The following is a 144,179-nucleotide window of genomic DNA, read 5'->3' on the forward strand; positions in this document are numbered from 1 at the left end:
CCCAAACAGGCTCCACACTGCCAGTGCAGAGCCCAATGCAGGGCTCAAACTCAAACCACGAGACCATGACCTGAGCTGAAATCAAGAGTCGGACGCTTAACCAACTGAGCCACCCAACTGCAGCCTACTTTAGTTTTTTTAATTTATTCATTTTTGAGAGACAGAGACAGAGTGTGAGTGGGGGAGGGGCAGAGAGAGAGGGAGACACAGAATCCAAAGCAGGCTTCAGACTCTGAGCTGTCAGCACAGACCCTGATGCAGGACTTGAACTCACGAACCATGAGATCATGACCTGAGCTGAAGTCAGACTCTTAACCAACTGAGCCACTCAGGCACCCCTAGCCTACTTTATTTTTAATGAACCCCAGTAGATAAGGGTATGCAAGATTTGTGAGTATCTCAAAACAGAGGATTTCAGTCAGCATCTAGACTCAGGCTGATTGGAAGCTAAATTCTCACATAGTGGTTTTTTTTAAGTATGCAAATATATAGAGTCCTATGGGACAGCAAGCATAAGTTCTATTGGCCATTAGAGCCACGTGATCTAGAGATGTACGCTTCACAGCAGCACAAAGATCAAGGTGACAGATGAGTATACAAACTGCTTTCTGGTACATAATAGCAACCTGGAGTGAGGTAGAGGCCAAGTACAAAGATGGCCTGCACTGGCCTCTGTCCCCAGAGAGCCCATCTATTCTCCTAGATGTGGGCTAAACTGGAAGACTTTTGCTCTTCTGCCAAAGATCCAGGACAAGAAAATAGTCCCTTTTTCACAGAATGACTGGGGTTGTTTTTTGGTCTGTGCACTGTCTCAATGGTAATGGCTTCTCAGGAACTGCCTCCCAAAGTGGGACAGTCGCATGGGATCCAGAAACGCAAGCCCTGTTGATCACCAAAGCCAGCCATAGTGCCCCCTAGGTGTCAGCTACAAAAATTGGTGCACTGGACATAAAAAAAAAAAAAAAAACATAGTACCAGATGCATGTAGAGCTCCTACGGAAGATACAAATGCTCTGGAGCACAGCAGAGGGAGAGTATGAAGATAACACTCATTAGCCAAGGTCTCTGGAGAGCATCACAGTCAATTGCTAGATGTGTGTTAAAGAGAAGCCTGGTTCTAAAACCCATAGCCATGAAGATGAGCTAGGAAGCTCCTTTCACAGAAGGACTGGGCTCTTTTGTCTGTTGCCTCCTGTGTGTCATGGGAGTGGTAGCCAATTAAAGAACTCTTTCTCCATATGTTACAGCCTTGCTGGACAGCAGAGCCAGGTGATCCAGAGATGACTGCTGGGTGGCAGCTGCAAAATTCAGGGTGTCAAAGAAGGGTACAAGTTCCTTCTTGGGAGATATCAGCAAACTAGAGTGAGGCAGGGAGAGAGCACAAAGATGGTAATGACCAACCCCCACCTCTGAAAGTATTTCAGTAGGCCCCTAGGTGTGTGTTAAATTAAATGCCTGCCCCTCGGGTTGATGCTTTAAGCTAAGCAAATAAGCTTCTCTCACAATTTCCTCTTCCCTGGGCCCTGGGGGTGGTGGAGTCTGTGTGCACAGGCCCCGTGAGAACTGTCACTCAGTTTTATATGGCCTTATGGGTCTCATGAACACAAGCCCTCTGGATTTCAAAGCTAGTTGTTTGGGGCCCTGTCTCTCAATTGCAGGTCTTAGATTTTGGAGTGCTCAGTATGGGGTTCAAACCCTTCACTCCTCACTTGGAGTTTTGAGTTCCCTGCCAGTTGTGAGTTGTTGCAGCAGGCATGAGGTTTACGGCAAGATTTTGCCTCAGTTTCTCCTACCCACTATTATGTGCATTTTTCTCTCATTTGCCTGATGTGTAGGAGTTGTTCAGCTAGTTTTTGTTGGTGTTGTTATTTTTCTTGACCTTTTTCAGAGAATTTTTTTTACATGTAACTGTAGATTCAGGCTGTCTGTGGCAGGAAGTGAGTCCAGGATCCTCTGACATTACTATCTTGACCCAGACCATTCTTGTTTTTTCATCTAAGTAATTTAATCTAATCTAATTTCCCCCTTAGTACCAATTTTTCTATGTCCCTAAATTCTGACGTGTTGTCTTTTTGTGTTCATTCATCTCTTAAGTGTTTTCTGACTTCCCTTGTGACTTGTTCATTGATCCATTTGTTGTTTAAAAGTGTATCGCTTGAAGGAGTTAAGATGGTGAAGGAGTGGGAGGACCCTAAGCTTGCCTCCCACCTGGAACACAGCTATATACATATCAAATCATTCTGAACACCCAATAAATCAATCTGAGGATGGAGAGAATAAAACTGCAAGTCTTCAAGTAGTATCGTGAAAGGTAGGAGCAGCAGAGAGTTGATTTTGGAGAAAATAAGAACTGCAGGTGCTGCAGGTGCTGTGGAGGAGAGGGAACCTGCTTATGGAGACTGCTACAAGGTATCATAAGCAGCAGATCACAAAATCTGAAGTTAAACAAGTGCACCACCACTTGTCATTCCTGGCTTAGCAGTGTTCCTGTGGCGAAGGAGGGTGCAGACCCAAGATTGGACAATGTGGTCTGAGGATCCCCTGGATCCTAGTTGGAGAAACCGTTCCCCTGCTTGGAGTGCATTTGGGAGGGGCACCAAGGCCTCTCCAGGGACAAAAGAACGGGGATGACAATGTGTTTCAGTGTTCCCAGGCATAGGAGTATGGAGGCTGGTGGAGGGCAGTGAGACTTGATACCAGATTTCTGCTCCATTTTGCCATAAACTCCAAACTGCTACATTGGTTGTGTGACCACTTTTCTGGGACTGGCCAACAAACGGCAAATGTGTGGCAAGACCATCCCCCAGACGACCAGTATGGGGCCATGCCCAGTGAGTCCCTAAAATTTGGAGTTTAAAAACCCAACCACACACCTGAGATATGCCACCTGGCAGGTGGACAGCTTGGACACAGACAGGGTGAAGGCAGGAATCTGATGGAAGCTGGGGACACAAGAGGAGTGATTGTTTACCTTTCCGTGAGGGCTCCCTAAAGAGTGCCAGTCGCAGGCTCTTGGCTCCAGGGACAAGAGAGCAGGGCAAAGCCATTTTGACCCTGCCCATCAGCACTGACCATCCTCAGTGAGCTAAACAGCACCACCAAGTGGAGACTAGAGCTGCTTATACCAAGTGGAGACGAGAGCCGCTTACACCAAGCACCACCCCCTCTGCCCCCTACAGGTACATCTCTATGGGGGCAAGACAGCCCAAGAATCAGCACAACAGGCCCTTCCCCCCAGAAGACCAGTATAAATCTCTCACACACACTAAGTCTACTGATCATAGAGTGCTACACAACTCCAACTCCAAGGGAAAAAGGATCTAGACTCCTGTTTGTTGTTTTAATTGTATATATATATATATATATATATATATATATATATATGTGTGTGTGTGTATGTAGGTGTGTGTGTGTATAAATATATATATGTGTATATATATATATATATATATATATACACACATATATATATATATTTTATTTTGGATCTACCTTCTTTTAGCAAGCAGACCAAAACACACCTAGGAAGTCTAGCTTTTTCTTTCTTCCTTTCTTTCTTTCTTTCTTTCTTTCTTTCTTTCTTTCTTTCTTTCTTTCTTTCAGACAATATGACAAATGGAGGAATTCACCCCAAAAGAAAGAACAGGAAGTAGAAGTAATGGCAGGGAATTAATCAATACAGATATAAGTAACATGTCTGAACTAGAATTTAAAACAACAACTATAGGGGCGCCTGGGTGGCGCAGTCGGTTAAGCGTCCGACTTCAGCCAGGTCACGATCTCGCGGTCCGTGAGTTCGAGCCCCGCGTCGGGCTCTGGGCTGATGGCTCAGAGCCTGGAGCCTGTTTCCGATTCTGTGTCTCCCTCTCTCTCTGCCCCTCCCCCGTTCATGCTCTGTCTCTCTCTGTCCCAAAAATAAATAAACGTTGAAAAAAAAATTAAAAAAATAAAAAATAAAAAATAAAACAACAACTATAAGGATACTAGCTGGACTTGAAAAAGCATAGAAGACACTACAAAATCCCTTCCTGCAGAGATAAAATAACTGAAATCTAGTCAGGCTGAAATTAAAAATGCAAACCCCGAATGGTTGCCATGACAATGAAGATGAATGAATCAGGGGAACTAATCAGTGATACAGAAGATAAAATTATGGAAAATAATAAATTGAAAAGAAGAGGAAAAGAAAGGTATTGGATCATGAAGGTAAACTTAGTGAACTCAGTGACTTCTTAAAATGTAGTAACATTTGTAACTCCTATTATAGGAGTCCCAGAAGATGAAGAAAGAGAAAAAGGGGAGGAAGGTTTATTTGAGCAATCATAGCTGAAAACTTTCCTAACCTGGGGAAGGATGCAGACATTGAAATCCTAAGAGCACAGACAACTCACATTAAATTGAACAAAATCAGGCCCTGACGTAGACATATAGTAAAATTCACAAAATACACAGACAAGGAAAGAATCCTGAAAACACCAAGGGAAAAGAAAGTCCTTAACCTACAAGGGAAGACAGATCAGGTTTAAAGCAGCTCTGTCCATAGAAACATGGCAGGCTAGAAGAGAATGGCAGGATATATTCAACATGCTGAATGGGGAAAATATGCAGCCAAAAAGGCTTTATCCAACAAGGCTGCCATTCAGAATAGAAGGAGAAACAAAAAGTTTCCCATACAAACAAAAATTAAAGGAGTTCATGACCACTAAATCAGCCCTGCAAGAAATATTAAAGGGAATACTTAATAGGGAATAAAAGTTAGTAGGGAATAAAATGCCAAAAGCAACAAACACTAGACAAGAATACAGAGTATCATCAGAAACATCAGCTTTACAGGTAACACAATGGCACAGAATTCATATTTTTAAATAATCACTCTGAATGTAAATGGACTAAATGCTCCAATCAAAAGATATAGTGTATCAGAATGGATAAAAAAACAAGATCCATCTACATGCTGTCTACAAGAGATTCACTTTAGACCTAAAGACAACTGAAGATTGAAAGTAAGGGGATGTAGAAATATCTATCATGCTAATAGACTTCAAAACAAAGCTGGAGGCACCTGGGTGGCTCAGCCAGTTTAGCTGACTCTAGATTTCAGCTCAGGTCATGATCTCACAGTTGTGTGATTGGGTCCCACGGTGGGCTCTGCAATGGGCATGAAGCCTGCCTAAGATTCTCTCTCACCCTCTCTCTCTCCCTCTGCTCCCCTCTAGCTTGTGCACTTGCTCCTTCCTTCTCTCTCTCTCAAAAAACAAAAACAAAAACAAAAACCTTCAAATTCTAAAAAAAGAAAGAAAACAAAGCTGGGGTAGCCATGCTTATATAAGACAAACTAGATTTTAAACCAAAGACTGTAACAAGAGATGAAGAAGTGCATTATATCATAATTAAGGGGTCTAACGATTCTACCATGAAACTCATTTGTAATAATACAGTAATAATAGGGAATTTTTAACACCCCACTTACAGCAAGCATCTAAGCTTACATATAAGCAGAAAAATCAACACGGAAACAGGTGACTTTGAAGAACACACTGGACCAGATGGACATAACAGATGTATTCAGAACACATGGAACATTGTCCAGAATAGATCACATACTGGGTCGCAAATCAGGCCTCAACTACTACAAAAATATTGAGATCATACTATGCATATTTTAAGACCATAATGCTATGAAACAGGAAGTCAACCACAAGAAAAATTTGGAAAGACCACGAATACTTGGAGGTTAAAGAACCTTCTACTAAAGAATGAATGGGTTAACCAGGAATTTAAAAAAGAAATTAAAAAATACATGGAAGCAAATGAAAATGAGAACACGATAGTCCACAACCTTTGGGATGCAGCAAAGGCAGTCCTAAGAAGGAAGGATATTGCAATATAGGACTATCTCAAGAAGTAATAAAAGTTTCAAATACACAATCTAACCTTACACCTAAAGGAGCTAGAAAAGGAACAGCCAATAAAACCTAAAGCCAGCAGTGGAAAGGAAATAACAAAGATTACAGCTGAAATAAATAACACAGAAATAAAAAAAAAAGAAAAGATCAAGAAATTAAGAGGTGGTTTTTGAAAGAATTAATAAAATTGCTAAATCCCTAGCCAGAGTTATCAAAAAGAAAAAAGAAAGGATGCAAATAAATAAAATCATAAATGGAAGAGGAGATATCACAACCAACACCACAGAAATACAAACATTTGTGAGAGAATATTATGAAAAATTATATACCAACAAACTGGGAAATCTGGAAGGAAGGAATGAATAAATGCCTAGAAACATACAAACTGCCAAACTGAAACAAGAAGGAATAGAAAATTTGAACAGACCTATAACCAGTAAAGAAATTGAATCAGTCATCAAAAATCTCCCAACAAACAAGAGTCCTGGGCCAGATGGCTTCCCAGGGGAATTTTATCAGACATTTAAAGAAGAGTAAATCCCTATTCTTTTCAAATTGTTCCATAAAACAGAAATGGAAGGAAAACATCCAAGCTCCTTCTACAAGGCTAACATGACTTTAATTCCAAAACCAAAGACCCCATTAAAAAGGAGAATCACAGGCCAATATCCCTGATGAACATCAATGCAAAAATTCTCAACAAGATACTAGCAAATTGAATCCAACTATATATTGAAAGAATCATCCACCACAATCAAGTGGGACTTATTCCTGGGCTTCAAGGCTAGTTCAATATTCACAAATCAATCAACATGATACACCACATTAATAAAAGAAAGGATAAGAATCAAATGATACTCTTAATAGATGCAGAAAAATCATCTGACAAAATACAGCGTCCATTCTTGATAAAAATTCTCAACAAAATAGGGGCGAATGGAACATAGCTCAACATCATAAAGGCCTATATGAAAGACCCACAGCTAATATCCTCAATGGGGAAAACCTGAGAACTTTTTCTCTACAGTCAGGAACCAGGCAAGAATGTCCACTCTCACCGTTACTACTTAGCATGGTACGGGAAGTCCTAGACTCAGCAATCAGGCAACAACAAAGAAAGAAAGGTATCCAAATCAGCAAGGAAGAAGTCAAACTTTCTCTATTTGCACATGACATGACACTGTATGTAGAAAATCTGAAAGACTCCACCAAAAAATTGCTAGAACTCATACATGAATTCAGCAAAACCACAAGATACAAAATCAACGTACAGGAATCTATTGCCTTTCTATACACCAATAATGAAGCAGCAGAAAAAGAAATCAAGTAATTGATCCATTTACAATTACACCAAAACCCATAAGATATCTAGGAATAAATCTAACCAAAGAAGTAAAAAGATCTATACTCTGAAAACTATAGAAAGCTTACAAAGGAAATTGAAGAGGACACAAAGAAATGGAAAAACCAAAAAAAACAAACAAACAAAAAGAAATGGAAAACATCTCATGCTCATGGAGTGGAAGAGCAAACGTTGTGAAAATGTCTACACTACTCAAAGCAATCTACACATTAAATGCAATATCTATCAAAATACCACCAGCATTTTTCATAGAGCTAGAACAAACAACCCTAAAATTTGTATGGAACCACAGAGGACCCCAAATAGCCAAAACAATCCTGAAAAAGAAAACCAAAGCTGGAGGCATCACAATTCTGACTTCAAGCTATATTACAAAACTGTAGTTATCAAGACAGTATGGTACTGGGAAAAAAACAGACACATAGATCAATGGAACAGAAGAGAAACCCAGAAATGGACACACAACTGTATTGCCAACTAATCTTTGATAAACTAGAAAAGAATATCCAATGGGAAAAAACACAGTGTCTTCAACAAATGGTGTTGGGAAAGCTGGACAGTAACATGCAGAAAAATGAGGCTGGGCCACTCTTTTGCACCATACCCAAAAATAAATTCAAAATGAATAAAAAACCTAAATGTAGATACAGGAAGTCATCAAAATCCTAGAGAACACAGGCAGCAACCTCTTTGGCCAGAACAACTTCTTACTAGGCATGTTTCTAGAGGCAAGGGAAACAAAAGCAAACATGAACTATTAGGACTTCCTCAATATAAAAACCTCTGCACAGTGAAGGAAACAATCAACAATTTGATATTTGCAAATGATATATCTGATAAAAGGTTAGTATTCAAAATCTATAATGAACTTATCAAATTCAACATCCAAAAACCAAATAATCCAGTGAAGAAATGGGCAGAAGACATGAATAAATACTTTTCAAAGGAAGACATCTAGATGGTTAATAGACACATGAAAAGATGCTCAACATCACTTGTCATCAGGGAAATATGAATCAACCTGTCAGAATGGCTAAAATTAACAACACAAGAAACAATTGGTGTTGGCAAGGAGGCAGAGAAAAGGAAACCCTCTCACACTGTTGGTGGGAATGCCATGGGTCAGTCACTCTGGAAAACAGTATGGAGATTCCTCAAAAAGTTACAAATAGAACTACCCTATGATCCAGAAATTGCATTACTAGGTATTTACGCAAGGAATACAAAATCATAGGTTCAAAGGGTACATGTATCCCAATGTTATAGCAGCATTACTAACGATACCTTATAGAAAGAGCTCAAATGTCCATTGACTGATGAATGGATAAAGAAGATGTGGTACACACACACACACATACACACACACACACACACACACACTCACTGGAATATTACTTACTCATCAAGAAGAATGAAATTTTGGGGTGTGTCAGTTGTTTAAGCATCCAACTCTTGATTTTGGCTCAGGTCACAATCTCATTGTTCATGGGTTCGAGCCCCTCCTCAGGCTCTGCCTGTCACTGAGGTGCCTGCTTGGGATTCTTTCTCTCCTCTCTCTCTACCTCACCACTCCCCCAACATAAACAAACAAACAAACAAAAAAGAATGAAATCTTGCCATTTGCAAGGACATGGATGGAAGTAGAAGGTATTATGCTAAGCTAAAGAAGTCAGTAAGAAAAAGACAAATACCCTATGACTTCACTCATATTTGGAATTTAACAAACCAACAGAGGAACATAAGTGAAGGGGGGAAGAGCGAGAGAAACAAACCATAAGAGATTCTTTATGATAGAGAACAAACTGAGGGTTGATGGAAGGAATGGGTAGGGAATGGGCTAGATGGATGATGGGTACTAAGAAGGGCACTTGTTTTCATGAACACTGGGTGGTATATGTAAGTGATGAATCACTGAATTCTACTCATGAAACCAACATTGCACTGTATGTTAACTAACTAGAATTTAAATAAAAATTTTGGGAGCAAAAGTCCATTGTTTAATTTGCACAATTGTGTGAATTTTTCAGTTCTTCTGTTGATTTCTATCTTGATATTGCTGTAATCAGAGCATACACTTTGTATAATACCTACTTTTTAAAAATATATTAAGGCTTGGGGCACTTGGATATCTCAGTCAGTTGAGCTTCTGACTTTGGCCTAGGTCATGATCTCACAGTTCACGAGTTCAAGTCCCACATCAGGCTCTGTGCTGACAGCTCAGAGCCTGGACCCTGCTTCAGATTCTGTGTATTCTTCTCTCTCTGCCCCTCCCCAGCTCATTCTCTCTCTCTCAAAAATAAATAAAAACATTAATATATATGTATTAAGGCTTCACTTGGGACCTGACATATGGTGGCTCCTGGAAAATATCCTATATGCCCTTGGGAAGAATGTTTATGCTATTGTTGTTGAGTCTGTGTTCTACTACAAACACTGGTTTATCATGTTGTTCAAGTTCTCCATTTCCTCACTTATATCTCTATGGTTATTCTATTCATTATTGTAAGTAGATTAAATCTTACACTATTATTGTAGAACTATTATTTTTTCCTTTTTATTCTGTCAGTTTTTGCTTCATATATTTTCATGGTCTGTCATTGAGCACATAACTGTTTATAATGGTTATATCCTCTTGCTGTATTAAACCTTTTATTAATATGTAATGTCTTTCTTTGTCTCATAAACTTTTAAAATTTAAATTCTATTTTGTCTGATATCAGCAGAACTACCCCTGCCTTCCTTTGGTTACTATTTATGTGGAATATTTCTTTTCATTCTTTCATTTTCAAACTGTTTATGCCTTTGGAGAAAAAGTAAATAAATCTCTTGTAGACAACTTGTAGTTGAATTGTGTTTTTACCCATTCTGTCACTGTCTTTTAATTAGAAAGTTTAGTCCATTTACATACAAAGAATTTCTGGTAGAGACGTATTTAATTTCTGTCATTTTGCTCATTGTTTTCTATGTGCCTTACAGCTTTTTTTTGTCTCTCATTTCCTACCTTACTATCTTCTTTTGTGTTCAGTTGATTTTTTTGTTGTGAAATGTTTAAATTTCTTTTTCACTTTCTTTTATGAATATTCTACAGCTATTTTCTTTGTGGTTACCATGGAAACTACATTTAATAGCCTAACATTACAGCACTGATTGAAATCATACCAGCTTAACTCCAAAAACAAAAAATCTGCTCCTTTACAGCTCTGTTTCCACTTATTTTGGTTGCTGATGTCACAAAATCATACCTTTATACATTGTGTGCCCCAAAACATAAGCTAATAATTCTTTCAAATGCATTAGTCTCTTAAAGTATGTAGAAAATAAGATTAGTTGTTGTAAACAAATGTTACAGTAATGCTAGCTTTTATACTGTTTTTTTTCTAATGTATGAGTCTCTTAAATCGTGTAGAAAACAAAAAGTAAAGTTATAAACCGTTGTTACAATAATGTTAGCTTTATAATCGCCATGGCATTTACCTTTGTTGAGAGGTTTATTCCTCTATATGGCTTCAGGTTACTGTCTAGTGTGCTTTCACTTCACCTTGCAGGACTCCTTTGAGCACTTCCTGTAGGGCAGTTCTGGTGATGGACTCCTTCAGCTTCTGTTTATCTGGGAATGCCTTAATTTCTCCCTCACCTCTAAAGGATAGTTTTGTCAGATATAGGATTCATGGTTAATAGTTCTTCTCTTTTAGCACTTTGAATATATTGGCCCACTGAGTTCTGGCCTCCGAAGTTTCTGATGAGAAATCTGCTTTTGATCTTGAGGGACACTTGTATGTGATGACTCACTTTTCTCATGCTGTTTTCAAGATTTATCCCACAAAACTTTTAGACCCTATTTACCTTTTAAAGAATCTTTTTTAAATTATCTGTTCCTCAGTGTGAGAAGTAAGAGAGATGATTCATTTTCAGAAATACCAAATAAAAGCTGTGCTGTCCCCTTAATAATAGGTTTACAACCTACTGGAATATGTTTGAACCCTTCCCACAATGGAGTCCCAAACCCTTAGACACTTCACTTCCTGGTTCTTCTTCCTCGCTCTGTTTCATGGGCTTATTTTTGCAGACTTAGTTTCACAGGCTTAGTTTCATGGGCTTTGCAATAGGCATGCCCCATAGGATAAAGGGAGTGACTGAAAGTCTTGGTGTCACCTCAGGGAATGTATGTTTGCTCCATCCAGACTACTTTTTGCCTTATGTGGACTTAGGCGACATCTGGGTAAGGCTGTAACCTCGGTAGCACTTAGCCAATGAGGAACCAGGGGAGGAACTTGCATGCTAGGAGATAAATTGCCTGCTGTGACTGCCCGGGGCGTGCCTGTCCATCAGACACCTGCTCTTGAATGAACATCGATTAAAGCCTCTCTTCACTGTGCTCCAGTCTCCAAGTCCCTCCTTTGATTGGGTCAGTGGACTCATTTCTCACACTCAGATTAGATAATCTCCATTGTTTTATCTTCAAGTTTGCTGATCCTTTTTTCAAATGCTCAAATCTACCTTTGAATCCATGTAGTGAACTTTTCATTTCAGCTATTGTACTTCTCAGCTCCAGAATTCTTTTGTTTCCTTTAAAGTTTCCTAATCCTTGGGGCGCCTGTGTGGCTCGGTCAGTTGCATGTCCAACGCTTGATTTCGGCTTGGGTCATGATCCCAGGGTTGTGGATTGAGCCTCAGCATGGAACCTGCTTAGGATTCTTTCTCTCTCTCCCTCTGCCCCTCCCTCACACAAGCTCCCTCTCTATCAAATAAAAAAAAAAATAATTAAAATTTTCCATTCCTTTATTGATATTTCCCATTTTTTCACACTGTTTTTTGTTTTTGTTTGTTTACTTTCCCCATTTTCTTTCTCTGAGCATGCTAAAGACAACTATTTTTATATCTTTGTCTAGTGTGTTCATCATTAGATATTTTTCAGGGACAATTTCTATGGATTTAGTTTTTCCTTTGAGTGGCCCATACATTCCTGTTTCTTCATATGTCTTGTGATATTTTTGTTGAACAGTGGGCATTTTACTCTAACAACGTGGTAACTCTTAAAATCATATTCTTCCTATTCCCCTGGTTTGCTGTTTTTTGTTATCATTCATTGTTTTTGTTTATATATTTATTATAAGCTTTCTCTGTACCAACTATGGTCTTAAACATAAACTTAACATCTTCTCAGATCTTTTCTGAACTAATTAGTTTTATCTACATTTCTTTTTGCCTTTGTTCTCCACATCATATCCCATTACATATCTGTTCTTAAGACAAATGATAACTAGTCTTCAAGTAAGAGGACTTACAGAATCATTTGTCACACACAGTTCATCCTACTTTCACCTGGTAATTTGTGGTATCCACCTGTGTTTGCAAATTGCTTTTATCCAAAGGAAAAATAACACTTCTCATATTTTTATGACAGGAGATAGGTTTATAACTTGGAGCAGGTGCCCTCCCACAAAATCTTTCTTAATATTTAGGTTTCAAGGAGCTCCCAAGCCCTTGACAAAAACATCCCTGGGTTGTAAAACTGGCAAAAAGATTATTTAAATTTTGTTTACATATATCTTTAAGGGACAGAGAAAGAAATCACAAGTTTCCTAAAGTAAATGTTCTAAGGAAAGTGGAGGTAGGGGGAGTCTTCACTTTTTGCACAAAGAAAAATTCCTTTTTTTTTTTTTTTTAAGATTTGTATTTATCCTTATGCCAGCATCCAAGTAGGCTCCCTCTGCCTCTGTTTTGGGGATCCTATCACCACTCACTGCTTACATGTTTTGCTGCAAGGACTCAACTGACTCAAATACTCAGGGCTAAAGTTTATTATAGCAAAAGTCCCAGTGCAAGAAATCTAGAGGTCAGGCACAGGCTTCCCAGTCCTCTCTTTGCTGCTTGACCAGCTGCAGACCACAGACACAGGACTCCTTTACTGCCCAGGCAACCTTACTTGAATTTTACAGTCTGGAGTCCTTAACAGGAAGCTAGTCACATGGACACGTGCCTGCTACATGACCAACTGTGATAGAAACTGAGGGGCTCAGACCAGATACCAGAAGCTGTCAGGGAGGAAGATCTTCCTCTGCCCGTGGTCCTCATAGCTCGACTTAGAATCAAACTGACAGGAGACAGACTAGCAGGAGAAAATCAAATTCAGTAGGTGTACCTACTGGGAATCCACACAGATATGAGATCCCAAAGACAATGAGGCAACACAAAAGCTTATATGAGAGTAGAGGGGTAGATTTGAGGGTACAAAGGGGAGAACGTTCATTAGCAAGAAGGTGCAAGAAGATAATTGGAAAAACAAGGTTGCCCTATCATGCAGATGAATTCTTTAGGTAAAGGAGGGTCCCCATTAATGCTCTCCTCCTGTTACAGGATCTCCTTTCCAATGAGAATTTAGGCAGTTGTGAGGGAGGCAGAGAAATTTTCCTGCATCTGCTGGGTTTTCATTACTTTTAACTCAAAATCATCTTTTTGCCAAAGTGGTCCATCTTGGGGCAGCCTGCCCTGGGCCCCTACGGTGCACCCCATGAAACGTGGTGTTTATGTTACACACTGCTGACAGCTGGAACATTCTTCCCTCACTGCCTTCGGCATACAAGATGACATCACTAAGCAGTGATTGTTGTGACCATTCCAGAAGCTTGATTTTGGTCAAGGCCCATTATCAGGATTCAAGGTGTCCTCAGAGAGAAGAACTGAGTGCAGAAGACCTGCTGTGTCCCATCTCCTCACACTCTGACATACAGAAACCTCCAGAGGGAATTACTCCTCTAGCCTCTAGCAGAATTTCTTTGACTTATTTTGAAGTCATGTTTACCAGTATTTTATTTCTTCTTTCTGCTGAGTAGTGTTCTATTGTGTGTATAAACCACAACTTATTGACTCATTCTCCTGTTGATGGATATTTGGGTTGTTTCCAGTCTTGAGGTCATATGAATGCAGCTGCTATACACATTCTTGTGTTGGCACTGTAAGTCTGACTCCTAATTCCTGTTTAAGTGCTCTGGATAGCCATTCTTCAGCTTCCTGGTGTGAGAGGCAGTGGGACAACAGCAGCAGGAGGATGGGCTTCCTTATGGCATAGCCTTAGTGATAGTCTATGAAGTAACATCCTTCATAGTAGTAAGGACTCACATTTCCTGCCATCATTCCAGGAGGCCTTGAAACTGCTTCTTCCAAACAACCTTCCAAGTACCTAATTCCTGAATTAAATCTATGACTCATTAAAGTACTTGGAGTGATTTCTGTCTCCTGTTCCAAATCCTGAATGACACAAGCAGTAATTTCAAATTTGCCCTTCAATGGGCAAAATGTTCTGTTATTTAAATATTTCTAGTAATTAGCCCTGCTTCTTAGGACTGAAAGCTTCTGAGTCTAGTCTGAAAGCAGGAGGATGGTAGAAAGCACTGATAGTTTGCAAAACTGTGGGTGTGGATCTTTGCGGATTGTTTTGTATTTAGGAAATTATTATCCTCTCTAATATCAATAAAGTCTCTGAAAATTAATGTTTGTCCTCAGAAGATTATGTAACGTGCGTGTGTGTGTGTGTGTGTGTGTGTGTGTGAGCGCGCACGTGTGTGTGTGTGTGTGTGTGTATTTAAGCAAATTGATGTGGAGATGTTGGGGTTCAGAGTGAACGGACAAGAAGGAATTTTTGAGATGTCTTTGGTCCCAAAAGGTGTTTTTATTAAAGTACAGGGACAAGACCAGTGTACAGAAAGAGCTGCACTGGGGTTGTGACAGGTGACTGATTATATACTTTCAAGTTGGGAGGGGGTTAGGGATAGCATAAGTCTCTAAGGAATTTTGAAAGCAAAATTTCCAGGACCTCGAGAGGGCTAGCTCTTGTTAGGAAAGGGTCATTTACTACTGTCTAGTAAAACCTTAGTCATGAGACCCTTCAGAGGTACATCAGTGGGCCATATGCTTGGAGGATGATTGCTAATATATATTTGGGGTGGGGAGATAAAGCAAGTTTCCAAAGGAATTTTTATATGTTAAAGAAGATTTACAGGATCTTGGAGTCTGGGATAATGTTAAGGTAAGATTGCCTTTTGCCCATAGTAAAGTGTTAACATCAAGGTAGTTGAGTTCCTAGAAGAAGGTCACTCTACCTGTCTCAAGGAATTGTCAATAGGTTGTAAGTTGTAAGGAGATTTAGTATTTTTTTTCTTTTGCCTTTGTTCTCCACATCACACACCATTTTCTATTAGTTGACTGAGCATTGTTCTGCTGAAAGTTCCTCCCTTACAACTTGATATTGCTATAGTTTGATTAAATCAGATTTAGGAAACATACTGATGTGGTTATCACAGTATAGGAATATACTTGTGGGTGAGGAAATAGATCCCAGGGTGACATTAATTCCTGGAGTAGATAACTTAGTCTGGATTCCCCCACATACATTAGATGCAGTTAGTTTATTTGGAAAGAGGATCTCAGGAAACAGAGCAGAAACAGGGAAGGGAGAAAAGTCAATAAAGGGTGTATTTTTGAGCTGTAATTACTGTAGGCAAGTGGGGCTCAACCCATCTGGCAGGCCTTTGATAAACTAAGTAGTAGACATGTCTAAAAAATGCCTCAGGATGACTGGGGCATGTGTCCATGGGTTTCCATCTTTCATGAGCTGAGGGTCACCCCCAGGGGCTTTAAATCTTTTGCTCTGGAGCATGGGCTGAGTGTCCTTCTAGGCCTTGGCAGAAAGCCTGTGAGACACTGGTGGTGGAAATCTGATGAGCCCAAGACATAAGCAAATTGTAAAGTTAGGGATGGAGTTTCCCTAGAAGTGGAGATTCATGCTGAAGATGTTTTGGGGAAGGATGCCAAGTCCTCAGGACAAGGAGCTAGGCTGAGAACTGGGAAGTATCCTAAGAGAATCTCTTATAAAAGTTTATCATATACTTTATTTTCCCAAGAACAATGAGACTAATTGTATTTCCCAGTAGTGCTCAACATTTAAATATTTTCTAGATAGCATGAAACATCTACATAACAGTTATCTAAATTCATCTACTGTTCATATTTTGTCACATTTTCATTAGCTGTATGTATTGTATCTATTTGTATGTGTGCAAAGTGTATGTTTTATATAACATAAATATATTAATAACAGAAATATATTTTGTATATAGTTTATATATAATTTTTATAATTTATATAATAAAATATATAGAGATATAAAACAGATGAATGACTTAAAAGTAAGCTATAGACATTATGTCATTTCACTCAGCATGCTTCTCTTAAGAATGACATTCTCCTACAAAACCGTTCCCATGTACAAAGATAATTCAAGAATATCATCTAAGAGAGAAACTACATTCAAATTACCCAATTGTCTCAAAAATGTCATTTAAAGCTTTTGTTTTCCTGGATCCAATTAAATTCACACATTGTAACTTATTAAATGTTAGTTTCTGGGGTGCCTGGGTGGCTCAGTAGGTCAAGCCTCCAACTCTTGATTTCAGCTCAGGTCATGATCTCAGTTTGTGAGTTCAAACGCCACGACATGTGGGGATTCTCTTGAGCTTAAGATTCTCTCTCTTTCCCTTTCCCTCTGTCCCTCCCCCACTCTTGCTCACTTTCTCTCTCAAAATAAATAATTTTTTTTTAATGTTACTTTCTTCTAGTCTAGAACTTTCCCCATGATTCTTCTTCTTTTTTTTTTTTAAATGATAATTGACTGTTTTCAAAGAATTCAGGTCAGCTGTCAAGTAAATTTGTCTGACAGTTTCCTTATAAGGTTCAAGCTAAATACTTTGGAGGACAGTACTACCCAGAAGATATTATATATTTTTTATTACATCACATCATGAATTCCTCAAAGTTAGATTTTCCCACTATTGGTGGTATTAAATTGGATCATTTGGGTAAGGAACAAACCAATTCCTCAATTCTGAAATTACATTTTCCCTGTTATAATTAGTAATTAATTTATATATCTGTGGGATGATTTTTTGTGTATAATATCCTGTCCCCACAACATTTTTTCTTATAGTTTTATCGTCTAGCTAATAATTATTGTTTAACTCAATTACCACTTTGCAGTGTTGCTTAAAATTCTATCATTCTTTTGCTGGTATTTGTTAACAAGAGTTTTCCCTCTTCTACTTTTTCTCCTTCTTTCTCTATTTGAATATTATATGTATTCATGTAATATTGTACTTTGTTATAACTCATTATTGTCATTATTCTTTTTGACAAACTGACCAATTTTTGGACAGTGGGAGACTCTTCCAGACCATTTAAAACAAATTTTAATGTTTATTTATTTTTGAGAGATAGAGACAGAGCCTGAGCAGAGAAGGGGCAGAGTGAGTGGAAGACACAGAATCCGAAGCAGGCTCCAGGCTCTGAGCCATCAGCACAGAGCCTGACGCGGGACTTGAACTCACAAAACGTGAGATCATGACCTGAGCCAAAGTAGGACGCTTAACCGACTGCGCCACCCAGGCGCCCCGACCAATTTTTTTTTATTTATGTTTGGGGCGCCTGGGTGGCGCAGTCGGTTAAGCGTCCGACTTCAGCCAGGTCACCATCTCGCGGTCCGTGAGTTCGAGCCCCGCGTCAGGCTCTGGGCTGATGGCTCAGAGCCTGGAGCCTGTTTCCGATTCGGTGTCTCCCTCTCTCTCTGCCCCTCCCCCGTTCATGCTCTGTCTCTCTCTATCCCAAAAATAAATAAACGTTGAAAAAAAAAATTTTTTTTTAATGTTTAACATTGATTTATTATTGAGAGACAGATAGAGACAGAGCATGAGCAGGGGAGGGGCCGAGAGACGGGGAGACACAGAATCCAAAGCAGGCTCCAGGCTCTGAGCTGTCAGCACAGCCCAAGGCGAGGCTCAAAACTCACAAACCGCGAGATCATGACCTGAGCCGAAGTTGGACGCTCAACCGACAGAGCCACCCAGGCACCCCCCCAACCATTTTTTTTAATTATTGTAAATGTTATTGAGAAATACAATAAAAACAGAAAAGTAAATCCTGTGTCCTTTTGGCCTGATCCATCCATCTTTGAAAATTTGCTTGATTTCTGACAAAACAAGATGATATCTAGGCTTCAGATCAGACTCCCTAGACCCACTGTCAGACATTTCTTCAAGGAGTCTTGCTTCCCTTTTGGGAGAAATGGGATTTAGGAACTAAGATCAGAGTCTTACATGTGCTCATTGCTTCTAGGCCATTTCATTGTATATACCTTAAAAAGGGAATATATAGTATTTTTAAATGGTGACATGGCATTAGAGAAAAAAATAAAATCAGAAAGAGAGGGCAAGGATAACAATTTTAAAAGAAAATAAAGGAATAGGGAATAGGGAATGAGAACAAATGGAAGAGTAGAGCATGAAGGTGAGCACAGTCTTCTCCATGGCCACCCTCCAGATGAAGCTGGAAAGAGGGCAGAGGTAGTGTTGAGTTTGGAGGAAACCAGCAGAATGGCAGGAAGTAGTGGGAGGAGCATGTTGCATGGAGAGGCCATGACAGCTGAGAGGACAACTCAGGAACAGACTCAGAACTAACCCTCTCTCCCAACCATACTGGAGAGAAGTGGGTACCTGTGCTGAAGGAGTGGGGTGAACAAGGTATGGCGTGAGAATCTGAAAGGTTTACATAACCACGGCCATTTTGAAGAGGGATGATCATTTTGCATCACAGATACATTCATTTGTTCATCTAGAACATAGGCCAGTTGTTCACCAATATACTACAACAAGGCAGACTTTTGGCATAGCTACTCACTTCACTGTTGAAAGCGTCTTAATCTTTGATCATTTCTTCAGGAAAATCTTTAGGAATAAAGTTATCTTAAGGGTTTTTTGATACATCTTGGGGCTTTGATTCTGTGAAGAGGAATTGGTTATGGACTAAGTCACCCTGTTTCAAATTCTATTAAAGGACCTACACTTCTATTTTACTGAGAAATTCAAGATATAAAGCAATGGTCTTCTGATAGATCATATAATTTTCTTTGATGGAAATCATATTTTTTTACATTTAATTCACACTAAAATGATTCTATACAATTGTTTTCTTGCCCATTTAAGTGCCAAGCTCATTAAGTTTGAGATTTTCTTCTATTTAAATGTGTATAATTTTCCTCTAAACATTGCTTTAGCTGTGTTTCACAAGTTTTTATATGTGGTATTTTTATTACCATTCAGGTCAAACTATCGTCTAATTTTCATTATGATTTTAGACCTACAAGATTTTGGAGTTATCTTTTTGTTATTAATTTATTGACTGTTTTTGACCACATTGTGGTCAGATAATGAAATCTGTTTTATTCCAATTGTTTGAAATCACATACACACGCGCGCACACACACACACACACACACACACTTTATATATATATATATATATATATATATATATATATATACTTTACACTAAGAGTGGAGGTATTGGAAGTCCAACATTGTGGGAAAGGATCAGGCTCTGGGCTTTCTTTTTTCCTTTCTATGATGTAACTGAAGTTGTATGGTGTGTGGATGAAAAACAAACCTCAAGTTCTCCAGGTTTGGCAAATTCTCTTGCTACGTAAACAGGGTACAGTGATGCCTGTCCTTAATCTAGAAACTGCCCTGACAATGCCTACCTCTCCATCATGTCAAAAAAGTTTTTAAGGAGGGTAAACACAAATTTACACAGGAGTTTTCATGGTTTTCAAGCAAATTGGTTCATGTGGGTATCTAGCTTATGATTTTACTAAAAATGGATTCCCTTGAAGCTGTGTTTTGCAGTGACCTTGAGGCTCTTAATTATATATAAATGAGCAGAGAGGGGCGCCTGGGTGGCGCAGTCGGTTAAGCGTCCGACTTCAGCCAGGTCACGATCTCGCGGTCCGTGAGTTCGAGCCCCGCGTCAGGCTCTGGGCTGATGGCTCAGAGCCTGGAGCCTGTTTCCGATCCGGTGTCTCCCTCTCTCTCTGCCCCTCCCCCGTTCATGCTGTGTCTCTCTCTCTGTCCCAAAAATAAATAAACGTTGAAAAAAAATATTAAAAAAAAAAAATGAGCAGAGAAACCACGAGGCTCAGGGTTCAGTGGAGGACGAAGGAAAACTTGGTCGAGAAAGTAGTTTAAAGGAGTGGAAGGACTCTAAAATAAAGCCATTTTATGGAGAATGGTTCTGTTTGATGTAATGTTTACATTGGTTTTTATTTTAATGGTTCAATTGAGCCTTTCCTTGTACCAGCTGTAAACATTTTTCAGGCTACAAATATTGTATTACCTACTATTCTATGATGTACCAGATTCAATGTTTTTTACTTCTTTTCTCTGTGTTTGAGCAAAACCACAATCGAAATCATTTCTTGGAAAAAAATGTTTTGGGAAAATAATTCAAGAGTTTTTAAATTTCTTAAAATTTGATTTGATCCACTGATTGTACTGCCAGGAATAGTTATGGTGAAATAATTCAATATATGAAGAGATACAAATAAAAGTATTTCTCAAGTGTTAGTAATAACATAGAGAAACTGAATATACATTAGAGTCCAAAAATAGGGGACTACTTAAAAAGTTAGGGTGTTTGGGGGCACCTGGTTAACTTAGTCACGTTAGCCTCTGACTCTTGATTTTGGCTCAGGTCATGAATTTATGGTTGGTGGGTCAAACCCTGCATCAGGATCCATGCTAACAGTGCAGAGCCTGCTTAGGATTCTCTCTCTCTCTCTCTCTCTCTCTCTCTGCTCCTCCCTACTCTCTCTTTCTCAAAATAAACGAATAGACTTTAAAAAAAGTCAGGATATTTTCATTAGATGAAACATTACACAACCACTAAGATTACATTTTGGCAAACTGCAGCATAGCTTGGGAAAATGCTAATGACAAAATGTTTATGGTAAAAGTCAGGATATATATCTATATGTAGCTATATATTTATTTGAAAAGTATATAAATATATTTATATATTTATACATTTATATGGCTCAGTCAGTTAAGCATCGGACTTCGGCTCAGGTCATGATCTCACACTTAATGAGTTCAAGGGTCATGATCTCACAGTTTGTGGGTTCGAGCCCTGCATGGGGCTCTGTGCTGACAGCTCGGAGCCTGGAGCCTGCTTCACATTCTGTGTCTCCCTCTTTCTCTGCCCCTCCCCCATTTGCGCACGCGCGCTCTCTCTCTCTCTCTCTCTCTCTCTCTCAAAAGTAAACATTAAAAAAAAAGATAACAGCAGATAAATGATGGTGAAAGCTTTCACATAATTGCTAAACATTTGTTGATGGAACAAAAGATATATTTGATGGAACAGTTAAGCATTTAGGCCCCTGACATGTTTTTGGATGGATAATTAGAATATTACCAGAAAAGGGGAGGGATGAGAACATGTAAAAACTGAATTAGTAAAATATTAGACTAATCATCAAAAATATTGCAGTACTGAAATTCTTTTTTTTAATGTTTATTTTTGAGAGAGAGAGAGACAGCTCAAGTGCCCGCTCACAAGTGGGGGAGCGGCAGAGAAGGGGGACAGAGGATCTGAAATGGGCTCCATGCTGAGAGCAGCAAGTCTGATGTGGGGCTCAAAGTCACAAACCTTGAGATCATGACCTGAGCCAAGGTTGGACGCTCAACCAACTGAGCCACCCAGGTGCCCCTGCAGTTCTGGAATTCTTGGGCAAAATTGTACATACTTTCTTACAGATTATTAAATAAATAAATGCAAAGTCTCAGTCTTTCATCCAAATTATAATTAATATCACCAGCAGAAACAATCAATACAAAATACTGGCAACAATATACTGCACACAGAAAAATGTTTGTTAGATATTTTATAAACCTGATAAAAGAATCATGTTAAAACCTAGAACTCTTGACTTGGTAGAATTAACAACAAAAAAATAAACTCTGAATTTCTAGATTTTTGTCACGAGAAATCAATTGCTTTAAAAGTGTAGTAAATAAATTTTCCATGATCAATTTTATTGAAAGTTTATTCCCAGACTAACTGAGAAGGATAGATAGTTTCATTTAATTTGTAGACCCTCAAATAGCAGGACTAGTCTTCCTGGAAAGTCAGCAGGAGCTCAGAAAGAAGCAGTCATAGGGTGAACGTGGGGAGAATGGAACGGGCGTCACTGTTGAGGTGGTCAAGAACCTATATGAGAACCCCATAGCACAGAATGAAGCAGAGGAAAGCCCCACCTGCAAGGAACCAAAAGACCTTGAACAAAGGGCAAATTGACAGTGATTAGTGTGATCTACAAAATGATGGGCTTTTCTTCAGTGATCTGGATCCTTTGTGCTATTCTTGTAGAAGAGACAACATCTGTGCTGGTTATATTCTGTTCTTCTCTGGCCGTAACCCCTTAATTCTACACCTTCTTCTATTCTGCTTTGTGCTTACCCTCTGGCTTTCTGAATGGTTTGGCCAATGAGAGGCGCTGACTAAAGTTCAGAAAGGGAGGAGAGAGAGAGGCCAAAGACACATTTTCTTTCTCCTTGCTTTGGCATGTTCCTGGCAGGGAATGCATCATTCTATGAATAGATTTTCTTCCAAAACTCTAGTTTTCATGCAGGCTCTCATAACACCATTCCCATTGCCACTTTGGATGTTGGCCTGATAGTTTCCCATTAGTATTAGTCTCTGGGTACCTCAGCACACAGTATGTGTCCCTTAATCCTGCTTAATCTCTATAAATGTTTCCTCCATTTAAAAGTCTCTTCAAACATTCCAGCCAACTGTGAACTATTGCCATAAACTCCATATGGGTTCTATCTCAAAAGCATAAGAGGATACCAAACCCAAGTGGACTAATCAGGACTGTTGGCACCACTACCATATTAGAAAGGAAGTCAAGGTCACTTGCTCAGGGGAGAGAACAAATTCTTCAAATCATAATCATTTTCTATATGCTTGGCTGTCATGTACCTGCCTTTTTTTGATTCAAAATTGAAGGAGGCTCTGGGTATCTGTGGGAACTGTAAATACAAGACAACTCGTTCTAAATTGCCACCCTTTTGTGCATTCTTTAGAAACCAGCACACACACCACCTCCCTTTTTCATCTAGAGGTCATAGAACTTCCCCATAACATAATGTGTTCTTCTCAACTGAAGAATAATGAAAATAATGTTCTCAAAAATAGGGCATTTTGAAAGGATTCTAGGAAGATGGTAGAATAGGAACCACCAGGAAATGCCTAGAATAGTCAAAAGTATAGAGACAGAAAGCAGAATTGTAGTTTCCAGCAGATAGGGAGGGGGGATGGAGAAAGGGAGAATTTATTGTTTAATGAGTTTCAGTTTTGTAAGATAAAGAGTTCTGGTGATGGGTGGTGGTGATTGATGGTTGCACATCGATATCAATGTACTTAATACCTCTGAACTGTACACTTAAGAATAGTTAAGATAGTAAACGTTGTTATATGTATTTTACAACCATAAAAGTTTGGGGAAAAAAGAAAAATTGCTGGTTCAGTGACCACCTTTAGTCTTCTCAAAAGCTCAAGGAGGAAAACAGGGATGTGGCTGCCCAGAAACCTCACATTTCCAATCTTGTTTGCCAGTAGCAATGGCCAAGACCTGAAAAAGGGAGGGGGGTCTCCACCAAATTTCCTTCCATCCAAATCTCATGCTACTGTATCACATTGGCATAATTCAATTCTTATCCAGAAGAGTTTGAAAAATGTAATTTTAGCTTTGCAATTATTTCAAATAGAAGGAAGATCCAACAGAGGTTGAGAAAATTAATCCAAGTATCTTCTGCAATGATTTTCTATATCTTAGGATAAATAACATTGTTAAGCAGCATGTTGAGTTGAGTGAATTCCAGCAAACCATAGAATTAATGGATAATGATGGGGCATCATATACTTGATTAGAGAGAAGGAAGTTTTGGCATGAAAAAAGTCACTGGAAAAATGGCAGAGCAGGAGGATCCTAAGTTCACCTCATGTTAGGGACACATCTAGATAATAGCCACATGAGTGCACCCAACCTGAAAAATGACCCAAAGACTAGCAGGCAATTATAGAAAGGAGATCCCATCAAAAATGGCAAGAGTGGTGGAGATGTGATCTGGAATCAAACTGGCAATGAGACAAACCACAAACGGGAGTGACATCACAAGCACAAAGAAAGGGAGAAGCAGACCTCACACCAGACATCCCAGGCACAGGTGTTCTGCACTGGGAAGATGAATCCCCATAACATTAGGCTTTGAAAACCAGGGGGGTTTAACTTTGTGTGTTTTTATAACCAGCAGGGCTTATCTGCAAGTACTTTAAAAATCAGGAGGCTTGGCTCTGGAAGATGGGGACTTGAGTCCCCACCCTTTAAAGAGAAAGCATGACAAACAACCCGCTGAGATACAGCACACACGCAGCAGTTTGAAAAGCGCGTGGAGTATACTTGAAGGAGATATATTTATTAATCTCAGAATAGGGGTTGGAGATACAAGGATCTTTAGGAGACTTCAAGAATAAAATATCTAGTGGGCACCACTTCCCTCCTCCTGTCCCCATCCTAGACAACAGGACACCTGTGGGGACCAGTGCAAACACTCTCCACCTGTCTTGTTAACACATATGGCCCAGTACTGCTTTGTCCTGTGGATCCACCCTATCCAACCAGCCCCACCAGCTCTGGAGTACCTCCAGAGCAGCTCCTTCCCTTCTCATCCCACAAGTAGTAATAGTAGGGACCAGCACCACTCCAAAGTGACTTCTTCTCTGGGGAGAGAGAAAGATAACTACACACACGAATTTGATTGCATCCCTTCAGGAAAACCTTACAACTGGCAGTACAGAGAGTGCCCTACTGATCAGTATGTCTGCAGCAGCAGACTGTAGGGACAGGTATCTGATCTGACTGCCAGCCTTGCCCATCAACAAAAACCTCTCAGGGGTAGCACAGGGAGGGAACTCTGAAGTTCAGGGTCACTGCAGTCTGGGCAGATGGATTGGAGGCAATTATCTGGTTTGTGTGCAGACTTTAACCACCAACTAAGGCTTCTCAGGGGACCACACAGGGAGAGTGACCTCAGCAAAGGGACTGAGGACAGGAATCTGGTCTGACTGCTGAAAATGCTCAACTACAAGCCCATGATGGCTCCAGACTGGCCCCTTCACAGCATAGGAAGCAAAACTTTCCTACAAGAGGCAAAATGGGTCATTGTAGCTGACTCAACTAAAAACAAATGAGGCCCAGCCACAACATTATGTAACCTACATAGGAGACACCCCTGAAATGTCTAGTTCTGGAGAACAGGGGACACTGTGCTACAGGGAACAAGCCTCTTCATAAGATCGCTACTTTCAAGATTAGTTAACATAAGTGACTTTCTGAATACATAACAACAAACACAAAGAGTTAGACAAAATAAGGAGACAAAGGAGTAAGTCTCAAATGAAAGAAAAGGACAAGGCCCCAGCAAATGGGCTAAATGAAATGGAGAAAAGCAATATGCCTTATAGATCATAAATCTATCTGTGCCTTATAGTATAGATCCGTACTTACTGAACTTGAGAAAAAATGGAGAATCCCAGTGAGACCTTGAAAAGAGAGATAGAAAATATTTTAAAAGAAAGAATCAGAGATGAAGAACTCAACATCTGAAATTAAAAATACACTAGAAGGGTGGTGCCTGGGTGGTTCAGTCGGTTAAGTATCCGACCTCAGGTCAGGTCATGATCTCATGGTTCGTGAGTTCGAGCCCCTCATTGGGCTCTGTGCTGACAGCTCAGAGCCTGGAGCCTATTTCCAATTCTGTGTCTCCCTCTTTCTCAGTCCCTCTCCCCCTCATGCTCTGTCTCTCTCTCTCTCAAAAATAAAAATAAAATGTTAAAAAAAAAACTTAAAAAAATATACTAGAAGGAATCATTAATAGACTAGAGAAGGCAAAAGAATGGATCAGAAAAATGGAAGACTGAGTAATGGGAAACAACCAAGACCTCCCCCCCCCAAAAAAAAGAACAGCAAAAACAAAAAAAGAATAAAAATAATTGAGGATAGGTTAAGGAAACTCAGCAACATCATCAAGCATAATAACATTCACATCATAGGAATCCCAGAAGGAGAAGGAGGAGTAAAGGGAGAGAGAAAAATTATTTGAAGAAATAATAGCTGCAAACTTCCTTAATTTGGGCAAGAAAACAGACTTCTAGATCCAAGAGGCACAGAGAGCGTCCAACAAAATCAACCTAAGGAGGTCCACACCAACACACATAATAATTAAAATGGCAAAAGATAGTGATAAAGAGTAAAATTTTTAAGCAGCTAGAGAAAACAAAACAGTTCCATACAAGGGAAAAAACCATAAAGCTATCTGCTGATATTTCAACAGAAACTTTGCAAGCCAGAGGGGAGTGGCATGACATATTCAAAACTGAAAGACAAAAACCGGCAACCAAGAATACTCTATCCAGCAAAGTTATCATTGAGAATAGAAAGAGAGAAAAGCATTCCTAGGCAAACAAAAGTTAAAAGAGTTCATCTCTCCTAAACCACCCTTACAAGAAATGCTAAAGGAAATTCACTGAGTGGAAAGGAGGGCCCATAATCAGGAGTAAGAAAATTAGGAAAGAAAAAAATTTCACAGGTAAATATGAATATAACAAAAGTAGTCGATTATTCACTTAAAACTAGTATGGAGGTTAAAGCACAGAAAGAGTAAAATCAATTTTATCTATAAATCAGCCAAGGGATTCACAAAATAAAAGGATTTAAAGTGTGACATTATATGCACACACACAAAAAAGGGATTAAGATTTAGTGCTTTTAGAATGGGTTCAAACTTATATGACCATCAATTTAATATAGACTGCTATGTGCATAAGATGTTATATACGAGCCTAATGGTAACTACAAATCAAAAACTTCTAACAGATATGCAATAAATACAGAGAAAGAAATTCAAGCATATTACTTAGGCAAGCCATAAAACCATAAAAGAAGTGAACAAGAGAAGAAAGAAACAAAGGCCTACAAAAGCACCATAGATGAAGTAACAAAATGTCAATAAGTACACACCAACAACAATTACTTCAAATGTAAGTAGACTAAATGGTCCATTCAAAAGACATAGAATGAATAAATGTATAAAAATAACAATGACAACAACAACACCCATCTACATGTTGCATACAGGAGACTCACTTCAGACATGCAGGTTAAAAGCAAAGGGATGGAGAAACATTTACTATGAAATGGAAGCAAAAAGAAAATTGGGATATCAATACTTAAATAGAACAAAATAGACTTTAAAACAAGACTGTAACAGAGACAAAGAAGGACATTACATAATCATAAAGGGAATAATTGAACAAGAAGATATAACAATTTAAATATTTATGCACCCAACATTGTAGGATCTAAATACATAAAGCAACTATTAACAGACATTAAGAAAGAAGCTGACAGTAATACAATAATAGTAGGGGACCTTAACAACCCACTTATATCAATGGCTAGATCATCCAAATAGAAAATCAACAAGGAAACCATGGCTTTGTATGACACATTGGACCAAATGAACCGAACACATATATTCAGAACACTCCATCCAAAAAAGAGCAGAATATAAATTCTTTTTAAGTGTATGTGAAACATTCTCAAAAACATATCATGTTAGGCTGCAAAACAAGTCTCAATAAATGCAAAAGGATTGAAATCATGTCATGCATCTTTTATAACCACAATGGTATGAAACTAAAAATCAATCACAAGAAAAAATCTGGAAAAACAAAAATCTGTGGAGGCCAAATAATATGCTACTAAACAATGAATGAGTCAACTAATAAATCAAAGAGGAAATTAAAAAATAGAGAGAGACAAATGAAAATTAAAACAACAACTCAAAATACTTGGGATGCAGCAAAAACTATTCTGAGAAAAAAGATTATAGCAATATAGGTCTACTCAAGAAGCAGAAAAAGATCTTAAATAAACAACCTAACTTTACTGCTAAAGGAGCTAGAAAAAGAAGAATAAACAAAGCCCAAAGCCAGTAGAAGGAAGAAAATAATATATAGTAGAAATAAATGAAACCAAAAATTAAAATAATAATAGAACAGATCGATGAAACCAGAAGCTGGTTTTTTGAAAAGATCAACAAAATGAATAAATATTTAATCAAACTCATCAAAAAAGAAGAGACAGGACTTAAATAAAATCAGAAATGAAGGAGGAGATATAACAACTTACACCACAGAAATACAAAGGATAATGAGAATATTATAAAAAATTGTATGCCCAAAAGTTGGACAACCAAGAAGAAATGGATAAATTCCTATAAACATCACCTTCCAAGAATGAGTCAGAGGGCTTCCTGAGTGATTCAGTTGGTTAAACTTCTGACTTTGGCTCAGTTCATGATCTCACAGCTCATTAATTCAAGCCCTGCGTTGGGTTCTGTGCTGACACCTTGGAGCCCAATTTGGATTCTGTGTCCCCCTCTCTCTCTGCCCCTCCCTGCTTGCACTCTGTCTCTCTCTGTCCCTCAAAAATAAATAAATATTTTTAAAAATAACAAAAAAACAGAAAACAAAAAACAAAAAAAAAATGAGTCGGAAATAAATAGAAAACTTGAAGAGACTGATTATTAGCAATGATACTGAGCGAGTAATCAAACTTCTAAAAAACAGAGATCCAGGAAAAAATGGCTTCATGGGTAAATTTTATGAAACATTTAAAGATGAGTTACAACCCATTCTCCTCAAACAATTCCAGAAAATAGAAGAGGGAAGAAAACTTCCAAATTTATTCTACCAGGTCAGCATCATCTTGATGTCAAAACCAAATAAAGACACTCCAAAAAGAAAACTACAGGCCAATGTATTTTATGAACATAGATGCAAAAATCCTCAACAAAATATCAGCAAACAGAATCTAACAATATATTAAAAAATCATTCACCACAATCAAGTGAGATTTATTCCAGGGATGCAAAGGTGGTTCAATATTCACAACTTAATCAACATGATGCATTGCATCAATAAGAGAAAGGATAGAAACCATATGATCATCTCAATAGATGCATAAAAAGCAATGGACAAAGTACAACATCCATTTGCAATAAAAAATTCTCAACAAAGTAGGTTTATAGGGAATATACCTTAATAAAGGCCATATATGAAAAACCAACAGTGAGCATCATATTCAGGTGGTGAAAAGCTGAGAACTTTTCTCATAAGATCAAGAACAAGAAAATGATGTCCACACTCACCATTTTTATTCAACTTAGTACTAGAAGTCCTAGCCAAAGTAATCAGACATGAAAAAGAAATGAGGCATCCAAACTGGTAAACAAGAAGAAAAACTTTCATGATTTGCAGATGGCATAATACTATATGTAGAAAACCTTAAAGACTACCAAAAAATTAATAGAACTGATAAATTCTGTAAAGTTCCAGGATACAAAATCAATATACAGAAATCTGTTGCATTTTCTATACATTGATAATGAAGTAGCAGAGAGAGAAATTAAGAAAGCAACCCCATTTATAATTGCACCCAAATAATAAAATATCCAGGAATAAGATTAACCAAAGACCTGTAGCCTAAAAATGGTAAAACGTTAACAAAAGAAATTGTTGCGCTATTAGTGGGAAAAAATTGAAGATGACGAAAACAAATGGAAAGATATTTCATGTTCATGAATTAGAAGAACCAAGCAATTTACAAATTTAATGCAATCCTTATCCAAATACCAACAACAATTTTTACAGACCTAGAACAAATAATACTAACATTTATATGAAGCCATGAAATACCATGAATAGCAAAAGAAATCTTGAGAAATAAGAAAAAAGCTAGAGGTATCACTATTCCAGATTTCACGATATAGTACAAAGCTGAAGTGATCAAAGAAGTGTGGCATTGGCACAAAAATAGACACATAGATTAGTGGAACAGAATTGAAAGTCCAGAAATAAAACCAGGATAATATGGTCAGTTAGTCTATGCCAAAGGAGGCAAGAATGTGCAATGAGAAAAAGGCAGTCTCTTCAGTCTCTTTAACAAAAGGTGTTGGGAAAACTGGACAGCTACATGCGAAAGAATGAAATTGGACCATTTTCTTACACCATCCTCAAAAATAAACTCAAAATAAAGACCTAAATGTGAAACCTGAAACCATAAAACTCCTAGAATAAAATATAGGCAGTAATTCCTTTGACATCAGCTGTAGCAACATTTTCCTGGATACATCTCCTGAGGCAAGGTAATCAAAAGCAAAAATAAACAATTGGAACTCCATCTAATTAAAAAGTGTTTGCACAGTGCACAGTGCACGAAAAAGTAGTACACTGAGTGGGAGATGATATTTGTAGATGATAGACAAATGAGGGATTAATATCCAAAATATATAAAGAACTCATGCAATGCACACATACACATAATAATGATGATAATAATAATAATAATAATAACACTTTAAAAATGGGCAGAGGACTTAAATAGACATTTTTCAAAGAGATATAAATGGCCAGCAAATACATGAAAAGATGCTTAGGATCACTAACCATCAGGAATATAAAAAGTAAATTTACAATGAGATATCATCTTATACCTGTCAGAATGGCTAATATCAAAAATACAAGAAATAAAAAAGATTGGTGAGGATGTGGAGATAAAGAAAACTTCATGTACTATTAGTGGGAATATGAATAGGTATAGTGACTGCAGAAAACAATATGGAGGTTCTTAAAATATTAAAGGTAGAATTACCATATGATCCAGTAATTCCACAACTGGGTATTTACCCAAAGAAAATGAAAACGCTAATACAAAAAGATAAATGCATCACTATGTTTATTATAGCATGATTTACAATAACCAAAATATTGAAGCAACTCAAGTGCTCAATGATAGATGAATAAACAAAGAAGATATGGTGTATATATAGTATGGATGTTACCCAGTAATAAAAAAGAATGAAATCTTGCCATTTGCAACAACATGGATGGACCTAGAAGGTATAAAGCTAAGTGAGATAAGTCAGCCACAGAAAGACAAATAGATAATGATTTCACTCAGGTGTGAAATTTAAGAGACAAAATAAATGAACAAAAACTAAAAAAAAAAAAAAAAGACAAACAAAAGACCACACTCTTAAATATAGAGAACAAACTGGTGGTTGCCAGAAAGGAGATAGGTAGGAGGATAGGGGAAATAGATAAAGCAGATTAAGGGTACACTTATCTTGAGGAGCACTGAGAAATGTATAGAATTGTTGAATCATTATATTGTATACATGAAACTAATACAACGTTCTATGTTAATTATACTCGAATAAAAAAAGAAATGCAGATGGTACATAAGCATATGAAAAGATGCTCCACATTATATGTCATTCAGGAAATGCAAATTAAAACAACCAGTTACAATTACACACCCCCTGGTGGGAATGTAAAATGTGCAGCTACTTTGGGCAATTTCTTAAAAAACTAAATATACTCTTACCATATGATTCAGCAGTCACATTGCTTGGCATTTACCCAAAGAACTTGAAAACTATCTCCACACAAAACCTGCACGCAGATGTTTATAGCAGCTTTTTTCATAATGGTCAAACTTTGGAATCTAATCTACTTCAGTAGATTAATGGTTAAATAAACTGTGGTCCATCTAGACAATGAAATATTAGTAGTAAAGAAAAGTTAGCTATCAAGCCATGAAAAGTCATGGAGGCATCTTAAATGTATATTGCTAAATAAAAAAGCCAATCTGAAAAGGTTACATACTGTATGATTCCAACTCTATAACATTCTGAAAAAGGCATGACCATGGAGACACTAACTAGATCAGTGGTTGCCAGGGTTCGGAAGGAGAGAGCAGAAGAGAGATGAAGACATGGCATAAAGAGGATTTTAGGGCAGTGCAACTATTATTCTGTATGATACCTTATGATGAATACACATTATTACACTTTTTCAAAAACCATAGAATGTGCAACACCAAGAGTAATCCTAAAGTAAATTATGGATTTTGGTTAATAATAATGTACAACATTGGTTCATCAACTGCAACAAATGTACCACATTAGTGTGAGATGCTAGAAATACGGGAAATTGTAGGGCTGATGAGTTAAGGGATTATACAAGTATCCTGGGTACTTTTCATTTAATTTTTTCTGCAACCTAAAACTGCTAAAAATCCATTAATCAAAAAAATAAAGGTTTTATCTTCTTAGAGTAAGAATATAGATGAAGGCAGACAAAACCAGGGTTTTAAATTTGTTTTAAATTTTCATTTGTAGTTGACATATAATATTAAATTTAATTTCAGGTGTACAACACAGTGATTCAAAAGTGACATACATTACAAAATGTTCGCCACAATAAGTGTATCACAATATGATTTACTATATTCCCTATGCTATACTTATCCCAGTGACTTATTTATTTTATAACTGAAAGGTTGTATCTTTTAACCCCCTTCACTCATTTTGTCCACCATCCCCAACCCACTCCACTTTGGCAACCATCAGTTTTTTCTCTATGAGTCTATTTCTCCCTTTTTGTTGTTGTTGTTTGTTTCTTTCTTTTATTTTCTAGATTCCAAGTATAGATTAAATCATATGGTAATTTATCTTTTTCTGTCTGGTTTATTTCACATAGCAAAATAGTTTCCAGGTCCATCCATATTTTAAATGACAAGATTTCCTGCTTCTTATGGTTTAGTAATGTTACATTATGTATATATACACATCTTTTTTTCCCCTTTGAGTATAGTTGGCATACAATATTACATTAGTTTAAGGTATACAACATAGTGATTTAACAACTTTATACGTTATGATATGCTTACTACAAGTGTAGCTACCATGTGTCACCATACAACACTATTACAGTATCATTGACTTTATTCCCTATGCTGTGCCTTTTATTCCCATGACTTAATTATTCCATAACTGGAAGCCTGGATCTCCTACTTCTCTTCACCTATTTTGCCCATCCCTCTCATCCCTCTTCTTCTCTCGCAACCACCACTTTTTTCCCTGTATTTACAGGTCTGATTCTGATTTTTGTTTATTTATTTATTCATTTTGTTTTTCTTAATTCCACATATAAGTGAAATCATATGGCATTTGTTATTCTTAGTCTGACTTATTTCATTTAGCAGAATATCCTCTAGGTCCATCCATGTTGTCGCAAATGGCATGACCTCATCCTTTTACATGGCTGACTAATATTGCAGTGTGTGTGTGTGTGTGTGTGTGTGTGTGTGTGTGTGTGTGTACCATATCTTCTTTATCCATTCATCTATCAATGGACACTGGGGTTGCTTCCATATTTTGGCTATAGAAAATAATGCTGCAATGAACATAGGGGTGCATATATCTTTTTGAGTTAGTGTTTTCATTTTCTTTGGGTAAAAACCCAGAAGTAGAATTACAAGAACATATGGTATTTCTAGTTTTAATTTTTTGAGGAACCTCCCTACTATTTTCTATAGTGGCTGTACCAACTTATATTCCCACCAATAGCGAATAAGAGTTTCCTTTTCTCTACACCCTTACCAATAAATGCCATATATGACAAACTCACAGCTAACATCATCATCAATGGTGAAAAATTGAGAGCTTTTCCTCTAATATCAGGAATAAGACAAGGATGTCCACTCTCACTACTTTTGTTTAACATAGTACTGGAAGTCCTAGCCATAGCAAACAGACAAGAAAAAGAAATAAAGAGAATCCAAGTTAGTAAGGAAGAAATAAAAGTCACTATTTGCAGATGACATACTATATATAGAAAACCCTAAAGTCTCCACCAAAAAAACTATTATAGGGGCGCCTGGGTGGCGCAGTCGGTTAAGCGTCCGACTTCAGCCAGGTCACGATCTCGCGGTCCGTGAGTTCGAGCCCCGCGTCGGGCTCTGTGCTGACTGCTCAGAGCCTGGAGCCTGTTTCCGATTCTGTGTCTCCCTCTCTCTCTGCCCCTCCCCCGTTCATGTTCTGTCTCTCTCTGTCCCAAAAATAAATAAACGTTGAAAAAAAAATTAAAAAAAAAACTATTATATTTAATAGATGAATTCAGTAAAGTTGCAGGATACAAAATCAATATACAGAAATCTGTTGCATTTCTATACACTAATAACAAAAAAGCAGAAAGGGAAGTAAAGAAAACAATCCTATTTACAATAGCATCAAAGAGAATATAATGCTTATGAATAATTTTTTGTTATTTATTTCTAACTTATTTAAATTCAAGTTAGTAAACATACAGTGAAGTATTTGTTTCAGGAGTAGAACCCAGTGATTCATCACTTACATATAACACCCAATGCTCATCCCAAAAAGTTCCCTTCTTAATGCCCATCACCCCTTCCACCTCCCTTCCAGAAACCCTCAGTTTGTTCTATTTAAGAGTCTCTTATGGTTTGCCTCCCTCTCTGTTTTATCTTATTTTTCCTTTCCTTCCCATATGTTCATCTGTTTTGTTTCTTAAATTCCACATATGAGTGAAATCATATGATATTTTTCTTTCTCTGACTGATTTATTTCACTTAGCATAAATACACTCTAGTTCCATCCACATATTCTTTTTGATTGCCAAGTACACACACACACACACACACACACACACACACACACACACACATCTTCTTTATCCATTCATCAGTTGATGGACATTTGGGCGTAGGAATGGTTTCAACCAAAGGGGTAAAGACTTGTACTGTGAGAACTAAGGCATTGTTAAAAGAAATTAAACATCCAAAGAAAAGGAATGGTATACAATGCTTATGGATTGGAAGAACCAATATTGTTAACATGTCTATACTGCCCAAAGCATTCTACATACTCAGTGAAATCCCTATCATGTTACCAACAGAATTTTCATAGAACTAGAACAAATAATCCTAAAATTTATATGAAACTACAAAAGATCCCAAAGAGCCAAAACAATCCTAACAAAAAAGGACAAAGCTGGAAGTATCACATTCCCAGATTTCAAGATATACTACAATGGTATAACAATCAAAACATCATGGTACCTGCACAAAAACAAACACAGAGATTAGTAGAACAGAACTGATAGCCCAGATATAAACCCATGCATATATGGTCAGTTAATTTATGATAAAGGAGGCAAAAGTATACAATGAGGTAAAAACATTCTTCAATAAATGATACTGGGAAAACTAGACAGGTACCTGCAAAAAAATAAAAACTGGACCACTTTCTTAACACTATACACAAAAATAAACTTAAAATGGAAGAAAGACCTAAATATCAAACCTGAATCCATAAAATTCTTAGAAGAAAGCATAGGCAATAATTATTTTAATGAATTTATTTCTTTTGAGAGAGAGAGAAAGAGAAAGCATGAGGAGGGGAGGAGCAGAGAGAGAGAGAGGGAGAGAGAGAACCCTAAACAGGCTCCACACTCTCAGCATGGAGCCCAACGCAGGGTTTGAACTCACGAACTGTGAGATCATGACCTGAGCTGAAACCAAGAGGGAGACGCTCAACTAACTGAGCCACCTAGGTGCCCGGCAATAATTTCTTTGACATCAGCTGTAGCAACATTTTCCAAGATACATTTCCTGAGATGAGGTAAGCAAAACAAAAATAAACAATTGGAACTACATTTAATTAAAAAGTGTTTGTACAGTGTAGAAACCCACCAAGAAGACGAAAAGGCAGTATACTGAGTGGGAGAAGATATTTGTAGATGATATATACGATAAGGGGTTAATATCTAAAATATATAAAGAATTCATACGACCCACATCAAAAAATACCCAAATAACATGATTTAAAAATGAACAGAGGACCTGAATAGACATTTTCCCAAAGACAACATACAGATGGCCCAGGGACACATGAAAAGATACTCAACATCTCCAATCATTAAGGAAATGCAACTTTAAAACTACAATGAAATATCACTTTATAACAGTCATAAAGGCTAGAATCAAAAATACTACAATGAAAGTTTATTACTCTCAGTTACAAGTAAACTTCCAAGGATCAAGGAATATAAATGTAGCTTGTTTCTCCAGTTACAACTATAGTTGGGGTCCAAGCAGACAAAAATATACGAGTTTATAAAAGTACAGGTTACCAAGGATTGGAGCCAATCTTCTAAGTATCCTTAGATCCTTCAGGAGGAAAAAATATTGCCTGAATTCTTTGCTTGGCTCTAGTTTTTGAGCTTGGCTCTAGTTTCGTATCTGCAAAGATTGGTAGAGTGGACCTTGGTATAACAAACCAAGTGGGACTTTTCTATTTGTCCCAGAATTAATGACTAAGGTTTAATGCCAAGGATAGGAAGATGCTGAGTATACCCACCACAGTCCAGCTCAGATATTGAACCCTGCCCCCAGGACTGAAAAAGGAGACTGTCTCTCAATTGCATCTCTTCACCAGCCTCACCCGAAGAAGTAGCCTGAAGAAGAGTTGGAGTGGATTGGTTAGTGAGTTACCTGAGTTCCAGCATTAATGGTGAGAGAACTTCTCCTTTCTCCTTCTACAGAAAAGAAGAAAGTGCTTCTCTTGCCAATCTATTCCCGTCCAAAGCCAAGAGAGGAGAGAAGTATTAGAAGAATCATTTATGGGAATTATAATCACCTGAAAAAATATTGGTCTCTCTCTCCCTGGTTGATGCTTTCTTTGGTATGAAGTTTGCCAAAGTAATCCAGGCCAACAAGGTGAGAAGGGCCCACTGTGGAATGTGCCTGAGAACAGGACAAAGTTACTTCTCCCTCTATCCTGGATCTCTGAAGATCTTGGAGACATAAAGGGAAGCTAAGGCATTCCATTGGATGCCAGAGGACAGCAGGAGCCCTAGAGTCACCCAGGCAAAGGGTCAAATAGGACAAGTGCCACCCTGAACAGATGTTGTAGACCTGGACTTGTTGGTGTGACTATCAGAAGAACAGCAGCCCCCCTTTGAAGGAATACTCTCTGATAAAGGGTAGTCCTGAGTGAAGTTGAAGGCTGGCCCCTCCCAAGTAAAGTACACATCCCATTTATATAGAGAACAGCATAGCAGAGAAGCCACCAGAGTCAGATTGAAACAATCCAAAGCAGGGTAGGTCCAAAGGGAAGGGGCAGGTTAAGGTACAGATGCGGCCACACAGCCCCCACCCCCCCACCCTCCCCCCCGAGCCCTTGAGCCACAGTCCCTGAGGGGATGACAGGGAAGGCTCATATCAGGTACAATTGGATCAGATTTCATTTAGGTGGGGTTTTTTTCTTAATAAATTTTTGTTTGAATGAAACACACATATAGAAAGTGCATAAGTGATAAGATTACAGCTTCATGAATCATCACAAGGTGTATACACCCCTACATATAAAAGGACTGAACATTTCCCAGACCCCAGAAACCCACTCCTGCTCCTCCCAGTTACTGTTCCCTCCACAAAGGCATTCTCCATCCTGACTTCTAACATCACAGATGAGTACTGACTACTTTCTAACTTTATGTAAGTGGAATCATAAGTATGTTGTCTTTCCTTCAGAATTATGTTTTTGAGATTCATCCATGTTGGTGTGTGTAGAGAAGCTCATTTATTTCTCTTGCTTTATAGTATTTCATTTTATGGTGTATTCCTTTCCTCTGCTGCTGTAACGAATTACCAGAAAAAAAGTGGCTTAAAATGCCAGAAATTTATTCTCTTATAGTTCTGGAGGCTAGGAATCCAAAGTCAATATCACTGAGCCTTAACCAAGGTGTCAGCAGAGATGCATTTCTTTCTAGACTGAGGAAGAATCCATTCTTTGCCTCTCCCAACATTTGGTGGCTATAAGCATTTGTTGGCTTGTGACCACATCATTCTGTCTCTGCTTCCTGGGTCACTGTGCATTCTCCTTTACTGTGTATATTAAATTTCTTTCTGTTTACCTCTTATAAGGTACTAGTCGCATTTACAGCCTCCCTGAATAGTCTCCCCATCTCATGAGCTTCAGCTTAATCACAAGGTAACATTTACGGTTCCAGGGATTAAAACCTAATATCTTTGGGAGGCCATTTTTCAGCTGTATCACATACAACTATACCACAATTTATCCATTCTAAAATTGATGGCTATTTTGGTTGTTTTCAGTTTGGAGCTTTACAAATAATGCTAATAGGAATGTTTCTATATATGTCTTTCAGTTCGTGCCGGCATTTGTGTGGGCTAAGCCTACTAGTGGAATGGTGGATCATAGGATGCGTGCAAATTCAACTCTAGCTGTTACTGCCAAACAGTTTTCCAATAAAATACAACCCATATTGCATGAGAGTTCCTTGTTACTTCACATTCTTGCCTACACTTAGTATGGAAATTCTTTTTAATTTTACCTTTCTGCTAGGTGTGCAATGGAATCTCATTGTGCAACTTTAATTTGCATTTGTGATGTTGAGCACCTATTAATTAGTCACTTCAATATCCTTTTTTTGTGAAGTGTCACTTTGGGATGTTTGAGTATCTGGTCTACTGTATTGTCTTTTTCAAAAAATAAAATTTCTTTATATATTCTAGATATAAGTTGTCAGTTTAATGTACTACAAATATCTTCTCCTAGCCTATGGCTTAATCTTACACTCTTAGTGATGTCTTATAAGTTTTCATCACAAGGAAAAAAATTTGTAATATGTATAGTAACAGATGATAACTAGACTTCTTGTAATGATCATTTCACAATATACATAAATATTGAATCATTATGTCGTACACCAGAAACTAATATAATGTTGTATGTCAATTATACCTCAAAAAAATAAAAATCATATCGTCAAAATTTAAAGCCTGGGAATAAATCCAATGAAATATATGTAAGATCTCTATACAGAAAGCCATAGAGTAGTATTAAGAGAAAATTTAAAAGATCTAAATAAGCATATAGATGTATGTGAGGGATTTGAGACTCAGAATTATAAAAATGTCAGAATTCCAGAAGTTCATTTTTTTAATTGACAAGCAGATTCTGAAAGGTGTATGAAATTGCAAATCACCTAGAACACCAAGACAATCTTGAAGAAGAACCAAGTGGTAGAACTTTCCTACCTGACTTTAAGACTTAATACAAAGTAACAATAGTTAAAATAGTATTGGGAAAAGGATAGACAAATAGACCAAAGGAAACAAGAGAGACCAAGAACAGACTCACACATGCATGCATACTTGACTTCTGACAAAGTTGGCAGGATAGAATAATCAGTAAAGGCAATAATGCTAGGTCAGTTGGATATCCAATGGGGAAAAACTTAAAAATTGTCCCTACTGATGCTATACACATAAATAATTCCAGATGGGTTATATATATGAATATTAAAGGTTTAAGAATAAAGCTGCCAGATAATAACATAAAAATAGCCTCATGGCCTTGAGTTGGCAACAGTTTCTTAAACAGAGCCCAAACAGCAACATAATAGGACTACATTAACATCTGGATTGCTTTAATGTCTGAAGGTGATCAAAGAGTTTGAAAAAATAGGCTACCAAGTAATATATTAATAATACCAATAATTGCTATTTATTGAGCATTTACTGTGTATACAGTAAGCAGCCTACCAGGCTTCAAAAGCCTTATCTCATTTAACCCTTACTATTATTATCATTATTAATAGTAATTATTAATAATATGAGAACACTAAGGCACAGAAGGTTTAAGTATCTTGCCCAAAGTTATTTTCACTGCTAGTAAGGAACAGAGTTGCAGTGAGACTCTGGAGCCTACACGCTTAATGATTCACCTGGTGCCTATTTAAGTTATTGGATTTATATGTTGTAGGCATTTAACTGACATACTGATGCTGAACCTGAAGAGGACGTGTAGGATGCAAATATGTCAGGAGCCCCCAGATCCATCTGGATACATCTCAGTGTTACATACTAAAAGACGCTGAAAGATAACAAAAATATTATAAGCGTATGAGCTGAAGATTCTATAGATAAATATCTCAGAAATCAGGTCAAGATCATACTAGTAGGTTCAATTTTCCTGTCTTCCTAATCATGTTTCCACAAAGGTACATGTGGATTGTTATGTTGATGGGAAAATATTTTTAAGACTTAATGGAAACTAGTTTTTAGACTTAAATAACCCCTTGTCAGAATGTACAACTTTCAGCCAGCCTTGGGGCTTTGCACTGCCTGCTTTCATTATATCACCAGGTTATCATGTCACTATCCACCAGTAAAATATCTGAAGGATCTGTGAACCCAAGAAAGCCATAGGTAGCCATGTACTGGTAGTGGTAACGACAAACTTTACATTAATGAGATCCATGATAGCCAATCTACAATTTTCCTTTTTCATTAATCTGGCTGTGGTGTATTGGGCTCTCTCTCTATCTTTGTTAACCGGGTACTAGGAGATGGATGAATCCCACATTTGATGGGACACAGTATAGATGGAACCAATCTTAGTTAATACTCAATCGTTTTTAAGAACTGAAACCTCCTGATACGAATTCTGGGTATACACTGTTTACTAAAGATAATAATAAAAAAAAGAGCATAGGGAGACTTTCTACTCAAGCAGATAGAATGCCCATGATATTCATATTGCCAGGGAAATAACATAAGACTAGAAGAAGTTACCATCATGTGAGTCAGCCCTACCCTTGCCAATTCTTTTCCTGACAGATGGACAGATAAAAGATCCCAAACTGTGTCTGTAGATTAACATTCTAAAATTTAGTCACTTGTAGGAATATAATATTAACACTCATTTGAAAAGATTTGGCTTATGGGACCCCAACTGACTTCATCCAGAAGGAGCTTAGTCATTTGAGACACCCACACGAGGTACTTTCTTTCCATTCCTTCCCTCTGTCCTTTTTTTTTCTTCTTCAAGTTTTTATTTAAATTCCAGTTAGTTAACACACAGTGTAATATCAGTTTCAGGTGTAGAATTCAGTGATTTTTCACCTACACACAACACCCAGTGCTCATCATTTCCTTTCATCTTTTTTTTTGTCTTTTTCTCTTCTTCTTTCCCTCACTCTCTCACCCCTTCTTCCCTCTTTTCCTCCCTCCCTCATCCCTCTCTCCCTTCCTCCCTCCCTTCTGTTCCTTCCTTTGCAATAGATGTTTTATTGTCTTACTTGTATAGCCTTATATATAAATTGTCAATCAAGATATTATTCTAGAAAGGAATAAAAGAAAAGTAAATGTAATTTTTAAACTCTCATTATATCCAAAGTTCTCTCAATCAAAATTAGAATCTTTAAAATACCCAGTTCAGCAAAGAAACTATAATTATGTCATTTTTCATGAAGATGTTTTCTCTTTTAAGCCAAGAACTATCCAGCAAGAGAGTTCCTAAATGTAAATCAGCAATAAAGAACATTCTCTTTGGGGTGCCTGTGTGACTCAGTCTGTTAAGCTCAGGTCATGATCTAAGGTTTGTGAGTTCAAGCCCGCCCTACCCACCCAACCTGCGTTGGGCTCTGTGCTGAGCACAGGGCCTGCTTGGGATACTCTCTCTCCCTCTGTCTCTGTCCCTCCCCTTCTTTCGTGAGAACGCTCTCTCTCAAAAAATAAATAAATAAATAAATAAATAAATAAATAAATAAATAAATAATAAAATAGAAATAAATTTTAAAAACCAACAACATTCTCATCTCTTCTTTGTTACACAAGTCTTCGAACATGCCCTGTGGTCAAGGTGCCACTCTCTGCACTTACACAGATCTATGCTAATTCCTGGAGCTGATTATTGGGGACAACAAAGAAGGAATAGGCTGAAGGGTCAGAGAAGGTGAAAGAGATTCAGATACACCAAAGAACCTAAGCACAAAGCAGGTAGGAGTGTAAGAAAACATCCTGTGAATTTAATACCATATGCAATCCATGCTTTCCACAGCAACACAAGATGTAGACAGCCCAATAAGGGCATGCCTAGTAATTTCATGATTAACAACAAAGATGTTATTTAGTTCCAAGGCTTCAACTCATAATTTTACTGGCATCCTCAAGTGCTTCATACCCTCTTTTTCCCTGACAGGACCCCAGGGGCTCCTAGACGTGGCCACAGCACAGCACAGCTCTTCAGGGTGCTAAACACATCCTCAGTTCTGCTCCAGGGACGTTTCAAAGACAACAGTGTGAATGGCCCCACCCAAAGTTGGACAATGCAGTGCTACTGTCACATGATCGTGTTGGTGGCCATTAATATATTCTTTTTTTATTTTTAAGTTTATTTATTTTGAGAGAGGGAGAGACAGACAGAGAGAGAGAGAGAAAAAGTATGAGCAGGGGGAAAGACAGACAGACACAGAGAGAGAGAGAGAGAGAGAGAGAGAGAGAGAGAGAGAATGAGCAGGGGGAAAGACAGACAGACACACACACAGAGAGAGAGAGAGAGAAGGAGAATCCCAGGCAGGCTCTGCACTGCCAATGCGGGGCTCAAACTCCCGAACTGTGAGATCATGACTTGAGCCGAAACCAAGAGTCAGACGCTTAACCAATTGAGCCACATTAATATCTTCTTGTTATTTTTTTCTTCAAAAGCAAACAGAGGGGGGCGCCTGGGTGGCACAGTCGGTTAAGCGTCCGACTTCAGCCAGGTCACGATCTCGCAGTCCGTGAGTTCGAGCCCCGCGTCGGGCTCTGGGCTGATGGCTCAGAGCCTGGAGCCTGTTTCCGATTCTGTGTCTCCCTCTCTCTCTGCCCCTCCCCCGTTCATGCTCTGTCTCTCTCTGTCCCAAAAATAAATAAACGTTGAAAAAAAAAATTTAAAAGCAAACAGAAACAACTAAATGTCTAATAGTGGACTGGTAAAATAAATTCTGTATAAAATCTTGCTATAGAATCATATTTAAGAGGAATTCTGGCTGCTACAAGGGAATGATTTTGCCAGACTGTAACTCTTTAACTATTATAAAATCTGAACAAAAAAACTTAAAAAGACAAAAGTGTACAGGCTCTGGAATATGACGCAAAGCAGGCAGAAACTGGAGTGCAATCGTTCTTTGAAAATCAGAAAGCCCATTAAGCAAGAGATTTGCAGTTATGCAGCTTCTGGCCTGAAGGTTCTCCTCAGTCCGCAGGCAGTTCAAGGCAGCCAAAAGCCTCAGCCTTACTTGCTTAAAATGTCAGATGACAAAATTCGGGGGCTGGCAGAGCCAGCAGATAGAAAGCTAAGGAAGAAATCCTAGACAAGATGGAGACATAGAGGGGATAAACCCCCAAATCTGATTGTAAATTCTGCCCATTTCTTGGCTGATTTGCTACGCTACACGTGCATGGGGAGACTCCAGGGAACCCGGCAAAAAAGTAACAGCTGAAAATGAAAATAATAGAGATTTCGGCTGCTGTTCCCAGCAGAGGAAAGAGTTTGATTTTTTTCTAATTATATTTATTAATATTTTAAGACATACGTTAAAGATGAACACCGTATTGTGTTTATAACATATATAGATGATATAAACATGTTAACAATAACACAAATTATAGGGTGATGTAACTGAACCATATACCTTTTGTTTGTTGTTGTTTTATTTTATGGTGGAAAAAAAAACACCTAACAAGATCTACCCTCTTGACCAAATTTTAAGTGCACAATATGTTACTGTTGACTATAGGTGCAAAGCGGTACAGCAGATCTCCAAAACTTATTCATTTTGCTTGACTACAACGTTATGCCTGTTGGTTAGTAAGTCCCATTTCCCTCTTCCCTCAGTCCCTGGCAACCACCATTCCACTTTTTGATTCTACAAATTTGACTATTTTATTCAAGTTCTTAGTCCATTTTTTAATCAGGTTATTAGTTTTTTCCTACTGAGTTGTAGGAGTTCCTTGTGTATTTTGGCGATTAACCCCTTATCAGATACACGATTTGCAAATATTTTCTCCCATTCCATAAACTGCCTTTTTTACTCTGCTGATTTTTTCTTTTGCTGTACAGAAGCTTTTTAGTTTGATATAGCCCTAGTTGCTTATGTTTGGTTTTGTTACCTTGGTTTTTGGTGTCACACTGGTGAAACCATTGCCAAGATCAATGTCATGAAGGTTTTTCCGTGTTTTAGGAGTTTCACAGTTTGGGGTCTTATGTTTAAGTCTTTGATCATTTTGAGTTGATTTTTGTGTGTGGTGGGAGACAAGGATCTAATTTTGTTCTTTTGCATGTAGATATCATTTTCCACCACCATTTCTGGAAGAGAAATTGTGTATTCTTGTGTATTCTTGGCACCCCTGTTGAAGATCAGTTAACTGCATGTATTGTCTGTGACAGAGTCACATGACATTCCTCCTCTACTAACCTTATTTCTGAGGTTGGAGAAGGCATACCTTAGCCCTGGGAAGATGACAGGGCCACTATTTACATAAATCACCCCAAATATATCAGCCTCATTCTTGTGGCCTGATCACTCTCCAGGCCACTCTCTTAGAATCTGGGTCAGGCATGGAGACCCTAGGAAAACCCCAGAGATAGTACTCCTGGAGCTCCTGGCGTATCTGGTTTGTACCCTGCCAGGGCAAGTGCTCTGAAGGAAAGACATGGGAAGAGGCCCTTGTGTGTTTTTTCAGGGCTTGGGGCTCCCTACCCTGATGGCACTGCCAGACTTCCCCAATCCTAGGATAAAAGAGGAACTTAGAGAATTCTGAGGAAGGGCCTAGGGAGGTATTATGTTATCTCTGTCTTTTCTCTTTATCTTTTTCCCTCTCTTCCTCTGGTCACCATGCCAGGTCTCATGGGGGCCATATCAGAGCCCACTTGAATGATGCCATGCAATACCCACTCCCAGAGCCCTCTTTCTGTACAACAACCAATAGTAAATCTGTGTCCCAACATGGAGCCCAGGTGTCTTGAGTCTCTCTACCTCACATAGTGCAAGTTAGAACAGTCCTTTCTTTCACCTATATTTTTTAGAGAGTAGAATCAGAGCTGCTCTCCAGCACTTGGCTATCAGTCTCTCCATTGTTTTTTTGTGTATAACAGCTTTATTGAGATGCAATTCATTTATCATATAATTACAATTTGCTGGGATTTAGTATATCACAAAGTTTTGCAACTATCACCACAACCAACTTTAGAACATTTTCAACACCACACAAAGAAACCTCATACCTCCTAATCATCACTTCCCAATCTCCATTCTCCTAAACCCCACACAACCACTAGTCTATTTTCTGTCTTTATAGATTAGTCTATTCTGGGCAGTTCAAATAAATGGAATCGTACAATGCGTAGGGTAGGAGGGGAATCTTTCCATGTCATTATTTGCTTAGGAAGTCAGAGAGTTAACTAGTCAGTCAACTCTTTCTTCATAAATGAAGGGTAGTGGGGGGTGGGGGGGTTGATGGGGGGACACTGTCCTAAATGAAGTTCAGCTTGCAATCAGGAGAGGCCTGTTTCTTGCATGGAGAAGAGCTCAGGAAATAATCAACTAGATGGAGGCAGAGCAACCATCTGAGTATAGAAGATATCTTATAGTTTACTCATTTCCAAAAAATACCGTATTTTTTCCCAGAAAGACCTTATCTCTGCAATTGCTCTGAGTACCGTGGGGCAGATCCCCCTAGCTTATGAATAAGGTCACATGAATAGGTCACTGGCTCATTACCTGCAAATTGATCCCCACCGGAACATATGGGAGTCTTCATGGTACATCTCCTATGTTCATGAATAATTCTGCTCCCTGGGTGCTGCCTCTATTTTGCACTATCTCTGCTGTCTGACAGGCTGTGCCTGGTCTGTAGTAAGAAGGGGGAAATGCACAGGCTCCACAAAACCCATCTTTCCTTCCGTGTGCCTTTCTCTTTTCCTACCACCCATCGCAGGTTGAGCTGAGGACAAGCTCCAATCCCACATTGTTCTCAGAATCACACCATGCCTGCACACAACTGAGGCTTTGTTCCTGGGCCAGATGGTTATATCAGGCTCCCAGGGCATAAAGAGAAGACCAACTCTTGTAAATAGCCTGGTTTGGGGGCTGCCCACAAGTCCCCAGACCTTCTCAGAGATATCTGAACCCCAGCAGTGAGATCCCTGCTGTACCTTTAATTTCCTGAGTAAATACCTATGTCTCTTATATTCTGGGGTGCTCAAGATGAGCTTGTCCCTGAGCATGCTGCTCTCAGTGTGGCCTTTCTCCTAAGGCCAGGTTCCAGAAGCACAGCTGAGGAATGGTTTCAACAAGAGACTAGGGTGGAGACGGCAATGTTACCACAACCTTGGGTCTAAATCTCCCATATGAAGTCCAGTTACTAGCTTTTCATAAGCACAGTGTTGGTGTTGCTGTTGTTGTTTTAATTTTTTTAATGTGTATTTATTTTTGAGAGAGACAGAGACAGAGCGTGAGCAGGGGTGGGGCAGAGAGAGAGGGAGACACGGAATCTGAAGCAGGCTCCAAGCTCTGAGCTGCCAGCACAGAGCCCGATGCGGGGCTCAAACTCACAGGAAGTGAGTGAGATCATGACCTGAGCTGAAGTCAGATGCTTAACCGACTGAGCCACCCAGGTGCCCCCATGAGCACAGTGTTTTAAGTTCAGCTCCTCCTTCCACCTTAGGTCTTGACCTCATGTTCCTCAGGAGCCTGTGTGAGGTGTGGTGCCCAGACTGAGTCCTGCAGTGATTCCTCAGCAATGCTTCTTGCTCCCTTCCTAACCTTCCCTGTGATCTAACCAATTTCTGAGTTCCTTTTTGCCTTGCTGTCTATCCCTTAGTCTGGAACAAGTTAAGCCCTTAGGGCTTAGGTTCCTAAGCCTAGAAACCAAACTAGATATTTTGGACAGTCATGATAGATTTTGATCCTACCGAGGAAAGGAGTATGGAAGAGTATGGAACTGTCTGTTTTGACTCAGAGATTTCCAAGGATGACCACGCCCTCCTCTGGTAAGAACCTTTTTAACAGTCCCCACCAAGTCTGAGGAGAACAGTGGCCCTGTGCTTGGCCACCAGGGGCCGTGCCACAGATACCCCACGCTGACAGCTGTCACAGGGACAAAAACAGCAAAAGATGCTCTCCAATGTGCCATCTTTTCTTCCCGGGAATGCCTACAGAACCCAAACTTGGTAAAAATCAAAAATGCTTTTGGATTCTACAACGATAAGCATAAAAAGTGTAAACATAGCATCCCACTTACATTCTGAATTCCAGCAGAAGCCTTAAATCTCTTGAAATATCCATGACTAGGCACAACATTCGGGCATCTTCTAACTCTCCTTTGGCATGTTTGAAGAGATGCCTAGCCTTTCTTTGATCATCACCTTTCAGTCATAAATTGAGTCCCACAAAGCAAGAAAGTATATGGATGATGTCAAAATATGGGAGCTGTCACAGGGAGGCCTAGTAAAAAAAGACAACAGGAAATAGGAAACATTAGCGGGTGATGTAAGTGCTCTCGGCCAGGCACACTTTGCAGCATTCATCTACATGTTGGACTGCTATGAACTTTCCGTATCTCTGAAATTAAATATCCCTAATGGAACAGCTTGCTGAAGGCAGCAGCTCTTACACTGTAGTTCTCAGGGGATGCCTGGGTGGCTCAGTTGGTTAAGCATCTGACTTTGGCTTGGGCCATGATCTCACTCTTCATGGGTTCGAGCCCCATGTCAGGCTCTGTGCTGGCAGCTCAGAGCCTGGGACCTGCTTTGGATTCTGTGTCTCCCTCTCTCACTCATGCTCTCTTTCTCTTTCTCTCAAAAATAAATAATAAACATTTAAAAATTTGAAAAAAAATTGTTGGTCTCAGAATCCCTTTACACTCTTAAAATTTATTGAGAATCCCAAAGAATTTTTGTATGGACGATATCTATTAATAGGTACCAATTTAGAAATTAATCCTGAACATTTTTAATTCTTTATTAGCTTGGCAACATAATACATGACATACTATAGGTTAATGTAGGCAACACATTTTTATGAAAGGTAACTACTTTCAAAACCAAAATAATATACACGAGGGAAGTGGCCTCATTTTACATTTTTACAAATTTCTTTACACCTAAGAGAGATTAACTGAACTCTCATACTTGCTTCTCTATTAAATCTGCTATGATGTCTTATATCACGTTGCCTCTAGAAAACCCCATTGTACACTCAGGAGAAAATGTTAGTGAAAAAGGCGAATAATAGAAGAGAGTTCTTCTTGCTGGATTCCACTGTCTACCTAAGTGCTCAGGGCGCTCAGTGTTCGGTCACACACCTTGCAAGCGATGAGTCTGACTCGCAGAGTACCAGCTGGATGGGTTTCAGCAGTCCCCGTTGCTGCTCAGACAGCTGCCATGGTTTACCCAGTTTACAAAAGATTTTATGTTCAAGATCATCGCAGCAAAGCCACTGCACACCTTCACATCCAGAAAGACAAGCCCAATGGGTACTGCCATTGTTGGTGGTCCACGAATTTCCCAACCTGTGAGGTGCTGCACACAAAACACAACAAAGAAACTGGGGACAATATGAGACCTCTAATCAGGAAGAGAGAAGACATTTAAATGGATAGTTTTGAGACTGCAAACCAATTTCTCATGATGTTACCTAATTGGTTTTTGGGGTTTTTTGTTTTTTGTTTTTTGTTTTTTTTTTTAGTTTTTATTATTTAAGTATAGCTGACACACGTTATATTGGTTGCAGGTGCACAACATAGTGATTTGACAATAGTATACGTTATGCAGTGCTCACCACGATAAGTATAGTTACCATCTCTGGCCATACAAAGTTATTATGTTATCAACTATGTTCTTTATGCTACAGGGACCACCACCAGTTCTGTGCAATGCACCTGCCCTGGTCTAATACCCTCCCAGGGGTATATTGCAAACTGCAGCTTTCCTATTCATGACATTTACCTTATTTGCTACATCATGGTACAAAGTTGTTTAAATTTTTTTAAAAAGGAAAAACAACCTCATGGCTTGTGAATTATTTTAGTTCTGTGAGGATCTGTTTCTTTATATTTCAAATAATGACATTAGAAGATAGTTGTAGGTTGAAGTTAACATGTTAAATTGCTCTCAAAATTTTAAAAAAGAGAAAAAAGAACATTTTTGGCCTCACAGCTGCCCCAAAAGATTCCTGATCATACTTTGAGAACCAGTTGCCGGCTTAAGGGATCAAATTTATCCTAAATTAGGAGTATAAAGCACATGTAGTGTCTGTATATGGCTTGCAGCTGGAAGGAACCATCTTATGTATCGAGATGGGGATAACAAACAAATCCCTCCTCTGTACCCCCTGGGCTAGCCTGTTTCGTCCCCAACAAGCCAACAACCCAGACCCTGATGGATGGACAGAGTGGAGGGCAATCTCAAGAGCGATTTGCAGGGTAGAAGAAGGGAATTTGGTGGCCTGCTTACTGGGACTTCCTCTTGTACCACCCAGAGGAAAGGCCTTCATCATGGAGGCCTGGGTGGCTCTGGCAGGGACTGGAGGACTCACTCAGGGGCTTAGGAACATGGACAAGTCTATAACATGCACATGAAGAATAAATAAAATAAAAATATAAGTATTTAATAAACCAAAACACGAACAAACAAAACCTCAGGCCTTCACATGTATTCAATAGATGCTCCTTCACCTGCTCCCCCAGCCCCCCCGGCCAACATGCACGCTATCTAGAAGTTTCCATCATGTAGCCCCACTCACCGTCTCAGGGCAACCTATCTCCTACAGGAGGAAGACTCACACCTTCTGCATTTAAAAGCCTCGAAGAACTGTTACTTCTCTGCAAAACAGTGTAAATGAAATTTCCACTTACAGCAAAGTTGCAGGTCAGACAGCGTTTAGAAAAAGATGCCAATTCCTTAAACTGGGTGTAAATTTTTTAGTCTTTCAAAATATTGGTGGTCCTTCAGATACGTTTGTGTCCTTGGCAACAATTGTTCACAGGTTCCCACCAGCTTTTAAGAAGGAGAAAAACTACCTTCACCTCATAGCAGGTGGGAGAGAGACAGCAAGGTCACCAGATTTAATTAACAGCCTAAAGCCTGCAGTGGCTGTTTCGGCAACACCTGTCTGTGATGTCCTAGTCTAAACAACCCAGGCTTTGGTGAACATCTGTCTAGTGAAGATGCTATTTTGTCTAGTGAAGCCTCCTCTGAGGTGGGAGAAGGATGAGCATCAGTGGTTAGGGGATTAAATTTCCTTCAAGGGAAGGCATGAAAGTATGGGAGCAGTAAGAAAATTTCTTCTGCTGAGGGTGGGACCCCAGGACAGAGACGAAGCAGAAAGGGGAAGAGTCCCTCAAAGGATGCAGCTGTACAGTCATACTTTCATACCAGTTGTTTCCTTGAACTCTGAGGATAGTTATGCTGACTAATCCCTTTAAAATTATTTCCTCCTACATGTCATCGCCCATGGACATCCTATCAGTAGGGGGTGTTTCACATGTACAATCCTGTGCAGTTGGGGGAGACAATAGTACAGTCAGTAGTGAGAAGCCAGGCCACAGAGGCAGGACTGGTCCTTTACTGTAGGGTACTGTGTTTTCCTCTGTGTCACTTTTCGTTATACTAAAGCGTAAGCATACTGCTTGGTTCCAGAAAAGAAAAAAAAAAAAAAATTCTTACCTTTCTCACCCACTAACTTGGAGCTGGAAGGGCAGAAAGTATCTTTCTAATATGTGTCATCACCTAGCATCATCTGGCATTCAATCAATGTTTAAATGCGGGGGGGGGGGGGGAGGACTGAAATAAGATATTTTCTTCAAGGAGAAATTATTAGATCTATATGGTCCCAAATAATGAAAGTAACAAGAACAATGAGAACCAACAGACTGTTTTTAATCATATTTGGATTATATAAAGGCAACATATATTCGCTTGTGTCCTTTTATTATATTCTGTTCCTGGGCAATTAATATTGGAGGAATCTTTCGGGCCAATTAAATATTTAGATGATTAAGTATGCTTCCACATTACTTCTTGTCACCAAAGATATGTTTATTCAAAACAGTGGGACTGAAATAAAACGTGAAAAGGAAAAAAAAAAAAAAAAAAAAAGGCCTGTGGCTCCTCCTCCAGACACCCCCCTCCCAACTGTGATGAATAGGAGGGACTGTTTCCCCCCCTGCCCCTGGGAGACACTATCCTTGCAGTGTTTTAGGCTGTTTTGAAATTCTTTTCTTTGGAACAATTTTTTCCCCCTTATTATCAAAGAGCTGCTGCTGCTCGCGAGGCTGGCGCACCAGGGGCCGAGGACACCAGAGGCACCGCTCGGCTGGTGAAAATGCAGATTGATGATGGCGCGTCCAGGGACGCGCCTTCCCTGTTCTGCAACCCGCACACACCTTGAATGACAGCGAATTATTCTCTACAGGTTTTTCCTGCGGGAAAGTACCCCGCGCGGCCGTTCGGCTTTCTCTAGAAAATCGTGAGACGGGCTCGGCCGCAGAAGAGGAGCCGGAGCGGCGATCCCGGGAGCGCTTCCAGAGAGCCCGGGGGCTCCGGCCTCTGCCGCGAGCGTCTCCTCGGACCGGCTGTGCGGGCCGCGGGCTGGGAGCGGACGGCGGCGGCGAAGAGACCGCGCGGTCAGACGTGAGCGGACTCGGCCGCCTGGAGCAGCGGAGGGCCCGGCTTTAGTGCTCCCCGCCGGGCAACTTTCACCGGAGCCCGCGCGGCCGGGGCTGGGCGGCCCGGGCGGCGTCCAGGGGGGGCGGGGGCACCACGTGGAGCACACCGGCTGCCGCCAGATGTGCCAGCCACCCGCTCCGAGGCAGGCCCCTCGGAGAGGCTCCAGCCCGCCCCGAAGCCCTGCCGGTGCTCGCAGCTGGCGGCCTTCGTAAAGAAAGCCCTCGCTTTCCGCCGCGCTAAGTCCCGGGGAGAGGCGGCGGCGCGAGCACTCCCGGCTCCCAGAGCGTGGCTCGAAGCGAAGCGCCTCGGCAGGAGGTTTGTCCCCGCCCGCACGCCGTGCCGCGCGGCCCCAGTGGTGGGGCACCGGGCGCGCGGCGGAGATGGGCGAGACCATGTCAAAGAGACTGAAGTTCCATCTGGGCGGGGAAGCGGAGATGGAGGAGCGGGCGTTCACCAACCCCTTCCCGGACTACGAGGCCGCGGCCTCGGCGGTGTTCGCCGCCGGAGCAGCCGAGGACACAGGCTGCGCTCGCCCCCAGCCCACCGCCGACGAGCTCGGCCTCCCTTTTCACAACGATGGAAAGGTGAGTCGGCAGCTGGCCTCGCCCGGGCCTTGGGCCGCGCCAGGTAGGGGGGGAATCCCGCCGATGGTAGAGTCCATCCGCCCCTCCCCGCCCCCGTGTGACGTCACCGCTCAGCGCCCGCGCGAGAGTCCCAACCTGGGAGGGCGCAGAGATCGGAGGCGACTGTCTCGTGGGCGCTTTCTGTCTTACGAAGCTGCGCTGCTTCCGGGAGGGAGGGCTGTGGGTTTTGTTTTGTTAGCCACGTTCCCTTTGATAGGCACCACTTTTGATATTAAAACTCATGCTTCAAAACTGAAAAGTCTTGCCAGCCTTAGCCAGCTTGCCCACACAGAAAACCAAGAATCCTTTTTCACAACTTTCTGTCCACTCAGCTTTTATCTCTTATTCTGGAACAACCAGTCCTTTTGCTTGAGGACACAGTTGCACTTTTTTTTTCTTTAACAAAAGACGTGTTCTTCATATTTTTCCTTATCCAAAGAAATACATTGTGTTTTTTCTTAGCCCACTTTTAATACACTGTTGTTTCCTTTTAACCTTGTTATTTCTATTTGTTTTAAGGACATGTATTGACTAGAGAATTCTTAATCCTTGGAAACCTTTATTTCTAGTAAAAACTAAGAAGTAAACAATTACGGATTGCTTGTTCCACAGGTATTCTGCAAATTGGCTATTCTATGAATTTCACGATTTCTAGAAGTATATTCATCCTTACAGTAAATTTTTCAGTGTGGCACACCTGTTTACCAATGAACTTAAATAGCTTTAGTTCCTTTAATAAGAAGCCAAAAGTAGCTGAACGTATGTTCAGTAATCAGTGCCTCAGAATTTTATTTGGAAATGATCTAGACATGATGTGGGAAACAGGCAAAGGAACTGTAGATAAAATTAAATTTCCATTTAACCTGCAGCCCATTGACAGATACTTGAGAAAGGCAGAGTCTGACATTCTTCCAGGAACTCCCACCTGTCTTAATGCTAGGTAGAGGGAAAAACAACTTTAGCTTGACAATAGCTAGGCCTCCAGGATCCTGTGATTCTTCTTTAGCAGGTGAAAGTCCTTTTGGAAACTTCCTTTACCTCCCCCAACTCCCAAGCATATTATCAGTCACCCCTCACAAGCACAGTGCAGCTCTTTCTGCCCAAGGGTCCTGTCCCCGTGCTTCAGTAAAACCACCTTTTTGTACTGAAGGCATCTAAGAATTCTTTCTTAGCTGTCAGCTCCAAATCCCAACACTCCAAACCACATCAGAGATTTTAATTTACCTGTTGTTAATAATTATGTGTAACTTATTAATGAGAATTTCATGAGACATTAAATAGGTAGCCTTCATATGAAGTTGTTTTTCTGGCTGACAAATTTTATAAGAGATAACATGACCTTATGACTAGTGCACCCAGATAGAATAAAAGCTTTATGTCTGCATTATATTTAATGCTGAGAATGTCGAGAACTGACCTCTGTGCTGTAATATGTAACATGAAGACAGAGTTGGAGAATAAAGAAGGAAAATAGTTTGTTACATTGCTGGGCAAATGAGGCTGCAACAGGCTAAGGCCTTTAAAAACTGCAAGTCCCCCACAGAAAAGGGCTGGGGTGGGGGAGGTTTATAGGAAAATACAGGATCTAGCAGGTTTTGACTGGAATTGGGTGCTGCCAGCCTCCTACCTCTTGCCTTTAGGGTGGTACCAGGTTCCGGAAACAAAAGTCCTTAAGAATGGAGGAAGGGAGCTTTGCAGAAGAGATGAAAAAGGTTACTTTAAAATCGAGCTTTACTGAAGCATTAGTGCAGCCATTTTGATTTTTGTTCAACTTTATGCTTTTAACTGGTTTCAGTAACCCTTAAGACATGCCTATTTTAATTGAACCAACAAAGTTTAACTGGCTTCTGTTTACCGAAGACTATCCTAGATCATGTGAATTTGAAAACCATTTGGATTCGTTTCTGTGTTTCTGAGAGTATACTTAATTTATGTAAGCACTTATTTTTCGTTACGCTAATTAAATAAAGCTCTTTTCAAATTAGTTTTGGCTGTAACATTTGTAGCTTAAAAAAAAAAAAAACACCCCATCGTTAACATACATGTATAGACATACATAAAAATACAGGAAGGCAAAACAGATCTTATGGTTCGGGGTTCCTAAAGATCTTGTAGAACATTTGCATCTCAAAGGCACAGAGAAAGGATATAAATGTCTGCAAAGGGCATATGTTTCCTAAGTCCAGATCTTTTACTGTATCTGCAAGACTTTTGAGATGAATAAGGTGAGTTCTGGGATTGGTAAAAAGGATAGATGGACTTTGAATGGGTTCGAGAGCTACATTGCTTTTCTGTAAAGCCTTATTTTGTAAGAGAAGTACAGTCGTTTTTAATTCCTCAAAGAATTGGATTGCAACCTGAATGATATCAAGAGGCTGACCTAGCCATCCAGCTATATTATCTTCAGTTTGCTTCTTCTGGTTCACTAGGTAGAGGGTAGAATCTGCATTTTTAACAAGCTTCCAGGGAATGCAGATGTTTGGGTTCACAGATCCCACTTTGAGGAGAAAAGCTCTAGAGTATACTCCCTCCCTAACCCCCACTTTAGTCCATTTAGAATCAAGAAAAAAAGCATTATATTTCTCTGGACAATTGAGAAGTGCTGATTTCCTTATTTTTCCCTAATACGCTATGAGGTTAAACAAATTTCGGAAGTAAAAAAGCATACACTTTAAAACAAAACCAGAAAATTGTATAAAGAATTATAAAATAAAACATTTCCAACAGCTCAAGATTATGTCAAATTATAGATACCATGTAAGAGTGTTCTTTATCTTCCTTTTTTCTCTGCTGAGAAAGCTTTCAAATTCTTAGGATCTGTCAAATCCTTCAGAATTGGCTCCAGTCTACCTCTTCAGCCTCATTACCACCCAGGGTTATTCAGGCTCCCTCCTCTCTAGTCATATTTTACCCCTCGCCAGTCTCTTAACGTAGTTTCTTGTAAGTCCCTGTGCATGCAGCTCTCTCCTTAATCTGTCAAATCTGTGCTGTTAAATTAATTAAACAAGGAGGCCATTACACACTGGGGTGGCTCTCATGCCCTGGTGGTCTACATAAGCAAACCAAGATCTAAGTCAATAAATACCCCACGGTTACAAAATCAAAACGCTAAGGATAACCAATCACAGACAGCAAAGTAGGCTTAAGCTACAGCCAGTCGAATAATTTCCGTCCTTTGCTTCTGTCTCTCCCCTGGCTCCTGTCAGCAGAGAGCTCCTAACCACTTCTGGTTTGGTGCTGTCCAATTCAAACTGATTTGTCCTTAAATAAATTTTTAATATGCCTCAGTTTATCTTTTTATCAGTTCTGGTGTCAGAAGAGGGACCTCAAGGTCCCTCCCCCCCACCTATGGGTCCCAGGTGCAGTGAACGACCAACCAGGCAAAAGTACCTGTTGAGCCCCTGTGGCTGCTTTCTCATTGCCTCTGGAGGTCGCCGCTGAGTCCCTCCTTGGATCCTAGCTCTGCAGCTTTTGCATTATGAAGCTTCTGACTTTACTTAAACATTTCTTTTTCCAGACTCAATCCAATTCAACAACCAGACTGGGTCTGGGGTTGGGTGGGGTCTGATTTAAAACTGAACTGGGTCCCATGTGAGAGTTCAGATGAGTAAAATTTTGTTTTAAGACTCAGGCTTAAAACCTTAACCTTATCAAAAACAATCTTGAATTACAGTGGCCACAATCGAGAACTTTTAACCATCCTAGATAAGCTTATCCATTTATAAGTTGCCATAGAGAAAAAGGGTGTCAGCCAAGCACATGCCTTAGAGGGTACAGGGAAAATTATTTCTCCTCCAAAGTTTGAGGACTAGGATGAGACCCACTAGGATATCCTCTCCAGAGCCTACAGATCCTGAGAAAACCGTCAGAAGCTGGCAAAACGTGAGATTCTTACTAGTCAGCTCTCCCAGATCTCTACCTGTGGTTCCGGGTCTGGAGAGGAAGGTCAATTTTATGTTGTCCTTTCCTTTCCAAATTCAAGTTGGCAGGAAAAAACATTTGTCAAAATTATATCCCTGAATGTGAGTCATGAATTGGCTTTCAGGTACCCACTGGTTATTGATCCTTTCTCTCCAAGGGACAGCTATTGCCTTCTTATTTTTCTCTTTTTGTGTCCTGAGAACTTGGCTTGGGTATCTGCCTGCCTGGAGCACACATGTCCTTGTGTGTGTAGGCGGTTCAGCTGTCAGGTGGGGTGCTCCAAAAATACGGCTGCACAGAAATGTGTGCTGAACTCCATTTGTGGCTGGGGTCCCACCACGTGTTGCTGGCTTTCAGAGAAGTTGTCTGAGTTCTTCCTTGGGCTATCTTTGGGAATGGCTCCAGATCTTGGGAGGTTAGTGTCCTTTGCACCCAATTTGGGATGCTTCTTGCATCCAAGGGGTTTCTCAATACAATCAGAAATATTTACTTTCAGAATCCCAACTGAAACCTGACAAGATACCTGAAAGGATTTTTTTTTTTTAAGTAGCTCTATGGTCAGCAGTTGGCCAAATGGAAGCTGATATTCAGAACCTGAAACTTTTTTTTTTTTTGAGACCTCCCCTAAGCTAAAATGAAACTATGTACCCAGAGGGAAGGAAAAATATTTTGGAGCCACTGTGGAAGAATTTACTAAACATTCCAAAGACACAGCTCTAAATCTAGAACATAAGACTCTTCTGATTTCCATCTTAGTTGAAAATCTTCTCCCTGATATAAAGAAGCAAACTGAAGATAATATAGTTGGATGGCTAGGTCAGTCTCTTGATATCTATCATTCAGGTTGCCATCCAATGATCCAGAAACTGCATGTAACAGGTCCCCAGGCTAGAGCATTAGTATGCCTTTTGCTTGGGAGGAGCACCGCTCTACAGTTTTGTTGAATTTTTTAAAATATGAACTTGGGGCACTTGGGTGGCTCAGTCAGTTAGGCATCTGACTTCTGCTCAGGTCATGATCTCATGGTTCCTGCTCTCAGCACAGAGCCCACTTTGGATCCTCTGTCCCACCCTCTCTCTCTACCCGTCCCCCGCTTGTGCTCTCTCTCTCTCTCAAAAATAAACAAACATTAAAAAAAAAATTTAATAAAAAAAGTCGGATGCTTAGCCAACTGCCAGGCACCCCACTCCTGCTGTATTTAAAGCCTTATTCATATTCAGCAGTTTGGTTCATGCATAACTTGAAAGCTTACCTTATGTTTTTTAGGATTCCTTTATATGTGCATGGTTTTTGTTTGTTTGTTTGTTTGTTTGTTTGTTTGTTTGTTTTAGAGAGAGAGAGCATGCAGAGCCGGGGAGAGGCAGAGAGAGAAGAGAATCTCAAGCAGATTCCAAGAGTTCAATCTGGAGCTCAATCCCAGGACCCTGGGATCATGATCTGATGTGAAATCAAGACATTTTACCAACTGAGCCACCCAAGTGCCCCATTTAAACACCTATTTACATTTCACTTTTCTATTTAAAGATCATGATTTCTTTACAGATTTCTGTTATTTCCTCAAACACAACTTTCATCAGAAAGTACAGAAAAGGGCCGCGTGGGTGGCTCCGGCAGTTGAGTGTCTGACTTCCGCTCAGGTCATGATCTCTGGGTTCCTGGGTTCAAGCCCCACACTGGGCTCTGTGCTGACAGTGTGGAGACTGCTTGGGATTCTCTCTCTCTCCCTTTCTCTCCACCCCTCCCTCGCTCTCAAAATAAACTTTTTTTAAAAATATAGAAAAAACAAATATTTTAGAAAGAAAATTATTACATATTCCTTACTTTTCATACAGGACTACTTGTTTTTTTCAGAAAATACCATGTCTTTCACCTAAACATCTTTTTTGTTTCCTCTTTGTACTGCAGCATAGAGTGCCTTCCCCTGTACTTTTCACATGGCAAACTCATCCTTCTAGAAGACTCATGGTAGATGCTACCTTCTCTGTGAAGCTTTATTTCATTTGTCATAGGAATCTTTGTTACTTGGCCACACCCAAGCCATTCAAAGGGTTAACTAAGTAAGTTGTGTTATTTCTCTATTGCTGCCATAAATTATTGCAAGTTTAGCAGCTTAAAACACCACCTATTTATTTGCTCACAGTTGTGAGGCAGAACTGGGAACAGTGTGGCTCAGCTGGTTACCTGCTTCGAGTTTCACGAGGCCAAAATCAAGGTGTCAGCACGGCCGCCTCCCTTTCCGGCAGCTCTGGGGATGAAATGCTTCTGGTCTCATTCAGGCTGTGAGCCCAAACTTGAAGAACTTGTGGGGGTAGCACTCTGGTCCTTATTTCCCTGCTCTTGCCTTCCAGGGGCTGCTCTTTGCTCCTTGATGCTGCCTGATTCTTTCTCATGCTCTCCTTGTGGCCCCTTGTCACCTCTCACATGTCAGGTCTCCCCTGTCTTCTTCACCTTCTCCCACATCCTTCCGACTCTACACAGAGAAAGTTCTTGCTTTTAAACGTTTATTTATTTTTGAGACAGAGAGAGACAGAGCATGAACGGGGGAGGGTCAGAGAGAGAGGGAGACACAAAATCTGAAACAGGCTCCAGGCTCTGAGCGGTCAGCACAGAGCCTGACGCGGGACTCGAACTCACGGACCGCGAGATCACGACCTGAGCCGAAGTCAGCTGCTTAACCGACTGAGCCACCCAGGCGCCCCAAAAGTTCTTGCTTTTAGAGGTTTGTGTGATTAGACTGGCTCTACCTGGATACTCTCCCTAAAGTCTTAGACTTGTTTCAGGTTCCAGGGATTGGGGCATAGATGTCTTTGGGGCTGTTTTGCCTATCATAAAAGTCCTTAGCATATTGGTTAAAAGTTTGGAATCTAGAGCTGGCTACCTGGGTTGAGATTCCAATTCTACCACTTATTGTTTGTATCACTTTTGGCAAATTACTTTACCTCTCTCCCTGTGCCTCATATTTGTCATCTGCAAAATAGGGGTAATAATTATATCTTACCTGTAGGGTTGTGTCGATGACAGTGACAATGACTGATGAAAGGGTACTAATGGACTTAGAGGACATACATTCTTTTAATGGAGCTTAGGAAACTTTCTGCACACAGCTATGCAAAGGAGGCTCAGCAGTGGTTTTTGTTTTTGTTTTCCATTGGAGGAACAAGCTTTCATGGACTTCTACCCTACAAAGTGCCCCACTAATGATACCCCCTAACCAAAGAAAGGTCTCCTCCAGTCTCACAGGGGTTGTTAATGCCTTTCCATCTCCTCTTCACCCTTCTGAACACTCTGGCTATACACTTGCCTACCTTCAGAAGCAAGGATTTAAGAATAGCCATAGTGAATTCCTGAAGGGTGAGTTGAAGATGGTTTTCTAAGATGTATCATTTTCCTAGAAGCTCCAGGCTGTAACTATGTATGAAATCTCTCTTCCTCTCTCTCTCTCTTTGTCTCTGTCTCTCCACACACACACAGACACACACACAGACATTTATTATGTAGCATCATAATTATCTTTATGTCTGTCTCATTAGACCAAGAGCTCTGGAGAGTAGGAACCCAGTCTTATTCACCTTTTGGCCCAGTAACAGTGCCTGGCACACAGAAAACAATGATTATTTATTTTTCAAAAGAATAACTGAATAATACTAAGCTCAACATTTGCTAATAATCCATATCGTGTTTCTGCTTCTTTTTCTCAACTTTACTTTTTATTTAAATTTTAGTTAACAGGCATTGCAATATTGGTTTTAGGAGTAGAATTCTCATCACGCATACAGTGCTCATCACAAGTGCCCTCCTGAGTACCCATCCCCCATCAACCCCCCTATCTTCTACCCACCTCCCTCCGTCAACCCATAGTTTGTTCTCTATAGTTAAGAGTTTTTTGTGGTTTATTTCCCTCTCTTCTCTTTTGTTCCCCCTTCCCATATGTGCATCTGGTTCATTTCTGAAATACCACATGTGAGTAAAATCATGGTATTGATCTTTCTCTTATTGACTTACTTCACTTAGCATAATATATTCCAGCTCCATCCACGTCATTACAAGTGGCAAGACTTCATTCTTTTTGATGGCTGAGTAATGTTCCATTGTGTATATATACCACATCTTCCTTATCCGTTCATCAGTCGATGGACATTAGGGCTCTCTCCATAGTTTGGCTATTGTTGATAATGCTGCTATGAACATTAGGGTGCATCTACCTCTTTGAATCTGTATTTTTGTATCCTTTGGTAAATACCTAATAGTGCAATTGCTGGATTGTAGGGGGATTTCTATTTTCTTATGGAACCTCTATAATGTTTCCTAGAGTGGCTACACCAGTTTGCATTCCCACCAACAGTGCAAAAAGGTTCCTCTTTCTTTGCATCCTTACCAACATCTGTTGTTTCTTGAGTTGTTATTTTAACCATTCTGACAGGTGTGAGGTGGTATCTGATCATGGTTTTGATTTGTATTTCCTGGATGATGAGTGATGTTGAGTATCTTTTCATGTGTTTGTTGGCCATCTGGATGTCTTCTTTGGAAAAGTGTCTATTCATATCTTTTGCCCGTTTCTTCACCGGGTTATTTGGTTTTTGTGTGTTGAGTTTGATAAGTTCTTTATAGATTTTGGATACTGTCCTTTATCAGAATTGTCATTTGCAAATATCTTCTCCAATTCCATCAGTTGCCTTTTAGTTTTATTGATTGTTTCCTTTGCTGTGCAGAAGGTTTTTATCTTGATGAGGCCCCAATAGTTCATGTTTGCTTTGATTTCCCTTGCCTTTGGGGATGTGTCTAGTAAGAAGTTGCTCTGGCCAAAGTCAAAGAGGTTGCTGCCTGTGTTCTCCTCTAGGACTTTGATGGTTTCCTGTCTCACATTTAGGTCTTTCATCCATTTTGAATTTATTTTTGGGTATGGTGTAAGAAAGTGGTCCAGTTTCATTCTTCTGCATATTGCCGTCTAGTTTTCACAGCACCATTGTTGAAGTCTGCCTTTTTTCCACTGGATGCTCTTTCCTGCATCCAACTTGTTGAAGATTAGTTGGCCATACATTTGTGGGTCCATTCATTGAACTCTGTTGTGTTCTATTGATCTATGTGTCTGTTTTTGTGTCAGTATCATATATCTTGATGATTACAGCTTTGTAATATACCTTGAAGTCTGGCATTGTGAAGCTTTGAGTTTTGGTTTTCTTTTTCAAAAATTACTTTGTCAATTTGGGGTCTTTTCTGGTTCCATACAAATTTTAGGATTGTTTTTGTAGCACCGTGAAGGATGCTGGTGTTATTTTGATGGTGATTGCATTGAGTGTGTCGATTGCTTTGGGTAGTATAGACATTTTAACAATGTTTGTTCTTCTAAACCATGAGCATGGAATGTTTTTCCATTTCTTTGTGTCCTCTTCAGTTTGCTTCATAAGCTTTCTGTAGTTTTCAGTGTGTAGATCGTTTACCTCTTTGGTTACTTTTATTCCTAGGTGTCTTATGTTTTTGGTGCAATTGTGAATGGGATTGATTCCTTTATTACTCTTTCTGCTGCTTCATTATTGGTGTGTAGATATGCAACCAAATTTTGTACGTTGATTTTATATCCTGCGACTTTGCTGAAGTCCTTGGTGGGGTCTTTGGGGTTTTCCATGTCGTCTGTGAATGGTGAAAGTTTGACTTTTCCTTGCTGATTTGTATGCCTTTTATTTCTTTTTTATTGTCTCATTGCTGAGGCTAGGATTTCCAGTAGTGTGTTGAATCACAGTGCTGAGAGTGGACATCTCTATTGTGTTCCTCACCTTAGGGGAAAGCTCTCACTTATTCCCCATTGAAGATGACATTAGCTGTGGGCCTTTCATATATGGCTTTTATGATGTTGAGGTATGTTACTTCTGTCCCTACTTTCTTGAGGGTTTTTATCAAGAAAGGATGCTGTATTTTGTCAAATGCTTTATCTGCATCTATTGAGAGGTTCATATGGTTCTTATCATTTCTTTTATTAAAGTGGTGTAGCACCTTGATTGATTTGTGAATACTGAACCAGCCCTGCAGCCCAGGAATAAATCTCACTTGATTATGGTGAAGAATTCCTTTAAAGTACTGTTGAATTTTGTTTTCTAGTATCTTGTTGAGAATTTTTGCATCTAGGTTTATCATGGATATTGGCCTGTATTTCTCCATTTTAGTGGGGTCTTTGTCTGGTTTTGGAATCAAGGTAATAATGCTGGCTTTGTAGAATGAGTTTAGAAGTTTTCCTTCCATTTCTATTCTTTGGAACAGTTTGAGAAGTATAGGCATTAACTCTTCTTTAAATGCCTGGTGGAATCCCCCCCTGGGAAGCCATCTGGCCCAAGAGTCTTGTTTTTTGGGAGATTTTTGGTTATTGATTTAATTTCTATACTGGTTATGGGTCTGTTCAAATTTTGTTTTTCTTCCTGTTTGAGTTTTGGGAGTTAGGGAGTTTCTAGGAATTTGTCCATTTCTTCCAGATTTCCCAGTTTTTTGACATATACTTTTCATAGTATTCTCTAAGTGTTTGCATTTCTCTGGTATTAGTTGTGATCTCTCTTCTTTCATTTGTAATTTTATCTATTTGGGTCCTTTCTCTCGCTCTCTTTTTTTTTTTTTTTTTTTTATAAGTCTGGCTGGGGGTTTATAGATTTTTTTAATTCTTTCAAAGAACCAGGTCTAGATTCTATGGTCTGTTCTAGCATTTTGTTGTTGTTGTTTCTTTATCATTTAATTCTGTATTCTTTATTATTTCCCCACTTCTGCTGGCTTTAGTCTTTATTTGCTGCTCCTTTTCTAGATCCTTTAGCTTTAAGGTTAGGTTGCTTATTTGGGATGTATCTTGCTTCTTGAGATAGGCCCGAATTGCAATGTACTTTCCTCTTAGGACTGCCTTTGCTGCATCCCAAAGGTTTTGGACTGTCGTGTTTTCATTTCCTTTCCTTCATGTATTTTTTAATTTCTTCTTTAATTTCCTGCATAGCCCATTCATTCTTTAGTAGGTAGTGCTTTAACCTCCATGTATTTGAGGATTTCCAAAATTTTTCCTGTGGTTGACTTCAAGTTTCATAGCATTGTGGTCTGAAAATATGCATATTATGATCTGAATCTTTTTGTACTTGTTGATGGCTGATTTGTGACCCAGTATGTGATCAGTTGTGGAGCATGTTCCATGTGCACTCAAGATGATGTGTATTCTGCTTTAAGATGAAATGTTCTGAATATATCTGTTAAGTCCATCTGGTCTACTGTGTCATTTAAAGCCATTGTTTCCTTGTTGTTCTTCTGCTCAGATGACCTTTCCATCGCTATAAGTGGGGTATTGAAGTGTCCTACTATTATGGTATTGTTATCAATGAATTTCTTTATGTTTGGGATTAATTGATATATATATTTGGGTGCTTCCAAGTTGGGTCATAAATGCTTACAATTTTTAGTTCTTCCCTTTGAATAGACCCCTTAATTATGATATAATGCCCTTCTTCATCTCTTATTTCAGTGTTTGTTTTAAAATCTAGTTTGTCTGGGGGCGCCTGGGTGGCTCAGTAGCTTAAGCATCCAACTTTGGCTCAGGTCATAATCTCATGGTTCGTGGGTTCAAGCCCCATGTCGGTCTCAGTGCTGACAGCTCAAAGCCTGCCTGTAGCCTGCTTTGGATTTTGTGTCTGCCTCTCTCTCTGCCCCTCGCCCACTCACAGTCTGTCTCTCAAAAATGAATAAATGTTAAAAAAAAATTAAAAATAAAATAAAATCTAGTTTGTCTGATGTAAGTATTGCCACCCCAGCTTTCTTTTGGTTTCCATTAGCATGATCTTCATCCCTTCATTTTCCATCTGTAGGTATATTTTGGTCTAAAATGAGTCTCTTGTAGGCAATATATAGATGGATCTTTTTTTTTTTTTTTTTTATCCTTTCTGATACCCAATGTCTTTTGATTGGAGCATTTAGTCCATTTACCTTCAGAGTGATTATTGAAAGATAGAAGTTTAGTGCCATGGTATTTTGTTACCTGTAGAGTTGGTGTCTCTGGTGGTGCTGCTCTCTGGTCCTTTCTCGCTTTTGTTACTTCTGGTTTTGTTTTTTTGTTTTTGCTTTTGTTTTTTCCTCTACTTAAGAGTCCCACTTAAAATTTCTTGCAGCGCTGGCTTAGTGGTCAGAAACTCTTTTAGTTTTTGTGTATGTGTGTGGGGGGAGGCGGGGGGAACTCTTTACGTCTCCTTCTGTTTTGAATGACAACATTGCTGGATAGAGTATTCTTTGCTGCATATTTTTCCCATTCAGCACTTTGAATATATGTTGCCACTCCTTTCTGGCCTGCCAAGTTTCTGTGGACAGACCTGCTGGGAACCTGATTGTTTTCCCTTATGGGTTAACAATGGGTTCTTGCAATGGGGAACTTTTGGGTTCCCTTTGCTGCTTTCATGATTCTTTTTGCATTTTGTGAATTTAACCATGATATGTCTTCATTATGGCCAATTTTTGTATAATTTAATGGGAGTTCTCTGTGCTTCTGGGATTTTGATGTCTGTGTCTTTCCCCATTTTCAGCTATAATTTGCTCACATAAACATTCTTCCCTTTTTTCTCTTTCTTCATACTTTGGGGCTTTAATGATATGAATATTAATACATTTTAATAATTGCCGAGTTCCCTAAGTCTGTCTTCATGATTCCTGACCTTTGTTTCTCTCTTCTCTTCAGCTTCATTGCTTTCCATCATTTTATCTTCTCTGTCGCTAATTCGCTCCTCTGCCTTGTGCATTCTTATTTTTATGGACTCCATTTGGGTTTACATCTCATTTATAGCATTGTTAATTCTGCCCTGACTGGATTTTAGTTCTTTTATCTGTGCAGAAAGGGATTCCCTGGTGTCTTCTATGCTTTTTTTCATGCCCAGCTAGTATCCTTATAATTGTTGTTTTAAATTCTAGTTCAGATGTCTTATTTATGAAATCCCTCACCACCATTTCTTCCTGTTCTTTCTTTTGAGGCAAATTCCTCTGTCTTGTCATTTTAGAAGAAGAAAAAACAAGAATAATAATAATAGTATTAATAATAGAATGAAATAAAAATTAAAATGTTGAAAAAAATCAAATAAAGGAAGCTAGATCCTAGGTGTGTTTTTGTCTGCTTGTTAATTAAGAGAAGCTTGATAGAAAATAGAGAGAAAAATTTAACAATTACGATATAAAAATAAAAAGCAATAAAATAATATAAAAACAAAATTAAGTAAAAAATCTTGCTCTTTCTGAATCCAAGAAACAAAAGAAAAACAACAAAAACAGAGGCAACAACCACAAAAAAAAACGAACAAAGGAAAAGATCCAAATGAAGCTAGATCCAGTTTCTCCTAGAGCTGAAACTTTGCAGCAGTCTATTATCGGTTGACTAAGCACATGGAAGGGATTTGTGCTGATCTCTGGGAGAGGAGAGATTCTCTGGGAGAATCTGCTGCTCTGATTCTCAGACCAACTTGCCCTAGTGGAGGTGTGTTTTGAAGGCACAGGGGGCAGGGCTTGGTGGAATGGTTCCATTCTCCACTTGATGGTGGTGTTTAGCTCCCTGGGGTTGATCAGTGTCGGTGGGCCAATGGTGAAAATGGTTTCAACCCACTGTGTAGTCTCCAGAGTGGGAAGTTCTTGCTGTCACAGGCACGTGACCAATTACTCCCCTGTGTCCCTTACTTCCATCAGCTCCCTGCCTCTCCCTCTCTGTGAGCTATCTGCCTACCATGTGGCGCCTCTCTCCAGAGTTTTATATCAGGCACAGCTGTGTTTCAAAACCCCACACTTCAGAGACCCCCCCGAGGTAGTAATGCACACTGATCTTCTGGGGGGAGCATCTTGCCCTGGCCAGGGCCAGATTGTTCTCCAGAAAGGGTTGCGCCACCACGCGGTGGCAGCAGCTCAGAGTTTATGGGAAATCACAACACACAATTGGTGCCAGTGTTTGTTGCCTTCAGCTGGCATCTCTCTATTCCTATAGAGTTGAGTGTGGTGGCTTGATGGTGCCCACCAGGTCTTTTGCCCATGGAAAGGCTGGGTCACCTGTACCAACTGCACTCCGAATAGGTGAATCACTTCTTCCTGGCGACCCTGGGAATCCTTAGACCACGCTGTTCGCCCCACGGGCTCTGCCCTCATTCCTCGATGGAGCACCACCAGGGGCTGACCTCTGAAACTTCAGACTCTGCTCTCCGCTGTGTATAAAATGCTGGCAGGACTGAAACTCTCTCCTTTTTCCCCTATCCATAGTTTTGGGGAACAGTTTTCTTGTGCAGTCCCGTGTGTTTTCACTCTTTCTAGCTGCTTTCAGGGGGTGTGCTTTCTTGCACCAACCCAATGTGCTGCTCTCTCTCCCCCTCTGTCTTTCTCTTCTTTATGACAGCGGCTCCCTCCCTTCTGTGGCACCTTGGCTCTTCTGTCCCCCAGTTTACCTCTCCACATCATGTACCTGCCATGTGCTCTCCCTCAAATTATGCAGATTGGTCTGTTAATCCTCAGATTGAATTCCTAGGTGTTCAAAATGGTTTGATGTTGATCTAGCTGTGTTCAAGGGACCAGACAAACCCAGGGACCCTTACTACTCCATTTTAACTGCTCCCTCAAATGTTTTATAGGTATCTGACGGTTACAGAAAGAGACACAATGTTGGGTATTTTATCATATGTTTAGTTAACACATCAATTATGCTTTATACCATGATTCAAGAAAATCTGGGCCTTTATCTTCAGTAAGAGGTTTTTTTTTTAATGTTAATCCATTCTAATCACCTATAATATTTGTAAAATTTATATCTACTTTTTTTTTCCCCCAAATGCAACACAGAACATAGCTTATGAACTTTCTGAACTGAACCCACAGGTTGTGTAAAATCTAGAGTAGAGACAGAGAGGTGCAGAATATGTGCATATGTTCATGTTTTAGGGAATGACATAATAGAACAGAAATTATTCCCCTTAATTCTTGTGAGGTAATGTAGAAAATATCATGCCTAAAAAGGAGTTTAATTTCCTTAAACTTTTATCAAGCCTGTATCTGGGGTAATTTGCATGCTGAAATACCACACAGTGTCTTTATGTTTACCTGTCTTATTCTTTTCTTTCTCTGAATAGAGCTGTCTTATCCTAATTCCAAGATTTATTACCATGAAAAACATTGTGAAGAAGAAAAATAAATCTCATTATAACATGCATTGCACACGAGTGCAGTGACACCTGACAAGTTCTGTTATAGCCAGTAATTAATACCTCTTCCAATATAGTTTTGCTTTATAACATTTTGGAGCATCCTTGTTGGGGAACATTGCCTATTATGTAGGAAAAGAACATTTTCTTCTGATTGCAATGCAATTACTAAAAAGCAGTCTCTGATCAGAGGTAAAACCTCCAAAATTCTTTAATTACTCCTGCTTTTTCTATATTATGTGGCCGATATGTATTGTATTCATATGGTGTGTTTGAGGGAAGGCTGTTAAGTCTTTTGAAAATCTAATGGTAAACTGTACATATAGAATCAAAGATTTCACAATAATTACACAGCATGGGGAAGCCCAGGAACTTTGAAATTAGACCATAGAGTCAGAGCCCCAAGAGTCTTGTGACTTTGGGTAAGCCTCAGTTTTCTCACCTAAAAACAGAAAAGCGTTTGGTGATGTGAAGAGTAATTGAAATATCATGTAAAGCACTTAGTGCCAGTCATGTTATAAGTGCTCAGTAATTGTTAATTATCTTTATATAATACTGCTATTAACTGAGATGAGCCAGTTAAAAATTCTCCTGGTATGGTAATCTTTATCACATGCAAACAGAATTCTGGCATAATAAATTTTCTTCTTTGTTTATAAGAGTGTGGTTCTCATATAAACAAATTAGAAGTTTCTTTTATGAGGAAGAGAAAATAAAGAACTAGAAAAGCCACCTCAAAGCAGAGGCAGACAAATTTTTACAGTGAAATTTTGGCAAGTATTAGTAGGGATTAAATAATAATAAGTCTTAGAGCTACATTCCAGTGGCATTTATGAGGAATAAAGCATATACTTTGGGATAAGGTTATTATAGCAGAGCCAAGACTGTATATAAATATGAGTTCGGCCTGCATTCAGCTACAATAAACAGAAGTCTCAATTTTGGAAGTATCTTAATCAGCTTATTTTTCCCATATAGCAGGTCTGGAAGTACACAACTATTGGTGTTGACTTATTTCGACAAGATCAGGGCCTGGATTTATGAGATCATTTTGGTGTTTCTCTCATCTTCTTTGTGTTTAGTAGAAGATGGCTGCTACAGCTCCAGACTGCATGTCTAATTTTATAGCAGGGAAAAGGGAAAAAAAAGAAGGGAGTGCCAGCTGTATCCTTCTCTTTCATCAGGAAAGAGAAGAACCTTCTAAGAGGTCCTAGAAGACTTGTACTTATGCCTCATTGGTCAGAACTATGTCATGTGTCTGCCCCTGGTCCTAAGGCAGCCTAGAAAAGCAAGTAGCTCTTCTGGGGCTGGATGCATTGCTGCCCTGAATATAATCAGAATTCTGATGGTAGGGAAGAAGAGTATGGGAAATTGACCTGGACTGGGTACCATCTTATGGGTAGTGCCATACCGGGTATCAAACAGGTGCTTCTCCAGTCTTTTTCTTGTCATGCAAATTATTCTGTATCCCTTTGATTCACAGTAAAAGCCAAAGCACAAGTCTCATGAAGTTCAAGCTAATAACTTGTAGTTAAAAGGTCTTCAGACAGTTAGATGGAGAATCAGCCATTCTTGTTGGCATATTCATTAACAGCAGTAACATATTAATTCTTCTGGTTCATGAACACAGGATCTCTTTTCATTTGTTTGTCTTCAGTTTCTTTCATTTCAGAGTTATATAGTCTCATAGTCTTATAGTCCACCTCCTTGGCAAAATTTATTCCTAAGTATTTTATTGTATTTGGTGCTATTGTGATAGAATTGTTTTCTTTGCTTCTTTTTAAACTGTTTTGTTAGTATATATAAGCACAGTTGATTTCTGTATGTTAGTTTTATATCCTGCAACTTTACCGAATTTGTTGATTACTTCCCTCAATTTTTTGGCTGTGTTTTTAGGATTTTCTGTATATAAGATGATGTCATCTGGAAATGTAGACAGTTTTACTTTCTCCTTTCTGATTTGGATGCCTTTTAATTCTTTATCTTGCCCTAACTGCCCTAGCTAGGACTTCCATTACTATCCTGATTAAGAGTGGTTAGAGTGTGCACCTTTGTCTTGGTCCTGATCTTAGAGGAAAAGCTTTCAACCTTTCATCTTTAAGTGTGATGTTAGCTATAGCCTTGTTGTATACACCTTTATTATGTTAAGGTGTGTTCTTTCTATTTCCAATTTGTTCAGAGTTTAATCATGAAATCAAGGAAGGGTCAATTGTATTTTTTTAAATCTGTTGAGGGGATCATATGATTTTTTATCTTTTGTTCTGTTAATGTGGTGTATCGCATTTATTGATGAATCATCCTTGCATCCCAGGAATAAAGCTCACCTGATCCTGGTATAGTGTCTTTTTAATGTGTTTTTGAATTCAGTTTGCTAATATTTTACTGAAAATTTTGCATCCATGTTCATCAGGGATATTGATGTGTAGTTTTCTTACAGTGTTCCTTATCTGGCTTTGGCAGTGTTGGTCTTGTACAATGCATTTGGAGTATTCCCTCCTCTTTAATTTTAGAAGATTTTGAGAAAAAAAAAGAATGGTTAATTTTGCTTGAAGTGTTTGGTAGAATTCATCATCTCATTTGAGGAATTCTTCTTGGGAAGTCTTTTGATTGCACATTGAATCTCCTTGCCCCTGTATTGCTCTGTTCATATTTTCCATTTCTTTCTGATTTGGCCTTAGCTGTATGTTTCTAGGAATTTATCCATTGCTTCTAGGTTATCAATTCTGTTGACATACAACTGTTCATAGAAGTCTCCCATGATTCTTTACATTCTTTGGTATCACTTGTAATGTCTCATCTTTCATTCCTGTTTTTATTTTTTTTTAAGTTTACTTATTTTGAGAGAGAGAGAGAGAGAGAGAGCACACACATGTGTGAGAGAGGGGCAGAGAGAGAGAGAGAATCCCAAGCAGACTCTGCACTCTCGGCACAGATGCCAATGCATGGCTTGAACCCAGGAACTGTGAGATCATGACCTGAGCCAAAATCAAGAGTTGGATGCTTAACCGACTGAACCACCCAGGTGCCCCTCATTTTGTTTTTATTTATTTGAGTCTTCCTTTTTTTTCAGACTGGCTAAAGATTTGTCAATTTTTTCTTCTTTCTGCAATATGAGGTCTTAGTTTTGTTAATTTTTTTCTACTTTTCCTCTGGTCTCTATTTCATGTACTTTTGCTTTGATAATTATTATTTTTCTCCTTCTGCTAATGTTGGGCTTGGTTTATTCTTTTTCTGGTTCTTGAGATGTAGAGTTAGGTTATTTATTTAAGATCTTAATTTTTCCTGGGATGCCTGGGTGGCTCAGTTGGTAAAGTACTTGACTCTTGATTTAGGCTCAGGTCATGGCTCTCACAGTTGGTGAGTTCAAACACCCCACTGGGCTCCACACTGACATCGTGGAGTCTGCTTGGATCCTCTCTCTCTCTTCTCCTACCCTGCTCATGCTCTTTCTCAACATAAATAAATAAACTTTCTAAAAAATCATTTTTTTCTTAATATAGAAATTATCTATATAAATATTATCCATATAAACCTCCCTTTTAGAATTGCTTTTGCAGCATCCCATAATTTAAGTATGTGTGTTTCAATTTTCATTTGTTTCAAGTTACTTTTTTAATGTCCTTTCGATTTCTTCTTTGACCCTTTCATTATTGAGGGGTGCATTGTTTAATTTTCACATATATGTAGATTTTCCAGTTTCTTCTTATTGATTTCCGCTTTTATAACTTTGCCAGTAAAGATAATTGGTATGATTTCAGTCTTCTAGATTTGGTAACACTTGTTTGTGATTGTATGAAGATATGATCTATCCTTGAAGAATGATATGTGTGCACTTGAGAAGAATGTGTATTTGGTTATTGTCTAATGGAATGTCTTCTATATGTCAGGTCCATTTGGTTTAACATATTGTCTAAATCCAATGTTTGCTTGTTGATTTTCTGTTGGGATGATCTATTCATTCTTAAAAAGTGTATATTAAACTCCACTTTTTTCTTGTATTGTTTACTTCTCCCTGCGGATCTGATTATATTTGCTTAATGTATTAGGTGCTCTCATGTTGAGTGTGTATATATTTTCAATTATTATGTCTCCTTGAAGAATTGGTCCCTTTATCTTTATACAATGACCTTTGTTTCATGTTACTGTTTTTTACTTAGTCTGTTCTTTTCTTATTTTTTTCTGATATAGCCACCCTTGTCCTTTGGTTTCCCCTTGCATGGAATATCTTTTTCCATCCCTTCACTTTAAGCCTATGTGTGTCCTTAATGCTGAAGTGAGTCTCTTTCAGGTTTGGTCTTGTTGTTTGGGTTTTTTTTTTACCCATCAAGATACTCTTTGCCTTTTGGTTTAAAAAGTTCAGTCCACTTACATGTACAGTAATTATTGACACATAAGGACTTATTGGCACCATCTTTTTAATAGCTTTCTGCCTGTTTTGTAGTTGTCTTTTTCCTTTTTGCCTCTCTTGCTGCATTCCTTTGTCGATTTGTGATTTGTCACTGTTGTATGCTTTTTAACTTTTGTGAATCCACTATAATTTTTTGTTTTGTGGTTACTATGAGACTTACCTAAAACATCTTATAGATCTAATAGTCTCTTTTACACTGATAACAGCTTAGCCTCAATCTCACATGAAATCGCCACCCTTTTACTCTCCTCCTTTTATGCTTTTTAGTGATGATTTGTCTCTTTTTATATTGTGTATTCATTAGCAAATTATACTAGTAATACTTATTTTTGCTACTCTTGTTCTGACCTTTATAGTAAAATGGGTAACACACTATCATATTATAGTATTAGAGTTTTCTGAATTTGACTGCATGTCTGCCTTTATCAGTGTGTTTTATATTTTCGTATTTTTTTTTTATTTTTGGTTTTTAAATATTTAATTGTGAGAGAGGGCAAGTGGGGGAGGATCAGAGAGAGAGGGAGACAGAGAATCCAAAGCAGGCTCCATGAGGTCAGTGCAGAGTCTAACATGGGGCCCGAATCACAAACTGTGAGATCATGACCTGAGCCAAAATCAAGAATTGGACACTTAACCGACTGAGCCACCCAGGCAGCCCTATATTTTCATGTTACTAGTTAGCTTCCCTTCATTCCAGCTGGAAGAACTCCTTTCAGCCCTTCTCATTAGGCAGGTCCAGTGGTGATGAATTCCCTCAGCTTTTGTTTGTTTGGGAAAGTCTTTATTTTCCTTCATTCTTGAAGGATAATTTTGCCAGAAAGTTTTTTTTTTGGGGGGGGGGGGTTGTTTGTTTGTTTGTTTTGGTTTTGGTTTGCAGTTATTTTTTTCTTTTGGCACTTTGAATATATCATCCTAGTCTTAGCCTGTACAATTTCTGCTGAGAAATTCACTGATACCCCCACTGAAGTTCCTTTGTAGGTTATATATAATCTCTACTCTTGCTACCTTTAGGTTTCTCTCTTTTTTTGTTGTTGTGTTAGAAGGTGGGAGAGGGACAATAAAGTATCCTCCAAATGGAGAAGGCACTTTGAGACTGAGAAACAAAGAAGGCAACTTCTTTTGGTTTACACAGTGTTTTATTCAGGGGAACTTACTGATGGGGGGATCAGGCCATAGATGATCCAGTTGCTTTGTAGTTATTCTATGCAAAGTCAAGACATTAATCCACAGATTTTATAGAATGAGAGGACACACAAGAGGGCAATGTAGTGAGATTGAAGGGTTTACATGCATCTCAAAGGCGTTTGCATGTATCTAATTTGCAAATAATCTTTAATTAGATATTATGGCACCCCTGTGCCACCAGGAAGGGGCAAGACTATGTTATCTCTAACAGATTCATGGGAGGCCAAAGCAAGCCTCTCCCCATCCTGGCCTTGGTGGTCTTTTCCAAGGTATGCATATTAATTTTCAAGGGGTCTAGATATGTAGCCCCCAAGTGAATATGAACAAGATGGAGTCAGTGCTGTCAGCACTCTACAGTTTGATTTTTGATGTTTCTATTGTGATGTGTCTTAGACAAGGACATTTTGAATGAAAATAATGGGGTGATCTATTTATTATGTCTAAATCTTTTCCCAGAATCTGGAAGTTCTTTGCCATCATTTCTTTAAGCTTTCTGTTCCCTCATCTCTTCTCTTTGTGGAACTGATTCAGAAATTTGTTTTTGTTTTGTTTTGTTTTATAAGTGTACTATAGATCACATAGGCTTTCTTCACTCTCTAATTTGTTTTTCTTTTTTTGTCTTCAGACTGGGTGTTTCAAAGTGCCTGTCCTCTAACTCATTCTATCTTCTGTTTGGTCTACTCTGCTTTTGATTCTCTCTGTTGTGATTCTATTCCATTAAATTCTTCAACTCCAGAGTTTATCATTGATTCTTTTCTATGATTTCTATCTCTTTGTTAAATTTCTCATTTTGGTCATGTGTTCTTTTCCTGATTTCCTTAAATTTTCTTTCTGTATTTTCTTGTACTCATTGAGTTTCCTTAAAACAGCTTTTTTGAATTCTTTATCGGGTAAATCATACATTTTCATGTCTTTGTTTGGGTTTGGTTTTTGGAAGATGATTGTGATCTTTTGGGTATGTCATGTTTCCTTGATTTTTCATGAACCTGATGGAGTCTGGAACACATACATCAGCAGGAACTATATCCCTTTTATGCTCTCTGAGAATCTTATATACTACAGCCCTGATTTGCCTCCTCTCCCCATTCATGGAGCTCTCTAAGTGATGCTCTGGGTGCTGTGAGAGAAAAATGAGTCTCTTCAGCAGAGTCCTGCACAAATTTGAAAACTGGGCATTCATTCATGCCCAGGCTCTCCCTTTTCCCTGTGGGAGAAAATACAGGCCATCTATTTAGCCCTGTGCTATACCACCTTCAAGAAGGGGTGATGTTGATAAAGACAAGGTCTTACCCAATCTAGTGCCTACAAACTTGTTTTTTTTCCTCTAATGGATGTTGGAACTTTTCCTCTGGAAATCAGGACTTCCCCCAAAGGCTTTATGATCTGAAAGTGATTGCTTAACTCACTGTTCTGCATGCACTCCCAGATCACATCTGAGAGGGGTGGGAACCAATTCACAGTCTCATGTAGGTTCTACAGCCAGTACTGATATCTGGTAGACCGGTGAGCTAAACCCACTGTGGGTCCCGTGGTGCAAGGCGCTGGGTTCCACAACTCACACAGAAGCGCTTATGTTTGTGGATTTATTTTTATTATTGCAGGACAGAAATAAGGTGTGCCCAATGCTGCAGTGATGCCGATCTCACCCTCATTTAGATTTTTACTATTTATCAATTAATTTTTTCCTCAATGTACACAAGAGGTTTCTGGATCAGAGATTTATTATTTATCAGACAGACTATAGCCAGTGAGTGGTTGCACGTGTCTCAGGTCTTGCCTGTGGGACAACACAGTGAAGCCAGGTCAGATGTCCTCCACACACAGTCTATGTATTGTAGGCAAATATTAAAAAAAGAAATAATTTTTCTCTGCTTTTTACAAATGGAATAGAGGAAACTTCTTCCGTTCTTCTGAGAGAGTTTCATTGCAAATATCTAAGTCTTTGGCGGGGGGGGGGGGTGTAAATAAATCTCTCAATGAAAAGATAAGCCCACTGGTCTTCAGTTTTACTACTCAGAAATACATACAGCCCCCAGAAATGTAAACACATACCTCTGGGATTAAGTAAACCTCTCTGGAGTCCTCACAATGTATTCAATTGTAACTTAATTCCTAAAGTTTACTTTTGGTTCAGAACCCCAAATTTCAGTAAAATTTGCCCTGAAAGCCCTAACTGTGCAATAACACAAAAACATTTTCTCTATAGTCCCAGAGAGGGACATTTCATTAGGATAACAAGTCACTCTGTCAGGAGGACATACAGTCATAAATTTGTCTATGTCTAACAACAGAACTACAAAATACATGAAAGCAATAAATAAATAAAGGAATAAATAGAAAACCCCATGACCATAATCACGTATCTTAATATACCTCAGCAATTTGTGTAGCAGTAGATTTTTCAAAAATCATCAGAGACATAAAAATCTGAACACTATCAGCTACCTATTTAAGAATATTTCTGGGGCTCCCGGGTGGCTCAGCCCATTGGGCATCAGACTTCGGCTCGGTCATGATCTCTCAGTCATGATCTCTCAGTCCGTGGGTTCAGGCCCCATGTCGGGCTCTGTGTGAACTCAGAGCCTGCAGCCTGCTTCAGATTCTGTGTCTCCCTCTCTCTCTCCCCTCCCCCGCTTGTGCTCGCTCTCTCAAAAATAAATGTTAAAAAAAAATTGAAGAAAAAGAAGAATATTGTTGTTTCTCTTGAGAAAGACTACCAGCAGTGAAAAAGGATACTTGTTTCTGTAGCTCCTAGCAGCATAGGGACTTCATATTTTTCAATGTTATTATTTGTTAATCTGATAAGGCAAACCATGGTACTTGTATTTATTTTCTTTCCGATAATTTCTAAGTCATTGAATATTTTTGATTTTTTCTTTTTAAAAAGTACATCAATAATTTTATATCTATTTCTGTATTATTGTAGTCTTTTTTTATTATATTGTTTTCTATTACAGTTATTTCCCCCTGGTCATTAATTTTTGAATCATCTTTTTCTTATATTCTTTAACTTGTAGAAGTTAACATTTAGTTGAATCCATCTTTTTTTGTTTAGTCTAATCCATCTTTTTAAAAATTTTTATTTTAGAGAAAGAGCGCAAGCAGGGGAGAGGGGGGGAGAGAGAGAGAGAGAGAGAGAGAGAGAGAGAGAGAGAGAGAGAGAGAATCTTAAATAGGCTCCATGTTCAGTATGGACTGGATGCAGGACTTAATCCCACGACTCCGGGATCATGACCTGAGCCAAAATCAAGAGTTGGATGCTCAACCGACTGAGTCCCCCAGGTGCCCCAAGTCCATCTTTTTTAAGAAATAGTTTTTCCTTTGGTTTCTATAACTTATTTTTTATAATTTTACCAATGACTTATAGTCCATATAGGCATTATCTCATTTAACAATTTTCCTTATAAAATCAAAGTAGAGACCCTATAACCAATGAAGCATTGAAATGGGCCAAGTAATATGATTACTGTCTCATGTTCTGACAAGTTAGACTACTAAAGTATTTATTACAATATTACCCTACTCTTATGCAATTTAAATTCATGTCTTCTTTTTGGTTCTCAGATCATTCATAATTTCACAAGGCGAATCCAGACCAAAATCAAAGATCTTCTACAGCAAATGGAAGAGGGGCTCAAGACAGCTGATCCACATGATTGCTCTGCTTATACTGGTTGGACAGGTGAGAATATAGGGTATAGTTAATTGATGTTCTGTTTGGGGATTACAATTGTAACACTTGAATTTAAAATTTTTCTTCTTTTAAAGTGGTAAAGTTTTATACCCTTTAAACAAAATCTTGAACTTCTTCAGTGATGAGATACTTTGGAATTTTATTTCTAAAGAAATCTTTTCTGCCTGAAATTTGAACTTTGATATGTAGTATGTCATATTTTTATAGCATTATTTATATGAACTATTATGTGGGTATCTATGAAAATGTATAATAAGAGATAACTTGCTGTAGGTTCAGTTTTTTATTTGCCTTTACACGTTGATCTTTGTGACAAGTTGTGGTATGTGATTTCTCCATTGTACCTAAACTATTTAACCTATTGCTTGTACCCATTTGACTCATTTGGACACATAAAGATTTTGCTTTTGAATTTAGTGATAATAATTGAATAAGCAACCAGTAATACACTTTACATCCAAAAACTTAATTTCAAAATTAGCTTGCCTTAACTAATCTTTATATTCTTATTTTACTGTGTAGCCAGAACATTATGATAACTACTTAGGGAGTATAAGGAAATAAAGACCTTCTTCTGAGGGATTAGACTATACAGTATGATTAGTGCCAATAATAATTTTCATATTGATTTATAGCCTTTGCTAAACTTTTATAGTTTAGTCAATGAACAGCATAGACATAAGTATACATGTTAGAATACTGAGAACCGATACAATACCTGCTTTTGCAATACACAACCGAACAAGTTCCTAATCTTTTTTTATTTGTGTTTATTTTTATATTTATTTCTGTGGTGCTTTATTTATATTTGCCTATTATGAATACAACATTTACATAAATGACATTACAATTAAATTTTTCAAACTTTTAAACCCAGGAAGACATGGAGTTAGTTCAACTTATACAGCCAAAGAAATTTATCTTAATATAAATTTAGATAATTTTGGCTAACTTGAATTAAATTCAAAGAAGGATATTTTGAAAGGAAAAACAACATAGTTACTCTTAGCACAGATTTTCCCTAAAACACCTTTTTCTTTTTTCTTTTCTTTTATTTCAAAGTTTTATTTAAATTTTACCTAGTTAACATATAGTGTAATAATGGTTTCAGAAGTATAATTTAGTGATTCATCACTTACATATAACACCCAGTGCTTATCACAAATGCTCTCCTTAATGCCCATCACCAATTTACCCTAACCACCCCCCCATCCCCCCCCGCCCATCAACCCTCAGTTTATTCTCTATAGTTAAGAGTCTCTTATGGTTTCCTTTACTCTCTCTTTTTTTTTCCCTTTCCCCTATGTTCATCTGTATTATTTCTTAAATCCCACATATGAAGGAAATCATACAGTATTTAATCTTTCTCTGACTGACTTATTTTGCTTAGCATAATACATTCTAGCTCCATCCATCTCATTGCATATGTCAAGATTTCATTCTTTTTAGGCTAATGTCCCATAGTGTGTGTATATGTGTGTGTGTGTGTGTGTGTGTGTGTGTGTATCTGTATATCACATCTTTGTTTTTTGTTTTAAACATATGTTTTGAAGTAGTTTTTGTTGTTTAGTTCAAAATTTTAGTTAAATTCTAGTTAACATATAGTATAATATTGGTTTTAAGAGTAGAATTTAGTGGTTCATCACTTACATATACCACCCAGTGCTCATCCCAACATGAGATGCCTTCCTTAATACCCATCACCCATTTAACCCATTTCCCCACCCACCTCCCCTCCAGCAAACCCTCAGTTTGTTCTTTATGGTTAAGAGTCCCTTATGGTTTGTTTCCCTCTCCCTTTTTATTTTCTCTTTCCCCTATGTTCATCTGTTTTGTTTCTTAAATTCCACATATAAGTAATAAGTCTTTTACTTAAAATATTTCCTCTTGTTGAAATAGGAGTTTTAATTTTATTAGGTCCTAAATGCTAATTTTAACATCCAATCTTAGGTCCTAATTTTATTAGGTCCTAAATGCTATGCATCAGAAACACTCAGAGGGCTTTATATTATGAGCCTTCATCCCAAAATGACAAAATGAGGATCTTAGGTGGAGGAGTCCAAGAATCAATATTTCTTAAAAATCCTCATTTATTGTCATCTTTTAGAATCACTGATAGAGCTATGAAAGAGGTATTTGGTGTGAATGATTAAAAGTAATATTTAGGACTCTGGGATTCAGGTAGCACTATGGAATGTATTTATATCCATGCTTCTCCTATCTTGTCTCCTAAAACTGTATAATCAAGAAGAATGAATGAAGTACCCACAATTTAATTTTTAGGCAAAATTGTGAGATAGAGAGTACACCAAATAATAATGGATGAAAAATAAATCACACCCAAAATGACTGTGGAAAACCACAATGGTGTCCAGGTGAAGAAAGCCAAAGGACCCATGGGTGGCAAGTTGTATTCTGCAATTCCCCGTCTCCCAAATCAAGAAATAATTATTCTCAGAAGGATGAGACACCCAGAGAGGGAGTTTTTGCAGGCATATCTGAGTATGAAGTGGGCAAGGAAGAGAGGCAAAAAAAAAAAAAAAGTATGGAGAGTATATAGGGAACAGAGGAATAGAATTTAAAATAATTTTAATGTTTATTTATTTGTAAGAGAGAGACAGATTGTGAGTGGGGGAGGGGCAGAGAGAGAAGGAGACACAGAATCTGAAGCAGGCTCCAAGCCCTGAGCTATCAGCACAGAGCCCGACGCAGGGCTCAAACCCATGAACCACAAGATCGTGACCTGAGCTGAAGTTGGACGCTTAACCAACTGAGTCACCCAGGTGTCCTGAGGTTACAGAATTTTTTAAAAACCATTCCAAAAAGAGGCATTGTTGTATAAGGCAGGAACTGCATCCCTGGTGGCACTGCTAATTGTGTAGGTAAGGAAGGAAACATCAGTGATAGGAGCCCTTGTGAAACCAGAATGGGTATGCGAATCAAAGGAAATCTGGTCACCCCAAGTCACCATATACGAATAAAGTTTGTCACTTAATAAGAAGAGGATGCCGTTGAGATGAAGGCTTTTTTAGCTGGGAAAGATATCCTCATCCTTTCCCTCTTTTAGAGAATCTTCCTGTTAATAATAGTTGATTGAAAAAAAATCATCTAATTCAAACTTAAGGAAAAAATTCAATTGTATACATAATATTAGAAAAAGCAGGAATATCACATGTTGTTAATAGAAGAAAAAACATCAGGAAGATACCATTACAATGTGGAGAAAATTTGCAGCATTTTCAACAGTGATTTTGGAACTTACTTAAGCAATTGGGTCACAAAGCAGAACCAAGGGAACTCAAAAAAGAGATGGAAAGACAATAACATAATGTGAGGCTGAATAGTGATACTACAGAAAGCACAGCAATACCATATAAATGGAAAAAAAAACCCATAAAATGAAGAGAGTTCTAGTTTCTGGTCTGGGATGCAATGACTTTAGAAGTTGCCATTGCACCCTAACAAGTAAAAATCTGAACAAACTGAGAGAAACAGTTCTTACAGCCGTCAGTATGGTGAGGTCATAGAACAAATGGCTACACCAAAAATAGAAGAGATAAACAGGGAGAGAGAGAAAAATCACAGTTTACTGGAGAACAGATCCGCAAGAAGAAACCTCCATGGGAAGCTGTGTGGGGAAAAGAAATTTAAACTTTAACTGATGAATTTCTAGAGGTCGAGTCTGAACGAATACGAGAGTACAAAAGCCTCTAGGTAGACCCAGTTATGAGGAGGCTTCCACACTTTTTTGTGAGGTCAACTCCGGGAGATCTCTCAGGTCCTCACTGTGGATACTGGAGAACAATCCCTTTGTGCTTCTGGAAAGGGGAGGGAAAAGGAACCATTCTGAAATATGCCAGAGCAATCTTTTTCATAACAAGACCAGCCCTCAGGAGAAAAGTTTTTACCAGAGCCTTACCCACTGGAGTTTTATTGAACCCAGACTTCTCTGGGGGAAGGGAAATACCCAACTCCAGCCCCCTTATAACTATCCTGTCCAGCCTACAGAGAAGAAAACACTGAGAAGCTCTAGTGAAGTTCATAGTCCAGGGGCATAGACTCGCCAAAAGACTAAGACCTAATCATAGAACCATAGAAATCTCCCACTCCCCTATTCCTTACTACCACATCACTAAAGGACTAGATACTGCAGTTTCTTTTACCCAGTACATTATATCTACCTTGCATAAAAAATGACAAGGAATGGGGCACTTGGGTGGCTCAGTGGGTTAAGCATCAGACTCTTGAATTTGGCTCAGGTCATGATCTCATGGTTTGTGAGTTAAAGCCCAACATCAGGCTCCATGCTGACAGTGTGGAACCTGCTTGGGATTCTCTCCCCCACCCCCACCCCCTCACTGCTCCTTCCCCACTTGTACACTCTCTCTCTCTATCAAAATAGAAGAATAAACTTAAAAAAAATTACCAGGAATACTAAAAGGCAAAAAAATAAAATAAAACATTTTGAAGTGAGTAAATAAACATTAGACCTAAAGTCAGATATAGCAGGAATGTTAGCATTATCAAACCAGGAATTTTTAAATACTATGATTAATATATTAAGGATTTTAGTGAAAAAAGTAAACATGCAAGAATAATAACGTAAGTAGAGAGATGGAAATTCTTTTTTTTTAAGTTCTTATGTAAATTCCTGTTACCAGAAGTCCTAACTAATGCAATGAAACAATAAAAGGAAATAAAAAAGTATACAGATTGGGAAGGAAGAAATAAATCTGCCCCTGCAGATGGCATTATCATTCTATGTAGAAAATCAGAAATAACCCAAGGGCTCCTGGGTGGCTCAGTTGGTCAACTCTTGATTTTGGCTCATGTTATGATCCCAGGCCCAGGGTCATGAGATCAAGCCCCACATCAGGCTCTGTGCTGGGCATGGAGCCTGCTTGAGTTGCTACTCTCTCTCCCTCTCTGTCTTTCCTTCACCTGCTTTCACTCTCTTGCTCTCTCAAAAAAAACAATAATAAAATAATAATAAAATAAAAAAATAAAAAATCAATAAGCACTTACTGCAAAGTTGCAGGATATGAGGTTAATATACAAAAATGAGTTCACTTCACTATATAACAACAATGAATAAGTGGAATTTGAAATTAAAACCCAATATCATATATATTAACACCCCCCCAAATGAAATAGGTATAAATTTAACAAAGTATGTACAAAGCCTACATGAGGTAAACTACAAGTGTCCTATGAATGATATCAAAGGAGAACTAAATAAATAGAAAGATAGGGGCGCCTGGGTGGCTCAGTCGGTTGAGCGTCCGGCTTCGGCTCAGGTCATGATCTCACAGTTTGTGAGTTCGAGCCCCGCGTCGGGCTCTGTGCTGACAGCTCGGAGCCTGGAGCCTGTTTCGGATTCTGTGTCTCCCTCTCTCTCTGCTCCTCCCCCACTCGTGCTCTGTCTCTCTCTCTCTCTCAAAAATAAATAAAACATTTAAAAAATAAATAAATAAATAAATAGAAAGATAGTCCATGTTCATGGATAGGAAGACTCAATATTGTCTTTTTTTTTTTTCACCTTGATATATAGATTCAATGCAATGGCAGTTAAAATTGGAGCAAGTTATTTTGTGGATATTGACAAGCTGATTCTAATGTTTATATGGAAAGGCAAAATATCCAGAATAGCCAACTCAGTATTAAAAGAACAAAGTTGGAGGAGTGTTACTACCTGAAAGTAGGACTTGCTATAAAGCTACAATGATCAAAACAGTGTGGGACTGGTGCAAGAACAGACAAACAGGGGTGTCTGGGTGGCTCAGTCAGTTAAGCATCTGACTCTCGATTTTGACCTCAAGGTCGTGAAATCGAGCCCCACATGTAACAGGCTCCATGCTGAGCGTGGAGCCTGCTTGGGATTTTTTCTCTCTCTCTCCCTCTGTCCCTGTACTCTGCTCATGCTCTTTCATAAAATAAACTTTTTTTTTTTTAAGAACAATAGACAAATAGATGGATAGAGTAGAATAGAGAGCCTAGAAATGGACTTGCTTAAATGTAGTTTAGCAAATATAGTCCACTGGTCTTTGACAAAGAGGTAAAAGTAATACAGTGGAGCAAAGATAGTCATTTTAACCAGTGATGCTGGCACAACTGGGCATGCACATGCAACAAATTACTTTAGACACCTTTCAAAAAACAGAATTCACTCAAAATGGATCATAGGCCTAGATGGAAAATGGAAAATGATAAAGCTAGATGATAACATAGATGAACACCTAGATGGCCTTTTTATATATGACACCAAAGGCATGATTCATGAAAGAAATAAATGATAAACTGGCCTTTGTTAAAATTAAAAACTGCTCTGAGAAAGATAATGTCAAGAGAATGGGAAGACAAGCCACAGACAAGGAGAAAGTATTTGCAAAAGACATTTTTGGATTTTTATGGAATATACACAAAGAGCTCTTACTACTCAATAAGAAACAAACAAACAACCCTATTACAAAATGTGCAAAAAAACTGAAAGGACCCTCACCGAAGAAGATAATACAGATGGGAAATAAGTATATGAAAAGATGTTTAACACCTTATGTTATTAAGTGATTGTCAAAATCCAAAACGCTGATGATACCAATTCCTGGTCATAATGTGGAACAGAACTCTTATTGCTAGTATATATTTAGTTCCCCTTTCTCCACATCCTCACCAACATCTGTTGTTTCCAGAGTTGTTAATCATAGCCATTCTGACAGGTGTGAGATGGTATCTCATTGTAGTTTTGATTTGTATTTCCCTGATGATGAGTGATGTTGAGCATCTTTTCATGTGTCTGTTGGCCATCTGGATGTATTCTTTGGAAAAATGTTTGTTCATGTCTTCTGCCCATTTCTTCACTGGGTTATTTGTTTGTTGAGTGTTGAGTTTGATAAATTCTTCATAGATTTTGGATACTAACCCTTTATCTGATATGTCGTTTGCACATATCTTCTCACATTCTGTCAGTTGCCTTTTAGTTTTGTTTATTGTTTCCTTCAGTGTGCAGAAGCTTTTTATCTTGATGAGGTCCCAATAGTTCATTTTTGCTTTTATTTTTCTTGCCTCTGGAGACATGCCAAGTAAGAAGTTGCTGCAGCTTGGTGGGAATGCAAACTGGTGCGGTCACCCTGGAAAACAGTATGGAGGTTCCTCAGAAAATTAAAAATAGAACTACCCTATTACCCAGCAATTACACTACTACGTATTTACCCAAAGGATACAAAATGCTGATTTGAAGGGGCATATGCACCCCAATGTTTATAGTAGCACTATCAACAATAGCCAAATTACGGAAAGAGCCCAAGTGTCCATCGACTGATGAATGGATAAAGAAGATGTGTGTATGTATATATACAATGGAATACTACTTGGTGATGAAAAAGAACGAAATCTTGCCATTTGCAACAGCATGAGTGGAACTAGAAAGTATTATGCTAAGCGAAATAAGTCAGTCAGAGAAAGAACAAACTGAGGGTTGCTGGAGGGATGGTTGGTGGGGGAATGGGTAAAACAGGTGGTAGGCATTAAGGAGGGCACTCTTTGGGATGAGCACTGGGTGTCATGTATAAGAGATGAATCGCCGGGTTCTACTCCTAAAGCCAAGACTACACTTTATGTTAATTAATTTGAATTTAAATTAAAAAAAAAAAAAGAAAAAAAAAGAATTTTGAAATAAACAGAAGAATATGCATCAGAGACTGAATAAGCAACTCTAAGCCTAACATAAAGTTGCTATCTGGCCATTTACAAAAAAAAAAAAAAAAATAGGTCCCAACCCTATAGTGGAGAACTAGCTAAAATATTGAGGAAACACAGGCATAAGCTTATGGTAACGTTGATTACTTATAATCATAGACTTAAGATTCAAACAAGTTGCAGATAGGGAAAGAAGACACAGAAACATGATAAATGAAGTGGGGAAACAATTGAAACCAAGGAAATTTTAGAAACCATGTTTCTTTTTACTGTCTATAAATTTATTTCACAATATGTGTGAAATGGATAATTCTCGTGAATATATAATCTACTAAATCTCAGCCTAGAAGAGGTAAAACATCTAAAAAGACAACTTCCAAACAAAAATTTGAGACACATTTCTTGCTTGATAAGGAATTCAGATTAATTGTTTTGAAGGTGCTCAATAAGCTGCCAGAAAACACAGAATGAAATCAGGTAAACAATACATAAAAAGTTAAACAGAGAGATAGAAACCATAAAAAAAAAATCAAAGAGGAATTGGGGAGCTGAAGAATACAATGAATGAAATGGAAAAATGCAGTTGAAAGCACCAACAGCAGAATGAGGCAAGTGGAACAAAAGAATCTGTGAACTTAAAGGCAGGATCATTATACTTATCCAGTCAGAGGAGAAAAAAGTAAAAAGAATGAAAAAAGAGTGAGAAAGCCTCTGTGAATTATGGGATATCATCAGGTGAAACAGTGTATGCATTAGAGCAAGGAATTAGCAGCAAGGAATGAAGCCAGAGGTATCATTCTGATTTCATAATATATTGCAACGTTATAGTAATCAAAGCAATATAATACTGGCATGAAAACAGACACAATAGCTGAATGGGACAGAATCGAGAAGACAGAAATAAACCTATGCATAAATGGCTAATAATCCTTGACAAAGGCAACAAGAAAATCATCTCTTCAATAAATTGTATTGGGAAAACTGGAGAGCCACATGCAACAGAATGAAACTGGACCCCTATCTTTCACCACTCTCAAAAATTAGCTCACAATGGATTAAAGGCTTTAAATATAATGCCTGAAAACTCCTAGAAACATATGTAGGGGAAAAGCTCCTTGACATGGATCTTAACAATGATTATTTGCATATGACACCAAAAGCATAGGCAACAAAAGAAAAAATAAACAGGTGGTACTACATCAAACTAAAAGGATTCTGCACAGCAAGGGAAGCAATCAACAAAAATGTAACTCACAGATAGGGAGAAAATATTTGCAAACCATGTTTATGCTAAGGTGTCAGTATCCAGAATATATAAGAAACTTATTAGTAAATAATAATAATAATGGTGATGATGATGATAATAGTAATGATTTAATTAAAATGGGCCAAGGACCTGGGTGGATAGTTTCTCAAAGAAGGCTTATACAACTGGCTGACACATAACACAAAAAAGTATTCAACTTCACTAATTATCAGGAAATGCAAATCAAGACCATAATAAGATATCACCTCACACCTATTAAGATGGCTTTTATCAAAAATAGAAGAGATGACAAATGTTGCCAAGGACATGGTGTAAGGGGAACCCTAGTACACTGTTGGTGAGAATGTAAATCAGTGCCGCCATTATGAAAAACGCAGGATGGAGGTTCCTCAAAAAATTAAAAATAGAACTACCAGATGATCCAGCAATTCCACTTCTGGGTATTTTCCAAAGGAAAAACTTAACTCAAAAAGATGTATGTAGGGGCGCCTGGGTGGCTCAGTCGGTTAAGTGGCCGACTTCGGCTCAGGTCATGATCTTGCGGTCCGTGAGTTCGAGCCCCGCGTCGGGCTCTGTGCTGACAGCTCAGAGCCTGGAGCCTGTTTCAGATTCTGTGTCTCCCTCTCTCTGACCCTCCCCCGTTCATGCTCTGTCTCTCTCTGTCTCAAAAATAAATAAACGTTAAAAAAAAATTAAAAAAAAAAGATGTATGTACCCCTATAGTCATTGGAGCATTATTCACAATAGCCACGAGATGGAAACAACCTTAGTACATATCGATGGTTAAATGGGTAAAGAAGTTGTGATACCTACCGATATCTAAATCTGTATCTACATCTATACCTACATCTGCATGGATGTAATGGAACATTATTAAGTCATGAGAAAGAACGAAATCCTGTCATTTGTGGCAACATGGGTGGTCCTAGAGGACATTATATGAAGTGAAATAAAGGAGACAGAAAGGAAAAAATTCAGTGATCTCACACATGTGTAAATTCTAAAAAAAAAGGAATTGAGCTCATAGAGACAGAGTTCAGTGGTGATTACCAGGGCTGGGGTGGGGAAAATGGGAGAGGTGGTGGTCAAAGACTACAAACCTTCAGTTATAAGACACATCAGTTCTTTAGATGTAATGTACAGCATTGCAACTATAGTTCATAATACCATATTATATAATTGTAATTTGCTAAGAGTAGATCATAAGTGTTCTCATCACACACTTTAAATAAATGGTATGCGAGGTGGTAGATGTGCTAACCTGGTTGTGGTAATATTTTCACAATGCATAAGTATATCAAATCACTCTGTTGTACACTTACATATACACAATTTTGTCAGTTTTGTCTTAGTAAAACTAGGGGAAAACAAACGACAAACAAAAAAAGACAATTTCCTTAAAAGAACAGGAAATCCCAGTGCTACTTTTTTTGTGGGACTACATCAAAACAAAAAGCTTTTGCATAGCAAAGGAAACAGTCAACAAAACTAAAAGACAGCCTATTGAATGGGAGGAGATATTTGCAAATGACATATCTGATAAAGGGTTACTATCAGAAGTATATCAAGAACTTAAACAGCTCAACACCAAATAAACAATCCAATTAAAAATGGGCAGAAGACATGAACAGACATTTCTCCAAAGAAGACATCCAGATGGTCAGATGATCAACAGACACATGAAAAAATGCTCAACATCACTAATTATCAGGGAAATGCAAATCTTAACAGCAAGGAGACATCACCTGACACCTGTCAGAATGGCTAAAATCAAAAACACAAGAAACTAGTGTTGGCAAAGATGTGGAGAAAAAGGAACCCTCTTGCACTGTTGATAGTACAAACTGGTGCAGCCACTCTGGAAAACGGTATGAAGTTTCCTCAAAAAATTAAAAATAGAATTACCATATGATGCAATAATTTCACTACTTGAGTATTTATCCAAAGAAGACAAAAACACTAATTTGAAAAGATAACATGCATGCCTATGTTTATTGCAGCACCATTTACAATAGTCAAATTATGAAGCAGCCCAAGTGTCCATCAATAGATGAGTGGATAAGGAAGATGTGGTGTATATATATATGTGTGTGTATATACACATATATATATTTGTATGTGTACATGTACACATACGTACAATGAAATATTAGCCATAAAACAGAATGAGATCTTGCCATTTGCAACAACATGGATAGATCTAGAAGGTATACTACTAAGTGAAATAAATCAGAGAAAGACAAATACCATATGATTTCACTCATATGTGCAATTTAAGAAACTAAACAAAGGAAATCAAAACAAACCCAAAAAAAAAAAGGAAGAAAAAGAACCAGACTCTTAACTACAGAGATGGAGATGGTTACCAGAGGGGAGGTGGGGGGAGGGGCGTGAAATAGGTAATGGAGATTAAGGAGTGCATTTGTGATGAGCAGTGAGTAATGTATGGAATTGTTGAATCACTATATTGTACACCTGAAACTAATATAACACTGTACCTTAACTGTACTGGAATTAAAAATAAAATAATAAAAAAAGAACAGGAAGTCTCAGTGTTCCTTTTTTTTCTTTGCTCCTTTTAAATGTTTCAAAAGATAGGAAAATAAGGAATACTTCCTGTTATTTTATGAAGCAAGGATAATACTGGTACCAAAACTGACATAAATATTTACCAAAAAAATAACCACAGCTCAGTCTCCCTTACTAATTATTAATTTGATAGTTAAAATGCTACTTTGGCTTATAAAATAGGTTTATATATTTTAGATGTTTATACTGAAGTTTTCAAGGGCAGAAAGTTAGGATGTCTTTTTAAAAAAAAATAGTTTGCCTGTCATTTACTTTAAAATGTTTAAGCAGTGGAGTGCCTGGGTGTCTCAGTCAACTGAATGGCCAACTCTTGATTTTGGCTCAGGTCACAATCTCAGTCAGGGTTGTGAGATTGAGCCCTGTGTTGGGCTCCATGCTGAGCATGGAGCCTGCTTAAGATTCTCCCTCTCCTTCTCCCTCCCTCCCTCCCTCTCTCACTCTCTCCCTCTCTCCATCTGCCACGTTCCCCTGCTTGCTTGTCCTTGCTCATAACTAACTAAATAAATAAGTAAATAAATAAATAAAATATTTAAGCATTGAATACATGTAACTATAGGTTTTTAGGGTCACAAGCTGACCACATCATCATTCTATTTTTACGGATTTCTCAGTCAATCATGAAGTACTTATTTGTAAACCTTCTATAGTGATTATGTTTGAAATTTGTAACTTTTAACTTGCTTTCTATGTTTATAATGTCAATTTTTTGAATACAAAAAAACCTTAACTCTAGGAGTTTATAAGCAATTCATATGGAAGGCTATTTTTTCTAGGCTTACAAATATGGTACTTTTATAGCTGTTCGACTTAAAAGCTTTAAAGAAATGAGTAATGAGAAAAGGTCTTTTCAAATATATGTAGAGAGAGAGATGTTAAGAATTTGAAAGGGAAGTAGGATACCCTGAAATGGAGAGTTAAAGAAAAAAGAAACTACCTATTTAGAGAAATGTAAAAAGCAAAATGCATAGTGTACCATACAAAGATGTTGAATGACCATGCTGTGTCGTGCACGTGAAACTGCTGTGACATTGTGTGCCAGCTATACTCAAGTGAAAAAATTAAAGCAAAATGAAAAATAATAGAAATGAGAGTGGATATTAGACAAAGAACATAATATTAGAGAATCCCAGTTGAAACATGAATAAATATTTTGTGTGTCCTTTTCACCATCATATCATTTCCATCAATACTTTTTCTGCAATATATTTCAGTAAGTATGTATTTATACAGATTCATTTCTTTTACTTAGCTGTCATAGTGACTGGGGTCCAGGAATAATAGCAGGCTTTCAGAAGCCGAACAGGTCATCTTCTGTAGGTTTCCAGAAAAAGGCTCCTCTCTGGTTCACTTGAGTGCCTGGATTTGTTCCTTAATCTAAAATAGGAAGGTTGTTGGGGCACCTGGGTGGCTCAGTTGGTTGAACGTCTGACCTCAGCACGGATCATGATCTCATGGTTCGTGGGTTCAAGCCCCGCGTGGGGCTCTGTGCTGACAGCGCAGAGCCTGGAGCCTTCTTTGGATTCTGTGTTCCCTTCTCTCTCTGCCCCTCCCCCCGCTCACCTCTGTCTCTCTCAAAAATAAAAACATTAAAAAATATTTTTTTAATAGGAAGGTTACATACATGATAAACTCTGTCTTCTGTGTTCATTACCTTACTCTGCATCAGATAGCTAGTCCGTAAACAGTGAGTTGATCACTGGTTGGTTGGTCATTTGGATATGTTGGTCACTAAAGAAATTGAAAAATTGTGAGAAATAGGAAAATTGGAAAGAAGAGGGTGTAAAATTTAGAAAGTGATAATTTAATTTAGGATGAGATAGGAGGAAACGATGATATGAGAAGTAAAAAGGATCCAAGTTAGCTTAAAATACGGAGGAGAAGGGATAAGATCTTAAAATGAATGTACAGCAAATGGGAGTGCGTGGGAAGTCATACATTTTACCTTGTCTAGGAGGTATTGAATCACTATCAGAGCAATTAGTAGGATAATGGATTTAAACTTGGTTTAGCCTTTTCTACCCTGAGTTTTTTTTTTTTCTGTTTTTATTTTCCTTTTTTTTTTTTTTTTAACTTGAGAGACAGAACGATAGAGAAAGCACAAGTGGAGGAGGGGCAGGTAGAGAGAGAGAGACTCCCAAGCAGGCTCCACTCTGTCAACGTAGAGCCCAATGTGGGGCTCGATCCCACGAACCATGAGATGATGGCCTGAGCTGAAATCCTGCGTCAGACACACAACTGACTGAGCCATCCCATCTTTCTGTTTTTAAAAGATGTATCATGTGTAATTTGTTGGATGAGGCTCCTTCAGAAACAGGTTTTATGTAGTTTTTCGTGTAATCATAAAATAACATCCTGAAGGTGAAAAAGAAAGGTAATAATGCTTTTCTTTGGGGGTGGGGCATTATTCTAGGCATAGCCCTTTTATACCTGCAGCTGTACCGGGTCACATGTGACCAGACCTACCTGCTCAGATCCCTGGATTATGTAAAGAGAACACTTCGGAATCTAAATGGCCGCAGGGTCACTTTCCTGTGTGGAGATGCTGGACCCCTTGCAGTAGGAGCTGTGGTGTATCATAAACTCAAAAGTGATTGTGAGTCCCAGGAATGCATCACAAAGTGAGTTTTTAAAACTGGAAGTATTTTCTCTAAATTCTCAATTCAAGGTGTTGCTGTAGAAAGATATTCAAAAAGGAAATTATTTTTTAATTCATCTCTTGTTGCAAACAGGCCTTTCCAAGAAGTGAAGAGGTTATATATTAATTGGAACATAACGATAAGATCACATGTCTCCTTTCTATCCAAGCCTGTGTCTGCCTTCATTTGGGGAGCAATAAACATGTTACTTCATGTTACTTTAATCTTTTCCTAAGTAATCTTGGTTGCCTTCATTGCATGAAAATTAACGTCTATGCCTTAGGTTCGCTATCATAACTAAGTTATTTTTAGGTTCAATTGTTTTGGAACAATTAGTGTAAAACGTTTATTGCACCTAAAATAACTGGTTTATATTCTCTTTCGAAGAGGGAGAAATCAGGGCTCACACCCGTGGTCTGGTGGAGTGTGTGGCACATGCTAGTTGGTTGATGTTTTTTGAAAGACAGAATGACTCAAGCTAGTTCCCAAGCATTGACTACATTTTAGTACTCTTTTCTTTTAAATTTTAAATCATTCTGGATTTTAAAATTGAATATCATCCCTTACATCATTTAGACTAGATGTAAAGGTAGATTTTTTTTTTTTTATTTTATTTATTCTGAGAGAGAGCATGAGAGGGGCAGAGAAAGAGGGGGAGAGAGAGTCCCAAGCATGGTCTGCAGGGTTAGCACAGAGCCTGATGCGGGGCTTGAACTCAGGAACTGTGATATCGTGACCTGGGCCAAAGTCGGGCGCTTAACTGACTGAGCCCCCCCAGGCATCCCTAAAGGTAGATATTTTGAACCGAAGGGTGTTTTGTTATTAATTTGATATCTGAGAGAGAAATTAGCGTAGTGGAAAAGTTTTGGTTGTTTGGGTGGGGTGGGTTTGTTTTTTTTTTTTTTTTTCAGTATGTTGTAAAATTGGTTTTAAATTTAAAGTAACAGGTAATTCCTAAAGTGATGGGGTTATTGACAGTTTCAGGAAGAGGTATCTCAGACACTGTCCAGGAAAACAGAATTTTTCTTGTTGGGTAGACTTCTGCAGCTCCAGAAGACGATTGTGTGCCGAGATTCGGACCTTCCCGATGAGCTGCTCTATGGACGGGCAGGTTATCTGTATGCCTTACTCTACCTGAACACGGAGATCGGCCCGGGCACCGTGTGTGAGTCAGCTATTAAAGAGGTACAGTGGGGTTGCCGGCAACGGTGGGTGCGCGCTCCTGTCTACCATCCCAGCCTGTCAGCACAGAGCAGCATTAGTGGCTGGACTCTGCTTCTGGGTAGCAGTAATTTCTTAAGGGATGTCATAAAATCACTGAATAGCTCCTCTTTTTCCTTTCTAGGTAGGTTTTGTAAAAATCAGTCCTCTTAGGCCACTATTAATTCACCTGTTTTTACTAGAACCAAACAACAGCATCTCTCAAAAGATAGGATGTTTATTTCTGGTCATGAGGTATCTGAACTGATTAGGCAGTCCTGGGAATATGGCTAAGGATCCAGGTTCTTCTGTCTTGTTCTGCCATGTCCTAGGGGCAGGCCCTTATCTGCAAGACCCAAGCTACTTGAGCAGCAAAGCAGCTTGTTTTTTAAGGCCACAATCTAGAGGTTGTCTGCTTCACTCCTGCTCACACTTCACTGCCAGAACTTGTTCAGAGGACCGTGTCTGTCTGTAGCTCAGAGCCCAGGTGCCCAGCGAAAACTTTGAGCACTGTTACCAAAAGTATGAGGGGAGAGAGGATATGAGGAAACGGTTTGTGTCTTTGCCATGTAGTCATTACAGGTATGATATTCTTTGGATTTAACTAAAACCCTGCATGCTGCGGGCATTTCATTAGCCGTTCATAAATAAGGCCAGTTCCTCCAGCCTTTCCTGGAAGATGTAGGACCGGTCTTTTGGAGAAAACATTGAAGTTACAAGGCAACTAAGCAGTCTGGGAAAGTTCTTTTAGGAAGTTTTTCTAGATTCCAGTGAACTGTTCACGCAAAGAACTTTTAATTTCTTGGTTTGACTCCCTGATGTCTTTTTCTACTCTGAGATTGTCTTCTGATTTCTCTCTGCCTCTATTTATTAATTTATAAAGATAACAGTGGTGCTATTCACTGCTTACAGATTTTTGGATTAAGTAATCTATGTAAAGACCTGTTGTTAATTAGACAAAAACAAGATACTTAACGCTGTCTTCGTAATCTCCGTAGGTAGTCAATGCCATTATTGAATCAGGCAAGACCCTGTCAAGGGAAGAAAGGAAGGCTGAGCGCTGTCCGCTGTTGTATCAGTGGCACAGGAAGCAGTACGTTGGAGCAGCCCACGGCATGGCTGGAATCTACTACATGTTAATGCAGGTAAATAGGAATACTCTGGAATACCAATACAGTGACTACAGTATAAAATATTTGATCAGATGGGAAATGGGGCCTGAAATGTTAGTGTAAATCCAGCAGACTGAAATTAAATAAGGATCCTACACTGAATCATGGATATTTATGCTCTGCTTCATGAACCCCAAGCAGTGAAGTCCAAGAGTGTGCGTCCTGCATGCACTTTTGTACTGGGTTAGTGAGGTGCCTGCTGCCCGCATTTTTCTTCTATGTCTTTCTGCTCATTGTAGTAGGAACTCTTTGAATGGAGGGAAGCAGAAAGAGCCTCCAGCATCCAGACTGGGTAGAGACTTTCTCGTTCAGATACCCCCAACTTGCTGTCAGTTGTGTTCTAAATTTTCAACTAGTTTACTGTTGTCGCGATTATCTGGTCTCTCAATCATCCATGACATCTGCTGAATTAAATACTCACTTCCATCAGGCAGGCAGAGACCCCACCCCAAATATTGCTTCAACCTGCTTCCAGCCCCATGGCCTGGACCTCCCTTCCCCCCTGTAGACACAGCCTACTTTTTTTTCTTTAATTAAACCTTTCTTTATCTACCACACCCATAAAAGAGTAGTTAATTAATGCTGAAAATCATGAAGCTGGTAAGTCAAGGAGCATGGATTATTAGAATTTAGATCTTTTTTACTAAAAATCTTTATACTTCTTTTTAAAAATTTTACTTCACATCCTTTTTGAAAGCCTACTCCATCATGGGGCACCTGGTGGCTCAGTTGGTTAAGCGTCCAACTTTGGCTCAGGTCATGATCACACAGTTTGTGAGTTCGAGCCCCATGTCGGGCTCTATGCTGACAGCTTGGAGCCTGGAGCCCTGCTTCGGATTCTATGTTTCCCTCTCCCTTTGCCCCTCCCCCACTGCCACTATTCTCTTTCTCAAAAATTAAAAAAATTTTTTTCAAAAACTTACTCTGTCACTAAGGGAAATTCATATTTAAACAGGGCTAAACCCCCATATTCTGGTAACTAGTTGTTGTTGTTTATTCTAGAAAAATAAAACATATACTCCAATTCGTGAATTTTCTTTATAGTGCAGACACGTGTTTCCAAAGTAACTAGAATTGTATTTCATTTAAAAATAGCACTGCTATTCTGGGAAGTTGGTGATTTGTGTGTGTTTTCTGTTTCCCCAGAAAAATGTTTTGACACTAGCTTTTGAAACTTTTCTTCTTAAGTGACACCCTTATGGGAATCATAACCATATGAAAACCACACCAATAAGACATCACTTAGTTTAGATTGAGGTGTCTAGGTTAATTTTGTTAGATAATAAGGGTTTCCTTGAGAGAAACACAGGTCACAAAATTGTCCCTTTGTCTGCTTTTAAAGTGAAGAACATGGCACCATTATTTACCCAGAATTCTGTATGGAAATCAGCGTCGGTTTTCTTGTAGCAATCTCCTAAGCAGCTGTGTGCCAAAGCTCGTTCACAAGGGCCAGGTACACGCGGCTCTTCCCCCACCACCCCTGCGTTTAGTGCCAGTCTACCATGCAGCCGTGGGTCAGTGTGGCGGTGGAAGGTTCTCCCATGCAGTTTCATTTGGAAGGCTGTCACAACAGTACACACAAAAAACTTTTAAAACATGACTGAAACTCTACTTTCAAGATGGCAGAATAAACACATTTCTCCTCTTGAAAATCATCCCAAAACAGCAAGGACAACAATAAACCAGAAACCTAACTTCCTTGATGAGACTAGGACACATCTGGAGCCCCAGACTACAAATGTGTAGACTGAGAGTAGATGAAAGAATGGCAGGTGACCAGGCAGGACAGAGCAAGATCACACATAGGTGTCTCAAGAAGAGGATGCCAGCAAGAAGCAAGCTGGTTTGTCCTGTAAAACCCAGCACTCAGGAACTTAATGTGCCATTACTGTCAAAGACCGAGAGACATGTACGTGTGGGGCATGGTGTTTGGGCAGCGAGGGGGCTTCTTTGAAAACTTTATACAGAGCAGTTGGACTTCTGCCGATAAGATCACCCTGCACAGTGACTGGCCCTCCCCTAACTGCTACTGGAGACAAAAGGAAATGGCCTGGAGAAACCGAACCAGATCTTTCAATTCAAGAAAGCCGGTGTAGAGGACAGTTGAAGTGAAGCGTAGAACTGAATACAGGGGGCTTGGCTGGATGTCTTCAGGGTGTGAGGGGAGACCTCCCTGTCCCCACGGCCAGCATCACACACTACCGCCTCTCTTACCCGTTGGCATCACTGCCTTCACCTCATGAGGGGGGTTGAAGTGGGATGTTTTGGTTGTTTTTGGAGAAACCGCTCAGGTAAAGGTCTACAGATACAGGTGTTTCAAAGTTCCCACTAAAAATGTTAGCTAGCTGTCTCTGATAGTTAATACTGTGTTTCAGTTTGGCTGGGCCAAAGTGTCCAGGTCAGACATTCTTCTGGATGTTTCTATGAGGGTATTTGGGGTGAGATTTACATTTAAATGGTGTAGGGGCGCCTGGGTGGCTCAGTTGGTTAAGCATCGACTTCGGTTCGGGTCATGATCTCACCATTTATGAGTTCGAGCCCCACATCTGGCTCAAATTCTGTGTCTCCCTCTCTCTCTGCCCCTCTCCCACTCACTCACTCTCTCTCTGTCTCTCTCTCTGTCTCTCAAAAATAAATAAACATTAAAAAAAAATTGAATGGTGTTAGAACGTAAGGGAAGGGATGGTAAAGTATCCCCCAACTGAGAAGGCAGAAAACAAAGTAGGCCACTCCATGGAGTTTACACAGACTTTTCTTCAGGGTACCTTACTGACGAGGGTCGGGGTGGGTGGGGGGGAGTGTCAGTAAGGGATGATCCATGGCACCTGCAAAATTATTTTCTGCAAAGTCCAGACCTTAGTCCGTAGATTTTGTGGAGGGAGAGGACATGCAGAAGAGTGTTGCAGTGAGATCAGAGGGTTTGCACACACCTCAAAGGGCTTGCACACACCTAATGGGCAGCTACCCTTTAGTGAGATCTCAGGGCCCCACCTGTGCATCAGGAAGGGGAAACACTGTGTTATCTCTGACAGACTCCTGGGAGGCTAAAACAGGCTTCCCCCATCCTTGCCGCAGCAGTTATTTCTAAGGAATGTATATTAATCTCCAAGTGGCCCAGAATACACAGCCACAAGAGAGGTCCCTGAGCAAACGTGAACAAGATGGAGTCGGTGTTGTTGGCACTCTTACAAATGCATGGACTTCTTCTAGTAAAGAAGTTTGCCCTCCGCAGTGTGGGTGGGCCTCATTCAGTCAGGTGAAGGCCTACCCTGAGCAAGAGGGAATTCTCCAGCAGATGGCCTTCGGACTGTCTTCAACATCGAAAAAAATTGAAACAAAAGGTTATCCAAGTCTTAAATAACCAGATAATTGAATTAATTTTAATTTTAGATGCTCCTCAGTATTCCAGGTAATCGATGCTACAGTACAAAGGCTTAAAAAACACATAAGGAAAAAGAAATTAAATGTTTTGTTTTTATTTGTTTAAAGCCAGCAGCAAAAGTGGACCAAGAGACCTTGACAGAAATGGTGAAACCTAGTATTGATTACGTGCGCCACAAGAGATTCCGATCTGGGAATTACCCTTCGTCGTTAAGCAATGAGACCGATCGCTTGGTCCACTGGTGCCACGGTGCCCCGGGCGTCATCCACATGCTTACGCAGGCTTACAAGGTCAGTACTCCCATGTGTACCACAAGCATTTACTGTTCAGAGCTTCAGTTTTTCCACCAGGTTCTCAGTTAGATTTTGGCCAGCACATTTGATTGCAAACTAAAAGCTTTTTAGAATTAATGTTTTTACAAAATGAAGTCTCCATGTTTCACTTGGTCACTCCTATGGTCGGAGCTATAAGTGTGTGTGTGTTGACAGCGATTATATTCACTTGTAAAAGAAAATCTAGCCAACAGCAGAGTAATGATTTTTATCCTGAGTGTGAATATCCAGTAAGGCAATAGGCACTATTATAACCAAATGCTTTTTTGTTTGACTTCCCATCATTTTATTTTCTTGCTTGAATAAGCCTTTATTGCTGGATGATGATGCTTATTCAGGGGCTTTTAAATTTGAGTTTAAAATTGTTATAAAATTATTCATAAGGGATGGGTGTGATGTTCAAAGTTTTACACATATGGAATATTATCTGAAAATAGGCAGTACCTTTACTGATTTCTTCTGGTACTGTCCAGATGCATTTGGGCACAATATTAAGAATACATTTGATTTCTCTCCTGGACTAAGAATTATGTTCTAAGTTGAAAGCAAACAGTGCTGCTTCTTTGTTTTCTGGTGTTTTTTAAATGTGTTTTCTTAATATTTTATTACATAGAAGTTGAAATTACAAACAGCTTACTATATTCTATAACCCTTAAGTGTTTTGTCCTTTCTTGGAAAAAATAATGGATGTTCTCAGAGAAAAAATGTTTCCAAGCACGTTTTTTAGGAGACTTAACACATTTTATTACTTTTTTAATTTTTTATTTGAACATAGTCGACACACGATGTTGTATTCGTTTCAGGTGTACAACATAGTGATTCCACAAGTCTATATGTTCTCCCAGGCTCACCACAAGTGCGGCTACCATCTGTCACCATACAACACTTGTATAGTATCTTAGACTCTATTCCTTAGGCTGTGCCTTTTATTCTTGTGACTTACCCCCCAGCTGGAAGCCCGTATCTCCTACTCTCTTTCACCCATGTTGCCCGTCGCCCCACCTCCTCCCCCTGGGCAACCATCAGTTCTCTGTATTTGCAGGTCTGATTCTGCTCTTTATTTTATTCAGTTTTCTGTTTGGAGTCCACATACAAGTGAAATCATATGGTATTTGCCTTTCTCAGTCTGACTTATTTCACTTAGCACAATACCTTGATGGTCCATCCATGTTGTCCCAGATGGCATGATTTCATCCTTTTATATGGCTAAGTAATATTCCATTATATATATTTTGTGTATATATATATATATATATAAACACAAACATACCACATCTTTCTTATCCATTTGTGTATCACTGGGCACTTAGGTTGCTTCCATATCTTAGCTATTATAAAATTTTTTAAATGTTTTTATTTATTTTTGAGACAGAGACAGAGCATGAGCAGGAGCAGAGAGAGAGACACACACACACACAGAATCTGAAACAGGCTCCAGGCTCTGAGCTGTCAGCACAGAGCCCGACGCGAGGCTCGAACTCACGGACCACGAGATCATGACCTGAGACGGAGTCGGACGCTTAACCGACTTAACCAGGCACCCCTAATCACTTTTTTTTTTTAATTCTTTTTTCTGTGTAACTTTAAGTTTCAGATGGATTTATCTTTTGTCTTAGATTCATGTTTGATTTTGTTTGTTTGAAGTAGGCTCCGTGCACACCCTCTTAGCTATTATAAATAACGCTGCAATAGACATAGAGTACACATACCTTTTTGAATTAGTGTTTTTGTTTTCTTTGGGTAAATATTTAATAGTAGAATTATTGGATCATATGGTATCTCTATTTTAAAATTTTTGAGGAACCACCATACTGTTTTCCATAGTGGCTAAACCAATTTACATTCCCATCAGTAGTGTACAAGGTTTTTTCTTCTCTACATCCTCTCCAACATTTGTTATTTCTTGTCTTTTTTATTTTAGCCATTCTCACTGGTGTGAGGTGATATCTCGTTGTGGTTTTGATTTCTGTTTCCCTGATGATTTGTGATGTTGAGCGTCTTTTCATTTGTGTGTTGGCAATCTGTATGCCTTCTTTGGAAGAATGTCTATTCAAATCCTCTGCCCTTTTTTTTTATGTTTATTTGTTGATTTTGAGAGAGAGAGCACAAGCAAGGAAGAGGCAGAGACAGAGGGAGAGAAAGAATCCCAAGCAGCCTCTGTACTGTCAGCAGCAGAGCCCAACACAGGACTCAATCTTACAAACCATGAGATCATAACTGACTGAGCCACCCAGTTACGCCCTCTGTGCGTTTTTTAATTGGATTGTAACCAGTGCTTTTTTCATAATTTTATTTTTTAAATACATTTTTATTTATAATATTTGATGTTGGAGGTTGTTGCTCATATATCAAAGTATATGACAATAATCACAAAGATTGATTAGTGTTTTGGCAAAGTCCCTTAGTTTTGAGGAAGTAGATGGAATTAATGAAGCAGAATTCACATTTCTACCTGAAAATAACAAGAGAACTGGTCTCTGAATCAGTTTTATTTTCCTCTTGTGACTAACTATGTATCTCTCATAATTTAGTCAAATTTTTCAGAATCTTTTAGTCTCCCTACAATAGTAATAGCTAAAATATTCAAATAATATAAAATTCAGGTATGAGCATTCAAGAAAATAGAAAGTTAGGATATTTGGTAAGAGCAAGGCACAATGAAATACACTGGAAATCAGACGAATTTAATGATTCGTCTTCTTAACTATTAATACCTCAACCTTTAAATTAAAACAGAATTTTGTTCAAGTCACTGCCTCCCTGTATTGGAGCTCTAGAGCAATCATTGGAACTTCAGTGACATAGAGATAAGTTTATAATATTATAAATATCCAACCATAATATCTAAGTATATTGTTGACAAACAAGGACACTCTGATATTCAAAACAGATGTAGGACTTTGTTAAAATATGAAAGCTTTTGTTTGCCAGACTCCCTTTTCTCTTTCACATTAAAGGGGATAAACTGTAGAGGGGGGCACTCCTGGTGGCCCATAGTCTTGGCTTCTGAGGGTCTCCCCCACCCCCACCCGAGCCAGTGGGAAGCAGTAATGAGGCGTCAGGGCTTCCAGCGGGGCCGTCATCCTGGGGAGGTCCATGTCTATTAGCCCTGCTGACCGTCACCACCATCCGTTTGCACCTGTGCTGGTCACACGTAGCAGAGCTCTGCTCCTGGTTGTGCCACAGGTGGCACAGACCCCCTGCTGCCTGTGCGGCTTTCAGTCAGAATATCATTTGAACGCCTGTCCTTGCCCTGCTTATTCCAACACAGAAATTCCTGTCTTCTAGAAAGTGTGGAGCAAAACCCGTTAAGATCCCATTCTTCATCACTAAAACTTAATTTTGTCCATTTACATCGCCAGTCAAACATGAGGAGGGCGAGAAACACCAGAATCTTTTGGGGAAGAGGGCATCAATGGCAATTTGAAAAGGCTTCTAGGAGCGCCTGGGTGGCGCAGTCGGTTAAGCCTCCGACTTCAGCCAGGTCACGATCTCGCGCTCCGTGAGTTCGAGCCCCGCGTCGGGCTCTGGGCTGACAGCTCGGAGCCTGGAGCCTGTTTCCGATTCTGTGTCTCCCTCTCTCTCTGCCCCTCCCCCATTCATGCTCTGTCTCTCTCTGTCCCAAAAATAAATAAACGTTGAAAAAAAAAAAAAAAAGGCTTCTAGAACATAGTTTTACAATTAGGGGTAAAAATATATTTTCAGAGTCAGAGAGTAGAGGGTGAGATTTTTGTTTGGCCGAGACAGAGGGTGGTGTGAGCAGGAGCGGGGTTGGAAGTGCAAAGCTAGAGAAACACAGCTCTAGGCACCATTTTCTCTCATGTTTTTGTTAACTCAAGAGGGTCTGCGTTCATTGAAGTGGTCTCAGAATTAGGAAGTGCTTACATTGTGTGTAATAAGTTTTCAACAGATTCTCATGCTGGCATGTCAACTCATAAGTTCTTCAAGAATGCTTATGAAAGCATAAGGCTTTCATGTATTTGAAAATTTATTAATATCCTTCACACATGAAACTATAGGAGCACCTGGGTGGCTCAGTTGGTTCTATGTCCAACTCTTGATTTCAGCTCAGGTCATGATCTCATAGTTTCTGAGTTCAAGCCCAGCATCAATCTCGCTGACAGTGAGATTCTCTCTCTTTCCCTCTCTCTCTCTGTCCCTGCCCTGCTCACCTTTTCTCTCTCTCTCTCTCTCTCTCTCTCTCCCCTCCCTCCCTACCCACCCCTCAAAATAAATAAATAAACTTAAAAAAAACTATAAATTGAGTGGAGGCTCACTTAATTTGTTTTCCCTTCCTATAGATGCTAATCAAGTTGCAGTGGGTAGTTGAGTGTACTCCACTTTGTATGAACATGTATTATTTGTTAATTTAAAATTCTATAGTAGTTTAGATGACCCTTGAAAAAAATGTCAGGGTCTTAACAATATGCTGTATTAGGAATTTTATTAATTGCAAATGACTTTCTAACAAATTATGTTTGTAGACCCTATAGCTGGAAGCTATTTTGCTGAATAGTTATAATCAGTTCTTGATTATCTGACAGTAAATTACAGGTAATGATAACAAATTCTACCTTCTTCTAACTACACATATGGACCCTCTGGTATTAGCAGTTTGTATGGATTCAGCCACTATAAACAAATGCCAACATTGGTCAGATGAAAATTGTATTTGGAAAGGTATTTACAAATACGATGCCAACAAAAACCATGTAAATCATACCAAAGTGGTATCAACGTAATGTTTCGATTTCACGCTCAAGTGTGAAACCACTATGCCTTCCCTACTCCTGTACCTACGTGCTGGCACCGAAAACCCCAGAATAGAATTCTAGCAGAAATGCTCCCTGATGGTCAGCTGTTGACCATGCATCAGAAAATGTTTTCATATAAACTGTGTTCCAGAGGCTCCTTTGTAAGTCGATTATTTGAAATATGGAATACTTAGGGGTGCATATCAGACTCACCTGGAGAGATTCTTTCAAACTCTACTTTCTTTCCTCCTTCCTCAAGATCATGATACCTTCCTAAGTTTAAAAGTCACTTCCATAAACATAGCACAGTTTATTAATTTGTTTTCCAGTTTCACTTATTTTAATGAATAAGCTGCGATGAACACTTGTACAGGTCTTTGGGACCAATACCTGGGAGTAGAATCGCTGATCAGAAAGTAGCTGCAGTTTTGTAAGAAACTGCCAAAGCTTTGCACAGAGTAATAGTTGCGCCTTTTATAGTCCCATCAGCAGTGGAAGAGGGTTCTCCTCATCTTTGGCAACAGTTGGTATTCTAAGTCATTTTGATTTTATTCTGGTGGCTATTTCATTGTAGTTGTAATTTGCATCTTCCTAAAGATTAATGATGAGCAGATTTGCCTGTTCATGGGTGATTTGTATATCTTCCTTTGTTAAATTATCTCTTCATTTCTTTTTCCCATGTTGTTTTATTCTTTTATCTTTTTATTACTGGGCTGTAAGAATTCTCCGTATCTTCTGTTACAAGTCTTTGTCAGGTTATATGGTTTGGAAATAATTTTATAGTTGACCTAATCATCATCTTTATGGTGTCTCTGGATGAAGAGAGTTTTCGATTCTGATTAAGTCTGTGTTTTATCAAGTGTTTTTAATGGTAATTTCTTTTTGTATCTTGTCTAAGAAATTGTTAAGCTAAAAAATAAAACAGCCAGTTATTTTACCAGCAAAATGGGCTTATTCAAGAACAGCAGAGAATTACATCCTGGCATGTGCAGGCTATGGCAAACCACAGGCAAGTCCAACAAAGGAGAGAACCGTGTTATGGAGAAGGAGGAAGGGGGAGGACTTGTTTTGAATGTAAGTCCATTAGGAAAAAGCAAGAGTTCAGAGTGATGACAGTTTCTCATTGGCTGCGTTGCAGGGGTGGTCGATTTCTTGTAGAAGACGCAATGAACCTTATTCCCTGTTGGGGCCTGTAATTGATGATTCTTTTCTGTTTCCTCTTCTGGTGGGGTCTGGAATTGACAAGCCTTCCTGGAAGTGACTCTAGTGCTGAGGCTTTCCCTTCTAACCTCCCAACTCCACTTTAGTGAGATTTCCCTTTATCAGTTGTCACAAAATTTTACTTACCCCCAGATTATACAGAGAATATTCTCCTACAAACTGCACAGATTTAGATTTTACATTTAGAACTATGAACTATCTCCAGTTAACTTTTGTATGTTACGTGTATATTTTGTATATTAGGATTGTGCATGTGAGGTAAGAAGAGTGTGTCTTTGCTTTTGCTTTTAATTTTTTTAATGTTTATTTTTGAGAGAGAGACAGAGACAGTATGAGCGAGGGAAAGGCAGAGAGAGAGGGAGACACAGAATCTGAAGCAGGCTCCAGGCTCCGAACTGTCAGCACAGAGCCCGATGCGGGGCTTGAACTCACGAACCCAAGATCATGACCTGAGCCGAATGAGCCGAATGCAGATGCTTAAGTGACTGACCCACCCAGGCAGCCCAAGAGAGGTTCTTTGTTTGTTAAGCATCAGGAAATCTGATTCTTTCTACACTGTTTATTGAAAAGACTTTTTCCCCCCCATCTGATTGACTTGGTGTCATTAATACGCATAAGAAGCCACTGAGGTGAGGAAATAGTATCCTTTTATAGTTGAGAAAACAGACCTAAGAAGTTCAGTGATTTGTCCAAGGTCACACAGAGCTGAGATTCCAACTCAGGCAGTCTGACCCCAGAGCCCACATCTCAAATGGCTTTCATGGGTTAGTCTTGCATCTGACTCTGGTGAACAGACTCTTGATCAGGAATAGTGAGTAACATGCAAATGACCCTCTCTTTTCCCTCCTCCTACCCTCTACAGACCCTGATTCACACAGTTCACCCTTTTTTTTTTCTTTGAGGTCACTACTAATCATTGACAAGTAGATGAATCCTATTTGCTACCCCTAAAAAGATCAGCTCTAATGACCCCCTTGCCTCTAATTCATTGCCCAAAACTCATTTGCAGTAGAATGGAATGAGGTGATAAGCAAGTGGAGATTACAGACAGCAGATTCCGAGGGAAGGACTATAGAAACAAAATTAATGAAATGTGAGGAGAAAGAGAAGACAGTTTAAAAGGGAATATGAGGAGGCAAAAAAAACAGCTTCCTCCTACCAGGCATTTGTCTTTGCTGAGCTCGTTTGTGTCTGTCCATATAAACCGCTAAGTGGAATCAGTGCCATTAAGTTCTGCAACCCAGGCATGTCTGCTCCAGCAGGAAGCTGTGTGCGGGTTTCCCTGTGATAGATCATGACAGATCTCGCCCGCCCTGATAGTGCCAGGCCATCAGGGTCTTACTGATAATGTGGCTGACCCAGGATGTTGAGTATTCGTCAAAACGTCTTACCAAAGAGTTTCTGGTAGCTTTTTTTTTTTTTTAAGTTTATTTATTTTGAGAGAGAGACAGAGAGAGTGGGGAAGGGGCAGAGAGAGGGAGAGAGAGAATCCTAAGCAAACTCCACATGGTCCGCACAGAGCCCGATATGGGGCTCAAACCCACAAACCACGAGACCGTGACCTGAGCTGAGATCAAGAGCCAGGCGCTTAACCAACTGAGACACCCAGGTGCCCCATTTTTTTTTCTGACATCTTTTATTCTGATTTTTTAAACTAAATTTTAGAATTACTTTTGCAGAAGCCTGAACTAGGAGGACAAGGGGAAGAGATGGGTAGATTGTGAGGTGCTGCACCATGGTGTTGCTGGGGGTGCTCATTTTACCCCAGGAGCCACTTCAGGTTTCCTAATGTTGTGTAATTTACTAACCAGAAAGGAAACTATTTTACTAACTTACCATTCAAAACATCTTTTTTTTTAAATTTTTTTAATGTTTGTTTATTTTTGAGAGAGAGAAAGAGAGCACAAGCGGGGGAGGGGCACAGAGGGAGGGAGACACAGAATCCGAAGCAGGCTCCAGGCTTGGAGCTATCAGCACAGAGCCCAACACGGGGCTCAAACCCACAGACTGCGAGATCATGACCTGAGCCAAAGTCAAACGCTTAACCCACTGAGCCACCCAGGCACCCCTCAAAACATCTTTTTAACACTGCTTTACTTTTCATTGCCCAGGTCTTTAAGGAGGAGAAATACCTGAAAGAAGCCATGGAGTGTAGTGATGTGATTTGGCAACGAGGTTTGCTTCGCAAGGGCTATGGTATCTGCCATGGGACAGCTGGGAATGGCTATTCTTTCCTGTCCCTGTACCATCTCACACAGGACAAAAAGTATCTCTACCGAGCTTGCAAAGTAAGGAGCCTTTATGTAAACAACATTTGAACACTCGGGAAAGCGTACGCAAAATCCAAAAATACAGTTCCTCTCCTTTCTTAACCTGTTTCTCCCAACTCCACGGTCTCCCCTGCTTCTCCTGGCATAGCCATGCCCTAGCCTGTCTGTGCCCTGTTGACCCCTCTCTGGTTGCCTGGGAATCTTCTTTATTAGATTCCTGGCGAATTCATTGCAATGTCTTGTTTGTTGCCTTTTCACCAAGTGAAATCTCCGCTCTTAAATATGCTTCCTCTTAGTTTGCAGAGTGGTGTCTAGAATATGGAGCACATGGGTGCCGCATTCCTGACAGACCTTATTCTCTCTTTGAAGGTAAGAGCGAGCAAAAAAGCTAGGTTTAAATATGCGGGTGGGTGAATTTGGTCCCCCTGTCCCTGTGCACTGGTTCTAGTCCATTTATTCTTACTTGAATAATACCTCCACAACCATAAAATAACCTGAACCAAGTAGTTTGTTGCTGAAAATTATGAGTCTCTTTGCCTTACTTATCTTGTGTACCTGCGAATGTCCTTCAAATGTTTCTTGATCTTTTGTCAAGACTACATGCAGACAGAACGTGGGATGTTTGCTAGTCAGTAATAGAAGAAATAATAAGTTTGCTCCTCTGCATTTCATCTGTTATATTGTGTACGTATAATATTGATCTCTTCACAGGAAACATGTTTAGTTATTTAAATACATTTAACTATTTTAGATATATAAATAAGTATGAATAATTGATGTTAGTAACTCGACAGTATTAGCAGTTAGAAGTAGTTGTAGTTGGTAAAAATAATAGCGTACAGAAGAAAGTTCTGAAGAATGAGCAATGACAGGAAATACAATAATTCTGCTACAAGCTAGAGAATATAATTCAGGAAAACAAAATAGAAATCCTACAAAGAGGACTCCTACATTTTTTACATTTATATTGTGTGTGTGTGTGTGTGTGTGTGTGTGAATTGGATAATTTATCATTTAAGCCACAGAAATCAAAGGGCAAAGGATAAATTGATGATAACTTTTAATAACTTGTTGCTCTAAAAGGTACATCTTATATTAATTCCAAAGTAAACTTCAGAAGGTGTAAATGATTGAATATTTTTTTAAATCAAATAATTGGTGTTGAATTTTGTCAAATGCTTTTTCTGCATCAGTTGATACGATTATGTGATTTTTTTTTCCTTCTTTAGCTTATTAACATCATGGATTATTAAATATTAAGCTAGCTTTGCATCTCTGGGATAAACCTCACTTGGTCTTTTTATATATTGCGGAATTGCATTTGCTAATATTTTGTTGAGGATTTTCACATCTATATTCGTGAGAGATATTGGCTTAGACTTTTCCTTTTTTGCACCATCTTTGTCTGGTTTTGGTATCAGAGTTAATTCCTAATAAACTGGTTTGAGAAATATCCTTTTCTGTTTTCTGGAAAAGACAGTGTATCAATTCGTGGAAGAATTGGTGTTAATTCTAACTTAAATTATGGCGTAAAGATTTTTTGTTTGGGGAGTTTTTAAACTCTAAGTCCAGTTTATTCAGTAGTTTATAGGGCTGTTCAAGTTATCAATTTCATATTTGGTAAGTTTCAGCAGTTTGTGCTTTTGAGACACTGCTCCACTTTACCTAGGACATTAAGTTTATGTGTGTAAAGCTGTGATAGTACTTCTTTATTATCCTCTTACGTCTGAATTGTCTGTAGTGAAATGCCCTGTTCTATTTCTGCTATTGGTAGTATTTTTTAATCACATATTAGAAATATGAGCAGAAAGTAGAGCATTTGCTCTTATCTTTCACAGGATAATATCCTTTTAATATTCAAAGAAATCATAATAAAAAAATAATTCTCAGAAAAAAGTTTTAGTCTTTTACATCATAAAACGGCAGTGTATTTGCATCAGATACAACAGAGTTGATACCTGAACTCTAAATGGAGTTCATTCAAGTTTATTAATGGCAGCTAAAACCCCAGGAGGTCGAAGTCTGAGTGTACAATTCCGTAAAGGCTGGGAAGGTCTCCGATTCATCTGTTCCCCTGTGTCTCACAAGTGCCTGGCTGTAGGCTCTGCATAGATTCTTGTTGGATGGGTGGTAAGTAGTAACAGTGAATACGTGTGTGGAGACTACTAGGCTGAAAGGGATGCTGACATCCATGACCCCTTCTGGAACTTTCTCCGTCCCAAGTGCTCCATCTAGGTGAATCTGCTGCTCCCCCTCACCAAAACAAGAGAACAAAGGTCATCTCAGCCTGGCCACTCTAGGACCCCTCCTGAGGGTTCTAATAAGTCAGTGGTTTCCTAGAACCCTTCCTTCAAACAAAAACTTACAGGGAAGTCTGGGAACAACCGAAATGTAGGAAAACAGCCAATGACACACACAAAGCATGAATGAATTGCAGAATCATTGAGGCAAGAAGCCAGACACAACAGGCTATGTACTATGTGACTCCATTCACAGGACGTTCTGAAACAGGCCAAACCAGTCCACATCAGGGTTGATGGTAGGGACAGGCACTTCTGAGGGTGGTAATGGAAATTTCCACATCTCTTGATAGGAGTTTAGTTTACACGAGTGTATGCACATTTGTCAAAATTCAGAGTGAGTCTACTGAAGACTTGTGTGCTTCGTTGTACATTTTACATCAAAAGAAGAACTATAAGCAAACAATAATCCAATTAAGGGAGGAATTTTTCTATTGAAAAGGGACCTGAGGGGTCTGGAGACTGGAGCCAGCTAGCAGGCTTCCTCACCCACCCTCCATAGGTCAGTTGAAAGCCCAGTGCTGGTGCAGACTACAGTGATGATTTGGAGTGTGGATTTTGATGAAAATAAAGTTCATTTTCAAGTAGCATACATTTTAAAGTAGTACACACACACACACACACACACACACACACACAGATATTACTCAGCCATCAAAAAGAATGAAATCTTTTCAATGACATGGATGGAGCTAGAGAGTATTATGCTAAGCAAAATAAGTCTGAGAAAGGCAAATACTGTATGATTTCATATGTGGAATTTAAGAAACAAAACAAAAAGAAAAAGAGAGAAACCAAGAAACAAATCTTCAACTATAGAGAATAAACAGATGGTTACCAGAGCAGAGCTGAGTCCGTGGCAGGGGGGTGAAGTAGGTGAAAGGGTTAAGAATACACTTTACTTTGATGAACACAGAAATGTGTAGAGTTGTTGAATCACTGTATTGTACACCTAAAACTAACATAACACTGTATGTTAACTACACTGGAATTAAAATTAAAAACTTAAAAAAATTAACATTCTTAAAACTTAAAGAAGATATGAAATGCAGCCTTTTGTTTGAAATAAGAATAAAGCTGTGAGAGAGGGAGTTTTATGGTTAAAATAGCACACCGGCAGCACCCATAACTTTTTTGATTTGTTCTGTGCGCTCATCGTAAAGTTTCAAGATACAGGATTAAAACCCAGAACCCAATTTTTAGGAAAGGTAAGGCAGGGAAGAAAACTGGTATCATTGCCTGCTGGGTGCTGATATAAGGATTTTTGAGGTAAACTGTTTTCTGGTTTTTTTATGAAGTCATCTGTAAAATCCTCAGCACCTTTTCCGACATCCCTCCAGCCCCTGGTAAAGGAAATGATTAAGGGCCACTTTCTTTCAGACTCTACCCTCATGCCCTTTCCTAAAAGGATCTACATTTTACATTGCAGGCATGGCTGGGGCGATTCACTTTCTCTCCGACATCCTGGTACCAGAGACATCACGGTTTCCAGCATTTGAACTTGCCCCTTCGCAGAGGGATAAAAAGATGCAGTGAGACCGCTAAGACACCTACCTGTTTGGACCAAAAGCCAGATTGCTTAGTGCCTGACACAGAGCCAACTGTGAATCCTGAAGAAGGCAAAACAAAAAAAAAGAGAAGCAAACACCTTCACAGGCACCCCCTTCGTTGCAGAGACCCTCAAGTTAGAGCATGAACGACAGAAACCATCCCTTTGGCGTTTTGTAACAGTGTTCCCCTCACTGGTGTCAAATATGAATTCTTCACGTCCAGCCTTGTGTAGCATTTGCATGTTTCTGGTGTTTGTTGTCTGCAAATGTAAGTTGTTCTAAACAGAAAGCCCTTCTCTTTCCGTGAGCCCGGAGCTGACCGTACACGAGGGTACGGCAGCGGCCACTTCTCTGTATATAATATTTAAAGTGAGGTGTCTTGTGTACTGACAGGGAATAGTCAGGTAGTATGTCTCTCATCTATCAGAAAGAATCTCTAAGGTGACATCCTAGTGCTACTTCTTCAGCATTTTCCATGAGAACCTTTCAGACAAGCATGAAGGAAAGACCACTCCAAAAATTGAAAAGCAACCAAATAAAAGGGCTTTTGCTGGAATGGTTGGGGGCAGGGGTTGAGCCTTTGCGCAAGGTGCTTGAACGCTCCCTCTTTGTGTTTTGTGTTCACCCTTTGTGCTTTTAAGAGGCCAGAGGGCATGCATTGCTGGCCAGCTGGGGCTCCCTATTCCCAGCAGGGGTTTCCGGCTCCCACGTGAAGTTCCAGAGGCTCCTTACAATCCCAAGCAGTGGACGCCTGGGGAGTGGACTTCATGATAATCAGAGAACATTCAAGGGAAGCCTTTCGTGACCATGTTGTAAATCAAACAGCAATGACTAAGCATTGGCAATTCTAGATTTGGTTAATATTAAAACAGACTGCACCTCAATTTTATCAGCATTATAACTTATTATAAGTTCCGTGGATACAATTCCAGATGGTGATAAGTGGAAAGATACTCAGCTGTTCCCATGTCCCTGCAATTAAACTTATTTCAAAATTCGGTAACTTATCACAGTGTAAATTTGGGAGGAGTAGTCATTTTTTGCACACTTTTGGGTGATTGAAATCTCACATTTGATGAAATATATTAACCACAAAAGGCCTAGTCTGCATTTATGCATATGGGAAACATAGTGTTCTAACCAAGAAAATTACGGTGTTTGTCTGACATGTTTTATCTAAAAAAAAAAAATGGGCATTCATTTCGATTACTGTACCCTCAATAATTCTGTCATGTGGATTTCAGTTTTTAGAAGACTTTTGTCATCACAATACGAGTAGCCTAGGACTTCTACATACTTCTCGTCTTGTGAGCTGAGGCATGGATTGTAAAAGACTAAAAGCAGGTTTCTCTGGTCATCTGGTCCCGGTCTGTAAGGGACCGTCCAATCATTTATCAGCCCTCATGTCCACTCCTTTCATAAAGGAGCATGAATATCCACGTAGAAGACAAATCTCCTTCATGCATATGCAATTCTCGGAATGTTGCTGAGCCTTGTTTGTGGGGCCGGCACCCTAACATGACCTTCAGTTTCTAGATGATGCCTCATGGGTCCCTTCATTGCAGATACTTGTTTCTAACCCATGACTATTTTCTCTCAAACTAGGTGGATGGCTTCCATGAGTATAAACCCTCATGGTTCTATTTTCACCAACTCCCTGGGCCTGCTCAGGAACTTCTCAGGCACAGTATGCTGTCCTGAATGAGTTGAGGGGGACTATCTGGTAGGAGAGCTCACCACCAGGTATCACAGCCCAGCCAAACAACCCTCCCTCCCACCCACCTCACCCAAACCGCACACACACAGCTTACGAGGTCTGGCCTGCCTCGTTCATGGCGGCACTCAGGGCTTCAGCTGTAAGCTCTGTCAGGGGAAGCCAGCGGGACGGCACAGGGGCTGTGCCTGTCTCAGCCAGAGGGAGCGCATGGAAGTCCTGGTTCTGGCCACGTGTCTCCAGACCAGAAACAGCAAGGGTGACTCACCTGGGCATCCCACCAGGTCTGAAAAATAAGCACGAGGCTTCTTTCTGACTAATGTACTGAGGGAAAGATAAAATACTTGTGGAATAAACGGAGGTTTTATTTACGGTTTTTTCTTTTTTAACCCAGCTGGGTTGACACCTTCCTACTTACCCACTAGATGTTCACAGATGTGCAGCTCTGTGACTCCACGTCAGCCCGCTTCCTGGCGTCTGGCACGTAGCTGCTGCCTGAGGACAGTTCCAGCTCTTGGTCCCTGAAGGCGGAAGAGTGATGGCATCCACGCCAAGGAGCAGAGGACTCACAGAAGTCAGTTTAATAGATGTAGGTCTGAATTTAGATCTCAAAACATCTCACAATGATTTCTTGATTTCTTTGTGTCCTTCAAAATGTGTCTGAGTTGAAACAACTACGTGTATGCACAATACCATTTTAAAATTTGGAAGAAAAAATAGTTGATGTTGGAAAAAGTGTGTGGGGTTCTTTGGTTTTGTTAGTAAAGACAGTTTTGTGATGATGACTGGTGGGATCTTCATTTGTTTTCACCTCTTCTCTGCATTTAAGGGTGACGGTTACGAGCATTGGTCACCAGTCTGAAGATTTCATTGTTCACTTAAAAATGTGGCGGGTGCCCACCTTACGATGTGCTGAATAATTCACTGGGATGATTGCTGAAGGTCTCTACACATGCATTCTTTTCCTATCCCAAGGCCCTCTGAAACCTGGGCAGTGATGGTAAGAGCAGCATCTATGTGGCTGGCATAGTGTGACAGGCCTTTGCACTCACGTCCTTAATGGCGACAACACTGCAGGAGGGGGGCACTATTACTATGTTTCACAGGTGAGAAAGCCGACAGCCTTGCCCAGGGTAACAGTCAGAATGGAGGATGCGCAGATGGTTGTCACCAGTGGGCACACTCTGACTTGCACTCAACGTCCCTTCCCCTAAGTGCCCCAGGCAGAAAGGAGGAAATTGACACCTGGGGGGAGAGGCCTTGGTCAGGAGCACGTGACTGGGAAATGGAGCAGCCGGGCCTCCTCCGTCCTCCTCATCTGCTCCTCCCTCACCGCCTTCTGGGCCGCGTGGGGGACTCTGACCCTGCCTCCTGCGTACTGCTTTTAACGTCTGTTACTTCATTTGCCGAATTCATAAAAGCAGTGATCCAGGTTTAAAGCCCAGGTTCCCTAAACATTTTTACGGACTGTCCTTAGGCCCTCCCAGGCTCTTTGCTGCAGCTTGGAGAGGCCCTTCCTTCCAAGGGCCTCAAATCAGGCATGAGGCCAGGCTTGTTGTGGGGATGGGACCGTGGTGGTTTTGAGGTATCTAGGGGCCCATTAAATTGTGTGCAGAATTTCCTGTGCATACGCCTATGAATATCTGGAGAGGCAGCTGCTAGTTTTCACCAGGCTTTCAAGGTGGTCTTTGACCCCAAAAGGTAGTGGTGTCAGGTTCTGGATTAAAGAATGCGTGCTAGCAAGCTGGGCTTCAAGTAGGGAGCAGGGATGCTGTGGAAGACTGGCGTGGCAGGGGTGTCTGGAATCAGGAGCCACCCCATCCAGTTAGGAAGACCCCTGTCACAGCGGGTGACGCCACCTCCAGTCTCCATTTTTCCATATGTCATCAGGAGAGCCGGATGTCAATTTTCGAAATGGCTGTCACCTCCTGATGCCTGTCAGCCTGCTGTTGAACTGGACCATGGCCCTGGAAGGCTGTGTTGAATCATTGCCTCCTGATCAGCGTGAAGTTACAGCCTCCTTCAAGGACCCATTTTACCAAGACTGGCTTCCTAGAGTTAGATCGCTAGAAGCACCAGTGATCCCAGATGGCTCGGGCTATAATGAGGGCCAGTCTGCTTCACAAATATTACCACACCCATTTCCTTATCCACTTGGGAGACGGGAGGCTTGAGTCCTTCTTTCAGCACGTGTTTATTATACACCCACAGTGTGCCAGGCGTTGTGCTAAGTGCTGAGCGTGAACTGACAAACAGTCATGGGTCCTGTCCTCATGAGGTTCACAGTCCTGCTTGATGAACACCTATTGGGAGGGAGTAGCCTTGAGCTCAGACTCGGGAGGCCCTCCCTTAGCAGATGTCAGACAGTTCCTCTGCAGTGGGGGGTGGGGGCAATAAGCCTGGTTGAAGAATCCCGTGTGCATTTTCCAGGAAATGGCAGGAGGGGACCACAGGTAGATGAGCAACCCAGCCTTGCAATGTGACACCCTCTGGCATGAAGATGAGGCTGATCTCTGCCATCAAGGGGCATATGTAGTGGAGATTAAGAATCTGAATGCCTGTGTTTAGCTCTGAGCTCAACCACTTGTGAATTTGAACGAGAACTTGCCTGAGGCTCAAGGGTTTTTTGTTTCTTTGTTTTGTTTTGTTTTCCCAGAAATCCAGGACAATAATCAGGACAGCCTCATTTTGTTGGTGGGAGGATTAAAATGAAATAACAAGTGGAGAAGGTGTCTAGCTCATGTATGTGCTCTGTTGGGGAAAGTGAAGGTATTGGTGCAGTGCTGTTATGTGAGGACAAAGGCTCACCTCCTAAGTAACAGAATGAAAACCCAGATCTGTCCAGTTCCAAAATTCCATGCCTCATGACAGCTCAGTGTCACTGCTGTGCCTGGCAATCTGGAGCTTCCAGCCAGCTGTGTGTGTGTGTGTGTGTGTGTGTGTGTGTGCGCGCGCGCGCGCGCGTGCACAAACCTCACTGCCCAAGGTCTATCAAGGGGAGGAAGAACCATAGGAGCAAGAAGGAATGAAGCCACAATTTCAGACTTATGAAAAATCTGAACGTTTAGAGAGGTTGTGTTCTCCATGTCTCTGGTCTATTCTTTATTTAGTGACCCACAGAGATCTTCCGGTTCTATGCTAGGTAGACTCTTGTGGCCTTCCTAGGATCTTCCACCAGAAGCAGTGCCAATCACATGTCAGTAGGGACCTCACCCCACTCTTTCAAGTATTGCCCAGGAATAAAACATGTACCAAGTAACATAATCACACTTCCTCCCATAATCATGTAAATACTCCCAACAGTTCCAAGAACTGATGAGGCCAGCTTTGCAAACCATTTCTTTACAGAGGCCATAAGAGAAGTTGTCAATGCCCTATCAGCTATTGGGAACTAACAGGGGGATAAGGGCCCAAGGAGCCCTGAGTCTCTCCAGTAGCAGGAAGGAGGGCCACATTCCCTCTTGGCAATTGGGCTAAATGTTCTGGGACCTCACGTGCCTGAAAGTTGCCTTTGTTCTGCACTGACACTTAAATTACAGATTCTTACGGGGCCCCTGGGTGGCTCAGTCGGGTAAGCTTCCGACTTCGGCTCAGGTCATGATCTCACAGTTTGTGAGTTCAAGCCCCGTGTCGGGCTCTGTGCTGACAGCTCAGAGCCTGGAGCCTGTTTCAGATTCTGTGTCTCCCTCTCTCTCTGACCCTCCCCCATTCATGCTCTGTCTCTATGTCTCAAAAATAAATAAACGTTAAAAAAGTTAAAAAAAATTACAGATTCTTATAGAATTCTGCACTAAAAATCACTTTCCTGCTGAAATTTCAAGGCATGGCTGCACTGTCTTCTAGCTTCCAGTGTTGTGTCTGAGAATTTTGTAGCCATTGTGATCCGTGTTCCTTTATACTTAATTTTGTGTTTTGTATGTAATAATTTTTCAAGTTACAGGTTTTTTTGTTTTTTGTGTGTGTGTGTGTGTTTTTTTTTTCCTCTCTGGCATGATGAGCCAGTCCTGGGTTCTTGATGGGCCCTTCTGGTCTGGAAACTCATGTCTTTCAATTCTAGGAACTTTTCTTGAGTTATTTCTTAATGTTTTTCCCCCTCTCATGTACTTGTCTTTTTCTTGAATACCTGTTATTTGGGTATTAAACCTCCGATGATGATCCCTAACTTTTTTTCTATTTCATACCCCTTTGTATTGTTGTCTTACTTCCCAAGAGATTTCAACTCTGTTTTCCAATTCTTCTATTGAGTCTTTCATTTCTTTATGTCCATGAGTTTGTCTCATTCTTACGGTATCTTTTATATATATTGTCTTCTTATTTCTTGGCCACAATATCTTATCTCTCTGAGGATGTTAATTTATTCCACAAATAGTCATTAAGAGCTTCTTCAACACCACACACACTATTCTAGGCACCTGGAATCCAACAGTGAACAAAGATGCTTACCTTCTAGGGTTTGCAGTTCAGCAGAGAGAGATAAGCAATGAACATAAATAGGCAAATCATCTCACATATGAAGGTAATAATACAGAAAAAAGAAAACAGAATAAGAGGGACTGACGGTGGCTGAGAGAAGACAGATTACTGTTTTAAAACAGGATGCTCAGAGTAAGACTGGAGACAGTGACATTTAAGCCAAGACATGAAGAAAGTAAGGAAGTTGGCCAGATGACTGTGGGAGAGCACCCAGACAGAAGTCCTACTGGTGCAAAGGCCCTCACATGGGTGCATGCCACTCACATTCATGGAGAGACAGAAAAGCCTGGTTGGAATGGAGTGAATGAGAGGACAGAGGAAGGCTAGGCCTGGAAGGGCATTCTTAGGAGTTCAGCTCTCATTCTGGTTGATGTAGAGAGCCATTGGGGAGTTTTAAGCAAAGGAAGGACATTATCTGGTTTATGTTTTAAAGGGATCATTCTGGGAGAATGCAGCATAGCACGGAAACCAGAAGACTAGCCCAGGAAAGAAATGATGGTGGTAGCTCACCCTGGTACAGTTAAGAGCAGTGAGGTTGGTGAGAAGTGGTCAGAATCTAAATGTACCTTGAAGGGTCAATAGAATTCCCTATCATCAGGAGCGCCTGGGTGGCTCAGTCGGTTGAGCGTCTGACTTCAGCTCAGGTCATGATCTCATGGTTCATGAGTTCGAGCCCCTCATTGGGCTCCCTGCTATCAGTGCAGAGCCCACTTTGGGTCCTCTGTCTCCCTCTTTCTGTGCTCCTTTCCTACTCACGCTCTCTCTCCCTCTTTCAAAAATAAACATTAAAAAAAATTCCTATAATCAGGTGAAGAGTAGAAAAGACTAGACAAAGATAGCTCCAAAGTGTTTGTCCCAAGCAACCGGAAGGGGGGAGTTGCTAGAAGCTGAAATGTGGAGGATATCAGGCAGGAAGATGAGGGCTCAGTCCTATTGAGTTTGAGATGACAAACATGGAACATCTGGAGTTGAGAGAGAAATCTAGGGTGGAACTGTCACTTTGAGATATATCAATGTTACTGAAAGTCATGGGGCTGGATGAGCTCACCCAAGAAGTGAGGATAAAGAGAAGAGAGAAGCAGCCAAAGACAGAGCTTTGAGCCACACCAGCACTAAGAAGTTGGGAGAAGAGAAAGAACCAGCCAAAGAGGGAGAGAAGCAGTCACTGGGGTAGGGAGCATGTTTTCCGGGAAGCTGGGGAGGAGAACAGATATGTATGCAGAAGGATGTGAATAGCTGACCCAGATACTTCTGATAAGTAAGAGAAAGACCAAGAATTGACCATTAGATTCAGTAGCTGAGAGGTCATTGGTGAATATGTCAAGAATATAGGCAATCCTTTAAAGCAGTTTTGTTGCAAAAGAGAGGAAAGAAATGGAGCCATAGTTGATGAGACAGAGAAGATCAAGAAAAAACTTATTTATTTTTTTATGTTTTTGAGAGAAAGTCCACACAAGCAGGGGAGTGGGGCGGAAGGAGAGAAAGAGACTCTTAAGCAGGCTCCACACTCAGCATGGAACCTGATGCGGGGCTCACTCCCATGATCCTGAGATCATGACCTGAGCCAAAAATAGGAGTCAGACGCTCAACCAACTGAGCCACCGAGGTGTCCCTAAAACTTTTTTTTTAAGTTCAAAAAAATAATAGCATGTTTGTAAATTGATGGGTGTGAGTGAACCTGTGGACAGGTAAACACACACACACACACACACACACACACACATACAATAAAAAGAGACATACAACAGACAAGAGGCAGCACTAGAGTGATGTCCTTAAGAGGCAGAGGAGGTGGGAGGCAGTGCCTGAGTGTGGGTCAGCTGTGGACAACGGCTCAGACCCTACGCTGTGGTCAACAGCACAGACGCTGGTGGGCGAATGGGGGGTGGTGGCAGCTGTGCAAATTCTCTTCTGATTTCTTCAGTTTTCTCGGTGAAGTAGGAAGCCAGGCAACATCTGCTTAGTGAATATGGAGGAGGCGGCAGTGTTGGGATTTGAGGAGAGAAAAGAAAAGGAATTATTTCCCCGGAGGGTGGCAGAAGGAATGAGTGGTTCCCAAACTTCGACATGCTCAGAAAACGCTTGGAGGACCTGTTCAGACACAGACTGCTGGGCTAGTGTCTGATTCACTAGGTCTGGGGAGGGGCCTGAGAGTTTGTTTTCTGACAAGTCCCAGGGCGACACCGATGCTACTGCTCTGGGGATCCCACACTTCAAGACACATCCTCTGGCTCCTTCTGCTGGTTCCTCAGGTCCTGACTCACCGTGTGCAAATATGCCCTGATGGCATCACCAGTCCACAGGCTCATGAACATAGGTGAGTCCGTTCAGTGGGCTGGGAATTTTTCTCTAGCCCTGTTCAGCTGGCTTTTTAGTTTAGTCTGTCTGAATTGCTTTTTCCTATTTGTTGGCTTTAGTTTTTACCTTTCCTATTTTAGGGTTCCCTGGTGTGTGCTGCAAAAAACTGCCCAGAGTTGTCGGGAGATTTTTGATTACTGATTCAGTTTCTTTGCTGGTTACCGGTCTGTTGAAATTTTCTATTTCTTCCTGTTTCAGTTTTGGTGGTTTATATGTTTCAAGGAATTTATCCATTTCTTCCAGGTTGCCCAATGTTTTGCCGTAGAATTTTTTCATAATATTCTGTTTGTATTTCTTTGGTGTTGGTTGAATGATTGATTGATTCATTCTCATTATGATTTTATTTATTTGGGCCCTTTCTATTTTCTTTTTGATAAGTCTGACCAAAGGTTTATCAATTTTATTAATTCTTTCAAAGAACCAACTCCTAGTTTCATTGACTTGTTCTACTGGGGTTTTGTTTATTTGTTTCTGTATCATTTACTTCTGCCTTAATTTTTATCATTTCCCTTCTTCTGGCTTTAGGCTTCATTTGTTGTTCTTTTTCTAGCTCCTTTAGGTGTATGGTTAGGTCCCATTTTTGAGATTTTTCTTGCCCCTTGAAGTAGACCTATATTGCAATATACTTCTCTCTCATGACTGCATTTTCTGCATCCCAAAGGTTTTGGACTGTCACGTTTTTGTTTTTCTTTCCTTCTGTATTTTTTTTCTCCTTACTTTCCTGGTTAACCCATTCATTCTTTAGTAGGATGTTCTTTAACCCCCATGTATTTGTGGTCTTTCCAAATTTTTCTTGTGGTTGACTTCCTGTATTATAGCATTGTGGTCTTAAAATATGCATAGTATGATCCCAGTCTTTTTGCTGAGGCCTGATTTGTGACCCAGTATGTGATCTATTCTGGAGAATGTTCAATGTGCACTCAAGAATGTGTATTCTGCTGCTTTAGGATGAAATGTTCTGAATATATCTGTTAAGTCCATTCTAGTCCAGTGTGTCATTCAAAGCCATTGTTTACTTGTTGATTTTCTACTTAGGTGATCTGTCTATTTATGTATGTGGAGTGTTAAAGTCCCCTATTATTATTGTATTATTATCAATGAGTTTCTTTAAGCTTGTTATTAATTTACATATTTGGCTATTCCCAAGTTGAGGCATAAATATTTACAATTATTAGATCTTGTTGAGTAGACCCCTTATTATGGCACAGTGCCCTTCTTCAACTCTTGTTACAGCCTCTGTTTTAAAGTCTAGTTTGTCTGGGGCGCCTGGGTGGCGCAGTCGGTTAAGCGTCCGACTTCAGCCAGGTCACGATCTCGCGGTCCGTGAGTTCGAGCCCCGCGTCGGGCTCTGGGCTGATGGCTCAGAGCCTGGAGCCTGTTTCCGATTCTGTGTCTCCCTCTCTCTCTGCCCCTCCCCCGTTCATGCTCTGTCTCTCTCTGTCCCAAAAATAAATAAACGTTGGAAAAAAAAAATTAAAAAAAAAAAAGTCTAGTTTGTCTAATATTAAGTGTGGCTACTCCAGCTGTCTTTTGATGTCCATTAGCATGATAAATGGTTCAGGTGTCTTTAGGTCTGAAATGAGTCTCATGAAGGCAGTATATAGATGGGTATTGTTTTTCTAACATTAAAAAAATTATAATGTTTATTTTTGAGAGAGAGAGATAGTGAGTGAGAGAAAGAGAGAGAGAGTGGGTGAGGGGCAGAGAGAGAGGGAGACACAGTATCCAAAGCAAGCTCCAGGCTCCAAGCTGTCAGCACAGAGCCCACTGTGGGGCTCAAAATCATGAACCGTGAGATCATGACCTGAGCTGAAGTCTGAAGCTTAACTGACTAAGCCACCCAGATACCCTGGGTATTGTTTTTTTTATTCATTATGATACTCTATATCTCTTGATTAGCATTTAGTCCATTTATGTTCAGAATGATTATTGATAGATATAAATTTAGTGTCATTGTATTACCTGTAAAGTCATGTTGCTGGAGATTTTCTCTGTTTCTTTCTAGTCTTTGTCACTTTTGGTCTATCTTTCCTACTCAAAGAGTCCCCTTTAATATTTTTTGTAGGGCTGGTTTAGTGTTCACAAACTCCTTTAGTTTTTGTTTGCCTGGGAAACTCTATCTCTCCTTCTATTCTGAATGACAGCCTTGCTGGATAGAGTAATCTTGGCTGCATATTTTTCTCATTCAGCACATTGAATATATCATGCCACTCCTTTCTGGCCTGCCAAGTTTTTGTGGAGATTTCTACTGCTAACCTTAGTTGTCTTTTCTTGTAAATTAGGGATTTCCTTCCCCTTGGTGCTTTTAGGATTTTTCTCTTATCTCTATATTTTGCAAATTTTACTACAACATGTCTTGGTGTTGGCCTGTTTTTGTTTATTTTGATGGAAGTTCTCTGTACCTCCTGGATTTGGATGTCTATTTCCTTCCCCAGATTAGGGAAGTTTTCAGCTATAATTTGCTCAAATAAGCCTTCTGCCCCTTTTCCCCTCTCTTCTTCTTCTGGCACTCTTATGATATGAATGTTATTACACTTTATGAAGTCATTGAGTTCCCCAAGTCTGAATTTGTGACCCAAGATTTTTCTTTCCCTCTTCTTTTCAAGTTCACTGTTTTCCATAATTTTATCTTCTATATCACTTATTTGCTCCTCTGCTTCTTCCCTCCTTGTGGTCATTACATCCATCAGGTTTGTGCCTCAGTTGTACCATTTATTTTTATTTTGGCCCGACTAGTTTTTAGTCCTTTTATCCCTGTGGTAAGGGACTCTCTGGCTTCTTCTGTGCTTTTCTCGAGCCCAGATAGTATCCTTATGATTGTTGTTTTAAATTCTGGATCAGGCATATTACTTATATCTGTTTTGATTAGATCCCTGGCCATGACCTTTACTTGTTCTTTTGGGATGAATTCCTCCATCTTGGCATTTTGTCTAGGTTTCTGTATTCTTCCATGTGTTAGGAAAGCCTGTTGTGTTTCTTACTTCTCAGATTAATGGCTTTATGAAGAAGAGGTCCTATACTGTCCAAGGCCTGTTGCTTCAGGAAGTGTTCTGGTATGTACTGTGTGCACTCTGGTGTTGCATTTTGGCTGCTCTTTCCCACAGGTCAGTCCTCTGTAGAATTTCTTCTTGCCTGCAATGGGGATTTTTTGGGCCTTATCCCATGTGTGGTGAATTTTTCACTAGTCGTGCTTTGATCTGCTTATTAAAAGAGGCCAGATCCTACTTCCACTAGAGCAGAACTATGAGCACATATGAGAACATAGTGCACTCTATGATCAGTAGACTTGTGTGGGGGTTGGGGGTTGTGCTGGTCTTCTTGGGAAGGGGCCCACTGCTCTGGTTTTCAGGCATACTTTCCCTAGTAAAGAAGCACCTGCAGAGTGCAGGGCAGGGAAGGAGGGCTTGTTATAAGAGGCTCAAGCCTCCACTGTGGGTGCTGTGCTGCTCACTAAAGTTGGTCTGTGCTGGTGGGTAGAGTAACTATGGCATCATTCAGCTCCCTCATCCCTGGAGAGGGGAGTTCATGTCCACCACTTTCCAGGAAGCCCTCACAGAAGAGCAAACAATCTCCTGTCATGTATCCCAGGCATCCCTCAGAGCCTTGCCTTCACCGTGTCTGTGTCTGCCTGCCTGGCAGCACAGTTCACCTGTGTTTTATCTCAGGTACACCAGCTGAGTTTCAAAACTCCAAATTTTAGGGACCTGGAATGGTACCAACCCACACTGATCCTCTGGGTAGGATCTCACCATGCTGGTGCTGGTGCCAGTTTGTCTCAGAAGGGCAGTTGCACCAACGTGCAGGGGCTTGGAATTTAAGGTGCAGCAAAAAGCCAGTGTCCAGGTTAACTGCCCTCAGCAGGTGTCTCAGTTCCTATGTTAATGAATGTAATTGTGTCCACCAGCTCTTTTGTCCCTGGAGAGGCAGTGTTACCTTTCCCAAATGCACTCCAAGAACGGAAACTGTCTTTCCCAGTATGACCCAAGGGCTCCTCAGCCCACCCTCTCTACTCCCGGGCCTCTGCCCTCCTTCTCCATAGGAGCCCTGCTACACACACTGGGCTCCATTCTGGCTCCACTTCTAAAACTTTAGTCTTCGAGCTCCACTGGTTATTAAAAACTCATGATAATCAGCCCCTCTCCTTCCTAGCCAATGGTTTTTCTTGTACAATCCCCTGCACATTGCTCTCTCACTCTCCCTCCCTCTCTCCTTCCCTCTCTCTGTCTCTCCTCTCTCTCCTCTGTCTCTAATGAGGCCTCCCTCCCCTCCACAGCATCCGTGATTCTTTTCTCCCCAAATCTTTTCTCTGCACCTCCTACCTTCCACAATGTGGCCTTTTTTTTTTCTCCCTCTAGTTGTGCAATTTGTCCTCTCAGCATTCAGATTGACTTCTTGGGTGTTCATAATGATTTGAAACTTACCTAGCTGTGTTCAAGGGACAAGGCAGGCAGAGGGTCTCCCTACTACTACTCAAGAACTGCCCAGAATTATGTTGAGGGACTGAAGCTGATAGAAATTCTGGTCCATGTGGTATGATCTCATTTGATCCCTCAGTTGGCGCACTGGTGGAGTCCGTTTCTGGGGCCCCTCAGTCCCTACTAGGCTGACCCCCAGCCTTCTGCCTGCAGGTGGCAGAAGGAAGTGGGGGCAGTGAGCTGGGTGGCTACCTTCACCAGATGGCACTTCAACCTTCAATTAGATCTAGTGTCTTCTGGGCCAAAGACTAGAACTCTTTTCAGAAAAGAAGCTTCCAGTGTTTTGCTGGGGTTGGGGAGATGGTCATGATGCTATTAGATAGGTAAGGGGACATCTGGAGAACTGACTGGTATATAAATCAAACAGACTCAAGCTCCTTTCTGCCACCCAGAGGCTCTGGAGCTGTCAGTCCCACAACTTTGGGTGGGGTCTGAGTAACTGGCCGGGTGGCTCTTGCTCTCCTTGCTGGGGACTCTGGGCTCACTTTGCTCTACGTTCCTCCTGCTGGGGTGCTGCCTTCTTCTGTTCGGTCCTTAATCACCTATCCACCCGTGTTTTGGCTTCCCCAGAAGTGTGTGTATTTCCTACCCTTTGGAGGTCATGCTCTTTGTGGGAATATACCTGGGAGGGTGGTGGCAAGGCTGCACTCCAGCAGACCTTGAGAGTGTGCTCCCCAACCCTGCAGTTTCACTCTCCTGAGGCTCCCAATATTTTAGAGCCCATGAAGGTTTTTATCTCCACAATATTCCTGGGACTCTTCCTAAACTGTACTAAGCCACCAGCCACCATAATCACCACAGACTGAAAAGAGTTCAAACATCCCTTTACTCAATTGTCATCATCACTGGTATGTGTTCAAACAGGGACTAGTGAAGGATGGGCGCTGTTTGCCACACTGAACACCCCAAAACACTCCGGTTTTCTGAAGTTTTCCTACATTGAATTGTCTTGCTAACATCTTAATTTTCTGATTTTATCCCATATGGAAACCCTGCTATTTTTGTCAAATGGGAAAATTTGTAAATGAAATATGTCAAGAGTTTGCAAAACACCATAGTTTCTCTGTTGTTGGCTGGAGCAGGGGGAAAGGGAAGGGAATTGGGAGCCACAGTGGGTCTGCAGGGCAGCTGCAAAGCAAGCCACTCTCCTGTCCCACTTAACCTCCCCTGCCTCAAAAAGCATTCAGCACATGCTGACACCTGAAATCCCTGCATTCCACATCCAGAGAGTTGTAAAATTAAAGTGCTTTGGGGAGATGAAGGTACATTTTATACGGTAGCTCATCAACATTTATAGACACTGAGACAAGAATGGTCTCTGACATCAGACTCTCTGGGTTCCAGTCTGGGCTCTACCACATTCAGTACTTCCTTATGGGGTTGTTAGCAGGGGATTAAATAAAACAATCTCAGCAAAGCACCTACCACAGTACAAATGTTCACAAAATCAATGTCACCTTTACAGTTAAATTAGGGATGATTCTCTAGGGAACGGACTTTGTACTAATAGAACTTTGTGGCTTCTGAGCTGGCCCTCTCTCAGAGGTAAGCCAGGTAAGGCAGCTTTTATCAGCCTTTTCCCATTCCAGCTGCTTCTGCTTCTTCTGGTTATTCCATGGCCTTCCTTCAGGGAGCTGCTTGCTCCTCCCACTTAGATGCGGCAGCTTCAGCACACACACACCCCACATATGGCGAGCTCTTGCAGAGATGTGGTATTTAATTTAAAACTAGCACATTCTGAATCATTGGTAATGTTCCCAGTGGCCCTCTCAAGGGTAAAGCAATAGGGATTCTTTATTCTGGGCCCTCGTACATTTAATGGGTTTAATCGCTTGAGTGCATTTCATTTCTAATGCACAGTGATAATATTGACCATTTATGGAGCCGGGCACTGTGTGAAGCATTTGATAAGCATCATTGCATTCGCTTATCCCATTCAGGCCTTACGAAAGTCTCTGAAGAGGCTTCTCAGCCACACTTTACTAGCTCGAGGCAACTCAGGATCGGGAGAGCTGCCCAATATAATACAGCTACTGAGTTGTGGGGCAGAGATTCAACCAGACCCAAATTTATGGGGGTAGCATCAGACATTTCAAGGTCAAGGATAAAAATGGAACTAATTTCCATTCTTGTTGAAGGAGTGAGCATAGTGAAGGAAGATAAACCATTGGTATGAGCGGTACAGTGACAGCTTAACATCTAAAGCTTAGTGGACAGAGGCAGCCAAAAAATGTGCTCAAAGTGTAAGCATTAAAATCAGCACCTGGGTGCATGACAGGCACCTGGGTGGCTCAGCAGTTTAAGCATCTGACTTCGGCTCAAGTCATGATCTCACGGTTCGTGAGTTTGAGCCCCGCATCGGGCTCTTTGCTGTCAGCGCAGAGCCCCCTTCAGATCCTGTGCCCTCCCTCTCTCACTGCCCCTACCTCCCTCGCTCTCTCTCAAAATTAGACGTTAAAAAAAAATCAGGCACATGAGCTTCATATTCTTGTTTTATACCCTCTTCAAACAAGCATGGTTTTCACTGCTTCACCCTAGTAGACATTTGAAGGAAAAATAGAATGTAAATGTTACTGCTTTGGTTCTTAATTAATTAAAGTCTGGGCAATTACCCTCAGTGGCTATCTGGAGACAAGTTGTGTACCTTCTGCTAGAAATATACACTACCACCTCTCAAGTAGATCTTTACAACAAAACAAAAATCTGAATCTGATCAAGCTTCTCTATTTAACTATCAGTTTAAGAAATACAAATACATGGAAATGCAATGAACAAATTCCAGACTGTGGATATACCTGCAAGATAAACAATCTGGTTTCTTTTACAAAAAGAAAAGACAGATAAAAAAGAGAAGAGAGGGAAGGGAAACCTATATATGTAAAGAGATGTAGAAATCAGATTCATGGTATGACTTTATTTGGATCTTGATACAAATAAATTATTTTTAAAACTTGCAAGACAGTCAAGAAAAATGTAAATATTGATTGGATCTTTAAAGATATTAAAGAATTATTGTTGATTTTAAGTGTGATAATGCTACATGCTTAAATCAATTACAGATGAAATGTCTGGTATTTGCTTCAAAATAATCTAGGGAAGGGCCACAAGTAATATAGATGGATGAAACAGATGGTCATGAACTTATAATTGTTTATGCTTAATGATGGGTACATAAAAGTTCATTATCCTAATATTTCTTTTGATGTATTTTTAAAAATTTCCTCTAATTGGGGTCTAATTGAGATTGGAACCATGGGGATACAATAATTTGGAAAAAGGTGGTGGGAAACCAGGACTCTGAAACAGAAGACTAGTGGTTGATCAAGAAGGGATAAGATAGGGAAGAGAGGAAGAGCCATGTCTCTTGGAAAGAACTGGAAGAAAAAGCAGTGTTCAGAGAAAAATGAAGATGTATGAATTGAACAGGATTCACTGCCCTGTGGGATGGAATTATGGTCTTTCAACCACTCTTTTTTTTTTTTTTAATGTTTATTTATTTTGAGAGAGAGAGAAAGAGAGAAAATCCCAAGCAGGCTCCATACTGCCAGCGCAGAGCCCGATGTAGGGCTCCATCTCATGAACTGTGAGATCATCACCTGAGCCAAAATCAGGACTTGGACGCTTAACCAACTGAGCCACCCAGGTTCCACTTGTCTTTAAACCACTCTTAAGGCTATGCCATTTTCCCAAACCACTGTTTCAGTCTGATAATCTCTAATTTCAGTTGATTACTCAGGACAAGTGTCCAAACCATCATCAAAGCTCTGGACCAGAGTACATAATTTATCAAATATATAAGTGAATTTATTCATTTATTCATTCAAAGGAATGGTCTTCCCCCAAGATCCTTGCAGTATCACTGATCTATTGCTGTGTAATTAGTTACCTCAAAGTTTATGGGTTAAAATAACAATAAACATATCTGTATCCATGGGACAGAAATTCAAGATCAACTTAGCTGAGCAATTCTGGCTCAGGGCCTCTCATGAGGTTGCAGTTAGATGTTGCCTGGAGCTGGAGGAACATTTCCAAGATGGCTCACCCACTTGGCTGGCAATTTGGTGCTGTTGATGGCAGACAGCCTCAGCCTCAGTTACCGTCTGTATTCATTTCCTGGATATGCCACAATCTAGGTGGCTTGAAATAATAGATTTGTTCTCTCACAGTTCTGAGGCTAGAAATCTGAAGTCAGGGTGTCTGTAGGGCCATCCTCCCTTCAAAGGGTCTAGAGGATCTGGTCCCTGCCTTTCTCCTGGCTTCTGCTCTTCCCAGCCATCCTTTGCACTCTTGGCCTGGCAGATACATCACTCCAATCTCTGCCTCTGTCTTCCATGTGTTCTACCCTGTGTATCTGTTCCCCTGTTTTACTCCTATAAGGATACCAGTCATATTGGATCATGGGCCTGTCCTGCTCCAGTATGACATTATCTTAACTAATGACATTTGCAATGATCCTATTTCCAAATAAGGTCACATCTGGGTCTAGAAAGGACATAAATTTGTGGGGGGGGGGAGGACACTATCTAACACAGTGCACTGTCCATGTCGGCCCTCACAGAGGTGCTTGAGACTCCAAATGAATGGCAATTGGATCTCTCAGACAAGGTTCTACGTAAAAGAGCCAATGCCATTCGTTTATGGCCACACATCAGAAGTCACAGACCATCACCTCTACTGTGTTGTATTCAGTGAAGGGATTAGACTAGGGCACAAATATCAGGAGACTGGGATCACTGAGGGCCATCTTGGAGGCTGGACACATGATACACATTTCTCCGCTTGACAAATACACTCATCCTCTCCCCAGGCCTCCCAAATGCTCATCCCATTACATCAGCTTCTGTTTGGTTGCTCAACACAATGACCTTCAGGTTCTTAGGAGCTCTTTTGTTGAGCTGAACAATTATCTGAAGTTTGGCACTAGAAGCTTCTTTTAAAACAAATCTTAAAAGATTTTGCAGCTACACTCTTGCCTTCCATTTTATATCATATTTTTTTAATGTTTATTCATTTTTTGAGAGACAGAGCATGAGTGGGGGAGGGGCAGGGAGAGAGGGAGACACAGAATCTGAAGCAGGCTCCAGGCTCTGAGCTGTCAGCACAGAGCCAGACATGGGGCTTGAACTCACGGACCATGAGATCATGACCTGAGCTGAAGTTGGATATTTAACCAGCTGAGCCACCCAGGCGCCCCTATATCATATGTTTTTGACAGTATCCTGAGTTTTATCTTTGCTTGGAAGCCATTTCTTAAGTTTAATATTATTTGCCATCTGAAGGTCTGAGAATTTTCAAAACCAGCAAGTCCTGACTCTTAAGTTCAATAATTCTCTTTTAAGCTTCTTTCTCATCTCCTACATTTTGTAGGCATACATTTTGCAGGCATACCATGGAGATAGTGCAGATTCAGTTCCAGGCCCCTATAATAAAGTAGATGTCCCACTAAAGTGAGTCAAATGAGTGTTTCGATATCCCCATGCATATAAAAATTATGATTACGCTATACTGAAGTCTATTAAGTGTGCAATAGCTTTATGTATAAGAAAAGATATTGTACATATCTTAATTAAAAATACTTCATTTCTCCCCAAAAATGTTAACCATCATGTCAGCTTACATTAAGTCATAATCACTGATCTAAGTCACCATAACAAATATAATAATAATGAGAAAGTTTGAAACATTCTGAGCATTACCAAAATACGACACAGAGACATGAATTGAGCAAATACTGCTGGAAAAAATTGTGCTGATAGACTTGCTTGACGTGAGACTGCCACAGATCTCCAATTTGGTTTTTCTTCTTTTTCTTTTAAAGTTTATTTATTTACTTTGAGAGAGAGAGAGCAAGTGAAAGTGGGGTAGGAACAGAGAAAAAAAGAAAGAATCCCAAGCAGGCTCTGTGCCATCAGCACAGAGCCTGATGTAGGACTCGAACCCGTGAACCATGAGATCATGACCTGAGCTGAACTTAACTCATAACCTGAGTTAAGAGTTGGACACTTAACTGACTGAACCTGAACCACTCAGACGCCCCCAGACCTTCAATTTGTAAAAACTGCAATATCTGCAAAGCACAGTAAAGCAAGGTACAATAAAAGGAGGTATGCCTGTATTCTAAAGACTAAGAAGAAGCCAGACAGCATCCTTAAGATTCTGCCTGGAAATCCTGTAAGTCACTCAATTCAGTAGTTACATTTTCTACTCTCTTAGAAGAGATATCATGCATGACGAGACTATTAAAAAAAATTGTTGTGTCTGCTTTAGTTTTCTCTCTCTTCACACAGACACATACATCTGTTACATCATTTGAAAGCGAGTTGTGGTAGATATTATGACCCTTTACTCATAAATACTTCATTATGCATCTTCTAAAAATAATAACCTGCCACATAATTCCAATACCAACATCATACCTGAAAAACTAATAATAATGTTATAATACCACACTATATCTATCTTTTAAATTTGTATTGTTGTTTTTTTTTTTTCCAGTCAGGATCCAATCTAGGTGAATGCTTTACATTTTGTTCATCTCTTCTCACCGAGGATAATCCTCCCATCAACTGTCACCTGTTTTTTAAATTTTGTTTTTAATGACATTGACTTTCTGAGGACTCCAGGAGTATTGTCTTATGGATGTATCTGATTCTTTCCCCTAGGTGTCACTTAACTTGTTCTCCCATCTCCCATTTTGAGTAACTTGGAGGTAGGTGTAGACTCTAGAGCTACATTTCCAATATAGTAGCCAGTAGCCACATATAAACATGTGAATTTAAATTACCTTCTGAAGATTAACTTAAAAATCCAGTTCCTCCATCTCACTGGCTTCATTTCAAGCATCCAGTAGCCACATGTAGCTAGTGCTTACTGTATTGCACAGTGCAAATATAGAACACTTCCATAGTCCTAGAATGTTCAATTGGACAACACTGCACTAGATTCAGTTATATATCCAGCATAAACATTTTTTGGCATGACTACTCCTTTAAGTTTTTATTGATTCCGGTTAGTTAACATACAGTGTAATACTAGGTTCAGGTGTATAATATAGTAATTCAACAATTCCATACATCACCCTAGGCTCATCATGGTAAGTGCACTCCTTAATCCTCGTCACTATTTAACCCCTCCACCATCCCCCTTCCTCTCTGGTAACCATCAGTTTGTTCTCTATAGTTAAGTCTGTTTCTTAATTTAAAAAAAAAAATTTTTAAGTGTTTATTTATTTTGGAAGGAGATAGACACAGAGTGTGAGCAGGGGAGGGGCAGAAAGAGAGGGAGACACAGAATCCGAAGCAGGCTCCAGGCTCTGAGCCCTCAGCACAGAGCCCGACATGGGCCTTGAACTCACAAGCTGTGAGATCATGACCTGAGTCGAAGTCAGATGCTTAACTGACTGACCCACCCAGGCACCCCAAGTCTATTTCTCAGTATGTCTCAGTCTCTCTTTTTTCCCCTTTTCTCATTTGTTTTGTTTCTTAAATTCCACATGAGTGAGATCATATGGTATTTGTCTTTTTCTGACTGACTTATTTCATTTAACATTATACTCTCTAGCTCCATTCATCCACATCATTTCAAATGGCAAGATTTCATATGAAATCTTTATTCATCAATTTATGGACACTTAGGCTGCTTCTATGTCTTTGCAATTGTAAATAATGCTGATATAAACATAGGGGTGCATGTCTCCCTTTGAATTCGTGTTCTTGTATTCTTTGGGCAAATGCCCAGTTAATGCAATTGCTGGATCATAGAATAGATCTATTTTTAACCGTTTAAGAAAAGTCCATACTTTTTTCAATAGTGGATGTACCAGTTTTCATTCCCACCAAGGTACAAGAGGGTTCCTTTTTATCCACATCCTCACCAACATTTGTTTCTTATGTTTTTGATTTCAGCCATTCTGACAGGTATGAGGTGATAGTTCATTGTAGTTTTGATTTGCATTTCCCTGATGGTGAGTGATGTTGAGCATCTTTTCATGTGTCTGTTAGCCAAAGGAATATCTTCTTTGGAGAAATGTCTACTCATATCTTCTGCCCATTTTTTTATTTGGATTATTCAATTTGAGGTGTTGAGTTGTATAAGTTTTTGATGTATTTAAGATATTAACCCTTTATCAGATAGGTCATTTGCAAATATCTTCTCACATTATAAAAGTTTCCTTATATAAGGGTTTGTTGAATGTATCCTTCACTGTGCAGAAACTTTTATATTTATTTTTATTTTTAAAAATTTATTTATTTAAATTCAAGTTAGTTATCATACAATGTAGAATTGGCTTCAGGAGTAGAAACCAGTGATTGATCACTTACATGTAACACCCAGTGCTCATCCCAACAAGTGCCCTCCTTAATGCCCATCACCCATTTATCCCATCCCTCCATACATCTCCTCCCTGCAGCTACCCCTAATTTGTTCTCTGTATTTAAGAGTCCCTCGTATTTTGTCTCCCTTTCTGTTTTTATCTTATTTTTTCTTTCCTTCCTCTATGTTCACCTATTGTGTTTCTTTTTTTTTAATTTTTAAAAATATTTATTTAAATCCAAGTTAGTTAACATATAGTATAATCATGGTTTCTGGAGTAGAATTTAGTGATTCATCACTTACATATAAAATCCAGTGCTCATTCCAACAAGTGCCCTCCTTAATGCCTATTATCCATTTACCCATCCCTCCATGCAACACCCATCCATCAATCCTCAGTTTGTTCTCTGTATTTAAGAGTCTCTTAGGGTTTGCCTCCCTCTCTGTCTTTATCTTTTTTTTCTTCCCTGCTCCTATGTTCATCTGTTGTGTTTCTAAAGTCCACATGAGTGAAATCATATTTGTCTTTCTCTGACAGACTTAGCATAATACACTCTAGTTCCATGAACATTGTTGCAAGTGGCAAGATTTCATTCTTTTCAATCACTGAGTAGTATTCCATCATATATATATATATATATATATATATATATATATATACACACACACACACATCTTCTTTATCCATTCATCAGTTGAGTTGATGGACATTTGGGCCCTTTCCATAATTTAGCTATTGTTGATAGTGCTGCTATAAACATTGGGGTGCATGTGCCCTTTCAAATCATTATTTTTGTATCCTTTGGATAAATATTTAGTGGCAAAATTGCTGGGGTTTAGTGTAGTTCTATTTATTTAATTAAAAAATTTTTTTAATGTTTATTTATTTTTGAGAGAGAGAAATAGACAGAGTCAAACAGGGAAAAGACAGAGAGAAGGAGACACAGCATCTGAAGCAGGCTCCAGGCTCTGAGCTGTCAGCTTGAACTCACAAACTGTGAGGTTATGAACGGAGCTAAGTTCGGACACCCAACTGACTGAGACACCCAGGTGCCCTATTTAAAAAAATTTTTTTCTTTAATTGAAAATGTTTACTTATTTATTTTTAGAGACAGAGAGAGTGCATGTGGGGAAGAGAAGAGAGAGAAGGAGAAAGAGAATCTCAAGCTGGCTCCACACTGTGAGCATAGAGCCCAATGCGAGGCTAGATTTCATGAACTGTGCATGACCTGAGATGAAATCAAAAGTCTGACATTTAACCAACGGAACCACCTACGTGCCCCAGGGTAGTTCTATTTTTAATTTTCTGAGGAACCTCCATACTCTTCTCCAGAGTGGCTGCACCAGTTTGCATTCCAACCAACAGTGCGAAAGTGTTCTTTCTCTGCATCCTCACCAATATCTGTTGTTTGCTGAGTTGTTAATTTTAGCCATTCTGACAGGTGTGAGGTGGTATCTCATTGTGGTTTTGATTTGTATTTCCCAGATGATGAGTGATGTTGAGCATCTTTTCATGTGTCTGTTGGCCATCTAGATGTCTCCTGTGGAAAAATGCCTATTCATGTCTTCTGCCCATTTCTTCACAGGATTATTTGTTGGGTGTTGAATTTGAAACATTCTCCATAGATTTTAGATACTAACCCTTTATCTGTCATTTTCAAAAATGTTCTCCCATTCCATCAATTGATTTTTAGTTTTGTTGATTGTTTCCTTCACTGTGCAGAAGTTTTTTATCTTGATGAGGTCCCAATAGTTTATTTTTACTTTTATTTCCCTTTCCATCTGAGACATGTCTAGAAAGAAGTTGCTGAGGCCAAGGTAGAAGAGGTTGCCTGTTTTCTCCTCTAGCATTTTGATGGTTTCCTGTCTCAAATTTAGGTCTTTCATCCACTTTAATTTTATTTTGACATGATCAAATAGAAAGTGATCCAGTTTCCTTTTTCTGCATGTTGCTGTCCAGTTTTCCCAGCACTATTTGCTGAAGAGACTTTTTCCATTAGATACTCTGTTTTGTCAAAGATTAGTGGACCATACATTTGTGGGTCCATTTCTGGGTTCTCTATCCTGTTCCATTGATCTGTGTGTCTGTTTTTGTGTCAGTACCATACTGTCTTAATGATTATACCTTTGTAATAAAGCTTAAAGCCAGGAATTCTGATGCCTCCAGCTCTGCTTTTCTTTTTCAACATTTCTCTGGACATCTGGGGTCTTTTATGATTCCATGCAAATTTTAGAATTCTTTGTTCTAGCTCTGTGAAGATTGCTGGTGTTATTTTGATAAGGATTGCATCGAATGTGTAGATTGCTTTTGGGTAGTATCGACATTTTACCAATAATTGTTTTTCTGATCCATGAGCATGGAATGTTTTTCCATTTCTTTGTGTCTTCAATTTCTTTCATTAGCTTTCTGTAGTTTTCAGTGTATACATCTTTTACCTCTTTGGTTGGGTTTATTCCTAAGTATCTTATGGTTTTTGGTGCAGTTGTAAATGGGATCAATTCCTGATTTCTCTTTCTGCAGCTTCATTATTGATGTATAGAAATGCAACTGAGGGGCGCCTGGGTGGCTCAGTTGGTTGAGCAGCCGACTTCGGCTCAGGTCATGATCTCGCGGACCGTGAGTTCGAGCCCCGCGTCGGGCTCTGTGCAGATGGCTCAGAGCCTGGAGCCTGTTTCAGATTCTGTGTCTCCCTCTCTCTGACCCTCCCCCGTTCATGCTCTGTCTCTCTCTGTCTCAAAAATAAGTAAACGTTAAAAAAAAAAATTTAAAAAAAAAGTTTAAAAAAAAATGCAACTGATTTCTATACATTGATTTTATATCCTTTGACTTTCTGAATTCACATATCAGGTCTAGCAGTTTTTTGGTGGAGTCTTTCAGGTTTTCTACATAGAGTATACTGTCACCTGCAAATAGTGAAAGTTTGACTTTTTCTTTGCCATCAGGGATATTGCCCTGTAATTCTCCTTTGTGGTGGGATCTTTGGTTCTGGAATCAAGATAATTTTGGCCTTCAGAGAAGGAGTTTGGAAGCTTTTCTTCCATTACTATTTTTTTTGGAACAGTTTGAGAACAATAGGTATTAACTCTTCTTTAAATGTCTGATAAAATTCCCCTGGGGAGGCATATGGCCCAGGACTCTCATTTGTTGGGAAATATTTGATAACTGACTCAACTCCTTTGCTCTTTATGGGCTTGTTCAAATTTTCTATTTCTGATTGAGTTTTGGTAGTGTTTGAGTGTCTAGCAATTTGTCTATTTCTTCCTGATTGTCCTCTTTATTGGCACATAATTTTTTATTGTATTCTCTTGTAATTATATTTCTGTGGTGTTGGCTGTGATCTCGCCTCTTTCATTCATGATTTTATTTTTGGGGGTCCTTTCTCTTTTCTTGTTTATTCCTTCAAAAAACCAGATTTTAGTTTCATTGATCTGTTCTACTCATTTTTTTTTTTTTTTTTGGTTTCCATATTGTTTATTTTTGCTCTAATCTTTATTGTTTTCCTTCTTCTGGTGGCTTTGGGCTTTATTTGCTGTTCCTTTTCTAGTTCCTTTAGGTGTAAGTTTAGGTTATGTATTTAGGATTTTCTTGCTTCTTGAATTGCAGTGTACTTTCCTCTTAGGACTGCCTTTGCTACATCCAAAGGGTTTGGGCTGTCATGTTTTCATTTTCATTTACTGCCATGTATTTTTTAATTTCCTGGTTAACCCATTCATTCTTTAGTAGGGTGTCTTTGAACCTCAATGTATTTGAGGGATTTCTACATTTTTTTCTTGTGGTTGATTTCAAATTTTATAGAGTTGTGATCTAAAAAGATACATGGTATGATCTCCATCTTTTAGTACCTGTTAAGGGCCGATTTGTGACACAGTACGTGATCTATTCTGAAGAATGTTCCATGTGCACTCAAGAAGAATGCGTATTCTGCTGCTTTAGGGTGAAAAGTTCTGAATATATCTGCTAAGTCCATCTGGTTCAGTGTGTCATTCAAAGACATTGTTTCCTTGTTGATTTTCTGCTTAGGTAATCTGTCCATTGTAAGTGGGATATTAAAGACTCCTACAACTATGGTATTATTATCAATGAGTTTCTTTATGTTTCTGTTTAGTTGATTTGTATTTTGGTGTCCCAAGTTGGTGGCATAAATATTTATGATTGTCAAATCTTCTTGATGGATACACCCTTTAGTTATGATGTAATACCCTTCTTCATCTCTTGTTACATATGTTTTAAACATCTAGTTTGTCTGATATAAGTATGGCTAGTCCAGCTTTCTTTTTACCTCTATTAGCATGACAGATGGTTCTCCATCCCCTCACTCTCAATCTGCAGGTGCTCTTTGGTGTCAAATGAGTCTCTTGTTGGCAATAGATAGATGGATTTTGTTCTTTTATCCATTTTGATACTCAATATCTTTTGATTGGAACATTTAGTCCATTTACATTCAGAGTGGTTATTGAAAGGTATGACTTTAGTGCCATTGTGTTATTTTTAGATTTGATGTTTCTGATGATATTCTCTGGTCCTTTGTAGTCTTTGCTGATTTGGTCTTTTTTTTTTTTTTCCTCCACTCAGAGTCCCCCTTAAAATTTCTTGCAGGGCTGGTATAGTGGTCACGAACTTCTTTAGTTTTTGTTTGGGAAATTCTTTATCTCTCCTTTTGTTCTGAACGACCAGCAAGGTTAAAGGATTCTTGGCTACATATCTTCCAATTCAGCATATTGACTATTTTCTGCCACTTCCTTCCAGCCTGCCACATTTCAGTGGACAGGTCTGCTACTAACGTTATGTGTCTACCCTTGAAGGTTAAGGCCTTTTGTTTCTCACTGCTTTTAGAATTCTCTCTTTATCCTTGTATTTTGCAATTTCACTAAGATACGTTGTGACGTTGACCTGTTTTCCTTTATTTTTAAGAGAATTCTCTCTGCCTCATGGACTTGAAAGCCTGTTTCGTTCCAAAGCTCTCAGATATAATTGATTAGCAAGTTCTCAGATATAATTTGTCCTGATAAAACTTCCACCACCTTTTTTCACTCTTCTTCCTCTGGGACTCCTTTGATATGGATATTATTTTGTTTCATGGAATCACTTAATTCTCTAAGTCTCCCCTCATGATTTAATAATTTCCTTTCCCTTTTTTCAGCTTTATTATTTTCCATAGTTTTATCTTCTATTTCACCTATTCTCTCCTCTGCTTCTTCAATCCTCACTGTCACTGTATCTAATTTATTTTGCATATCAGTTATAGCATTTTAAAATTCATCCTGAATAGTTCTCAGGTCTTTGATCTTTGCAGTAAGGGTTTCTCTGGTGTCTTCAATGCTTTTTTTCAAGCCCAGCTAGTAGTCTTATGACTGCTGTTTTAAATTCTTGTTCAGCTATATCATTTATATCTGTTTTGAGCAAGTTCCTGGCTATGATTTCATCTTGATCTTTCTTTTGGGGAGAATTCCTCCATCTTGTGTTTTTTGTTAAGTTTCTGTCTTTTGCATGCATTGAAAACTTGGTATGTGTCCTGCACCTGAAAGCACTATTATATTAAAAAGGAATCATACAGTCTTCAGGGGCTGGCACTCCAGGAACTGTTTCTCGTATATGCTGTATGTACTCTGCTGTTGCATTTTGGCTGCTCTTTCCCACTGATCAGTCCTCTGCAGAACTCCCTACTTGCAGTGGTGGAGTGTTTGGACCTTTAACTAGGTGTGCTTTGATTTGTTTGCTGATGTAACTCTGGAGAAACAACTGGGGCAGGGTGGGGGGGACGGTGGTGCCAATTCCATAAAGAGAGAAAAGGAAAGGGAACAATAACAGCAACGACAAAAGCAAACAGAGAATCAAAAAAACTATAAGGCTGATTCCAAGGAATAAGAAAGAAAAAAAATCAGAAGAAAAGAGAAAAGAAGGGAAAATAAAAGAATTTAAAAAGCCTGATTAAAAAGATAATAAAACGATAAAAGGAAATGACACAAAACAAATCAGAATCTATGAGCCTGATTCCAAAAGGAAAAAAGGGTGGGGGGGTGGCTGCGCCAGTCTGCAGGAGAGGCTGGCTGCGTTGGCTCAGAGTCAGTTTTGCCCTAGTAAATAAGCAATTGCTAGGCACAGAAGGGCAAGACTTGATGTAAGCAGATTCTGCCTCCACTGAGGGCTGCTGTATTGCTCTCTGAAGTCCCACCATGTTGGTTTTGGGGTTGGGAGGTGGAAATGGTGCCACCCCAATGTTTCATCCCCAGACCAGGGATGTGAACCCCTGCTATACAGGCAGCCCGCACAGAGTAGCGAGGACAGTCAGCTTGCTCTGAGCCATGGCAGTCCTGTACCTTCTCCTTGGTGCAAGGCTGGGTTTCCAAACCCAAAGTTCAAGGACATGGCAAGGATCCACCCTTTCCTCTGGAGTAGATCCTCTCCACCCTGTTGATGAAAGGCCTTTGGCTGGCACCTTCAGGGTCATTTGTCCTTGGGAAGGCAATAAACCATCTTCCAAAAGTACTCCAGTCCCCTCCAGGAGGGGGACTATTCTCTCCAAGTGCACCCCAGAGATGTTTATACCATGCTTCACACTCTGGGGCCAGCTCCCTCCTCCCCAGGAGTGCATGCCATGGCTCCACTCTGGAGAATGTCATGCACTTCCAAAACCTCAGACTTTGAGCTGGGTTTTGCAAAAGCTGTTTGCAAAAAAGAACTGGGACACTTGGTACTTGTCACTCCCCAGTCTGCAGTCCCAAGAGGTTATCCTCTTGTGCTAACTTGATGCTACACTTTCTCAACCACTCTCTTTCTCTCCTTTTGTTTCTCAACAGTAAATGTTTCTTCCTCTCCATGACTCCACCATTTTCTTCCCCCCAAGTGACATCCACACACCTCTCATCTGCCAAGCTGTCTCTCTCCAACAGTGGAGATCCTTCTGCCACTCTGCAGATCTATTTCCTGGGTGTTCCAAGTAATCTGACCTCACTACAGCTATGTTTTGCTCTTGACAAAGAAAGCCCAGGGTCTCTGCCACCTTAACTCCTCCCCCAGAAGCTTTTTATTTTGATGTAATCTTAGTAGTTATTTTTTGCTTTTGTTTCCTTTCTCTCAGGAGGCATATCTAAAAAGAAGTTTCTATGGCCAAAGTCAAAGAGATTATTGCCTGTGTACTACTCTAGGATTTTTATGGTTTCTGTTTTCACATTTACGTCTTAATCCATTTTGAACTTATCTTTTTGTGTATGGTGTACGAAAGTTCCAGTTTCATTCTTTTCCATGTTGCTGTCCAATTTTCCCAACACCATTTGTTGAACAGAGTTTTTTTTTTTAATTGCATGTTCTTTCCTGATTTTCAAAGATTAATTGGCCATGTAGTTAAGGGTTTATTTCTGGGTTTTTGCTTCTGCTCAATTGATCTATGTGTCTGTTTTTATGTCATTGCCATACTGTTTAGATTAGTATAACTTTGTAATATAACTTGAGGTCTGTAATTGTGATGCGTCCAGCTTTGTTTTGCTTTTTCAAGGTTTCTTTGGCTATTTGGAGTATTTTGTGGTTCCATGCAAATTTTAGGAGTGTCTGTTCTAGCTCTGTGAAAAATACAAATAGGGATATCTGTATTTTGATAGAGATTGCATTAAATGTGTAGATTGCTTTGGGTAGTATAGACATGTGAACAATATTTGTTGTTCTGATCTATAAGTATGGGATGTCTTTACATTTCTTTGTGTCATTTTCAATTTCTTTCATCGGTGTTTTATAGTCTTTAGAGTGTTCTTTTACCTCTTTGCTTAGGTTTATTCATAGGTATTTTATTATTTTGGGTGCAATTTTATTTTTTTAAAATTTTTTTTTCAACGTTTTTTATTTATTTTTGGGACAGAGAGAGACAGAGCATGAACGGGGGAGGGGCAGAGAGAGAGGGAGACACAGAATTGGAAACAGGCTCCAGGCTCCGAGCCATCAGCCCAGAGCCCGACGCGGGGCTCGAACTCACGGACCACGAGATCGTGACCTGGCTGAAGTCGGACGCTTAACTGACTGCGCCACCCAGGCGCCCCTGGGTGCAATTTTAAACGGGATTGTTTTCTTAATTTCTCTTTCTGCTGCTTCATTGTTGGTGTATATATATGCAACTGATTTCTGTACATTATTTTTGTGTGTACACTATTAATTTGCCAATAGTGAAAGTTTCCTTCTTCCTTACCAATTAGGATGCCTTTTATTTCTTTTTGTTGTCTTATTGCTGTGACTAGGACTTTTCACTACTATGTTGAAGTGATGAGAGTGGTGAGAGTGGACACCCTTGCCTTGTTGCTGACCTTAGGGGAAAAGCTCTCAGTATTTCCCCAGTAACGATGATTTTATCCGTGGGATTTCCATAGATGGCTTTTATTATGTTGATGTATGTTCCCTCTAAAACACCTTTGTCGAGGGTATTTATTATGAATGTGTGTTGTCCTTTGTCAGATCTTTTTCCTGTGTCTATTGAAATGATCATATGGTTCTTATCCTTTCTTTTATTGATGAGATGTATCACACTGGTTGATTTGAAAATATTGAACCAGGAATAAATTCCACTTGATTGTGTGGTGAATTGTTTTTTAATGTATTGTTTGATTTAGTTTGCTAGTATTTTATTGAGAACTTTTGCATTTATGTTCAATAGGAATATTGGCCTGTAGTTCTATTTTTCAGTGGAGTCTTTATCTGGTTTTGGTATCACTATAATGCTGGCCTCATAGAATGAATTTGGAAATTTTCCTACATTTTCTATTTTTTGGAATAATTGAAAAGAATAGGTGTTAAATTTAAATGTTTGGTAGAATTAGGGTTTAAGTCTGAACCCATTCTTTTCTCTTCCCCATGTTTTAGGTTTATGCTATTACACTTTATTTTTTATTTTTTACAATGTTTTAATGTTTATTTATTTTTGAGAGAGAAATAGGGAGAGAGAGAATGAGTGAGGGAGGGGCAGAGAGAGAAGGAGAGACAGAGAATCCCAACCAGGCTTTGCACTGCTAGCACAGAGGCTGATGCAGAGCTCAAACTCATGAACTGTGAGGTCATTACCTGAGCCAAAATCAAGAGTCGGACACTTAACCTACTGAGTCACCCAGGCACCCCTATGCTATTACATTTTATAGCCTTTTATTTTGTGAGTTCCTTGACTGATTTTTTATAGAAATATTTATTTTTACTGCTTTTGTGTTTCCTGCCTCTATACTATCACTTTTGGTCTTTCCTTTCCACTCAGAGTCCCTTTTAATTAATATTTCTTGAAGGGCTGGTTTAGTGATCATGAACCCTTTGGTTTTTGTTTGTCTGGGAAACTGTTTATCTCTCTTTCTATTCTGAATGATAGCTTGCCGGATAGAGTATTCTTGGCTGAAGATTTTTCCCATTCAGCCCGTTGAATGTAAGATGCCACTCCCTTCAAGTTTGCAAAGTTTCTGTTGAAAAACCCCCTGGTCTTTTGGGTTTTCCCTTGTAATTACTATCTTCTTTTGTTTTGCTGCTGTAATTTTTTATCACTATATTTTGCCAATTTAAATACAATAAGTCTTGGTTTGTGTCTGCTTTTGTTGATCTTGATGGGAGTTCTCTGTGCCTCCTGAATCTGGATGTCTGTTTTCTCCCCCAGATTCAGGAAGTTTTCAACGATTGTTTCTTCATATAAATTTTCTGCTCCCTTTTCATTCTCTTCTTCTGGGACTCCTAAAATACAAGTGTTATTATATTTGATGGAATCGCTGAGTTCTCTTATTCTCATTTTGCATATTTTTTCTCTCTTTTATTCAACTCAGTTACTGTCATTACTCTGTCTTCTAGGTCATTAATTTATTCCTCTGTTTCTTCCAGCCTGCTACTCATTCCATCAAGCATGTTTCTCATTTCGTTTATTTTGCCCTTTATTTCTGCTATGTTATTCCTATCTCTGTGTTAAGGTTCTCACTCATGTCTTCCCCTCTTTTATCAAGTCCAGTGAGTATCCTTATGATTATTACTTAAAATTCTTTATCAGGCATGTTACTTACATCTCTTTTTTTTTTTTTTAATTTTTTTTTAACGTTTATTTATTTTTGAGACAGAGAGAGACAGAGCATGAATGGGGGAGGGTCAGAGAGAGGGAGACACAAAATCCAAAACAGGCTCCAGGCTCTGAGCTGTCAGCACAGAGCCCAATGCGGGGCTCGAACTCACAGACCGTGAGATCATGACCTGAGCCGAAGTCGGCCGCCTAACCGACTGAGCCACCCAGGCGCCCCTGCATCTCTTTCACTAAAGATCTCTGTGGCCTCGTCTTGTTCTTTCATTTGGATAAATTTCTCTGTCTTCTCATTTTGTCTAAGTCTCTATGCTGTTTCTGTGTGTTAGGAAAGTCAACTACATCTCCTTTCCTTGAGGTTAATGTCTTTATGAAGAGGGCCCTGCTGTGTAGTGCCCCCTGCTCCCCAGGGCCTGGCACTTCCAGGAGTGTCTCCAATGTCTGCTGCATGTGCTCTGCTGTTATGTCCTGGCCACTTTATCCTCAGGTTAGTCATCTGAAGAGGTTCTTTTTGCCTGTTGTGGGCAGTGTTTGGTCCCTGGTCTGAATGTGGGATGCTCTGGTGTGTTTATGAAACTAGTCTTGTCACCACCGCCACCAGAACTGAGGCTCTGCAAAACTTGTGAGTGGAAAGACACAGTGTGAGCATAGGTTTGGGTGGTCTTCTGGGGCAGGTATGACTGGGAAGGGTAGTTCCACAGGAGTAGGGGGGAGGCAGTCTTGGTGTAATAAGTTAGGTAATGAGTGTCTGTGCTGTGCTGGTGCTGGCAGGTGGCTGTGTATTTATGCTGAGGGGCTGAGGAGGGAAATGGCACCTGCCAGTTTCTTTGTTCCCAGAGGGTTATCTCTATGAATGCTGTCTCTCTCAGACATGCTCTGAGATGAATGAATAACCACCACACTGTGTCCCAGGTACTCTTTAGATGGCTGTTTCAATGCTGTATGTTCCCAGCTGTTTGTCTGCCTTTTGTCCAAGAGCAGCCCCAATGCCTCTGAGCTCTCCCAGAACCAAGCATGCTGACTTTAAAACCCCAGGTTTTAAACCCTACTGTTTGTTGCAAGAACTAATGAAATTCAACCCCTCTCACTTTCCAAGCTAATTGCTGTGGGAGGTTCATTTTCCCTGTGAGTTTCTTCTTCTGTTTCTTGCTCTTCTCCATGAGCACAGCTCCATCTCCACTAAAGAGGCCATGATGTGTTTCTCTCTCCAACAGTATCTTCACACTTCCTACCTTCTTCAGTGTGGCCTCTTCTCTACCGTTAGTTGTGGAGTTTGTTCTGCCAAGTCTTCAGGCCAATTTCTAGGTATTTAGGATGATTTAATAGTTACGTGGCTGTATTCATGGGACGAGGTGAGCCTATGGTCCTCCTACTCTGCTGCCATCTTCTTCAATCCCATGATTACTTCTTAGATGATATTGGTACTTCGTATTGCATTATGTAAGGAGGCCTAGCTGGGAGTCCCAGGATGCCCCAAGTGACTTACAAATTGTGTACATATAACTAGAAATATCACTCTCCCCCACTCCTTCTCTGGTCCTGTCATCCTGGATCCCACATACTGTGATGGAAAAGATTTCCAAGGGAAAAAAATAGAATGAAAAACTTGCAGATCTGAAAGGTAATTTTGACATCATTGTTATAAAAGCTGAGGAAACTGAAGCTCAAGACTTGGCCAAGGTCACTGAGGTGAGTTTGAAGCCACAAAAATGACCTTCAACAAACATATTCTTACCCCTGGCCAGACTCATACATCAGAGTTGAAAATATCTGGTGGCAACTGAGGTCAGTTGGTACCACTAACCCGACTAATAACCATATGACACCTTTTATTGAGTACTTACCAGCGTTAGGTACTGTATTTAGTCTTAAAAAATTACTTTTCATAATTCTCACCACCACCCATGAAGCACATTTTGAACAGAACATCTAATCATTTCTTTCGGTGGTAAGAAATCATCCACGGGTTCAGTAATTCGACATTGTGAAAGCAGATGCCTCTGTGATGATCTTAGTGATAATCTTTCCATCTCGGTCATAGGATCACTGCTGCAGCTTCAGATATCACATCCATGAAGAGAGCTGAACGAACTGGCATGCGGCAGTGCTACCAACTTCAGTCTCATTCATGAGACAAGTTCGATCTTTCCCAGAAGCCCCAGAATAGACTTCTGTGGTATCTCTCATTGTCCCAAACTGTATTACATGATCACCCATATGAATATGATGGGAAACTGAATATGATGTACAGCCCTTTCAGCTTTTGTAGAACAGACAGGCAAGGGAATGGGGGTTAGATAAACCACACAGCAGTGGAGGTGTTTCTATCCTCATGGTTCAGAGAAGGAAACTGATTCTCAGAATGGCCAAGTACCTCATTCAAGGTTACCCAGTGACCAACTGGCAGAAATGTTTTGACTCTAAAGCTCATGGTGAGTAAGGCATGCTCACCGAAGAATGGTGATGAAGACTGATATGGCCAGAGTCTGAGGTGATTTGAACACTTGAAGAAGAGGTAGGGTCTGTGTATCCTCAAAGAACAGAGGAGACACTGCTCTCAGACAGTGATGCTGCTACTTGGCTAATGAACTGAAGAAGGCCATTCAGGAGAAGAGTTGCCTGCTGGTGTTTGGTAAGTGGATGCCTTAAGTTGTTTTTCTCAACGTTTATTTTTGAGATAGCGAGAGAGAGACCGAGCACAGGTGGGGGAGGGGCAGAGAGAGGGAGACACAGAATCTGAAACCGGCTCCAGGCTCTGAGCTGTCAGCACAGAGCCCGATGTGGGGCTCCAACTCAGGAACAGCGAGATCCTGACCTAGGCTGAAGTCGGATGCTTCACCAACTGGGCCACCCAGGTGCCCCTTAATTTTTTTTTAATGTTTATTTTTAAGAGATAGAGGCAGAGCACAAGTGGAGGAGTGGCAGAGAGAGAGGTAAGTGGATGCCTTAAAAGACTTCTATTTATTCCACCCGTAATATATCTTTAATGCTGTATTTCGTGTATCTATACATTTAATGCTATATATATTCAGTGCTATATTGCATATATATTTTATAAATATATATTTAATGCTATATTGCATATTCTCCCTAACCTCTTTTCTGTAAGAGCTTAATCTTGCCATCCCTGGTCTTGCCAACCACACACCCTTCAAGAAGGTACTTCCCACAGTTGGTGAGGGATACATGTTAATAAAATAATCAAACTCAAACCAAAAAAATGGGGTTTCTTGTCCCCCCATCAAATTGGCAACATTATGTGGACTAATAATCATACAGAGTGTTGGCAAAGGCTGGTGGAATAAGTCAGTATAATCTTTCTAAAGGTAATATGTATCTAGAGCCCTCAAAAACATACATATGCTTTGACCCAGCAGTTTCAGGAAATAAATGTTCACATAAAAATTAGTAGCAAGCACGCTCAGCATAGCATTTTCACAATAGAGAAAAATTAGCAACAACTTGTGCAAAAAAGCAAGTTGGAGAACTATATTGATATCATAAAGCATGATATCAAAATACATGTCTGGTAAATGTATAAGGAAAAGCAAGGGGATTTTTAACATAATATGTAGGATGATGGTACGTGATGCGGTGAGATAGAGACTCATAAGGACCTCCGCTTTCTTAAGTCAGAAGGCAGTGTGGTGTGTTCATACTATTACACTTGGTCTGCATCATCCAGCTACGCTGACAAACTGTGAGTCATCACAGCGAAGACTGATTTTCACTGGAGCCGACTTCCCGGCAGTTTGTAGGCGATCTCAGCTCCACAATCATCCAGGGGCCCAGATTCTTCCATCTTGCA

The 144,179-nt window shown here is 39.7% G+C and overlaps 1 protein-coding gene across 1 annotated transcript; it reads left to right on the forward strand.

Moving 5' to 3' along the window:
- The first annotated feature begins 51,653 nt into the window (after positions 1 to 51,653).
- Positions 51,654 to 109,244, forward strand: LANCL2 (LanC like glutathione S-transferase 2). The gene is made up of 9 exons (XM_047095842.1): positions 51,654 to 52,242; positions 76,525 to 76,642; positions 90,616 to 90,823; positions 91,879 to 92,026; positions 93,040 to 93,186; positions 96,703 to 96,885; positions 105,014 to 105,190; positions 105,469 to 105,541; positions 108,902 to 109,244. Exons 1-9 carry the CDS (start codon positions 52,039 to 52,041, stop codon positions 109,006 to 109,008), a joined length of 1,365 nt encoding a protein of 454 aa, XP_046951798.1. The 5' UTR covers positions 51,654 to 52,038; the 3' UTR covers positions 109,009 to 109,244.
- The last annotated feature ends 34,935 nt before the right edge of the window (positions 109,245 to 144,179 follow it).

Source organism: Lynx rufus, unplaced genomic scaffold (assembly GCF_022079265.1).
Source record: "Lynx rufus isolate CCGP_SWC_20201006 ecotype Redwood Valley unplaced genomic scaffold, mLynRuf1.p SCAF_4, whole genome shotgun sequence".
Classification (NCBI taxonomy): domain Eukaryota; kingdom Metazoa; phylum Chordata; class Mammalia; order Carnivora; family Felidae; genus Lynx; species Lynx rufus.

Bases quoted from the DNA above. Each gene is read 5' to 3' on its own strand.
- LANCL2 (XM_047095842.1), top strand. From the start codon at position 52,039: ATGGGCGAGACCATGTCAAAGAGACTGAAGTTCCATCTGGGCGGGGAA. The intron at 76,643-90,615 runs GTGAGAATATAG...GCATTATTCTAG, and splicing joins TGCTTATACTGGTTGGACAG to GCATAGCCCTTTTATACCTG. The intron at 93,187-96,702 runs GTAAATAGGAAT...ATTTGTTTAAAG, and splicing joins TCTACTACATGTTAATGCAG to CCAGCAGCAAAAGTGGACCA.